At 41.3% G+C, this 138,751-nt stretch overlaps 1 protein-coding gene across 2 annotated transcripts; it reads left to right on the top strand.

Moving 5' to 3' along the window:
* The first annotated feature begins 7,360 nt into the window (after window positions 1–7,360).
* Window positions 7,361–105,145, top strand: nxph1 (neurexophilin 1). Of its 2 annotated transcripts, none has more exons than XM_041967017.1 (2): window positions 7,361–7,430; window positions 103,276–105,145. In XM_041967017.1, exon 2 carries the CDS (start codon window positions 103,369–103,371, stop codon window positions 104,029–104,031), a length of 663 nt encoding a protein of 220 aa, XP_041822951.1. In that variant the 5' UTR covers window positions 7,361–7,430; window positions 103,276–103,368; the 3' UTR covers window positions 104,032–105,145. The 2 variants fall into 2 exon arrangements, with proteins under 2 accessions (XP_041822951.1, XP_041822950.1); XM_041967016.1 differs by lacking the exon at window positions 7,361–7,430 and adding an exon at window positions 40,840–41,198.
* Window positions 105,146–138,751: the final 33,606 nt, after the last annotated feature.

The following is a 138,751-nucleotide window of genomic DNA, read 5'->3' on the forward strand; positions in this document are numbered from 1 at the left end:
TTTTGCTCTTCAGGTATTTGAGATGTTCTGTCTCTACCAAACGACAGTGTCCTTAAATCTATCCTGCTGATGTTTACCTTCTCCCTGATGGTTGGTCTTCCATAAATAACCAGACCTTGTCGCTGGACGGTTGTGTCTCGAGGTCTGAAGTCATCAGAAGAAACTCTGTCCTGATAGGAAAGTAAGAGTCGGCCTGGCGGGATCAGGTGGGGATGTTTGGAGGTGAAGCTTACAGTGCTGCCTGCCGTAAACACAGTCCGGTCACCCAGCGTGAACCAAGTATTTTAACTGGTTTTGAGTTTTCATATCGGTGCCAGATGGCTTTTTAACGTGCTGTGAAGTTTGTTGCTCGTACGTTTACGGAATGTTTCATTTCTATTTCTCAGAATATGAGTTGTAAATAAAGTTTTTTTAACTTAATTTTCATGTACCATAATGTTTCCTTTTTAACTGCACAAATGTTGCAAACGACAAAGAAAGAGGGAAAGAGGAATAAAAGGACTGGAGACATGAATGTGGAAGTGGTTAAAGCAATATTGGAAACCTTGTGAAGAACAACGTTGCTGATGAACTCTTGTCTTTTTCCTACTGTTTGTTTTTATGTATTTGACTAATTGCTGATAATAAACAATGAAACTATTGTTAAATTATTGAGCTTTTTTTTTTTTTTTTTTTTTTTTACTGCACTGCAAAATCTACCAAATCGACTTAAGTTCAAAACATTTACAAACTTAAAATGTGAGTTAAGGGGAATGATCTGAGTTTGTAGAAGTTAATGATCCTGGTGTGGACGTGGTCTCAGGTAAAACCCAGACCTTGCTGCCTGGATAACTGGCTTTATAAACAGGGTGGGCAGGACCTGGAGTCACGTGACACTATCAACATTAATTATAAATCCTTCATCATCATACCTTTAACAGGTAACATGTTTTTTTTAGATCTAGAGCAAAGAAACTGGTGAAAGGTGGATTATTGCTAATATGAGACGATGTTCAGACATTTTATTCTTCTTAAAGTTAAATATTTAAACTAGAACAGAGAAAAAACGAGACTAAAAAGATACGGAGACATTTTACTTTGGATAAATGGGTATTAGATTATCTTTCTTTCTTTCTTTCTTTCTTTCTTTTTTTCTTCTTTTTTTCTTTCTTCTTTCTTTCTTTCTTTCTTTCTTTCTTTCTTTCTTTCTTTCTTTCTTTCTTTCTTTCTTCTTTCTTTCTTAAGACATATTATGAAGCTGCTGAACTAAAAGTGTAAAGTTTCATCTAATGAATTCCTTCTAGTTTTTTGTCTATGAGTAGAAGTGGAAATCATTGTGCACCAATCCTGTCACTATTTTACTCATTTAATTTAAACTCAACCACACATTGTCAGGATGATTTGTCACATCTGTAGAGTGGTTATCTTTTTGTTATCAACTTGATGGGGATTCCTAATATGTTCTTGCATCTATTCATTAAAGTTATCAAACAAACAATTAATCCCAGCTCACACTGGTCCATGAAATCTTCATTATGGTTCCGGTTTGAACAGAAGACAGAAGAACCTGCAGTAGTGACACATTTCACCACTAGATGTCAGTAAATGACTGCGTGGTTTGACCAGAGGTTTGGTTTGGTGGTGCAGTGACATCAGCCAACAGCTCGCATATACATCACAACAATATTCCCATTTTATACAAGGCATTGAGAAGATTGATGGTATTTATTTACAGCAATATTCAGTCTCAAACTGAGTCCTGTAGAAGCTCCACTTCTCTTGAAGATAAGATGAGAGTGCTTGGCTGAAGAGGGTGGGGGTCAGTGCAAATTAACCTCTGTCGTGAAGAATGGCGGCTGAAAGCACAAAAATCTGGGAACACACACAGTCTGGGCTAAGAGGGGTGCAGGCTAAAACTTATTCAACCCTTAATACCATGTTGTATTTTTAGTTAAACCTGCAGGAAAAACTCTGTCCTGATACGGACGGAAACAGCTGCATCCTTCATTCTTCTGCTAATTAAACTGCTGAAGTTACGTAGTTGTCTTTATCATCAGAGTCCGGGATTACGATCAGATGTTGGGAAGTAAAACAGATACTACATGGTCTTCGTTTAATCAGCCCTTCATATAATTATGTCTTTGTCTTCCAATTAAGTTTCTTCGGCCATGAAAACAATGTCCTACAGGCCAAACTAATCAGGCTATCGTGTTAGAAAAACCACTTCCGACGGGCGACGTCCCTGTGACCTCAAACATAAAGATGTGGGAATCTGGTTCAGTCAGCCGCTGAAGATCATTGATAAAAGTTGAATCTTTTAATGGTAATCTACTTCTGATAAAAATATACAATTCAGGCTTAGCCCAGGAAAATGTTGGTCTGACTGAGACGAATGCTCAGAAAACATCCAGGAAGAAAGATCACAGCCAATGCATCAACCAAGGCAAAAAACAACAACTCCACCCGATGGTGATGAAATTCTTTTGAAATTCTTGACCTCAAAAACTAAGTTTTGACATACATGAACTGCACACAACTTACTTAACACTGAAGCTCTTGAACAGATCTTTACACAATGCAGAAGTTCCTTCACCCACATCACCAGATCCTCTCTGGTGTCACCACATGAATTACTTTAAAACAGCTGTCTCTTATATTAATGAATAAAATGGCTGCACCACATCTGGCGGATTTAAATGAAAAAGTAAAATAGCTGAAATAGCACCACGAAGAAAATTATCCTTTGTACAAAAAGTTTTATATTTTAAAGGATGCACACACTGGAAAACTTTTCCTGTTGCCACGAGAGACTGCCCCACTTTCATTTCCTTTTAGAAACAGCTGAATCAGCACTGTGATCATTAAAATGATTTTTCTAACCTCATAATACCAGAAAACAGGTGTCCAAATGTATTCAACAGCATTTTGGGCAAAGTTTTCACCATAAAATAATGTAATAGGTTTCAGATAAAGGTATTAATCAAGTATGATGAATCAGAAATTAATGAGAAATAAGAGCTTTTAAAAGTAGATATGAAAAAGTTGGCACTTTATGATAGACATAACCTTTTAAGCACTTAAAGCAGGTTTAACCTACCCAACACTGCCTCTGTTTTAGTGAAAATGTTTTATTTTAATTATTTTTGCTAATTTTTTTTAAATGATATTACACTGTTGTTAATATTATTTCTGTTATTCTTTATGGGATTAAAATTAGCATTTTGGTAAATATTCATATTATGACAATATATTGCAAGTTGATTAATATACACGGTCCCATCCAAATACATGAGCGACTAAGCTGAATATTCATTATATGAGTCAGGTCTAATTTACATTAAAATAATTACCTGGCAAGTAAATATAATAAAGTGTTATATAATATATAATAAGGGTATAAAGCAGCTCATGAGGAAAACTGACAGGCATGCACGCCCATATTTAAAGTTATCTGCCATTTGGTGCCAACATTTATGTAATTGTTTCTTTTCACTCATACAAACATTATAATTAAGGTCAGGTAGTTCCAGTTTGTTCATACGGACAATGTTTACGTAGCTGAGATCATCGGATATGATACACAGCAGCTATGTGGTTAAATGCCCAAATCGCAGTGATATACTTAATATTCTTTCTTTTTCTTCTTATTGCAAGTTCTTTGCTAGTTTCCAACAGTATGAAATAAAAAGTAAGCATATTTCCTCGTCTAATTTAGACTCTGTTAAAAAGAAAAGTTTCCATTTAGCCTGGTCCAGGAGAAAGTTGACTAAATTTGACTCTTCCGAGCTGAAACCGGCAGTCATTGTAATTGCAAAGAGGACGTTGTTGATGTGCAGCAGCTGCAACATGCGACTGATGCTCTGCTCCGCCATTTGTCTCTGTCAGCTGCACCTCAGCCCACCCATCCTCCACATCAGCTTTAAAAGCACCGCCACCCTCAGCTATTACTGCAGATCAGCAGGCCTTTTGTCTCCATACATGGTGTGAAGTGTGCCCCCAGCCTTTCTGGTCAAGCCCAGTTCAACTGCTATTCCTCTCTCCGGATGGGAAGTGACACTTCAGATGGCAGCTGGTTGGGCAGCAGCCACTGAAAATCTGCTGCCATCACGTCACGGCCGTGCCTGAGGGCCTGCAGCAGCATCTGCCCTCACAATCGGCGATGGAGCCGAGCCAACATAACATATTCATTCCACCGGACGCCAGCGTCAGTCAGCTGGGCAATCATCCTCTTCCTCCGTCTCGTCTTTATCTCCTGCTTCTTTGCAGTCCAATGATAAGCCATTAGAAAGATGCCACCCTGTAATTTCTTCCCCCAGCAATGAATGGGCACCAAAACGTGTATTTGGAAAATTAGCAACTTGACCTCCTGATTATACTCAATCAATGAGAAACGGTTTGGCACTGAAAGAAGGAAGGAAGCAGGTGTTTGATCGAGAAGCAAAACTCTTCTTCTCTCACTGAATTGCTTTGGCAGTTCCTGGTTCTGGTATCAGGCTCTGTTTCTGGTTTCAGGCTCTGGTTCTAGTTTCAGGCTCTGGTTCTGGTTCTGGTTTCAGGTCGTGGTTCTGGTATCAGGTGGTGGTTCTGGTATCAGGCTCTGGTTCTGGTTTTAGGTCGTGGTTCTGGTATCAGGTCCTGGTTCTGGTTTCAGGCTCTGGTTCTGGAATCAGGTTGTGGTTCTGGTATCAGGCTCTGGTTCTGGTATCAGGTCGTGGTTCTTGTATCAGGCTCTGGTTCTGGTATCAGCTTGTGGTTTTTGTATCAGGTCGTGGTTCTTGTATCAGGCTCTGGTTCTGGTATCAGGTTGTGGTTCTGGTATCAGGTCGTGGTTCTTGTATCAGGCCGTGGTTCTGGTATCAGACTCTGGTTCTGGTATCAGGCTCTGGTTCTGGTATGAGGTTGTGGTTCTTGTATCAGGCCGTGGTTCTGGTATCAGGCTCTGGTTCTGGTATCAGGTCGTGCGTCTTGTATCAGGCTCTGGTTCTGGAATCAGGTTGTGGTTCTGGTATCAGGTTGTGGTTCTTGTATCAGCCTCTGGTTCTGGTATCAGGTTGTGGTTCTTGTATCAAGTCGTGGTTCTTGTATCAGGCCGTGGTTCTGGTATCAGGCTCTGGTTCTGGTATCAGGTTCTGGTTCTTGTATCAGGTTGTGGGTCTGGTATCAGGCTCTGGTTCTGGTGTCAGGTCGTGGTTCTGGTATCAGGTGGTGGTTCTGGTATCAGGTGGTGGTTCTGGTATCAGGCTCTGGTTCTGGTTTCAGGTTGTGGTTCTGGTAACAGGTCGTGGTTCTGGTATCAGGCTCTGGTTCTGGTATCAGGTGGTGGTTCTGGTTTCAGGTGGTGGTTCTTGTATCAGGTCGTGGTTCTGGTATCAGGCTCTCTTTCTGGTATCAGCTCGTGGTTCTGGTTTCAGGTTGTGGTTCTGGTATCAGGTTGTGGTTCTTGTATCAGGTCGTGGTTCTGGTATCAGGCTCTGGTTCTGGTATCAGGTCGTGGTTCTTGTATCAGGCAGTGGTTCTGGTATCAGGCTCTGGTTCTGGTATCAGGTCGTGGTTCTGGTATCAGGCTCTCGTTCTGGTATCAGGTCGTGGTTCTGGAATCAGGTTGTGGTTCTGGTATCAGGTTGTGGTTCTGGTATCAGGCTCTGGTTCTGGTATCAGGTCGTGGTTCTGGTATCAGGCTCTCGTTCTGGTATCAGGTCGTGGTTCTGGAATCAGGTTGTGGTTCTGGTATCAGGTTGTGGTTCTGGTATCAGGCTCTGGTTCTAGTATCAGGTTGTGGTTCTGGTATCAGGCTCTCGTTCTGGTTTCAGGTCGTGGTTCTGGTATCAGGTCGTGGTTCTGATATCAGGCTCTGGTTCTGGTATCAGGTTGTGGTTCTGGTATCAGGCTCTGGTTCTGGTATCAGGTGGTGGTTCTGGTATCAGGCTCTGGTTCTGGTATCAGGTTGTGGTTCTGGTATCAGGCTCTCGTTCTGGTATCAGGTCGTGGTTCTTGAATCAGGTTGTGGTTCTGGTATCAGGTTGTGGTTCTGGTATCAGGCTCTGGTTCTGGTATCAGGTTGTGGTTCTGGTATCAGGCTCTGGTTCTGGTTTCAGGTCGTGGTTCTGGTATCAGGCTCTCGTTCTGGTATCAGGTCGTGGTTCTGGTATCAGGCTCTGGTTCTGGTATCAGGTTGTGTTCTGGTATCAGGTCGTGGTTCTGGTATCAGGCTCTCGTTCTGGTATCAGGTCGTGGTTCTGGTTTCAGGTCGTGGTTCTGGTATCAGGTCGTGGTTCTTGTATCAGGCTCTGGTTCTGGTATCAGGTCGTGGTTCTGGTATCAGGTTGTGGTTCTGGTATCAGGCTCTGGTTCTGGTATCAGGTTGTGGTTCCGGTATCAGGTCGTAGTTCTGGTTTTGGTATCATGCTCTGGTTCTGATATCAGGTTGTGGTTCTTATATCAGGTTGTGGTTCTTGTATCAGGCTCTGGTTCTGGTATCAGGTTGTGGTTCTGGTATCTGGCTCTGGTTCTGGAAACAGGTCGTGGTTCCGGTATCAGGTCGTGGTTCCGGTATCAGGTCGTGGTTCTGGTATCAGGTTGTGGTTCTTGTATCAGGTTGTGGTTCTTGCATCAGGCTCTGGTTCTGGTATCAGGTTGTGGTTCTTGTATCAGGTCGTGGTTCTGGTATCAGGCTCTGGTTCTGGTATCAGGTCGTGGTTCTTGTATCAGGTTGTGGTTCTGGTATCAGGCTCTGGTTCTGGTATCAGGTTGTGGTTCTGGTTTCAGGTCATGGTTCTGGTATCAGGTTGTGGTACTTGTATCAGGCTCTGGTTCTGGTATCAGGTTGTGGTTCTGGTATCAGGCTCTGGTTCTGGTATCAGGTCGTGATTCCAGTATCAGGTCGTGGTTCTGGTATCAGGCTCTGGTTCTGGTATCAGGTTGTGGTTCTTGTATCAGGTTGTGGGTCTTGTATCAGGCTCTGGTTCTGGTATCAGGTTGTGGTTTTGGTATCAGGCTCTGGTTCTGGTATCAGGTTGTGGTACTTGTATCAGGCCCTGGTTCTGGTATCAGGTCGTGGTTCTGGTATCAGGTTGTGGTTCTTGTATCAGGCTCTGGTTCCGGTATCAGGTCGTGGTTCTGGTATCAGGCTCTGGTTCTGGTATCAGGTCGTGGTTCTGGAATCAGGTTGTGGTTCCGGTATCAGGTTGTGGGTCTTGTAGCAGGTTGTGGTTCTGGTATCAGGTCGTGGTTCTTGTATCAGGTGGTGGTTCTGGGTTCTGTAGATCCTTGTGGGAAGGTGCGGAGTGTAAAGACGGGGGAAACAGTCTCTCAGGTGCAGGCGTCTCATTCAGGCTGCAGCAGCTGTTTTCTGACTTCTCTTAATGCTGTTTTTGAAGCCGTGCTGCTGGACTGATTTCTCCTCGTGTTTCTGACACTATAACATCTGTTAGCAGAAGTTTCTGTGCCAACGGGTGAGTTATTATTTTTATTCTTTCCCTTCTAACGGGAGCAGCTGATCGAGCTTTCCAAGACCCAATTAATGTTCAGAAAAAGAACAAGTTAAAGAGGAAACGGCAGATGAAGCTTTAAGCGTATCTTTCTTCAGTCACGACGGGGAATGTGAGACTATTAGAAAATAAAATGCTCAGAGAGAGTAGGAATATCAGGATCACTCTTCGTGTTTAACTCGGCTGATGGTACCAGACTAAACGGAGACATCAGATGTCGTAAAGTGAAGGGGAAGTTGTCGCTGTGCTTTTTAGTCCTGGACGTCCACTGTGAAGGAGGAGATCTTGAGTTTTATGTGAGTTTTCTGTACATCATGAACTCATTTGGGGTTCGGTGTCAGATTGAAACTATGAGTTTTATAATGACTAAAACCAACAACTTTAGACATGGGAAACGTGAGAGCATCTGAACCTTAAACTCTGAACTGTATCAGAGTTGTTCAGTAGCTGCAAAAACAAGACACCCACAACATCTCTGGTGAGCTCCAGCAACTACCAAATTTCACCTTTCCAACAGGTATTTGTAGTATCGTTAGTAGGTTGTCTTCTTTTTAAAGTGGATCTTGCATAATCATTTCTATTTATTAGATTCTTAATCTTAGGTACCTGTAGATCAGTACCTGGTCAGGTCACTGGGAAAAGACTCACAACTGAGAGCTTGAGACTACTGGACAAAGTACATCTCTCTATGTTGGTGTTTAGGGAAGGCAACTTCATTAGTACAGCACATTTCATGTACGAGACAATTCAAGTGCATTACATAAAACATAAAAAGACTGGCAACATGTCCAGGTGTACATGCATCTCACCTGCTAATTCCTGGGATAGGCTCCAGATTCCCTGCGACCCTGAACTGGACTAAGTGGTATACATGAATGAATAAAAAGCATTACAGTGGGGTCCAGAAGAAACACTGAAAAGTATATTAGAAGTTAGCTTAAAAGATACATTAAAGACAGAAGAAGATACTAAACTAAAAAACATATAAGATAAAATACAAGAAATAAAAGTGTGAAGAATTAACAGTTCGTTTCATAAAAGGCGGCAAATAGAAAAGTTTTTAACCTTGATTCAAACCTGCAGTTTTCCGGAAGCGGAATGCTGCCTCTCCACGTTTAGTTCTGGCTCTGGGAACTGAAAGTAGACCTGACAATGATGACCTAAGGGATCTGGTTGCTTCATAATGACCCAGAAGATCCTGGGATTCAGGTCTTTGTAAGTTAACAGCAGGAAGCCAGTAAAAAGTTCTGAGGACTGGAGTTCTAGGATCTACTTTCCTGGTCTTAGTGAGGACTGGAGTTGTAGGATCTACTTTCCTGGTCTTAGTGAAGACTGGAGTTGTAGGATCTACTGTCCTGGTCTTAGTGAGGACTGGAGTTCTAGAACCTACTTTCCTGGTCTTAGTGAGGACCGGAGTTCTAGGATCTACAGTACTTTCCTGGTTTTGGTGAGGACCGGAGTTCTAGGATCTACTTTCATGGTCTTAGTGAGGACCGGAGTTCTAGGATCTACTTTCCTGGTTTTAGTGAGGACTGGAGTTCTAGGATCTACTTTCCTGGTATTATTGAGGACTGGAGTTCTAAGATCTACTTTCCTGGTCTTAGTGAGGACTGGAGTTCTAGGATCTACTTTCCTGGTTTTAGTGAGGACCGGAGTTCTAGGATTTACAGTACTTTCCTGGTTTTAGTGAGGATCAGAGTTCTAGGATCTACTTTCCTGGTCTTAGTGAGGACTGGAGTTCTAGGATCTACTTTCCTGGTCTTAGTGAGGACTGGAGTTCCAGGATCTACTTTCCTGGTCTTAGTGAGGACTGGAGTTTTAGGATCTACTTTCCTGGTCTTATTGAGGGCCGGAGTTCCAGGATCTACTTTCTTTGGTCTTAGTGAGGACTGGAGTTCTGGATCCTACGTTCCTGGTCTTAGTGAGGACTGGAGTCATAGGATCTACTTTTCTGGTCTTAGTGAGGACTGGAGTTCTAGAACCTACTTTCCTGGTCTTAGTGAGGACCGGAGTTCTAGGATCTACAGTACTTTCCTGGTTTTGGTGAGGACCGGAGTTCTAGGATCTACTTTCATGGTCTTAGTGAGGACCGGAGTTCTAGGATCTACTTTCCTGGTTTTAGTGAGGACTGGAGTTCTAGGATCTACTTTCCTGGTATTATTGAGGACTGGAGTTCTAGGATCTACTTTCCTGGTCTTAGTGAGGACTGGAGTTCTAGGATCTACTTTCCTGGTTTTAGTGAGGACCGGAGTTCTAGGATTTACAGTACTTTCCTGGTTTTAGTGAGGATCAGAGTTCTAGGATCTACTTTCCTGGTCTTAGTGAGGACTGGAGTTCTAGGATCTACTTTCCTGGTCTTAGTGAGGACTGGAGTTCCAGGATCTACTTTCCTGGTCTTAGTGAGGACTGGAGTTTTAGGATCTACTTTCCTGGTCTTATTGAGGGCCGGAGTTCCAGGATCTACTTTCTTTGGTCTTAGTGAGGACTGGAGTTCTGGATCCTACGTTCCTGGTCTTAGTGAGGACTGGAGTCATAGGATCTACTTTTCTGGTCTTAGTGAGGACTGGAGTTCTAGGATCTCCTTTCTTGGTCTTACTGACGACTGGAGTTCTAGGATCTACTTTCCTGGTCTTAATAAGCACCAGAGTTCTGGGATCTACTTTCTTTGGTCTTAGTGAGGACTGGAGTTCTAGGATCTACTTTCTTGGTCTTAGTGACGACTGGAGTGCTAGGATCTACTTTCCTGGTCTTAATGAGGACCGGAGTTCTGGGATCTACTTTCTTTGGTCTTAGTGAGGACTGGAGTTCTAGTATATACTTTTCTGGTCTTAGTGAGGACTGGAGTTCTAGGATCTACTTTCTTGGTCTTAGTGACGACTGGAGTGCTAGGATCTACTTTCCTGGTCTTAATGAGGACCGGAGTTCTGGGATCTACTTTCTTTGGTCTTAGTGAGGACTGGAGTTCTAGTTCCTGCTTTCTTGGTCTTAGTGAGGACTCGAGCAGGAGTCCATGACTACTCCCAGATTTTTAATCCCGGTGGTTTATTTTTAATATTTTTTGGGTATCATCATTAATTTTCTGAATCGATTCGAATCACAGCAGCCCATCTCGATTTGCTCTAATTTTATTCCAGTTTGATTTGATGTTGATTTATTTACCGCTAATTGTGACAACACTTATTTTCCCTGAATATTAAAGACATTCTCAGATAACAATTTTTTTTAAAACTCTGAGTCCATTAATGAGGCAATTAACATCTGTTATCTGGGAGTAATCAGTTACTTGTAATAATCTGATGTGACACATCTACATGCACTGAAATACCATAACAATCGTGTTTCCAATTTAAACGTTAAACTAATGAAACATTTCATTCAGAACTTTGCATGTAATATGAAAAAGTTAACCACATGGTCAAGAGGTTGATTAACAGGGTTTTCATAGTAAAAAATTATTTATATTAGTTTAAAGGAGTAAACTAGATTCAGGTGATCAAATAGATGATATTTGGGAAGAGTCAGGAAAACTTATAATCTCTCACATTAAAAAAATAAATGTGTTAGAGATTCTTCCTTTGCCTCACAAAAGGAGCATTTCTTATCTGTATTCATCTATTTAGAGATCACAGCATTAACGGGGTAAATATTGTGAAGGATCCTAAAATAAATTTCTTTTGTTTTGTTGGGGATGCAGTATTTACCAGGCAGAAGCCAGGCTTTCTCCCAGATGACATCTTGAATGTGAGATCTCCAGAAATGTGGAGTGATTCTTCTTTTTATCTGAAATGTCTGGCGAATATGTTTGTTGTTAGAGTTTCTATCTGTTATAGCAATACTACTGACAAGTAATGTAGGCTAATGTAGGCTAATGTAGTGCTTTACATGTACATCACATTCATGCATTCACACACTGATGGTGGAAGCTGCCATGCAAGGCGCTCAACCACGACCCATCAGAAGCAAGTAGGGGTTTGGTGTCTTGCACCTCGACATGAGCTCGATGGGCTGGGATCGAACCGGCAACCCTTGGGCTACAGCACGACATCTCTACCCACTGAGCCATGCCGCCCAACTTTTGCAGGCAAGAAACTACTTAGAAAATTTAGAAAGAGTTACTGATGGTTTAGAAGGAGAATAATTGCACTTTAAAATGTAGGAAAGGCCTACAATCATGTTAAACATTTTATTTTGGGATGGAAAACCATAAAGAATTATGGTTTGTAAGATATTTTTTTACCCCAGGTAACTTAAAAAGTAAAAAGTATTTACAACATCTGCAAAATTCAGAAAACCTAGTCCACCTAGATTTTTACTGGCTGAGAGTACATCTTTTTTTTTAGTTTGTAAGGTTTATTTTTTCAAATAAATTCTAGAAATAGTTTCTTTATGACTTTAATAATTTTGTCATTGTCATTTTGTAATTAATAAATAAGGACAGAGAGGGATATACAAAACGGGAAAGTCCATCTGCTTTAGAGAGGAGTGTTCTAAACACACTCAGGTCTCCCTGAAGCCAGGAGTTGAAGATTATTTCAGATTTAATTATCTTACCAAAGAAGTTGAGATTATGTCTGGTTGAAGCATTTTTTGAGATGTGGATACCTAAATACTTAACTGAATCGTTGATTGGGATGTTTCCTAAATGGCTTACATTACATCCAAACAATGGTAAAAGTTCACATTTGGAAATATTTAGTGAAAGGCCAGAAGCAGTTGAAATAATTTAAACACTTTGAGTCTGTCTTTGAGCCTTCAGCTATCTTAATTTTCCTTTCAAAGATAGAAATTCCTTTAAGCTCAGGTTTATTTAAGACGTGTAGAGCTAATAATTCTGTGGCAAGCAAAAATAAAAAGGAGAGACAACCCTGCCTAACCCTATAAATCTTTGAGATGTATTATAAATAATTAATTCCTTTATAAAGCATCTCAATTGTCTTAATAAAAGAGGCACCAAAACCAAATAATTTAAGAGTTTGTAGAAGGAATGGATGTTCACATGCACAAAATCAGAATAATCCAGAAGGTCAAGTATTAATAGAATATGTAAGGGATAAAGCCTGACAAGGTGTCCATTATCATAAATTAATGGACGACGCGGAGGCGGGAACTGTCCGACAATAATGGACACCTCGAAGGGCATCATCCTGCTTACACTGTGGTCACTTACGAAAGAAAAAAATTTAAATAAATTATTAATGCATGCGTTAATGTTGTTTCTACCGTTAAATCCTAAGTTTTTCACAAGAAGCGTTTGAGTGGGCTATTTTGTTGTGACGCGTTGCCAAGGTAACCGGCTCTGACACAGAACCTGCAGTTCAGTCAGCCGCAGTTATGTTACGAGACACACACTTTTCAGAGGGCGGGTGCAGCTCTAACAGCTTGTGTGTGTCCAGAGGATGATGCCACATTTTGTTTCAGTCAAAGTCCACAAATAGTTTCCTACATCGTTTTTATTGCAAGAAATAGTATCCACCATTCACTCTGATCATTAAAGGTGTATCTATCCTAAATCATTTTTGTAATATTATCCACCATTCACTCTGTATCAAGTATGTAAGTAAGGTAATCAAGACAGAAAGACAGGCGACGACATATTTAAAATTAAATGTAACATTGCCGTTGATCGTGACATTTCATAAAGATACTGGCATGTCCATAGTGGTGTTTGAAGAACGGAGATTTAACGTTTGTGGACCCTGACCGTTGCTGGTTTAACGTTTGTGGACCCTGACCGGTGCTGGTTTAACGTTTGTGGACTCTGACCGCTGCTGGTTTAACGTTTGTGGACTCTGACCGTTGCTGGTTTAATGTTTGTGGACTCTGACCGCTGCTGGTTTAACGTTTGTGGACTCTGACCGCTGCTGGTTTAACGTTTGTGGACTCTGACCGCTGCTGGTTTAACGTATGTGGACTCTGACCGCTGCTGGTTTAACGTCTGTGGACTCTGACCGCTGCTTGTTTAACGTTTGTGGACTCTGACCCTTGCTGGTTTAACGTTTGTGGACTCTGACCGTTGCTGGTTTAACGTTTGTGGACTCTGACCGCTGCTGGTTTAACGTCTGTGGACTCTGACCGCTGCTTGTTTAACGTTTGTGGACTCTGACCCTTGCTGGTTTAACGTTTGTGGACTCTGACCGTTGCTGGTTTAACGTTTGTGGACTCTGACCGCTGCTGGTTTAACGTTTGTGGACTCTGACCGCTGCTGGTTTAACGTTTGTGGACTCTGACCATTGCTGGTTTAACGTTTGTGGACTCTGACCGTTGCTGGTTTAACGTTTGTGGACTCTGACCATTGCTGGTTGGGACGTTGCAGGACGACAAGATGTTGCTCCATTCTCGTCTCTCCTGGACTGACGGAGCCCAATAAGCCTTCACCTGCTTTCACAGCGATGCGCCGTCACAGACATGATCTGGCGCGTCTGCAGTTTTTGTTGCCATGGTTACCAATTACCGTTTAGTCAGCGCAATAACTTACAGCAATAAGCCTGTTTGACTGGAACTTCTTTTATAGGTGTCCATTATTAATTTTTAATGGACACCCTCCATCCAATCAGAATCGAGTATTCACCCAGACCATGGTATAATGTTAGTTATATGTTGGTTCTTAAGAAAGTCTGATTGTGTTTCTGAGATAATCAAAGCCTGATTTTAACCTGTTTGCAAAAACTAGAGCTAAAACTTTGTAGTCAATTTTCAAAAGAGATATGAGATGCCAGTTATCAACTAACTACACATCTTTTTCAGGTTTAGGGATAAGAGATGTAATACCCTGTTTTATTGTTGATGTCATTTCTTTTTGGCCTTGACATTGCTTGTACAGACCAAAACGGGGATTTTAATGTAATCCCAGAAATGCAAGCAGAATTCGACTGAAAGTCTATCTAAGCCTGAAGCTTTTCCTTTCTTCACTGACTGCAAAGCTTTCTCTTTTCCACAGAATTACAAGTATGAATCATCAAATATTTCATCAACATGCTTTTTAATATTTATATTAAATTCACGGTCTTTCAATAAATATTTGTTTAATTTCCAACATGCCCTTAATGAGGAGTTAGTTTGTTGTCCACTAAGTTTAATAAATATGTGTTTGTCATCAGTAAGCGGAGCTACTGAGTGAGAGAAATCATGAACAAATTGCAGAGTTGAAAATGACAATAAAAACAAATCAATTCTAGGTTTTAAAGTTGCATTACTGTTAGACCAAGTAAAATCTGTTAAATTTGGATGAAAAAAACTCCCAGTGTCTACCAATAAAGATAAAATTAAGTTATTTGTCAGTCTCTTGGGTTACTCTGGGTGGAAATCTATCAAGGTTCAAATCTAGACATTCATTAAACTCAACAAGTGTTTTGTTACTAGTATGAGAATTACCATATATATTACCTAAAATAAATATACCATTGTCTTGTTTTATAACCATAATCAACCGTTTACCTTCTTCTGATCTACAAACTTCCAGCACTTCTCCTTTAAACGTATGTAATTGAGTAGCCACCCCTGCTGAATGGTTACTCCCATGACTGAAATATACTGAGTTACTTCATTGATTTATCCACAATTTGGCATCTACTTCATTTAAATGCATTTCTTGTAGCAGTATAACGTCAACTTCTTTTTGTTTACAGTAACAAAAGCTTTCCTCTTCACAGTGTCACGAATACCTCCTTTAACCAGGATAAAACTTGGCATACCATTAAATAATAATAATAATAATAATAATAATAACTTTATTTGTATAGCACTTTTCGAAACAAAGTTACAAAGTGCTTCACAGCATTTAAGAACACATACACAAAGGTAAAACAATAAAACATGAATTCAAAAGAGACAATAAAATTAATAAAAACAAATTCACAATAAGAAAGCCATTCTATAAAAGTAAGTTTTTAATTTAGCTTTAAAAGTGCTTACAGTGTTGGCTACCCTGAGCTCCTCAGGCAGAGAGTTCCACAATTTAGGAGCTCTGACTGAGAAGGCCCGGTCTCCTCTAGTGAGGAGACGGGAGGGGGGCACAGTCAGGAGGCTCTGACCTGAGGAGCGCAGGCACCGACCCGGGACATAGGGGGAGAGCATGTCACAAATATAGGTGGGGGCTACACCATGGAGGGCTTTAAAAGTAATTAATAAGATTTTAAAATCAATTCTAAAATTGACCGGTAACCAATGTAGGGAAGCTAAGATAGGGGTGATGTGTTCATGTTTTTTAGTGCCTGTTAAAAGTCTTGCTGCAGAGTTTTGGACCAGCTGGAGACGACTGAGCAACTTCAGACCTAAACCTGCGTATAGTGCATTACAATAGTCCAACCGGGAGGAAATTAGTGCGTGTATCACCTTTTCCAGGTCAGACTGGGAAATAAAATGTTTGATCTTGGCTATGTTACGAATCTGATAAAAACAAGATTGGACAACCTTTGTAATCTGAGGGCTAAAATCAAGTTGTGAATCTAAAATAACCCCCAGGTTACGGGCAGATGGTTTTACCAGATTGGATAAACTATCAAGAGAAGAGAGATTTTGAGTGACTTGAGGTGGACCGAATAGAATTATTTCTGTTTTTGATTCATTGAGTTCTAAAAAATTTTGGGACATCCAGACCTTTATGTCGGAAAGACAGTTAAAAATGGGAGTGAATGATTCAGGGTCGTTCATAGCCAGTGGGACGTATAGTTGTGTGTCGTCTGCATATAGGTGGAAATTTATATTGTGGTTTTGAATGATTTGACCTATGGGAAGCATGTAAATGGAAAATAAAATAGGTCCAAGGATGGAACCTTGTGGAACACCGTATGATAGGGGGGCAGAGGAAGATGAAAACTCTCCAAGTACTACAGAGAATGACCGGGATGAAAGGTAAGAGGAAAACCAAGATAATGCAGAGTCAGTAATGCCAATAAAATTTCTGAGACGCTTTAACAGAGTGGCGTGGTCAACTGTATCGAATGCTGAACTTAAATCAAGTAAAATTAAAATTGAACATAGACCAGTATCAGCGGCTAAGAGCAGGTCATTGGTGACTTTTATAAGGGCAGTTTCGGGACTGTGATGTGAGCGAAAGCCGGATTGAAACTTTTCAAACATGTTGTTATTTTTCATGTGCTCGGTCAGCTGGGTGGCAACAGTCTTTTCTAAAAGTTTGGCTAAAAAAGGCAGATTTGATATAGGTCTGAAATTGTGCAGGTCCAGAGGATTAAGTGAGGGTTTTTTTTAGAATCGGTCGAACTACAGCACTCTTTAGACCAGGGGGGACACAACCAGATGACAATGAACTGTTAATAATAGAGAGGATGTGGGGACCCACGGTGTCGAAGATGTCCCTTAAAAATCTAGTGGGCAGAATGTCTAATTTGCAGGTAGTAGGATTTGCATGCTGAATAAGATCCTTTAAATTGGATAAAGAAATTTGTTTAAAATGTGTCAGTGAGGACCCAGTTTGGTTCGGGATATCAAAGTTGCCAGGGGCAGGTGGAATGTTATTCCTAATGTTGGCAATTTTATTAACAAAATGAATGAGAAACTGCTCACATTTTGTAGCAGAAGCATCGATAGGAGGGGTAGGAGGGCAAGTAACTAAGTTTATTGTTTTAAATAATATTCTAGAGTTGTTGCTGTTTGAGATTAACTCTGAGAAATACAATTTACGTGCTTCTTCCACTGCCAATTGGTAGGCAAGCATATGGTGTCTAAGGTTTTCTAAAGATACCACAAGTTTATCTTTTTTCCATTTGCGTTCTGCTTTTCTGCATTGCTGTTTTAACTGCCTCATATGATGATTAAGCCAGGGTAGGAAATTCCTTTTGATAGGTTTTGTTTTATACGGGGCAATAATATCTAGAATTTCCTGGCATGTATTATTGAAATTGTCCAGGAGTTCAATTACTGATGACACATTTGTTTGCAAATTGCTAATCGGTGCAGCCAGAAACATGGTGCTAAAACTGTTTGTTGAGTTGGGTTTGAAACTGCGAGTACGGCTGCTTGATGTAAGTTTTTGTATGGTAGAATGCAAATTAGTTTTGAATGAGACACCCTTATGGTCAGAAACACAGAAATCCCAGAGGTTTACATTATCAATGTCAACTCCGAGGGAGAGGACAAGGTCAAGAGTATGTCCTCTGTTATGGGTTGGATTTTTTACATGTTGGACTAAGTTAAAAGAATCTATAAGACTAATAAAATCAGTGGTAAAACTTGAAGAACTGGGACAACACACATGTATGTTAAAATCACCAACAATGATCACCCTATCATATTTGGCAATAGTGCACACAAGAAAATCTGAGAATTCTTCAATGAATTCATTGGTGGCTTTAGGTGGCCTATAGATAACTGCACAGAATGCTGGTGATGGGCCACAGAGAAGAAAGACCAGGGATTCAAATGAAGAAAACATATCATTAGGGAGGGCGGAGCATTTGTAATCAGATTTATAGATCACCGCAATTCCACCTCCACAACCAGACAATCTTGGGTGATTAAAGCTAGAGTGCTCAGGTGGACAGGCTTCAGTTAAGGGAATAGTACAGCCAGGTGTAAGCCACGACTCAGTAATAAATAAAAAATCAATATTATTTGACATGATGAACTCTTGGCAGAGAAAGGACTTGTTTGTTAGGGACCTCACATTAAGAAGACAAAAATTAGTTGTGCGTGGGGTAAGAAAAGGAGTAGTAATTTTAACCTGAATTAGGTTTTTTCTAAGGCAAAAAGGAACAAATGATTTTGATTTTGACCCAATGGCACCATGGATTCTCTCCCGTACAACTGTTCCAATGGGAAGTACCTGCAGTGGCCAGCAGGAGGCGACCTCAGCGGCGGTGGAATGTGCAGTCATCGGAGAAGAAGAGGCAGAGGTCACAGTGGGGGTGTTTGATGTAAATGTAAACAGTCATGCACGTGTGCAAGTTTGCACCGCGTGTTGCATATTAGCCGCAAGTATGCGGCAACCCGACCTGTTCGGATGAAGGCCATCTCCACAAAACAGTGAGGCACGGTTCCAAAATAAATTAAAATTGTCAATAAAACTAACATTATGGGAACTGAAGATTGAGTGGAGCCAAGTATTAAGTCCAAGTATTCTGCTAAACCGGCCTGCGCCGCGGGACAACGTGGGAATGGGGCCTGAAATGAAGACACTCAGTCTTACAGAGTCGAGGAAAGTGAGAAGCTCAATGAAGTGTTTTTTAGTGATTTCCGAATGCTCGTGTGCTGTATCATTAGTCCCCACGTGAATTATGAGCCTGTGGACTGTGACAGGAGCTGACTGCAAGATGACCGGGAGTTTACTTAAAATATCGGAGACTGAAGCACCAGGAAAACAGTGTGTAACTGCATTGAAAAATCGGATGTGTTTTATGATTGAATCTCCAACTATCACCGTAGTAGGAGAGAAGAGTGGCCTTGGTGGGGATGAATGTAGGATGTCCTGGCGTTGTGAAGAGATTTCAACTGGATTGTATTTTCTCATGTCGGAGACAGGCTGTGGGACAACAGACTCGAGCCCCGCGCATTGCGTTGCCAGAGGTGGTGTGGAAGAAGGAAAAACACCCCCGGAGCGCCGGAGCACAGCCTCTTTGAGGAGCCTGCGGCGGCGGGAGGCCGAAGTCATAGGCCGGGCTGTGGAACGCTGAGGGATCCGGTGGTGTCGGGTGTGTTCGGACACTGGGTCAGAAGATGGACGAGTCTCGGGCTCCACCAGAACGGGAGCAGCATCAGCCGGACCATCACACAGCAAAGCAGCACAATCTGGGGTACTCCTCCGGAGTGCAGGGAAGTCAAGAGAGGACTCCAGGTCTGGAGGGACCTGTGCCGTTCTGCTAGTACGAAGGGGCGCCGGGGAGTCGATAGCCAGGGCCGCGTATCTGTTCGACAGGCTCAGGGGCGGCGATCGGGACGTATTTTCTGATATCCTCATTGGCCCGCGGACAAATACCTCTTCATCTGATATCAACCCTGGCCTGGGAGTTGAACAGAAAGAGGGCCGTGGGCAGGTGGATGGATCCCACGGAGCAGTGTCCTGAAGAGCAACGCTGAGTGAGGCAAGACGCTTGGATTGTCCACAAGCCACGTCCATAAGTTTGTGGAGGAGTACTTCTTTTTTCTTCAGCTCAGCTTTGAGACGCCGATTGTCCTCCTCAAGGTCAGTAATAATACCAGCAGCTTTTTTAAGAAGTTCTGTATCATTGGTACTGTTATTTGTAGCATTTACTTTGCATGATGTGCTGAGACCAAGTGACACGTCTGAGCTGGGTGACGCCATCTTGCCCTTAGCATGTCTCCAAATGAAATTTATATTTGGCTATAGAGTCAGTGAGCTCAAACATTTTTTTTTTAATTTTTTTTTGAAATATGAGTGTGGGTCAGATGTGATCATATAAAAAGTGCTAATATGAGATGACCATGAATAATGCCATTCTCATTTTACATCAGATCAGGGCAGAGGAGCTTCTGAAGGTGGCTTTTTTGCCCTCCTCTCTAGCTTCCTTGATCAGAGGTTCTGTCTGATTGCTCTGTCTTCTGGAGATAATGGCTCGGTGATGCGCAGGTTATTCTCATGCAGGAACTTGGATTTTCTTGCAGAAAGCCTCACAGCATTGCGAATGCATCGCTCTGAGAAGAAGATGATGACAGCTCTGGGGTCTCATTTATAAAACTGTGCGTAGGATTCTTACTAAAAGTGTACTTACGCCCAAAACCGGAAGTTGGCGTACGCCATAAAATATTCTGAATTATAAAACCGTGCGTACGCACAGGTGCAAGCAATTTCCCCTTTATAAATCACACTCGTCCTTGAAGTTTGCGCAGGTGAATTTGGCTCATGTTCCGCCCACTACACACCCACTTTCCACCATAAATGGTCAATGCAAAGTAGCTCAGCGTGTATTAAAATGAGCCAGCTGATCCATGTTGTGATCCATGAACAATGGCAACCGCAGGGAAGCAAACCAAAAAACGCAACTTCACAGAGGCAGAAATCGATGCATTAGTGAGTGAGGTGGAGAGTCGAAAAATTATTTTGTTTGGTAGCCACAGTAGTGGCGTGACAAATAAGAGTAAGTGTCGTGAGTGGCAACACATAGTTACCTCAGTTAACTCTGTGAGCGGGACAGAGCGGACCATGGCGGAGATTAAAAAGAAGTGGTCAGATTTGAAGGTGGAAGCAAAGAAGCGACTAACAAGCCATCGCCACAGCGTGTCGGCCACAGGAGGTGGGAAGGGTGCACCTGAACTAACATCCTTTGAAAGGAGAATGGCCTTCATAATGGGGGAGACGAGCGTATCTGGCATTATATCAGAGAAGGAGGGAGACACCGATTTCGCCACGGCCACAGATGAGCCAGGTAAAGCAATGGTATATTTTATTAAATGTGTACAATAACAAGCTCAGTGGGCTCGTGTTTTCAGGTCCTCTTGAGTCCGCAAGTGGCGAGGTGGGACCAAGTCAGGAGAGCCCGGGTGAGGCGGCGGTGGACATCACTGATCCAGCTGTCCCCAGCACCAGCGCCCCAAGTGTGCAGCGTGTCTGGAGGACGGGTGCTGACAGATGCGGTTCTGCAAAATCAAAAAGAAACCATCAATGAACTGAAGGAAATCAGAACAACACTGCATAATTTGTGTGACATTATGTTCGACATTTCAAACACATTAAAAGAGCTTGTGAAAAAGTGAACCTTATTGTCTGCTTAATCGCTGCATGACCTCCTCACGGAGCCGTGCCCCGTGTTGGAACTCCCTGTGTCTGGGAGGGGGCTGTGGGTGAGGGTCGGCATTCCGAGGAGGGGGGAGGCCAGGAGGTAGTTGGATGCCGTGCCTCAGTGCCAGGTTGTGCAGCACGCCACACGCCCTCATGATCCTGCACACCTTTTGGGGATGGTACAATAATCTACCCCCTGACGCATCCAGACACCGCCACCGGCATTTTAAAAGGCCGATGGCGCGCTCTACAGTTGAGCTCGCACGGGAGTGAGCGGTATTGAACAGGGTCTCCTCTGCGCTCTGGGGGTTTGGGAAGGGGGTCAGGAGCCAGCGCCGGAGGGGGTAGCCACTGTCCCCTGCATTTCAATGAAACAGTGCATCAGTGGTCTGCATCTGGCTAAGCTGGTTGTCAATATAAAGTTATTGTCTTACCAAGAAGCCAGCCATCACGTACAGCGCCTGCCTGCAGTCTCTTCTCTACACTGCTTTGCGCTAGGATGTAAGAGTCATGTGTAGAGCCAGGCCATCGTGCAACTTCATTTGTCAACATCATGTTGGATTGACATATGACTTGAACACTGATAGTATGCACATGCTTCCTATTGACATACATGAATTCATCGACATATGGGGCCCTTATAGCAATATGAGTGCAGTCAATTGCGCCGATTACATTAGGAAAACCGGACATTGCTGCAAATTGCCTTTTAATGTCGGCCTGTTCTCCTGCAATATAGGGAAATTGGATGTATTGGCTGGTCATATTACCAATACCATCCAGGACGGCAGGCATTATTGCGCTCAGTGCTGGCTGCGATATCCCAGACCTGTGGATAATTCCATACAATTATTTTGTTTTGGGTTCAGGTAAAGCCTACATTAGATGCGGTAACATACCTGTCAGCTAATTCACGCTGGTAGGAGCCGGTTGCCAGGAACCCCAGAGTTGTTACAACCTGCAATTGAACAGGGATGGCATGGTTCCGGCGGGTCGCTCTTTCTAACACTGGACCCAGTTCAGCACAGAGATCCAAGAGCAATGCTCTCGGGAGCCTGAATCGGCTCATTAACCAGTCATCATCATGGGCCAAGACATCCTGGTGATCTCGGAAAACACGTTCTCTCCTGATTCTCCGGTTTGCAATGTCTTCCAACAGTGCCAAAGCATCCATCTCGCAACATTAAGCACCTGTCATCACCAAATTTAAATAGTTACAATCAGCCTGATTGCCTCACACCTTGTCATAATCAGTGTTAACATTGGTGAATATATCACCTTGGTGATCACTGGGGAGGAGAATGCATTGGTGGGCAAATTGATTATATGTTGATAGGAGATTTATTTTTCTTAGCTTTCTATTTATTTGGAAGGTCCTTAGGCTGTGTGGTTATAGCTCACCTGTGCAGCATATAACACTGCTGTTATGAATCCTTCTTATACTTTAAAGTATATCTATTCTCTATCTATTAATATTTGATATTTAGGGAAATTAGATGTGGAAGAGTGTAGCAGGACGCATAGACAGCGGAGACGGGTTATGAACTCTTGCCGGGTTGAAGTCATGCACGCTGACCAGTGAGCCGAAATCACATCTGCGGTCATACAGCCAGAGCGCAAAATTAATTGGAGACATGGTGACAGGACCCCACGCTGCCACAAGAGGACTCTGGATGCAGTGTGTTGTTAATTCCCCACCTCTCCATCTGTGTCGCCAATTCCCCCAGCCTCCAAAACCAGCGTACGCATGGGTCAGAGCTGCCGTGAAAGACCGCACATTTTCACGTCAAGTTTGTTTTTTATAAATCACAACCTTTGCGTGAAAAGAGGCGTACGCCAGTTTCAGGCCCCATTTTGTGCGTACGCAACGGTTATAAATGAGACCCCTGATCTTTCCAGGTTCTTTGGGGGCAACATGGTGTGCGAAAACAACTCCGACTTGTAGTTCCAGATTCATCTCCTCATCTTCATTGTCTGTTGCTAGCGCCCGCTTTATTTTTTTATTCTGTGATTTCTCCGGAGCATCAATCAGAGCCAATGGAAAGGATCCGGAATGGGAATTTGGATTGGAGTCATTCTGCCTAGCTGCATCATCTTCAACATCTGCTGAGTCAATCTGTAACTGGGCTGCAGCACAGTTTTCATGAGCAGGTAGGATAGCTTCCCCTGATTCGAGCATGTTAGCATAAACAGTTTTCCCTCCTTTTTGTTTGGCTTTGCCCGTGTACGTTGCTCTCGGATGACGTCGTCTGTTAGTTCAAGAATATATCACCCGGGTATATGATGTTAGCTTACTGTCTGTATTATGGGCTTATTTTGGTTGTTTCATCTCTTCAGTGAAGTTCGGAAAGAGCTCAGAGAAATACACCTTCTCACAACGACGCCATCTTGGCCTTCGCTTTTCTATGTGGACATCGAGAGCAGCTATGAAATGCCGTCATCTAAATCAGATAAATATTATCATACTGTTTACTTCTTTGATAAAAGTACAAAGTGTAAACCTGTTTTAGAGGAAGTATGACTTTAAATGACAAAATTGGATTATTTTGAAGTATGTACTTGTGTAGTGAGATTACTTCCTGTTGTTGAACATGGTGGCATGTTTACATATAGTTTTGGACTTCGTGTACCTGAGGGGTATTGCACGAAACCAAGATAAGGGATTAAGCCGGGATATGTTGGTTATCCTGGCTGAATTTAGCCCTAAGTCGGTTGCATGAAAGCAGCTCAAACTAATCCCGGCCAAGTTACTGTGGTGATTTATCCGCTGCAGCTAGCCTGCTCCAGACCAGGCTTACTGCTCAGGCTAAGATTAATCCTAGCGAGTCACCTGCATGTCCAACGTCAATTCTGTGAGGAATTAATGTGTTTTACAGCATGTCCATGGTCTTCCTAAGTATGGCGTGTCATTTTAATCATCCAGTATTAAAATATTACATATACAGTCACTGTACATTTAATCCAAATCTGTTCATAATCGCAACAGCCTTTTTATATGGATTCGAGTTGTAGTATTATTATTCTATTCTATTCTACAGTCATTTAGCAGACGCTTTTATCCAAAGCGACTTACATTTGAGAGTAAGAACAACACAAGCATGAATTCAAACAAGATGGGACGTCATAATTAAGTGTTAGTCAGACCGCTTTTGAGTCCAGTTAGACCCAGGTGCTGTCGTCTAGTGCTAGTGCAGTGCATATATATAAATTTTTTTTTTTTAAGTTTTTTTTTTTTTTTTTTTTTTAGTCATTTTATTTAAATACAGGATCACGATTTCATCACACAATATCAACTTGGTCATAAGTGCATGATTTCATCAGGCCAAGTGTTATATTGCTATGCTAATGAAGACTGCTCGTCAAATTGCTGTCAGAGGTTTTATAAATATGTGTTTTATTGCATTAATTGAGATTACAAAACACAGCGGATGAGATTACAAAGGTGTATTCAAAGAAATCCGTGACGAGGGCAATGTAGAATATTCAGGTCCAACTCCCCTTCACCTGTTCCCTCTTCATAATGGCTTGCCCTTTTTTCGGAGGATGTGCTGGACGAGGAAGCCCGAATCCTCAGAAGAGCATTCAGACGTGAACGAGTCTTCAGGGACAGCTCACATCCCCTGGCCTTTGGAGATGACTGTGTCATTGAGAGATACAGATTTTCGGTTACTGGATTTCCAGGTCCAGTTTTCTGAGTGTCCGGCGTTTAATCTCAAGATCCAGCTCCATTTCTTGGAGCTTGCTCTTTTTGAGTCAGCTTTTAACATCTGCCAGCTCTCTCTCTCTCTCCAGGTGCCCTGAATAAAGCGTTCTGACAGTTTGTGAAGTCTGTAAAGGAAATGTCATGTGCAGTAGAATTGCAGTACTTTGTGTACCTTGTATGAAGCGGACAGTTTCTACTTTGGAGTCACTTACCAGCCTGCAAAATGTTCTTATATTTAATTTTTTCTTGCTGCAGGTCCTTTTATGGCCAGACAGGTTTGTCCTTTATGAAGGACAGAAAGATAAAATAGATAAAAACGTTACATAAGGAAAATAGATTAAATGACACATTGTGGATAATTGTTTGCACCTAATCATACTCTACATTTCCTGAGTAACATGCACCTGCTTGTCACTCTTAAAGTATACAACAGTTAGTGGATTTGAAAAGTAATCCTTTAATTGTAGCCTAATTATGACAGTTCCAGTGGAGCACTGTTTATTAATTGTACAGTTTTTGACCACTTACGCATTGAACCGGTCGGCTATTGTCTGCCAGGCTCTCTCGCGTTCTTTACTTATGGCATTGGTTTTGCCTTTTTTCCTTATAATATCCTTAACTTCGTCAGAGAACTCCGTCAGGAGCTGTTGTTCAGCGGCCGTGACGTAGGACGCGCGACTTTTATCCATTTCCCCATCGGTGATTCTGTGAGCGATCGCGAGGTCTGCTTCAGTATGCCGTGCACACGCACTTATCCCAACTATCTTCACCTGGCTTAACCTAGCCGCACCTTCTCATCCTGGCTCAGCAAACGTGCAACCAATTAAGCCAGGATAGGCCGCGCAAGCTAGGTCAAGCTGGGCTTGTTTAATTATCCTGGATTTCTTTATTCTGGTTTCGTGCAATACCCCTCTGGTCTTTTAATTATTGTTGTCTTAACTGTGTTTGGTGGTGATAGAAATGGTTTTACTGAGCTGGTAGCTGAGATTCTGGACTTTCTGTGGATACCACACATGTTTATAGTTACATCTACAGACCTGACGCTACACCCGGAAACCAGATGTTAACCCTTAACTCCCGGTAGCGGAGGCTGCAGGTGCAGAGGTGAAGCTAAACAGTCAAGCTGAGAATGAAAGTTTAGAGAATTTATATCCAGAAATCTGGATAATGAAGCAGTGAAGCTGCATGGATGGAAGTTATTGTGCATATTGTGAATATTTCTCTCTCCTCACCATCTAGAAGCTGTGAGATTCTCATCCTGCTTTCTGTCTGTTCACCTGATGCTGATATTCATCACATATTGTTCCTTCTGTGTTTAGAAGGAAGCAGCTTCACAGATTTAAGTTAATCCTTTAAGGAGTTAAGTAACTCCTTTAGAGACGCAAATGTTACGAGACCTTTTGAAAGAAGACAACCTATCATTTTTTATAAATATCTACTATAGGAAAATTGTTGTCATTTTTGAAAAACGACATTTTTATTTCTATTTTGAGCTTTTAAAATAAAAGAAAAACAGAAAAACAGCAGTCAGAATATTGGAGGTAAAGGACTCTATAGCAGACGCGAGAAGATCAAGGTTCACAGGTGGCAGGGAGGTCAGAACAAGGGGTCCAGGTATACGGATCTCTGGGAGGGGAATAGCTAGTGATTGTTCCAGTGAAGCAAAGCATCCAGTATGGATAGATCGCCAAATGAGTGGCTTACTGTATCTGGGTGGAATTCCTGAATGGAGGGGGAGGTATTTGCCGTGTTTCTGAGCAGGTAGTGGGGCGAGCAGGCAGGTTGGTGAGGGTCGAAGGAAAGAATGACTGGTGGAGGAAGTGCTGAAGGTGAGATGTAGTTGACGGATTCCTGGAGTGGCATGGTAGTAGTAGAGTGGGAAAGAATGCGCGATAAGGTAAATTACTAGAAGGACAAAAGAACATTGGTGGAAGCCTGATTTACAGAAGAAACTGTGAGACAGTCTGGTGAGGTCTGGCTGCTCCTGCAGCCCTAATAAAGGAGTCTTGATGAGGGCAGATGGAAAACAGCTGTGGGTGCAGGAGCAGACCAGACTCCGGCCAAAGCTTCCTTGTCCCATCTCCGCCCCACCGAAGGCTCAGGAGAAAAAAAAAAAAAAAAAAAAGAAAAAGAAAAAACACAAGCAGTGTTATTTCATGATAAAAAAGAAACTAATTTGCTAAAAACTTGCATTTGTTATTATATCTATATTTAAAAACATTTGTTAGCACGTTTTTTAGCCATGTATTAAGAGCCATTGTGGAAGGTCCAGAGAGCTCCAGACGTTGCAGACCCCTGCTTCAGCGTTTGTAAATAAAAATGTACTGCGTACTGCGTAGGCCTTCTTCTAAAGGACATCTTGCACATAACAATGCGATTAATTGCGATTAATCATAACATTTCGTGCGATTAATTGCGATTTAAAAAAACGTAATTGCTGTCCAGCACTAAATACAATTATTTAATTATTTATTTCTGATGGACTATCTGATATTAACTAGTGTTCTTCTTCACCAAGCAGATCATTTTCACAAATGCCTCTAAATTTCTCTCATCATGATGTTTCTGGTAAATCTGGTAAATAATAATAATAATGATGTGTTAAATATTTTATAATTTAGTGCAAATGTGAGTCATTCCTCAATGATAGACCTTTTAATGCACATGTGAGAATATGACATTTTTTTTTATGCTAAAAGAATTCGGAAGGCTGTTAGGATTTCCCACCTCCTGTCCACCGTGCGGCTTGTGGAAGCTTTCTGAGCCATTCAGCGCTGCTGGCTGAGTTATGGCGACACAACCAGACCACTGCAGTGTTGTAGCAATGAGACTGTTGGGATTTATTAAAGCACAGCTTCTCCTGTCTTTTCTTTTCTGCTCACATCCCATCCCTCTCTTCACCAACAAAAAGCAGCACGTCAACCAAGAAACACAGAGACAGGAAACAAAAACATCAGTATCTGCTCACAAACTAGATGTAAAATGAGGAATGAGTGAACTTATACTCAGAAATAATTAAACTCTCTGGTATGAGTGAAAGAAACGTCTTTGGTCAACAACTATCCATCCATCATCCATCCAGACAGCCCTATGGACGGCCCCAGTGGGCCCCAGTGGGCCAGGCCCGCCCATTCACACATCAGGCTTTCCTATCCATTAACTTACCTTTTTATTTTAATTAGTATAATATCATTTTCACTTATTTACCAGCTATTTTACAGTGGTAGTAAATCAGAACCAGTTCTTGTTTGTGCTCTTTGAGTCTTTTAGTGTTGAGAAAACTGATCTATCAAGATTTTTCAAAGTTGTGTTATAATCATCAAATCTCATGATAGCTTAAAAAAAAGTGTTATATTCCATATGTTATCATGATATTTGGTGCAAAGTCATTGGCTAGCTTAATAATAATAATAATAATAATAATAATAACAAACACACATAACTGAAGATAACACCAAAATACACTAATAAATAGACACTAACCGTCGAGTTATAACCAAACACCCTCTTCATTCCTGTACCTTGTAAAAATAATTTCTTTAAAAACTGGTTTGTATTTGGACATTCACTGAGCGACTCTTCCAAACTCTTCCACAATAACAAAAATTGGTTGTTTTTGCTCTAAATCAGATGTTTGCTGTCTGAAATACCTCAATACCTCCGACTTCCATGAGTGTTGAGGCTAATTTAAGAATAATGATCCCTGTATCCAGCCTAATGAATGGTCCGTACTGCTTCTTTTTTTTAAAGCCTGGTAAACACATAATGACTTTTGGGCTGTTTTTGTCCCGATTTTGCCTCTTCCCGACCTTGAACAGCAAACGGCCGATCATTGTGAGATTTCCACGTCCAATCATTTGGTCTGAGGTTACGAGCCGATTTGTCCCAATAATCTGCTCTGAAATGGGTCGTAGCCGACAATCAGGAATATTGAACATGTTCAACATCTCAGAGCCGATCTCTTAGGAATGCCGACGACACGTGCATTCTGACTGCGTGGGTGGTGACGTGGTACGGAATGTAGCCAATCAGAGACCAAGCTGGTTGGGGAACAAGGAAGTAAATAAAGTGCGTGTTCACGCCGCCTCCAGTCTGTTATTTTTTTCATTTCTGGCTTTTTCTGTTAACAATAGTTCCAAGACCTCCATCATTCCCTCGTCGTCGCTCTTCCATGCTGTGTGTTGTGTTTTCCAGTTGTTGCTATGTTTCTTCTTCTAAGTCTTTTGCCGGTTGTTGCTATGTTTCTTCTTCTACGTTTTTTGCCGGTTGTTGCTATGTTTCTTCTTCTACGTTTTTTGCCGGTTGTTGCTATGTTTCTTCTTCTACGTTTTTTGCCGGTTGTTTCTATGGGGTGTGTCCCAAACCGCACACTTCTATACTTCGAACACTACATTTAAGTGCTTAGTGCGCTGACACAGAAATTTCAGTAAAAACTCAGTGCACTGAAAGTACCCGGATGCTGCCCTAAACTCGGCCAAAAATGTAGTGCGATACGATGGACACTACACACACTAAATGGACGCCATCTTGCTGACGTAGCGGAAGGGGAGGGACTTTCAACCTGTTTTTCAGAGCTGGCAGCCACCGACTCAGCGGTACCAATGCAGGTGGAGGCTGTTTTCTACTGTTGTAAGTATGAAGATATTTGATCATAATTCTAATATAAACTGCAGCATGCTTCTTATCTCTTCTATCCCTGATGACAGTTATGGATCTGATCATTTGTTGGAGGCTGCAGTAGAGTTAGCAACGTAAATGTTAGCAGTTTTATAGCCGATTTCGCGGATGTAGATGGACTATAAGTGTTAAAAATGATTAATGCTTTAGGTTCCGTATGTTTATTCATGATTGTTGAACCTCCAGATTAAGCACTGCGGGGTCTCTGGCGTAAACGAAATGGTCCTTGATCTGAAAACTGATTAAGAAACACCGCTGGTTAGAGAACCGGCCCGTTTCAATGGTACCGCTGACGAAGCCGTAGCTGATTGTATATCACTTTAGATAAGCATCTGCAAAGTACCCATAAAGTACATAATAATGTTTGCTTTTATATAACCTGCCATTGTGTGTTCACCGTAGGTCACTGTGGCATCAAACCACCGAGCCAGCAGTGGCTCTGAAGCGTTTACCACCTGCGGGCTAGGACGCTGCTGTGGAGAAGAAGCGGCAAGAGAGAAATGTTTTAATAAAAAGTTTAAATAAAATGTTTTCTGCATCCCTGTTTTAGCGTCTTCATTACTGCATTTCATATTTTAAATGATGGTTTCTAGTAAAATCGGTTTCCTGTTGCAGACGTGAATCAGTGTAAACACCAATGAAAACACATGTATAATGTAAAGTACTTTAATTCAGTTAAGATATCTTTGCTTATTTAAAATCTGTTTATTGGTGTTTTAAATTGCACTTTATACTAACAAGTATGGGGGAGACATGCAAAGACACATGAACGTGTGCTGATGGTTTCTATTGTTATCTACTGAGATAGATTAATACAGTGGAGGCCACGGTTCTTTGTTTCACTAACGAGGCCTTTTAAAAGACATTTAATAGCATAAAAGTATGATGACATGCAAACACGTATGTTAACGTGATTTTGGAAGAAAAAAAAAAGTATATTAACAGAGCGGCGCTGCTAAGCTGGTACGTCACTACCGGTAAGTGCAAAACATTAGTGCTCAATTTGGATCAGGACTTACCCACGATAGTGTCACTACAGAAGGCAGAGCTTAGTGCGCACTACACACTACCTTCCAGTGCACTCATGTAAGTGCGCGGTTTGAGACGAAGGTCGAATCCCAAATGGAACACTTGAGCACTCCTGCACTCACGGGTGCGCTCCCGCGAGGGGCTCGAGGGTTCAGTGGTATTCCAATTGGAATTGTGTGAGTGATCAAGGGATGATGGCGGACATTTTTGAGCCCTTTCTGCCCCCTTTCCATAAGTCAGCATCGATGCCAACTTTCGCTAAGGAATTACCCATAAATCACTGCGATGTCACGTGAAACACGGAGTTTACCGAGAGAAGCCGACGTGTGAAACATGTTCTTCAGTATTGTGGCGCTGGGTCGTTACCCAGCAACCCATGTGCATAAACATTAAACAGGTTAACCCTATATTTCTTCTTTAAGTTTTCCCATTTCTTTGCAGCCTGGCTGGGGGTCACAACCTTCTGCAGACCCATTTCTGCAATGATAACACTATACACATACGCACACAGACACAAATGCTGCTCATCAACACTGGTTTTCTTTTGTTTTCAGCCCATTTACTTTTATATGGATTACAAGAACTCAACACTTACTCAAATCCTTGTAAGGACGCGTTGCGGAAGCCCGTAAATAGCGCTTCATGTTTTATCCTGAGACAAATTAATTTTTTGGTTTGGTCTTCAGACCCTGTTGATAGAGATATTACGTTGTTATTAGCCACATTCTTTCAGACATTCATGACAATAAATCATGGCTGCAGTGTTTTATACTTACAGACAAATCGTCGCTGCAGCAACTTCTCTTCTGTCATTTTTTTTTTTTTTTTTAAAGAATTGTAATCCTCTCGTTTTGGCGTCTCTCTCCTTGCAGTGCAGGTCTCAAAGTGCTGTCCCAATCCTATTTAAAGCATTTCGAGCCCTTGTGGCCTGTCACCCTCGACTCCTCATGCAGGTGATGTCATTTAGTCATCAGGGGCTCAGGGCGAGTGCTCAAGTTTTCGGTTTGGGATTGGGGGACACTCTATGTTTCTTCTTCTACGTTTTTTGCCGGTTGTTGCTATGTTTCTTCTTCTACGTTTTTTGCCGGTTGTTGCTATGTTTCTTCTTCTACGTTTTTTGCCGGTTGTTGCTATGGTTCTTCTTCTACGTTTTTTGCCGGTTGTTGCCATAGATATATATAGAACGCTAGATGCCTTATGGCGGAGTCTTAAACGGCATCACAGGTCGGCCATCTTACCACAGGTTCGCTTCCTGGCAGAATCTGTTGAACCTGAGGTAAACCAAGGTAAGGTCAGTGATATGCTGAAACATTATTATTCTTATCTCGATGAAATTTTGACGGATTTACAAATGGTTGGATTTATTAGAAACAGTATTAACGTGGTTATAATCCTGGATGCTTGGACATGTTGAAATCGCAGATTTTCTCTTCAGAAAACGGTTTAGTCAACGTTGTGTATGGCTAGGCTGCTAGCTAGCACCTAGTAATTTTACGTCGAAGTCAGAGGCAGAATTGGTGTTTCTTTTCAATATAACTAAAGTTGCACATGATTTTCAATTTGGGTTTGGTTTGTTTAAAACATCTTCCATTCTTATTTCTACAGGAAATTTGTTTTTCAAAGAGAACATGCCGGACTTTTGTGCAGCTTATGGCTGCGCTAATCATCGTAGTCTTGACACAAGAAAACGAGGCATTAGCGCAATGTGGATGTTGGGTCTTCGGACACCGAGTTTCAGCTCCTAATTAAATATTTCTAAACAATGTGTTTCAGACTGGTTTTCTATGATTTCATATATGTAAATGTAAATTATACTGTACATTGAGGACATTTGATAATGCTGAAGGTTACCGTTTACTGTTTATACCAATATTAGTGGTATTAACCCTTTCAAGCATGAATTATAAGAAACAGTGCCACATGTTTTTTGCATACAGTATTTTACTTCCAGAGACACATACAGTGATGCTTTTTTATTTCTTGGTCATATTTTACCTTATTTTTTAAATGTATTTTGACAGTTTATTCAAAATTATTAATTAGATAAGCTTTTCATATTTATATTATCTGGCTATTCTATAAAAATATGGCTATCATTTTTATTTTCCTGTTTATCACTAAAGAAAGTTTGGTTATTACAATGTATGAATTTACATATATAAATATTCATTCTAGAGTAAGTGACAGTGTATTGCATGACTCACTGATGTCCCCTGAAGTGGCAAAATTACAAATATCCACCCAAGAATATACTAGAAAACAGCTGTCAAATAGGTGTCCACCGTAGTGGATGCTACGCATGAAAGGGGTAAATTTATATTGTGTATTCTGTGATTATGGTACATTATGAGCATGCATTATATTGAGAGGCGGATGAAGTATTGTCAGAGGTGGGTAAAATGTTCAGTTAAGTTTATCCCCTACATGTATGGTCTCAAGGCCTCAATTATTCAAGTATGCAGTGTCTACAGTATATACATCTGTGTACAGGGTGGGGATTTCAACATAGAGCCTTTCTTATAGCCTATTTGTAATAGGAAATATTAATCTACCTGTTTCATAACATTATTTTTAGGACATAATCATTAATAACAATTGAGTATAATTATTACATCCACCCATGTTTATAACAAACCAAACCGTTTGAAAATCTGTTGAAATTTGATCAAGTTATGGTCCTCTGAAAAGTACTTTTACACTACCAACAGCGTTATGGGTGAGAGAGCTACCTGTGGTAAGATGGCCGCCAGGCACGGACGTTCGACTTTGTTGGCTGGCAACGCGGACGAGGCATCTAGCGTTCTATATATATCTATGGTTGTTGCTATGTTTCTTCTTCTACGTTTTTTGCCGGTTGTTGCTATGTTTCTTCTTCTACGTTTTTTGCCGGTTGTTGCTATGTTTCTTCTTCTACGTTTTTTGCCGGTTGTTGCTATGTTTCTTCTTCTACGTTTTTTGCCGGTTGTTGCTATGGTTCTTCTTCTACGTTTTTTGCCGGTTGTTGCTATGGTTCTTCTTCTTTGTTTTGACGTTTGTCTAGGTTGTAGGTTTTTTTTTTTTTTTTTTTTTTTTTTTTTTTTTTATTAAGCAATTGAAAATACAAACTCTCAATGAGGATAATAGTACAGATGAAAATTACATACAGTATAAAGTGCAAAGATAATACGGGATTCATTCATCAAAAGACCAAATATCAAACAGAAAGCAAAAAACCACCATAATGGTGTAAGGATACATATTAATCAGGCATTTCAATATAAACATAAAGGGAGCAGTGGAATGAATAAATAAAAGGAAACGTTATGCTTTAGAATAGCAGAAGACGGGAAAAGTCCCGGCTTAATTTTATGGCATAGTTGCTTTTTACCTTTTTAAGAGATGAAAAAAAAATCTTAAATTCATTAATGAAGCATGGGAAGGAGGGCTTTGCGTTCCTCCATTTAGCACAATGGATATGATATTTACCCAACAGTAGGATGATGTTAATTGTGTCGGAAACAGACAAGGCAAGATGGTTCATATAAAACATAATATGATGCAATTCAAATGGTGGTAGATCATTCATCTTTAGAGAAGTCCAATTTTTCATGTCACACCAGAAATTTTGTGTTATAGGACATAAGAAAAACAGATGTTCCAGAGTTTCATTTTCATTGCCACAAAAAGAACACTGATCCACCTCAAAACCAAATCTTTTTTTGAGCAGTTCTGCCACAGGATAAATTTTATTTATAACTTTAAAATGTGTTTCTTTGACTTTAGGTGAAATAGGCCATTTAATATATTTTGAGTATGCTTTGTCTAAAGAACTATAAGTAACATAAGTAGATCCCTGCCAGATAGACCTGTCATAATCATGAAACATCCGGGCCTTCAAAGATCTACTAATGAATTTATTATTGCATTTTTTATCAATCAGGTCACATTCTCCTATCAACAGTTTTGGTAGTAATGGCGGGGAGTTATTGTACATCAGAAAGTTTTTAATCAAATGAATCAGGGGCAGTGGAATCAGCTTACAAAGTTTGTTATATTCTCTTTGAGAACAGTTTAAATTATATTTTTCTACAAAGTCTGTGTAGCTTAAAATGACGCCGTTGTCGTTCATTAAATCTGTTACATAAATAATGTTTTTTTTGTACCAGTCACTTTTGAAGATTGATTTTCGATTAAGTGTTATTACTCTATTGTTCCATAAGGTTAAATTATGGGGAGAAAAGTTGTGGTTAAATATCATTTTCCAATAATGCAAAATCTGCTTGTGAAAATTAGATAGTTTGATCGGGATCCTGTTCACCTCGAAATCAGATTTCAAAATAAAATTCAAACCTCCTATTTTTTGAAACAAGGACCTTGGAATGTGGAACCACATGGAGTCTGGCTGAGACAGGCAGGATTTTATCCAGTTAATTCTAAAAGTTCCAACCATAGACTCAAATTCTGGAGCTTTAATACCACCCTTATCGTAATCCTTCACCAGCTGAGATCTTTTAATATAATGTGTTTTATTCCTCCACAAAAATTGGAAAATAACTGTGTTAGCTTTGTTTATGTTTTTAGAGGAAACGTAGAGGGAATGACAGGGATAGGTCAGTTTTGAAATACCTTCCGCTTTAGATAGAATAGTTCTGCCAAATATAGTAAGATCTCTGGTTAACCAATGACCAAGAGATTTTCTCATATCCATAATACGGTTAGAGATATTAGTGTCTTCTCTTCTAATTAAATTTTTAGATATTGTCAACACTAGATATTTAACTTCAGATTCAACTCTAATTGAAGCAATAGAGGAGTCAGAGCTTGTATGAATAGGGAGTAGTTCGCATTTATTCATATTGAGAGATAAACCAGATGCTTCGGAGAAGGTTGAGATAATACTGAGGGTTTTTTCTACCATTGCTTTATTTTTTAAAAGAATGCATGTATCATCAGCAAATTGACTTATTTTAAACTCTTTATTAAAAACTGTTATACCTTGTATGTCATTAGAATTTTTTATTAGTAATGCTAATAGTTGCGTTGCCAATATGAAAAGCTTTGGGGAGATAGGGCATCCCTGTCGAATTCCACGTAGTACTTCAAATCCAGGAGTCAAACCTGGGTTCAGAGAGACCGTGCTACTTATGCCATTGTAAAGCATTTCAATAATGTCACAGAATTTACTTCCGAAGCCCAAGAACTGTAAGGTTTTCAGCAAGAATGGATGCTCAAGTGTGTCGAAGGCCTTGCAAAAATCTAAAAACAATACATAACTGTCCGTTGTAATATACTCTCTATAATCTAACATGTCAAGAATCAGTCTAGTATGGTTATGTATGCTTCTACCTTTCACAAAGGCTGATTGGCACTCATCCACTAGTTTTGGTAAACCTATATCCAATCTATTAGAGTAAATATGTGCCAGCAGCTTGTAGTCATTGCATAATAAGGTAATTGGTCTCCAATTATCCAGCAGCAGTTTTTCCTTATTAGGCTTTGGAATTAAGGCGATAACACCCCTTTTCATGGTAGGGGACAGATGACCAGATGAAATGCATTCCAAAAAGGCTTCGTACAGAAGTACTCTTATATCATTCCAGAAATAGGTATAAAATTCTACTGTTAGCCCATCCATTCCTGGTGACTTTCCTTTTGGCATCTTCCCAATTGCTAAATCTAGTTCTTCAATTCTAAGATTTTCCTCCATATGTTGTCTTACATTCTCATCAATACTTTTGCTATATTCCTTGATTTTATCAAAGAATATTTGACAGTTTTCTGTTGAAAATCTGGATGAATACAATTTTTTGTAGAAACGTCTTATTTCTTCATTGACTTGATCTTGGTTGTCAATGATAATGTTATTAATCAGTAGCTTACTTATTTTTTTTTGGTTTGTCTTTGTTTTTCTAGACTAAAGAAATAGGAAGTATTTTTTTCACCTTCCTCAAGCCAATGAGCTCTTGAACGTATAAATGCTCCTTTTGCTTTTTCTAAATATAAACTGTCTAATTGGTATTGCAGATTATTTAATTTGTCTTGTTCTTCTAGAGATAAATCAGGTTTCTGACATAATTTATTCATATCATTAATGATGTCTTGCTGTTTTTGTTTTTTTGCTATAGAGATGTATTTACTCATCTGGATGGCAACTTCTTTTATTTTGAATTTGAACCACTCCCATTTATTCAAGGGTGACATTTCTAATTGGTTAATTTCGTTTAACAAGTTTTTGGTTTCATTGCAGAAATTCTCATTTTCCAGAAGGCTACTATTGAATTTCCATAAGGAGTTAGGGATAGGCTTAATCCCATCTGGTTGTAAAGTAATTGAAACTGCACAATGGTCAGTTAGAGGTGATGCTGATATTTCACACTTGCTAACCCCCTTGATCAAGTTGGTAGAGATTAACCAAAAGTCTATTCTTGAGCATTGACCATTGTTAGCCGAGTTAAACCAGGTGTATTGTTTGGTAGTGGGCTTTCTCATTCTCCAGCAGTCAGTTAAATTTCCTTTAGTGATAAATTCACTTATAATTTCCTCGTAAAAGTGGCTTTGACCTCTTGGAGGAAGACGATCCATCCAGCGGTCTGGGGCCAAATTAAAATCACCTCCAACTATAACATTGTTAGCAGTATAGGTCACTTTCCATCCCTCCAGCATCTTGCTCAAGGAGGAGTATAGTTGTTTGTTAAGGGCCCTTCTGTTATAACCATATACACAAATCAAAATATATTTAACATCATTATATTCAATCACCATCATTAGCCAGTGACCATTGGTGTCACTCGTGTGGTTAATTACAGTACCAGAAAACCTGTTGAACAGGATCATTACTCCCGCTGAATGTGAGGTCCCATGACTGAAGAAAACGCAGTCTCCCCATTGTTGTTTCCAGAATTTAGTGTCCGTCCCTGTTGAATGAGTCTCTTGCAGAAAAATAATATTGCTCTTTTGCTCCTTACAAAAAAGAAATGTTGCCTTACGTTTTACATTGTTCTTTAATCCCCTAGTATTTAAAGAAAAAAAAGATAACATTTGCTATTTAACAAGCAATCGAAGAGATGATATGCAGGAATGAGTAGCTTATATCCCTATTAGAAATGTAACATAGGCATTCATTGCAACAACCCTTAAAGTATTTGAACATTTATAAAACTGTCAAGCTAAGCCACAGTACCTGTTATGGACCAGTGTAACAATATAAGCTGATCAATTAGGGTCCACACGCCGGTTGTCGATCAGAGCGTAGCCTTCCTTCAAAAACGCTCTCTTCCCCTTCTTCCTGGCCTCCTGTATCAGTGGCCACAGCTTGGAGCGAGCGGCCCGGTCTTCCTTGGAGAAATCTTCTCTGAAGCGAATATGCATCTCACTACACACACGCGCATCCTTCGATTTTTTCCAAACTTCGTCCCGGATGGTTCTCATCCCGAACTGGATGATGATCGCCCTCGGCGTGTTGTTGGAGGTAGCCGCGGTGGTATATTTTCCCAGGCGGTGGACTGTATCCACGGTGTCTCGCAGTCGGTCCACAGATAGAGGTACAACTCTTGTAAGTATCCCGATGACGATTTCTCTTGTGTTTTCACCATCTTTTTCTGGTAAACCAGTCAGTCTCAAGTTCCATCTCCTTTTATAACGAGCCTGATCCTCTGTTGCGCTTTTGAGCGTGCAGTTTTCTCTTTGGAGCTCCTCAACCTTTTTCTTTAGCAGAAGGATTTCTTGTTTGTTTTCTCTTGTGGATGTAGTGTTTGCTTCAATGCGTTTGTCAAATTTTTTTAATAAGTCCGTCTGTTCATCCATTTTTTCAGTCAAAGCCTGAACTGCATGGAGAATGGCGGTACCGATATTTCCATTATCCTGACTTTTGTCCTTCCCCTTAAGTCTTTTGGGGTTTGGGCTTTTTGTTGGTGTGTGATTTGGGTTGATCTTACTTTCTTTGGAAGACTTGTCGTCGACCCCGATGTCTTCGATGTCGCTATCTTCACAGGCCTCGTGGAGAGCGCTTAGGTTGTAGTCATGGTCTGACATGTTAGCGGTTAGCATCCACGCCGTCTGATAAAGTTCCAAGCTTTGCCTTTTTTTTTTAAGTTCTGGGTGGGGGGGAAAGTAGGCACGGGTAGGGAGTAGAGTTAAATCTTAATAAAGGTTAAGGGTTGTTGAGTAGAAATTTACTATTTCGGGACAAAACGATACTTTTTCCACAGAGCCTGCGAAAAGCTGCTTCTCACTCCGCCATCTTAGATCCTCTCGTCTAGGTTGTAGGTGAGTTGCTGGACAGCATCGTCATGTGTGTGTTGTTCTGTGATAATATTTTTGGAGCCACCACACACAATACGATCAAAACTGATTTTTTGATCGTCACGTGTGAGGTCTCGGCCAGATAAAAAATCTCATAAGATTAAAAAAAAATCGTTATGTGTGTATCAGGCTTAAGTGAGTAGTGGACGTATTGTACTTAAATAGTCATTATCCCAGACTTCAGCTTAGTAAATGAGATATGGAAGATTTAAGGTCCCAGTTGTCCTGGACCAGTTTGTTGAGTTGGGTTAGTCTTCCGTCTGTTAGCTGCTCATCACCAGTCTTTAGTTGTAAGTTTGTCCATCAGGTTTTCTAGTCATCTGCAGTTGCGTCTTTTATTTTATTAAACCATCTCAGCTCCTCCATCTGCCTCCAGTGTTTGTCAGTCATGCAGGTGGGTCCTACTTCCTCGCCTCCTGCTGTCTCATTCTGTGACCATGACCATGCTTAACTATGCACATGCAGCCTGGAACTAAAATATATGATTCAAATAAAAGAAATACATGAAGTGACATTAAGACCTGAACAGGCCAGTTTTATGATCCTGCTCCCATTTGACTATCACTTTTATAAACAAAATAACTAAAAACAAATAAAAAAGTCAAATAAATGATAAATGGATTATATTTATACTGAACCTTTCTGGCCTCATCTGACCTTTAACCCTCTATTCGCTCACCAGAATAGAGTAGTTGTGGTACTACAAGACCTTAAACTTGGTTTCTTCTTTATAAAATAACAAAAGGTCAAAAGACAAGTTAATTACTAAAAGATTATTCTTGAAAAGTCTCAGGGATGTAGCCTTATCGTTGATGTGGGGAGGACTCCGTTTGGTTTATGATACAAGGAGAGATTTAATATTTTAGTTAAAGTGCAGCACTGACCCCGTTAATTCAGAAAAATGGAGAAAATAACTCACAAGATCACTCTGAAAAATAACTCTGGTCCTAATGGTGAACTACAACACGAAGAAATGAAAATACAGACAAGAAAAAATTATTTATGCAAATACTAATAGACGACAATGGAAAATATCCTGTCCTCTATCATTTTATTATTTGTGTCATAAGCCGGCGACTCGTATTTCAGAATCTGCCTTCAGAGGAAGTTTCTGATCGAACTGATCTGGCGTCTTGTCTCTAGATTTAGTTTTGACTCATCTTTGAGTTTCTCTGGATCTTTGCCTCTCCAGCACCTGCAGAGATGCTCTGAGCTCTGATTGGTCACACGTTGACTGTCAATCATCTTTGAGATTTCTCTGAGTCGGCCTCCGCGGTGCCTTGAGGGGCATCTTTGCGGAATAATTTGCGTCTAAAACCACGTGACGATTTCCTACGTTAATTTTCAGGGAGAAAAGAAGTTGTTCCATTCTGGACCAGAACGCTGGTTTCAGTCCGCACCTGTGCGCGCACACATTGCGCATTATGCAAAATAAAGTCTTTGTTTTCAGTTTGCAGCTCTGGGTGAGACACACGTTTAGGTGGTGTGTGTGTGTGTGTGTGTGTGTTTAAGCCCAGCTGAAGTCTTCTGCCAGTGATTTCGTTTCCTGGACATTAGGTGTGATCCTAATTAATGTTTCCTTCATCAGCTTTCATTCTTATACAAATAATAAACCAAAGCTCAGATTGTTATAAATGCTGTTGATTATCAGGAAGTCGCTTTCGTTTTTTTTTTTTTTTTTTCCCCCGGGGGTCTTATTGGGGTCGTTAACTGGTGGACAGGTCTGGAGGCTGCTGGAGTTACGGAGCCAACAAAACGACAAGAAAAAAAAACTTTCTTATAGAAAAAAGTTAAAGAGAGAAGGCAAACTTCCCGTCCTGCGTTTTTTCTCCCATTTGGGAATATTTGCTCTTTTCATTGCTGTTTTTTCCCTTGTCTTGTCCCTCCCCCACAGAGAGAGAGAGAGAGAGAGAGAGAGACAGAGTCTCATGGCTTTTCTAGGCGCGCGTTATAAAGCAGAAAGCTCAGCCATTCCTTCAGATCGGAGAGCTCCGGCCGCTGCGCGCGCAGCTGTCAGACAATCAGGACCAGAACCAGCTCCCACCCAGCTGCTCCCGTTAACTGGATTAACTCTCAACTAGCTGCTGTCTGCCGAGCCCACCCTCTCCGTCACGCCACCCTGATCCCCCCCGCCCTCCGTCTCCAACTCTCAGCTCTGTTCTGCGGTCATGGGGCGCGCGCTGCTTCCTTTTTTCCGGGACATCTGACTGCGCTGAGCCGGACTGCAGGTGGATTTATGGTCGGCAGAGCCGCGATCATCAGCCGGGGGTAAACTATTGGAAGTTTGAGCTCCGGGAGGATGCAGGTGACGTCCTGGTGCGCCGTGTTCGTCCTGACGCACGCGCTTTGCCTGGTGAGTTTTACACCTCAACTTTTCCATCCTTCACACAGATGCGACAGGAAACAGAAAACACACATTTATTTCCTCATTTTGAGACTGAAGGACGTCTCCACGGCGCGCGCTGCACACACGTGCACCTTCTCGGACATTCTGCTGCCAGGTTCGGCTCATCATCATGTCAGTGTGTTCAGGAGGAATCCACATTTCATCCAAAACCGATTTCAAACAAACTGAAAAACACAATTAAAAGAAAAATGAACTAATAAGAAAAGCAGTTGAGCCGCAATCAGCTGCGTAAAACTGGAAATCTTCAGGTTTCCATCCGGACAGCGAGAAAAACACAAACACTTCCTATAATAAAAGATAAATAAAAACCCAGAAAATCTTCTTTATCGTGTTCATACATAAAGAAAATAAATAAATAAATAAATAAAATATATAAAACGTGCCACCCAAAACTGAGCAGGGGGTCAGGCTCTGGAAACGTCTCAAGGGGGCGCCATAATAAACCAAATCTGCCTTTCACACTCCACACACCCCTGACACACACAGTCCACACACACCTGACACACAGTCCACACACACCTGACACACACAGTCCACACACACCTGACACACACAGTCCACACACACCTGACACACAGTCCACACACACCTGACACACACACCAGGGATGGTATTTTGATATAACGTTTCTTTGACGTAAAGGAAAGAAAAAGGTGTAAATTTAAATGTTTTTTTCCATCCAGGTTGCTCAGCTGATCGTTTCCAGACTGACACACACAGTCCACACACACCTGACACACACACAGTCCACACACACCTGACACACACGTGAAGCTTTGCTGTGTTTAACACAAAATCTAAATTTGACCTCACACGTTTTTTTCTACTCTAACAGTAGAAAAAGCTCTAAATCAAATGTAAATCTTCTGTTCTGGTGTTGTGAGGGATGTGAAGCATCCGGACTGAAAACAATCTTTAAAAATGATTCCATGTTTCCTAAACGTCTGTTTTTCTGACTGATTCATCATTCAGAGATTAAACATGTTTTCTGACTGGCAGCTCTGTTGTAATCACCACAAAAACTAAAATTCTGTTCTTATTTTCATGAAGAAACAACAACAAACTGCAGTGAAATTTTTCTTTTTATGTTCAGAAATATTGATTCATCTTTTTGATACAGTTTTATAGAATTTAGGTAGAATGGATTTAATGTTTAAAGGCATATTTTATTTTAAAAGAAAAGAAAAAGGTGGAGTGCGTTGAACAGCAGGTGGATGCGCATCTCAGAGACAAGAATTTCAACACAAATTTTCCTTCAAATTTATAAAGAACTGAATATGATTTATGAAATTTTAGGGAATAACGAAAATAAGGCTGACCATCATGTTTATTTATTAAAATGCTGCCAGCATTTCAAATAAAATTTTAACTGTAAATTTGTATTTATAGGTTATATTGTTCAACATGTTTTAACATCGTTCACTGCATGGTCATTTTCCATTTTAATTTAATTTAATTTTATTTAATTTTATTTTATTTTATTTTATTTTATTTTATTTTATTTTATTTTTTTGGATACATTGTTTTGGTGTTTTGCTGTATTTATTAAATAAACTCTGAATCTTCATGTCACTTATTAAATAGCAGCTGATAAATATGTGATATGGTGTTCTTAAACAGTGCACGTTGGTGGCTTCAGTCCTGTCCACTGTCTTGTGTCTGTTGAAATGTATAAGTGAAAACACACACACACACACACACTGGGCAGTGAAGTGAGCTTATTGTGCGGCCGCTGATCCTCGGCTGTGGGGATTACAGCTGAACTTTGACGCTTTCGCTCCGTGTTAAACTCTCTTGTCTCTCTTTAAGCTTCTTGTCTTGAGAGTCGTGTTTTGACCCGATAACAGCTCAGCTCAGGTAGACCACCACGACCCACCGAGCCCAGCGCCACCTCCGTCCACACGCCTCTGATAACTGAAAATGATTCAGATTTTTCTTCGTTATCTTGTGTTTCTAATTGAATTCGTCCCCACTGAAATGAGGATGTGTTCAGCTCATTATTTTACACTTTCCATGAACTTCACGTGACCTCATGTGTAAACTGCATTTCATTCTTACGATGTCACCATTTTTTAATTGCATATTAATAATTTTATTTAATTTAACAGAAGAAACTCAGCCCAGTAAATCTCTTTCTGTCTATTTGCATGAATGATAATTTCTATATTTTAATCTTTATCGTTTAGGTTTTGTAGAATAAAACCATTCCTCTTTATCCTCTTCTTCATCATCTCTTCAGACTGCGTGTGATTTGAGTCAGTGGGCCACATTTTGTCTCTGGTTTCTGGCATTGCTGCCCACCCCCACCCGTCCCAGCCTCCCTCCTCTGGGACGAGAGGTCTCGCTGACAACAGTCACATTAAAGTCTGATTATCAGACAGTGGAAATGGGATCTGCCACGTTAAACATCCTGAACGGTTGAGAATAAAAAAGGGAAAGAAAGTCCCACTGAGATGACTGCAGCACACTTCACCCACTCATCCTCCATCCTCTGAAAACCCCTTCACACACCTCAAAATATATAAATGAAAAAAGATTTATAATTCCATCAAACTGAAGCTTGAACCAAAAGCAGGTCCGTAATAATTCAACGATACAGCGAAGCCGTTTGTGTAAATGCTCCCATGCTGTGTGACTGAAGGCACACACACACACAGCCGACACACACTTGGACGAGTGCTGCTTGTGGCCGCGGAGTGGGAGCTGCGGGGTGCTTTGGATTCCTCTGAGCTCCGTGTTCAACCTTTGGGCTGCTGAGCTTTGAAACAGCGTGGAGGCGTCGCTTTAAACACACGGCTGCTCTGCTGCAGGAGCTCCGAGCTGCAAGTTCACGTCTCAGCTCGGCTCCATCCATCATTCAGCCTCGGCTGACCCCATCTGACCAGTCTGCACCAGCTGTTTAGGAGGGGTTTCTGGGGGGGTCTCACACACATTTAGAACAGAAATGATATAAATGATTTTTTATTTCAAGGATTCTCTCATTGTGTTTGATCTTCAGAGCTGACGTGCAGCCAAACGTAATCTAACCAACAAAACTTTTTATCATCGTAGAATCGAGGTGATTTTTCTTAGTTTAAGCCTGAAAGAAAATTCATGGCTGAAGGTTAAACTAAACTCAGCAGTGGGACATATCTGCACATCTCATATTTAGGTATTACTGTAGAATAAAAACAAACTTTGGGACAGTTACAGCAGAAAAAATACTGGAAATATGTAAAAATTACTCAAAGCTTTGCAAATCTCCAGCTAATAATTTAAACTAATTATAGTTCTTTTGCACATATAATTTTTTTTTATTTAAATGTCAGAATTAAACATGAAAACTGAATAAAAAGAGCCAGACATGCAAACTGACGTGTCATTACAGAGTTTGTCCATCAGAGAGCACTAAAAAGTTGATTTTGACCCTAAGGCGCTCGCTGTCTGAAACCTTTATTAACTCCTTATTTTAATGAAAATAAAATAATAAAAAAAAACCTAATTAATCTAAGAAGGGAAAATCTCAAATACATATTAATGAAATACTGAAATATTCACATCAAACTAACCTGAACCAGTTTGATTAAACACAGTCATAAATTATGATATTTACGATCCAATAAAATGGATTCATTACTTTGTAGAAAATCTGTGAAGGTGTGTGTTATGAGTCTGTGAGTTTAATTAGAAAATGTTTGTTTTTTATTAAATGACAGAAAAGATGAATGAATTATGAACATAATTCTACATATTTCTAGTCTAGTCTCAGGAATTCATTATTGGCTTCACATTAGAAAATAAAATAAGGCCTGCAGACCAGATGGAGAGAAGTCTGGTGGGTTCTTCAGACCACATGTGTCCTCCAGTTCATCCGTTCAGAGCGGATTCTACAGTCTCCAGGCAAAATTTCACAGGGGCCCCCCAACCTGCATTCACCCCCCTTTTTACTATATCATATATTAACATGTTAATTATATCATCTTTAAAGTTTTGTTAGAGCATTAAAGGCCAATTTATGCCTGACGCAGACAAACGGACAGTTTCGTCGTGTCCTGCATCAGTTACATGCGTAATATGGTCCGTTTCCAGGGAGCAGCTGTCCGTCGCTTCATGCAGAAGACGGAGCGATGCCACCGGAAATCGTGGGGGCAGTGCTGAGCAGAATAGCTGACAGGTGATCAGCAAAAGAAACAAACCAGAGAAGAAAAAGAAGACCAGCAAGGGAACAAAAAAGCAGAAGAAGAATGAAGACGAGCACAACAACTGTAGAAATTGTGCAAGCTTTTAAAGAAAGACCATATGCGAGTGTTTAGGGCATGTTGGGCGGTTGGAATCAACTTTGTAGCGACGCATTACTGCCGCTAAACAGTGTCTGAAACTAACGTCAGCTCGCAGGAGTGAACGCTGAACTCAGCACTGCCCCCTAGTGGAGGAACTGACCTAACAACCATGGCAATGCAAAAGATGTTTACGTACGTAAGGGAGCAGAAATGGATCTTAATGCAGAAGATTAAACTATGTGCTGAAAGCTGCATCATCACACTTAAAGATTACATTTGTAGCATAAAACTAATAAATGAGTAAATACAATGTTAAGAAGCAGAAAGTCTACTGGACTTGTGTGGGAAATGAAATATACCACTTGCACACAGATCATAATAACCTCCACCCATGCTCCTTAGTAAGGATATTATGATTCTACATCATCTTGGTACGATAATTGTCAGAGAAATTATCATAATTATTCTGCATTAATTAATTTCCAACACTATGAATGTGTAAAATCACATGAAGACTCCTTATAGGTGTTTAAGTTTGAATTATTTCTATCTTTTGATGCCAAAATAACAAAATAATATAACAAACCCACCAAACCAACCAAAAATCCCTCTGCTGTGTAAAGAATAAATCCTGCATATTAACCCTGGATTTCTCTCAGAAAAAGATGGAAAAGGATAAGGACCTCTACCTGGACTTGGGAAGGTTTTTTTCTGGAAAATTCATTATAAAATGGTTTTTGAGCATTTCTTTTCAACCTGACAGAGAATTTAGAAACACGGGAAAAACATGGTCCAGCTTTCCTTTAGCAGGCGTCGTCCTGATGCCGAGCTCAGAAAAAATAAAGGATGATATTTAGCCTTTTTCCTTCCATCCACATTTAACGTTCAGAATTGAACTTGTTAAGTTGCTGTAAATCCAACCAGAGTCGTACATAACTACAAAACTGCAAACCTATAACATTTAATGTCAGTTAGTTACTGAACATTTACTTTGTGCTACAAATCTGCTGGTTATCCTGCAGGAGGTGAAGCTCATTGGATGGATTTCCTTTTTTATGTGATGCTTTACAGGCTGGTGGGACGTCCTCCACAATCACACCTACCTCATTTTTTCTGAAACCAAAGAACTCCAATCAGGATGATTTAATTCGTTCCTTTGGAGGGAATAACTTTTCCATGAAAACACGGAAGGAAAACAAAGCGAGACAACACTATTAGTTGCTGTCTTGGTCTCTTTGTTGCTTTGCTGTTTTCATCTTTCTTCTGTCACAGCCAGACAGAAAACTTCATTTTGGTAAAACCGGCTCTCTCCTTTTTGTTTACATCGGGCACACTGCTGGAGCTGGAGGAGGGGCCTCCTCACGGAGCTGGTCCACCACTGTCATTGCTAACACTCCACATTGTCACCGCTCTGTAGGACTCAGAGGCTTGGTCGGCCCTCAGGGGCCCCTTCTGGCTCAGGGCCCCAGGCATTCGCCTGCCTGCTGGCAAACGGTGGCTCTGCATCCGAGAAAAGCAGCGTTTAAATAAAATCCAGGAAGTCAGAAGTGAGGTGACGGAGTTAATGTTTGACCTGCAGTCGATGTGTGTGTGTGTGTGTGTGTGTGTATGCACGCATGTGTGTGCCTCTTTGTGTGTCTGCGTCTGTGTGTGTGATAGTCTGTGTGCATCTGCGTGTGTGTGTGTGCGTCTGTGTGTGTGATAGTCTGTGTGCATCTGCGTGTGTGTGTGCCTTCGTATTTGTGGGTCTGTGAGTGACGGTGTGTGTGTGTGTCTTTGCGGGTCTGTGAGTGACGGTGTGTGTGTGTCTTTGCGTGTCTGTGTGTGACGGTGTGTGTGTGTGTCTTTGCGGGTCTGTGAGTGATGGTGTGTGTGTGTGTGTGTCTTTGCGGGTCTGTGAGTGACGGTGTGTGTGTGTGTGTCTTTGTGGGTCTGTGAGTGACGGTGTGTGTGTGTGTGTCTTTGTGTGTCTGTGAGTGACAGTGTGTGTGTGTGTGTCTTTGTGTGTCTGTGAGTGACGGTGTGTGTGTCTTTGTGTGTCTGTGAGTGACGGTGTGTGTGTGTCTTTGCGTGTCTGTGAGTGACGGTGTGTGTGTGTCTTTGTGTGTCTGTGAGTGACGGTGTGTGCGTATTAATAATGTGAATGTTGAGGTGTCTGATTGGTTCTCTCTGATCTGAGCTCAGCCTCCCAACTCTTACTTGGTCAAGAGTGTCAAACATACGGCTCAAGGGCTAAAACCGGCCTGCCACTTGGTCCAATCTGGTCTGCAGGTAAATGTGCACACATGATGAAATGTACACGTATGTACATTTAAAATTGCTTCTAGAGCATTTTAACAACATCATGTGAAATACTGAATTTTTCACTTCCAGATATCTCTTTTGTAGATATATTGTGATTTGGAAATGGAAATGTGAAAAATAAATAAATAATAAAATAAAAATATATAACAATATATAATATATATAGTCGTGTTAAATAATTTTATAAGAAAAATAATTATTGTAAATAATAAAATAAATAAAGTTTTGAGCATTTATGACAAAACAGCAAAAGCAAAAATAATTAAATAAATTAAATAATACGAAGATTGAAAAGAACAGAAAGAAGAAAAATCTAAAATGAACTACACTCCTTTTACATAATTTATTCAGAACACATATACAAAACAAAAAACAAACAAAACTAATTTATTAAATGTATGTATATTTATAGATTAATATACATGTTATATAAAATATATACAATAAACATAAAATAACATTGAAATTTATAAAAGAGAATTATGTGTCTGAGGCAACATATTTGCTGCACTTGTGTTTTTCAAGAAAGAAAAGTTTACTTCATTTAATGTAAACATAATTATTTCCTCTACTAAAGGGGGAAATGTGGAGTTTTTATGAATTATATCATCACGCTGGTGTGTTACTGGTCCAAAACACTGGAGACAAAATTGTTCTGAATGTGGAACCTGAACTAAAATGAATTTCACTTCCCTGTTCATGATGATGATGATGATGGTGATGGTGATGATGATGATGTTGGTGATGATGATGATGATGATGATGATGTTGGTGATGATGATGATGATGTTGCTGATGATGGTGATGATGACGATGATGATGATGATGATGGTGATGTTGATGATGTTGGTGATGTTGGCGATGATGATGATGTTGGTGATGATGGTGATGATGATGATGATGATGATGGTGATGTTGGTGATGATGGTGATGATGGTGATGACGATGATGATGGTGGTGATGGTAATGATGGTGATGGTGATGGTGATGATGTTGGTGATGATGGTGATGATGATGGTGATGATGATAATGATGTTGGTGATGATGGTGATGATGTTGGTGATGATGTTGGTGATGATGGTGATTATGATGATGATGATGATGTTGATGATGTTTGTGATGTTGGCGATGATAATGATGTTGGTGATGATGGTGATGATGATGATGATGATGATGATGTTGTGATGATGATGATGATGATGATGATGTTGCTGATGATGGTGATGATGATGATGATGGTGATGTTGATGATGTTGGTGATGTTGGCGATGATGATGATGTTGGTGATGATGGTGATGATGATGATGATGATGATGGTGATGTTGGTGATGATGGTGATGATGGTGATGACGATGATGACGATGATGATGTGATGATGGGGATGATGGTGGTGATGATGGTGATGATGGTGATGGCGATGATGATGGTGGTGATGGTGATGATGGTGATGGTGATGGTGATGATGTTGGTGATGATGGTGATGATGATGGTGATGATGATAATGATGTTGGTGATGATGGTGATGATGGTGATGATGTTGGTGATGATGGTGATGATGATGATGTTGGTGATGATGGTGATTATGATGATGATGATGATGTTGATGATGTTTGTGATGTTGGTGATGATGTTGGCGATGATAATGATGTTGGTGATGATGGTGATGATGATGATGGTGGTGATGTTGGTGATGGCGATGATGATGGTGGTGATGGCGATGATGATGGTGGTGATGATTATGGTGATGGTGATGATGATGATGGTGATGTTGGTGATGATGGTGATGGTGATGATGATGGTGATGGCGATGATGGCGATGATGATGGTGGTGATGGTGGTGATGATGGTGATGATGGTGATGATGATGATGTTGGTGATGGCGATGATGATGGTGGTGATGGTGATGGTGATGATGGCGACGTTGGTGATGAGGGTGATGATGGTGATGATGGTGATGATGGTGATGGCGATGATGGTGATGATGATGGCGATGATGGTGATGATGATGATGTTGATGTTTGTGATGTTGGTGATGATGTTGGCGATGATAATGATGTTGGTGATGATGGTGATGATGATGATGATGGTGGTGATGTTGGTGATGATGGTGATGATGGTGATGGCGATGATGGCGATGATGATGGTGGTGATGGTGATGATGATGATGATGGTGATGGTGATGATGATGATGGTGATGTTGGTGATGATGGTGATGATGATGATGGTGATGATGGTGATGATGTTGATGGCGATGATGGTGATGGCGATGATGGCGATGATGATGGTGGTGATGGTGATGATGATGATGATGGTGATGGTGATGATGATGATGGTGATGTTGGTGATGATGGTGATGATGATGATGGTGATGATGGTGATGATGGTGATGGCGATGATGGTGATGGCGATGATGGTAATGGCGATCATGGCGATGATGATGGTGGTGATGGTGATGATGATGGTGATGGTGATGATGATGGTGATGACGATGGTGATGATGGTGATGGTGGTGATGATGATGATGATGATGGTGATGGTGATGATGATGGTGATGATGGTGATGGCTATAATTATGGTGATGATGGTGGTGATAATGGTGGTGATGGTGATAGGGCTGCAATGATTAGTCGACATTGTCGACAATAGTCGACAATAAAAATAGTCGACAACAAATTTAGCCATCGACTATTGTCGGCAAAACAAAAAAACAAACAAAAAAAAAACAAAACAAAAACTACAGAGTGAGACATCGTCTTCTAATCCCATCTCTGCTGAGAGTTGCACAATGCACATGCTCAAAGAGGGGAAAAAAATATAGAGTGAGACATCGTCTTCTTTTTTTATCTCTGCTGAGAGTGGCACATGCGCAGTGAAGTCCGCCAGGGGAAAAATATGGTGGCAGACCAGGGAGGAAAACCGCGGCGGAGATCGTTAAAAGTCAGGGATAACTTCACCTTTAACTTACAAAATAAATTAAATACATGTGAGGTTTGTAAAGCGGACCTTGTGTACCACGGAAGTACGTCTGCAATGCTCGAACATTTAAAGAGGAGGCACGTCGGACTTACTTAACAACCTCATGCAAGATTTCAAAGCTGAAAGTGAAATAAGATCCATTTATAATAATCATGAGATACATAATCCGATTGGTCGACTAGTTGTTTTAATAGTCGGTGACTAATCGACCATCAGAATATTTATTAGTTGCAGCCCCAGATGGTGATGACGATGATGGCAATGATGATGGTGATGATGGTGATGATGGTGATGATGGTGGTGATGATGGTGATGGTGATGATGATGTTGGTGATGATCGTGATGGTGATGGTGATAATGATGTTGGTGATGATGGTGATGGTGATGATGGTGATGATGGTGATGATGATGATGATGTTGGTGATTATCGTGATGGTGATGGTGATGATGATGTTGGTGATGATGGTGATGATGGTGATGATGATGGTGATGATGATGGTGGTGATGATGATAATGATGGTGATGGTGATGATGGTGATGATGATGATGATGGTGATGATGGTGATGATGATGTTGGTGATTATCGTGATGGTGATGGTGATGATGATGGTGATGATAATGATGATGGTGATGATGGTGATGATGGTGGGGATGATGGCGATGATGATGGTGATGATGATGATGGTGATGGTGATGGTGATGATGATGGTGATCATGATGATGATGATGTTGTTGGTGATGACCGTGATGGTGATGATGTTGGTGATGATGGTGATGGTGATGATGGTTATGATGGTGATGATGATGTTGGTGATGACCGTGATGGTGATGATGTTGGTGATGATGATAATGATGATGGTGATGGCTGTAGTCAGTGATGATAGAAGCTATTGCTTTTTTTAAAATCTTCTTCCTGCTCTTGGTTTTTTCTTTGCGTGGAAGCTGTAAAAACGTCCCTCAGGGGGATGTGAGGGACATGATTTGGATCTTTGACGATGTTAGATTTGAGAGGACAGGATGACCACCCTGCCGGACTGTCCATCCACAGGGGACATCAGTATGTGTGTGTTTGTGTTAACAGTGGGACTCTGTGATTAATGACTACAGCCTCTCTTCTTGGCTTCATTTGCTGCTGCATATTTTCAGCTGCTTTCTCAGTTCAGAGGTGAACTGAAGCCTATTGTTGGAGGGCGTTGTTGCAGCAGAAAATCCAGGCCTGCTCCTGACCCGGGTCGGATCCTGGGGGCTGTTTCACGGAGCAATCCTTTTACAGCAATGTGTGACGCCTTGATAGCAGCACTTTGAAGCAGGTCATGAAGAGAAGTAAGCGAACAGATAACCTCGTCCAGCCTGCTTTACATGTGAGCGGCGCTCGGTGACCTCCACAGCTGCAGTCTTCATTCACCCCACACACACACCTCTTTCTACATATTTATGACTTGATTTTCGCTCTTTTTCATTTAAAATCAACCTAAATGACAAAAAGGAACTTAAAAATGATGCTGCAGTGTTTTTGTCTAAAGCTGATCTTTTATATTAGTTCTTAATAGAAGAGTTTTCGTCGACTTCATGGACTGGATTGTTTTGGTTTTACACCCCTCTGCTTCAAACTCAACTTTCTAATCAGTAAATATATGTTTACTGATGTCATTTCCAGCAGACTGGGATTAAATTAATAATAATAATATTATTTTTATTATTATTACATTCAATTATTAAAATGTGGAGATACAGTTGACGGGCGATACAATGTGAGACTGAAGGCCCATTTATGCTAGACGCAGAAGACGGATACGCAGACGTTGCCTCAGTCTCCTCCGTCATTTACGCACATGATTCGTGCGTTTTCGGGGGCCTTATGGATTTGTCGCTTGAAGCAGCAAAAAGAGCAAAACCACCTGAAACCGCGGGGGCAGTGCTGAGCAGAATATCTGACATGTGACAGGCGAAAGGAACATTTTCATAGTGACGCGTTACCACCACCAACCATGTCCGAGACGTCAGAATGTGCAAGTGAACACTGAACTGCACTGCCCCCTAGTGGATGAATTATCTTCATAACCATAGCAACATAAAAGATGCTTGGAAGTACGACGGAAGGTGCCGTATCACAACGCTTGAAACAGACGTACCTATTACATACATGAGGGAGCATAAATAGGAGTTAAAGGTACAAACTGTATTTTTAGGATGTAGTTTTACTGTAATTATATAATTTGTTTTTTTCCTGTTGATATTTTTTGTAATATTACAGTTTGTTACACATTTTTTACAGTACTGTTTTAGCAGTTTTATAAGACAAAAATATTCATGATAAATAGTTTAGAATTTGTCAACCCAGGCTCAAGTCCCCAGACTGCCAACAAACTTATGAGACATGCTTATGTCTTCCATTAGGGACAAAAAAAAAATCTACTTTTCCCTGTTTTTTTCCACTGTATTTATTTATTTATTGGTTGCCCAGCTGCCAGATGGAAAATAGGTTGTTAGAATATTAAAAGATCATGTCAGTACAGTTAACATTATCCCAAATTAGTGAGAAAAAAATTATTAAAATTTACAGTATCATGAACACCATGGAACTACATTTACACCTCCACCTTTTGTTCTGTGGCATTACAGATATATATTTTATTAAAAATGTAAGTTCCTTTTGCGCATTTTTGATTTACACCATTTTTTAGTTTTGAGAAAAGTTTCTAATTTTAATCAATTAATTAAAATGATATTTTCTATTAAATACTGATAATATCTTGAGGAACTTTTCCATGCAGAACAAAGTGTTTCGGTGTTGACTGAGACTGAATTTAACCAACAACCTCGGCAGAGAGACGTTGGAGTAGTGTGGTAGTGATAATACAATTCTGAGGGAGGAGTGGATTAGGATGGTGATGGATTGCCTTGCTTTCTAACCCGATGATGGGCTTGGCTGACCAGTGAAATAAAGCAGGCCGACATGCTGCAACAGGGGGAGCAGAAGGTAGCAGAAACAGTGGAAATGGCAGAGTAGGTGTGTGTGTGGGGGGTGATGTTTCCTTTCGCTGCCTCAGCAGTGATGGAGCTGCCATCAGAGCCCGACAGTCACAGCACCTGCTGATGAGAATTACCAGCCATGTCCGTTATCTTCTACTCAAGATCTTTCCATCCTGTTGGACTACAGTGAGTGGTCATGTGTCAAGTAATGAAGAAGTGCAAATGCCCCAGATCAGAGTTTTGATGCCTATACAGAATGATTATATTGGACTTTTTGCCTCCGCCAAGGCGAATGTCATGTATTGGGCAGCGTTGGTCTGTCTGTTAGCAACATAACTCAAAAAGTTATGGATGGGTTTTGATTAGATTTTCAGGAAAGCTCAGAAAGCAATAATGGAACATGATTTTTAAAGGTGATCCAGATCACCACCTGAATCCAGGATTTTTTTTAAAGGATTCTTTACTATGGGGGGAAAGGGGTAATTTTTCAATTAGAGCTTCTTACTAAAATCACACAATCACAATCATTGGCAAAAAAAAAAGAAGAAAGAAAGACAATGCCTGCGCTCTGAGTGATTCTAGTTCTTACTCAACCTTTATAGTAGCTACACCCCCAACTTTTTGCGTAACTCCACCCACTACCAAATTTGAAAAATACCTGAAACTGCAAGGGTTGGGGTGGGAGGTGTGGGGTGGGGTGGTCAGGGGGCGGAGAGTGGGTGGTACGCAGGCAGAAATGATTGCATCTTGCCAGTGAGCTGAGCTGCTGTCTGTAAAATAGTACCATTTGGAAGCAGCATTAACAGTTGGGTTAGCAAAGGGAAGCAGATGGAACATAACCCTGTTTATTTCATAAACATAGCAGGTCTTTATAATGAAAAATATGATCTGAGTAATGGGGGGGCCTGGGCCCCTGTAGAAACCTATGTCTGGCAACACCCCTGCCCTTACAGTCTCTGCAGGCATAACTTATCATGAGAGTCTTTTTCAGGCTCAACAGATATAGGAAAACGTCAGCTGTCAACAATGCTGGAGTGGCTGATATTTATTACTGCACATTAAAACAAAACAGGAAACCTTGGTTTAAGATTGCAGGAAACTCCTGACGTTTAAACATCAACACACAAATTTAAACCAGCAGCAGGCAGACATAAACCACTTCCCCAAAAACCAGTGATAGTCAGTGCTACACATTTTCTCCCTCTGATAGTACCTGATGGTACATGTCTGCAATGCCAACAGACCAAGAGTAACATCTGTCTCCGCCCTTGCTGCACCTGTCCTCTCATCACAACCTCATCACCTCTGCTTCTGTGTTACGACAATCTCAGACGTTAAGGAAAGTTTGTGCTCTTTACACACACATCAAACTGTGCATTGTTTGTGGAGCTGAAATATCTCCACTCATCACGGCCGATCACTCAGTAGTAAACGAACCGCGTCTTGTTTTGCATATGACAGGTGCAAGAATAAACAGTTCCTACCTAACCTGAAAGACAATGCGTGACATTTGGCAGCCCTGAAATTACTTAACGGTCAACTTGAAATCGTGTTGAAAATTAAATTTGCATTTTGTAAAGCATCTCTGCTAATTTATGTGAAATTTATCAAATCAGTTTTCTTATTGTGGCATAATGGAGGTTGGTAGTGATCCATTTCATTTCCTGTAAATAATTTCAACTTAAAAACCGACCACGCCACCTGGGGAATTTCACCCCAGGAAATCTAAACTACTAGGCACATAGATTCGAATCAAGCACATGAACAGACATGATTCAGACATTAACATTTTATTAAAATGTATGCAGAGTTAAAGACAAAATGGACATTACTCCAACCTAAAGCCAAAGGCGCAAAACAAAGGGGCTGAGTTTGAACAACCACCATCCTGCAAACATTAGTAGAGGGTTAATCCACGCAGTAAAAGAAACAAAACCAATACAAAACACCCTCTAAAACCCATAAAATTAAAACCGGACGTGGTCTGTTCCTGACAAAGTTTCTCACACCCATAATGTTCAGGGGACTCGGAGTGAGAGTCCATATACTATGAGGACATTGATTTATCCTCGCCGACCCAGAATACCTGGCGGTGAAGTCCAGGCCATCAATAAAACCATAAAACAACCAGTCGGGACAAAACAGCAGCATGTCTGCCACCGCGATGCACACTCCTCCGCTGGCCTGGCGAAACACAAATGCACATGTTCAATTCACTCATCGGCTCATTACTAGCTTCCAGGGGATAGCAGCCTTATCCACACATGCATGCTTCCACAGGGGGAGAACCGGACCTGACACGGGATCCGGCCCGACAGCCTCCAGGATCCCACCCTGTCTCCAGCTCCAGCCACCGAGCTGCTCGGCGGCTGCTCCATAAAGGCAACCTGTACATATGGGGCACTGCCGCACACTGCGCTGTAACAGGATTGAGCCACACACATGTCTGCAAACAGAAAACCAGAAAAAGAGACCTGATAGTGGGGATACGGAGCAATCCTCACGGGTACACTCAGCTAGCACACTCGCCCACCCCCTCCATGACGGCTCAGAGGTCCATCCGGGCCACCCAGAAAGGAAATGTGCCCAACTAGCAAGCTGCTGTTTAATATATCCCCCTTGCTCCGCCCCCCCACAGTCAGCACTGATCAGCAACACCTGAGGTGCAGTTAAGGAGAGAGGAGATAAAGAAACCTCCTGCCACATTATACAACCTCATGAACCTTAGAGCAAAATCAAACTGATACAGGTTCGTAAAAGTTCGACAAACTAAAACCATTTTATGTAGCAGACAAACTTGTGTTTTGGCAACCTTGGGCTTTTGGAAACCTTCTGGTACACACTCCAGACCACTTGATGGCAGTAATGCGTGAGTTCGTTTTTGCCAACTGCCAAAAAGTATAAATAAGAAGAAGAACTGCAGCCCAGCATTAAAGGAAGAAAAAAAAGAGACAGATATGGAGAAACAGGTAACTGGGATGAAAGAGGGCAGATATGTTGCTCTTGGTTTGATCGTAAAAGTGTTTCCAATGACATTTTCATGCTGTAGCTACTTTGAAATTTACTAGCAGCCTTGCTAGCCCGGTAGCTCGAGCTTAGTCAGCGCTAAGTAACACTGACAGACTGTCTGAGCATCTTTATACTTTATTTTCAGCTCCACAGGGAAAATCTCCACTCATCAACTCTGAGTTGATGTGTAGACATAAACTGACGCCCTCATTTATCAAGTAACCTATGACGGAAAACTGTGCGCACGACCATTTCCACGCAAGGTTTGGCATTTATTAATTTAGAAGAGGATACGATCAAATCTCACAACAGGTCTGAGATCCTGTAGGCGAGTTTTAGTTAGTGTGGATTAGAGTTGCAGCTCAGCAGACGCTGGAAATAATTATTAAACAAACCTCAAACTGTCATCTAAGCAAAAGCAGCCACATACTTTCAGTACTCAGAATTAACCCATTTGCAACAGAAATCAGTGTTTGCAAACAAACTCATACCTATATTCACTCCCAGAGCATCTCATCTCCCCGCTGGCCGTTCCTGCTACAGAGCATGAGTGCAGGTTCAACAGTGCACGCACACGTGCACTGTGGAGGCTGCTTTGGGTTGCTGAAGGGCAGGTGGATGTGTCTCAGACCAGCGGGGGGACGCTGCTGTACTCTCCGGAGAAAGTCTGTGACATGATTCTGTCCTGTGCAGTCCTTCACACCATGCTCTGGCTAATGGAGCCTTCTGATGCCCCGGTTCAGCCGGAGGAGCGGATGCCCGGGGAACCGAGCTCGGTACAGCCTTTATTCTGGGGGATATACAGAAGAGACAGGAGTCGATCTGACTTTCAGTTACCAGGCACGGGCTATTATCCAAATTAAAAACAAATAAAACATTAATCATGAACATATATAGGCTACTTATTGAAAATGTTATTCATACTTTGGATCAACAGCTGCGAGGCTATCAACGGCCTCCATGATCCTCTTCCATGTAGTGTTGTTGTGTGCACCTTTGACTCCGGTTTTTAGGCTGCCAAACAGCACCTCTCTTTTCTTTTCCAGGCTTTTGATCTCGACCTCTGGAAAGTTTTTTTTTTTTGGGGGGGGAGGGGTCTCCTCTCTGTGGTTTGACCTCACTGACCTCTGGACCACAAATAATTAAGTGTGTAACATGTAAATGATGGATTTCTGCCGCCACATTTATCAAGGCCTGATCGTTCTTATGCTGGGAATGGTCAGATATGAACATTTTATAATTGACACGTTAGGTGAGATGTGCACTCATTTCCACAATCGATAGATAAATGAGGGCCAAAGTGAGGTCCTCATAGAGTCACATCACACCACTACAATATTAGTTAGATATTAGTGGGTCACGTGGGCAGTGGTTTAGGCTTCACTGATCTTTATTTGACTGTAGCTGGACAGAAAAAAGGGGGACAGGGAGAGCAGGGAATGACATGCAGCAAAGGGGTCCCAGACCGGGACTCAAATCTGGGCCAGCTAGCACTGCAGCACTGAAGCCTCTGTACATGGGAGAGCCGGGGGTTGAACTAAAGCAGTTCCACTGTTGTTTGTCAAAGATTTTTTTTAAACGTGTAATTTTGCCTAAATAAAAGTAAAAAAGTCATATCAGGCAAACCAGTATGCTTCACTGTGTTAAACAATGGTGGCGGATGAGAAGGGTTTTATGTATATATTAGGGATGTGCACGACTAGTCGACTAATCGATTAGTCAAAAAGGCGCTAAGTCAACGTTTTGTTTGGAGGAGTTATGTGTCCACGTGAAGCAAGACTTTTTCTTTCAAAATACATAATTTTGCTCTCAGGAATGTGAATGGGGACAGCTTGCAGCTTGATCTTGACACAGCCCAGCAGAACTTTCTTCTGGTGGGGCTCTGAGAAATTGTGTGAGTGGACGGACATTTGAGGTGGGCGTGGTTAACGTAAAAAAGAATGAAGTGGAAAGTTGTGGCTTCTGCATTTATGTTGATGTGAGGATGAACAGATCATTTTATTTGAAAAGCCGATAGAGGTCGTGAGAAAATACGTAAATGTATACAACGCATGTAGGATTTAAAGACATGGACACCAGTGCGTGCACAACCCTGCCCTGCCACGGATGAAGTTTCCTATTAAATATGAAATAACCTGTCAGCTGTTCATTGCACATAAAACACAGACAACCCCCCCTGCAGTTATTCCCACCCTGTCACAGACGAAGCTTCTTGTGAAGTATGAAATGACTGGACCAATACAAACTTTTTCTTATTCTTGTGGCCTTGAGAACAGAACAAAGTTCTTGTTTTTTCACGAAGTATGTAACAAGCTTAAGAATGGTGAGCTGGAGAGGAGAGAGAGATGCACAGTGTAGGAGTTAGAGCGGTAGGGAGGGGATGGTGAAACTGAGGCTTCATGAAACCTCGAGTCAACTTTGACACAACTGCCTGAAATCGCTTCACTGTGTTGAAACATTTGACACACCAAAGAGCGCCATCTGCTGGCTGAGGGTGTCTGATGCATCAGAGGGAAAACGTTGACAAGGTTTCCTTACTGCACATCCCTGTCTCATCTTTAACTAAGTGTCCAATAAAAGATACCTTTCTACCATGTTTTAATATCTTCTTCTGTCGTTCATATAATGAGAAAGGGGGGCTGTTAGGTATCATTTGTTGAGGTAAAAAGATTATGGTGTAAAAAGTAGTTTCTCAGTAATGTTGGGCTTCAGTCTGCTCCTCTTCTGGCACACTACCTCTCCAGCTTTGGCGAGGTCTCACCTGAAAGAAACAAAACAGTTAAATTGCAATTAACTACCTTTAAAATCATTAAAAATCTATGCTGATGGTGATCAGAAACCAGCTCAGCTGTTGAAGGTTGTGATGCTCCTCTGCAGCTGCAGACCGAAATGTTTCCTCTGATGCTTCCAGATTAAGTTTATGATTAAATGTAAAGTCTGCTTTTTTGCAAGACTATTTAAAAAACAACAATATAAAGAAAGGGAAATAAAGCCCACCTGTGATGTTGACGGCACCACCCACTCCGTTCTCACACTCTTACTCGCCGAGCTCGTTGAGAAGTTACCCTGTCAACAGCGTTTCACCCAAAACTTTGTTTCTCAAAAACTAATATTCTAATGTGAGGCTTTTCTTCAATGCAAAAGTATAAATGGCTGCTAGCATAAACCTTCTGTTTATAATGCGGTTAAATCCATTTTAAAGCATTGACTGATTAACAACTTCAGTCCCTTCAAAATTCCTGGGAGCAGCTTGACATGCATAGACGTCGTAATGAGGCCTCAGTTGGTGTGGTCATGTGACTTTTGTCATGCTGAATCAATGTATCGGAACAATGCTCACGACTCTTCCCTGTCACATGCTCAACACATGCTCGGGCAGACGCTGTAAGAAACTTCCTGCTTAGCAGCAGGGCAGCAACGATTAGTCGGCGCTGTCAACAATAAAAATAGTCGACAATGAATTTACCCGTCGACTATTGTCAGAAAAAAAAACAAAAAAACAACAACAACAACAACAACAACAAAAAAACTACAGAGTGAGACATCATCTTCTTCCCTATCTCTGTTGAGAGTTGCACATGTGCAATAAAGTCCGCCAGGGGAAAAATGTGACGGCCGACCAGGGAGCAAAACGGCGACAGAGGACGTCAAAAATCTCAAATAACTTAACGTTAAACTTACAAAATAAATTAAATACATGTGAGATTTGTGTACCATGGAAGTACGTCTGCAATGCTCGAACATTTAAAGAGAAGGCACGTCTGACTTACATAACAAGCTTATGCAAGATTTCAAAGCGGAAAAATGAAATAAGAGCCATTTATAATAATTCATTTATAATAATCATGAGATACATAATCCGATTGGTCGACTAGTCGTTTTAATAGTCAGTGACCAATCGGCCATCAGAATAGTCATTAGTTGCAGCCGTACTTAGCAGTGAATGTTTTGCTACCAGCGTTAACAATAAACACCACACAGCTCATAGTTCCAGCAGAGTCCATGTCTGCTTCACCACTGCTGGGTAAAGTGAAGGGAGCTAAGCCTGAGCTAGCTGCCGCTTTACCATGGAGTAATCACCTCTCCCCACCTCAGAGTTTTTCGCCGCTAGTGGAGGCAACAGACAGAACAGCGCAGTTACTGATTTTCCAATTGCCAATGGAGATAAAGTGTTTTTTTGTTGTTGTTGTTGTTTTTGTTTTTTTTTATTAGTGATGACGTTCATCATGATGTTTTTGAAAGGCCTGACTAGCCAACTTCCAATCACCTAAAATGCCCCCGAATATATATATATATATATATATATAATATATATATATATATACACATATAAACTGACTGTTAATGCTACTAATTAACATAGATAAAACTGTAGAAAAGTAAAGCTTGGGCAGTTGCTGCTGCTTTTTTAAATAGTTGGTCATTTGTTAAATTAACCCAATGCAGCTGAGAGACTGGTCTTTGAGAAGTAACATGCATATGCCTGATAGGTCGAACGGAGTCAGAATCCTGTCCCAACATCTTGTTTTATAAGTACTATTGGGGTAATTCACAGATCACACCAACCGGTTCAGTTATTCCCAGATTAATGGACAGTAGTGCCTGTCTGATAGAGGATTCACGTGTGTGCTCTTTAGTTGACGAGATGTATTAACCCCTTGGTACCAGATGTCTTGTGGGTGGGATAGGACAAATTAATATGTACTTTACTCAGTCTCCCTTTCAAGTACTTACACGTTATACACCATTGGATAGTCTAGGGAATTTTTGGATGGGAAATGCTTTGTTTAGTTAATTCAGTACTGTTTCCGGTTTTACTTTGGTGTTCAAACCTGAAACAGTTTTCACCAGAATCTACCCAGTATGAGCAGCAGAAGCGGCAGCAAGCTATCCAAAATGTTGTGCTGCGAAACATTCTTTATCACTTTATCTCTTTGGTACGCTGGATGGTCAGTTTGCTTTCACACTGTAAGAGAATGGAACCAGGGTTCATTTGTAAGTGAATCAAGAACGCCAGTTTTCAAGCAGACCACTTTTTTGGTCTACACAGAGTCCGAATGTGTGTTTTCACTTCTCCAAATTAATAGTGCTATCCGTGGGCCAAACACCAGCGAAAATGTGCCCTTGAACTCCTCATTTAATACAGCAACTTACTCCCAACCTGGAGTAGGCAATTCTGCTTTTTTACAATTTAAGACCATGATCTCAGATTTGGACATGCCAGTTCTTATCACCTGCTGCCTCAAAACATAGCTGGAAACCACCCCAGAAACCTGTTTGGGGTTTCTGTTTGAACATCATAAAACCAAAGATGTAATCCTAAAAAGAAATCCTCCTGCCCTTCTGTTCATAAAACTTACAATCTGAGACAAGGATCATCTCTTGTATGCGAGTCCATTACACACTAGAAATGCGTCTGACTTCTTGAATGTAATGTGAACCAAGCTCTCATGCCAGTGTTACAGGATAGAATGGGTCCTAGCAAAAGGCGAGATACCCCATTCTCCTGAAGCACCTCCCAGAACACATACTGACAGGCTGTAAGCTTTTTTCAATCCTCAAAACAGGAAAAAGAATAGTTAGGCAAATTCCTAAGCACCCTCCAGTATCATGAGTAAAGTACTGGTCTAATATTCTGCATTGAGGATGAGAACCCCACTGCTCCCTCCTAGTTCTGAGGTTTCAAATATCTCTTGGGCTCTTATGATCCTGGAGAAGGTAAGGACTATGATCCTTCTGGAGTTGGGACACAATAGCTGGTCCCAACTGGCGGTGCCATCCAGAGGCACTGTCTGTGTTCATGCAATGTACAGAGGTCAAGGCACCCAGTAACAACCAGAAAACACAACACCCAGCATGGAAGAGGATGTGCATGATGAAGTAATGATGGTGGTCTTGGGACTATTGTTAACAGAAAAATCCAGAGCTGAAAAAAACAACAGACTGGAGACCACCTGTGAACACGGATTTTATTTACTTCCTTGCTCCCCAGTCAGCTTGCTCTCTGATTGGCTACATTCGGTTCCACGTCACCATCCACAGAGTCACGACTCAGGAGTCATCGGCTTTCCACACACACAAAGTCTTTTGGTCATAAATATTGAACATCGTTGCTGTCGGGCAAAAACCTCCAATGTCCAAAATTGGTGATTTTCTTTTTCCTTCATAAATCAGTACTATTGGTCATCCTTTATGTCTGTCTGTAGTTTTACAAATATTTAACCAAACATAAATGATGTATAACACAAAACCAAGTTTGATGACATTATGTCCATTATTACAAAAGCCATACAGTTTTGTTTATTTTTTGAAAAATAACAGTTTTGGACATAGGAGGTGTGCACCCGACAGCTTTAATACTTATAATTTTTGGCCACGACCGTTTCGGAGCCGATTATTGGGACGAATTTGTTCTTAACGCACCTCAGACCACAGGATCATTTTATAGGAAAACCTTATAAGACTTAAGATTATCGGACGTTTGTCATCAATGGACAGGAAGGGGCAAAATTGGGACAAAAACAGCCTGATAATCTTTATGTGTGTACGTTTAGTTGTGGTCAGAAGCACTCTAACCCAACCCAAATGTAAATAGTGTTAGCAAAACGATGCTTCCCTCATCTGACGGAGAGCATCTGGTGGTTTGCTTCTCCTATGCCAAAAATATTATCAACACCACCTCTGTAGCTTGAAAAACCAGGGTGACATGGTTGTTATGGTCTTTCTTTTTGCCCAGTTCAAACTGGTTTAATTGGAGAGTTGTGCTGCCAAGTTAAATCACTCACAGCCGTGCTATTTGCAATACATCCATCTGGATGTTGTATATTTTTTGTTTTATCAATATTATTGTTGAATCTGTCCATCAGACTAAAAATACATGTATAAGCTCAACTCTTTTAAATTCCAGTCAACATCCAGACATAATTTTTTCAGGACAGCCTGAGCTGTCAGATTGTGAGGCCAAAATGATGTAAAATGAATGTATCAATAGATATAGCAGCATAAAGACCGACCAAAACAAGAAAACAGAATTTATTACTAACAGAACTTTGTAGAAATAACACACAGGTCACAGTGACCAAGTATTTTCTCATCTGCCCATCATTCAGAGCAGGAAACAAACTGGCTTATAACAGGACTCGCAAAGAAAAAGGGCAAAAATCAGGTACAAACAGCACTTCAATGACAACACTGCACAAAACAATTCTAAAACATTTTACATCATGAGCTGTATCACAAACCAATGCTCCTATTTTCCTACCGGATTTTTTCAAGGGTCCCCAAATGCAGCACTGCCGTAGCCTCCTCCCTGAACCAATGGTACAGCGCCATTACAACATGTAATTCAGTGGCAGAAGCCGCCTGCAGGTGAGTGTTTGGAAAGAGTGAGCGAGAATTAAAATGGAGGAAAGTCTGCGGAAGGAGGTTTAAATGCAAAGCAACAAAAACCTAAGTGGTAGTGGCGAGTCACCCCTCACCCGAAAGTCACCCGAACAATAGAGAAAAGTCATCCTTCAGAACAGGAAGGGTACTTCTCAGTTCTCGCTTTTCTTTTCTTCTTACCACCTTCCTCTGTCTTTTGGTCTGGTTATCTCTCTCTGTGATCTTCTGCATTCATGTCTTAAAAAAGAAAGTTGCTCCTCTTATCAAGCTAACCCTAAACATAGTTATTACATACACTCTTTATTGTTTCAATATTTCTTCTCCTATTATAATTCTAGAAGACAAAATTAATCCCATGAAAGGCTTTGGTTAAATATAAACATGCTTGCATACTGTCAGTCTTCTTTATAAAACCAGATTGAAGTAAGAGAGCTGCTGGGATAAAAGAAGTGATGGAAAGCAGCTGACAAGGAGATGTTGTTTTTCATATTTCATCTGATATTCACTTTAATTCACCTTTCCTGCAAAGAGACTAGAGCACAAAACTACAGTAACTCCTGAGGTTTTCCCCATAGTAGCTGAAATAGCTACATGATGAAGCTCAGAGGAAGTGGCACAAAATGTGTATTTATTAATTAAACGTAATAATTCAAAATGATAAAATGCACTTAACGTAGGAGCAGTAAGGAAGTAGAGTTCTGCCTGCCTTCCACAGAGAAAACGTGTTTAAGAAAGATGACTCCAGGTTACATCACTGATGATGTGTTTAGGTTGCACTCATGAGATGTGTGTTAAACTCAGTTTTTACTGTATGAAAATGCCCAGTGGACAGTGTCTCTACTCCCGAAACCATCTGCTGTCCTGTGAATGTGAGGGAAGGGTTACTTGATGTTCATGTTATAGACGTTCATGAACTCTTATTTCTTTTACCTTGTTTAGACCATTGTTATTGTAATTGTCTACATACATATGACCCCCAGAGGGGACACTCTAAACTCCCTCTGACATGTTTTTTGTTAACTTTCAACAATTTTTCATTCTTTCACAAAAACAGGCATCATCTGTCATACGCTAATTGCATGGCTATGAGCATGCACGGCCTCTGAAAGCTCAGTTTCTTTAGGTGCATCTGTCCCACTCAGCATCAGGTCAACACGCACACCTGACATCATGTCCATGTTAACAGAGGACGTATGTTGTTGTAATGTAGTGCTTTGCAGATGAAGAGGTTTGCTGCAGTCAGAAACGCATCAAGCATGTTGCTTTGAATTATGGGGGTGCTAAGGGGAGCTCGGCTACCCTGAAAGACACAGGAGCTCCCATAAAGACATTCAGCTTCACTTTCAGGTTACATTTAATTTTTCAGAAAGGTTCCTGATGTGTCTTGAAAAGAATAGCATTCATTTGTCAGCTTTGTGTCTTATATATTTATTTAACTTAATTAATTAAATCCTCCAAATGTGATCGGTTTTGTTTCTTTCAGCACCGTGGACGGCGGCGTTGTTTGTTTGCGGCGTGCTGGGAGCGTCCATGCAAAACACACGTTGTGTGCTTTCTTTTGTGGTTGTTAAAAGAACTTTCTGCCCTGTTTCTGATCAACCAAGCTGCATACAGTTGCAGCAGAGGGTTTCTTTTGTAGTAACCATATTTTGTCCGTGCTACGTGCACTTATATGTGCGTGCACATGATGTGCAAAGTCACAGTGCACACCCAACAAAAGCTCTGGTGTAATTCCAGCCTTGCACGCAATTAATTAAGTCCTAATTCTAAATGATGCTGAGCAGTTAAATAATTCAAAGTCTTTAAAATGAAAGTAAACTGAAGTTTATTTAATACCACCAATACCACCAATCAGCTGCACTTTATATTCTAGGCATAAACATAAAACAAAACACAAGCAGCCAAAACAGACACAGAAAACAAATGTGTTTGTCAAAATACCCGGGTACGAGTGGACAGGACTTCAGTTTAAACAACCTGAAACGGTAAGAACTGAAATATACAAACATGCTAAATTGCATAAATGAATCTGCAGGTTGATCACATTAGTCGTCTTAACCCTGAGTAACGTTATTCTGAATGTTACTGAGGTTAGAAACGTCTGCCTGTCTTTGTGCCTCTGCTTTAATGTCTCATCCTCCGTCTGCTGGCACATTTATCAGATGAGTTACTGCTGACTTCCTCCTAACAGGTACTGAGGCGTCATAGCTCTCATTCAGGCTGTCGCCTCTAATGGATCTGCTTGCTTCTGTGAACATCGGGCTTGAAGCTCAGGGAGCGCGCAACCGATCTGTCAGATCTCACAAACCGTTATGTAAAACATGAAATGCTCAGGACTCAGAGAGCAGCTCCTTCATGATGATCTGCTGGAGATATAAGTGGTGGAAAGTTGTGATAAACTGACTCTGATTGTGTGTTTTAGGAGATAATAATAAGGACGGGTTCCAGGAGAGAATGCATGAAGCAGGATTTTTTTAGGGCGTCTGCTGGAGCTGCCTTACTGAACAGAGGGATGGATGTAGCAGGAAAGATTTCCTGTATCTGTCCATTCGACAGCAGAGCGTCTCAGTCTGGTGGAGAAGAAACTCCGCTGTCTGACTAGTGTGTGGTGGAGAGGATGGTGTGGCTGATGGTCTGACTTGGCTTTGAGCTCTGACTGAATGTCTGAGGGTCTGACTTAGAGTCTGACTGACTCAGGGTTTACGGGTCTAACTGAAGGTGTGACTGAAGATTTGAGGGTTTGACTGAGGGTTTGATTGAGGGTCTGCTTTGTTGTCTATTATATTTATTAGCTGTTGTTGAACTGTCACATTTAAAGGCTCCAGATTAGTCCCCAGAACAGAAGCAGAACTTCTAAATTAGTTAGTTAATTTTCTTTAGGCCTTTGGTTCTGTTTCTGCTGCCGAGGCAAATGATGCAAAGCAGATTGAACTGTCCACCACAGACTGATTGAAGATATGAAACATCTTGAATCAAAGGACATCACCTCTGTGTGACATTTCCAGCCCTATCTGTTGTTCAGATGGAAAGGCAGCACTGATACTATGACACATACTCTTAGTGGTTGTGTCACCATGGCAACTTCTAAAAATCAACAAAGGTCCATTTCCTAATCAGGTGAAAAAATCCAAAAGACATGGGTGTGTAGACAATGAGGGAATCTCTGTGTGACTCTGAAAGTTTGTTTTGACTATAACTGATAGTCATTCTTGTGGGAGATGTTCATCAGACTAGTTCCTGTTACGACCCAACTTTTTAGGGGTAAGTGGAAGGGTGTAACAAAGAAAATAAACACGTTGAGGACAGGTGGTAAAATTAAACCGAGCACATTTTATTGGCACTGGTGTGGAACAGAGGGTAAAGCCTGTAACAAAAGAAAACACAAAATGAATGAGTGTTGGGGATAGCGGACCTGCTGAAAGAAATATACCAGACCCTATACCAAAAACCACCAAGTGAAAACCAAATGACTGTACAGAGACTCGGTGAAGCTAAAACCAAACAAAAGAGCAGCAGATCCATAAACTAATGTGACCGTCGTCACAAACAAAAACACCCTAAACTAGCCCAACACCAAACTAAACATAACCACTATGGCAGAAACACAAACTAAAGTGTAGCAGAGCCTGAACTGAGTGCGTGAACTAAGGTGAATCCAAACTAAAAACAGAACCATCCAAAGTCCCCACATGGGACACACCACAGCCAGGAATCCTCCTGCTGCGCCCAAATAATGGTCTCCCCCACAGAAGATTCACTTACACGAAGCACAGCGAGCACTCAGTAGGCCTTGCTACCACCAAAATCTGCCATAACTCAGAACGAGGCCACCTGTGCTAAGCAGCCACGTTCCTACCACGAACACACAAAGACTAAGTGAGGGGAAGCGGCCTGTGCCAATCCAGCCTCCCCTTCCGACTGGCTTCGGCTGCAGCCTTTTTAGCCTCAGCCTCTCACAAGCTGCAGCCTGATTGGTCCAAAGAGAAGCCAATCAGAGGGGCAGGGACGGAGGTGTGCCGGCTCCAGCCACTCCAGACAGAGCCTCCAGAACTGGCAATCAGGGGCAAAAATGAGCCACAGCTGCAGCAATAAGCGGTGGCCGTAACAGTTCCTCTAAAGTTTGTTCGTGTAGACTTTGAAACTGATCTCAAGTTATTCTTTTTATATAAAACCGACAAAGAAGTGTAAAAGATTTCCCACTGTTGTCTCTCATACGGTGTGTGTATGTGTGTGTGTAGTAACAAACACTTTATTAAAATTCATTAAATCACTAAACAACCTAAACTTCCAGAGTCAAAAAAAGACAAGAAAAAGCTCGGACGTTTGACTTTTGACAGCTGTTTCTTTGGCGCTTCGGCTGCAGCAGCTGTTTTACTTTCAGTGTCTCTGGAACACGATGGTGATTGGTCATCTGCTGTCGGCTCCACCTGGTTAACAGGAACCTGCACAGAGATGGAGAACGGAGGTTGACTGCGTTGTAGTGCTGCTTAGAGAGATTTCTGTTGTTGAGGTTAGTTAAAGATACCCTGGACTGGGGGGTTAGTGGCCTTTCTGTGTGGAGTTGACATGTTCTCCCCGTGTATGCGTGGGTTCTCTCAGGTACTCTGGCTTCCTCCCACAGTTCAAAGACATGCATGTTAGGTTACAACATTTTCTGCTTTTTTTTTTTTTACGTGTTTTTAAATGTTAATTCATACCAACTGACATGAATCAGGGAGTCAATATTACCATCTACAGCCGCGAAAGGGCGCTCTAAGCTTGTGATAATAACAGTATTTGCTGCTCCTGTACCACTGAAAAATGAACAAAAACATTAACTCACACAACTGAGAAAGACTGAACACAAACTAAATGTCCCCAAGAAGAAATTCCTGTTCTGCAGATTACAAACTGCAGGTAGTAAAATACACAGCTGGAAACGGTAACCAAGCAACAGTTGGTGGAGTTGTTCAGAAATGACCCTGAAGATGAAGAGTTCAATGGCTTCAGTGATGTGGAATGAGATCGGGAGCTTGGAGAACTTGCTTACCAATAGCTTGCTTGTTGGAGTCGCTGGCTTGTTATGTTAACTTAGCCTGGTCAGCATCCCAGGTATGTTCTTTGTGCTGTTATGAAACTGAATGTGTTCAGGGTTTCCGCTACATAAATGATCTTGGCAATAAAAAGCCGCCATGCCTTCAGATTTTTATTTTTTTCAGATGTTACAAATGTAAACTACATTGTATGAATGCGTCCATTTGAACATAAAGTCTATATTTGCACACATTTGCAGACCGTAATAAGAGTGTGAATCTGTACTCAGGAAGTGTGATACTGCTCTGCTCAACTTCCTGTCTGGTTCTACTGCGGCTCGCTCGAGAGCGACGGCGAAGACGTGACAGTGGAATCAGCCTTCTTACATACTCCACAAGAACTTTCTTCTTGTTCTTGAGGCAGCAAGAAAAAGAAAAATGTTTGTTTCGACCACGACGGCGTGGGAATTACTGTGGGACGGTGTCTTTATATGCAGTGAACAATTGACCCTGTTATGTCATATTTAACGTGAAACGGTGGCAGGGCGAGGTTGTGCACACGGTGGTGTCGTGTCGTTAAATGCCAAATGTGATATATACATTTCCGTACTTTCTCAGCACCTCAATCAGCTGCTCATTACCTGTAATAAAGAGACACAGTTTGAAAAACTTGCTTGCTTATTTGTCAGGGACAGAGCATAAATAAAAAAAAGGAACACTGCTAAATATTCCAGATTTAGCCAAAGGGCTAGTTTTCATCTGTCGTCTCTGGCCAGGTCTTACATGACTTAATAATCATGGCAACGTGAAAGAAGCATGGAAGTATGAAGGGCGGCAACATATGACAATGTTTGAGACGGAGGTCTCTACATATGTAAGGCAGCATAAATGGACCTTTGGACAATATTGACGTACATATAAGAGCATTAATGAGATGGCAGCAGCTGACAGAGGGTCAGAGGGAAATAAATAAAGTATTGTTGGAACTGTCCTTATTTTTCTCCAGAAATTTCAGGTTGTTCATCATGTTTTCTTAAAATTTAGTTAATCAAATGTAAACATCTTGATAATCTCCTCATACTTATTTGAACTAAATCAAAGTGAAATATGTACAGTTGATCGGATTGTGCTGAATGTGGCTCCTGTACTTTGACACCCCTGTTTTAGAGTAAGTTAACGTAAAACTTTAGGTCGCAAAAAGATCATTTTTTTCAGCTGTTATTGAGTCATTGATAATGGTGATAAAAACAGTAACTAAGTGAAAAAACTTGTTGTTGAGTCCATGTCTGGTGAGCTTGCGGGAAGAGAGAGGACAAGATGCTGAGGCAGGTGGAGACCGGTGAGCTTTAGTGCTCGGGTTAGCTAGTTAATTTAAATTTAATCAAATTATGATTTTTACATTTATCATGTAAATATAAATTTTTATCTGACCTTGATATAATATTGTACACACTACAACAAAAAACAAAATGTTTGTTTATACAGAGAAAAAGCAGATCAGAATCATTTTAAGATATTTTAAAATTATAGAGAGATTAATCATTATAAAAAAAATAACATTCCTTTAATATCTCACACTATGCATTTACAATGATCAATCTGATGTCATGTAGATTTTCTTTTAAAATGATAGCTACCATTAAGATAAAATAATAACAGAAACTGTTAAGATAAGGCTGTATTTTGGATGCAAAACAAAAAAACCTTGATGACAACCCCTCAATAGAATATTGTCTATGTGATAAACAGATTTTTTTATTAGCTCTTAATAACATAATAAATGTAAGTAAACCTCTAACATATGTGCAGAAACCATTCCTGTTCCAGGGGCCTCTGTGGGCCATTTTTATGTTCCTAACAATGTTAATATCCAACCTACGCCCTTACACACACCATACTTTGATAACTTTGATAAAACACTGTTGGATAGCCACTCAGTTGGTTTAAAGTTAAAAAGGTGACTGCGGAGCGGATTTGGAGTTAAAGGGCCAATTAATCCTCAGGTAACAGCTTCCAGCCCTCTGCTGGTCTGCCTTGATGAGGCAAATAGAGGAAGACAGACGTAGCATGAAATCCAAAGCACGCTGATCACTTAGCTGCCTCCTCCCTTCGGTCTCAGAAGTAACACAGGCCTTTGATTTTCCCATTAGCAGATGGAATAGCGGAGCTACTGCCTCAAGCTAACTGGCTTATGATGTTCAGAAATGAGTGTTGGAGATAGCTTTGGTCCAACCCTGCATGCCCTCTCACCGGGGATGGTACTCTACGCACAAATCTCAGACGAACTGCTTTTCATTTACAGCTGAGCCTCATCAAAGCCGTGTTACAGAAGATGTGGGGATACTTTCAATTCAGCTTCATTTTATTTGTAATAATGTTTGCTTTGCACATTTCTAAATATTCTGATTTAATAACAACAGTAATGAACAACATGGTGTAATGACTGAAGCATCAGTTGATGAGGCTTTGCAAGCCTTACAGGCCCATCGAAAGCAGGACACACTGCAGTTCTTCATAAAACAGGATTTCTGTTTATTGTCAGTCTGATTACGGACCAGCCAGCTCACTGGGTGAAAAGCCTGCATTCATTTAGAGCTTTACTATTCACACACACACACACACACACACACACACACACACACACACACACACACACACACACCCTTCTTAAGCTGTTTTCACACAGCAGAGGTGTTCAGGAAAGGCTTTGCTCTCGTCTTTTTTCTCCCCACAAGCACTCTTACAACTGGAAATGTGAAGGTGAAGCTGTGGATATGTGTGTGGGTGTGTGTGTGTGTGTGTGTGTGTGTGTGTAGAAGAAGCTAAATGTGATGCGGAAATTAGAGTTGTCTTTACAACATGTTACAAACAGTGGGTGAGGCGCTGCATCGGAGGCATCTAGATGTGGATTAAGCTGGGAAATGACCGATGTGCCTCAGATCTCAGACTGGTGGATGACCCCTGGATGAACACTCTTTACTCTGAATGAGTGAATCATTAGCTGTGTTTACACGGAGCACTTTTTAACAAACGTCCAATCAGAATAAAAAAAGCATAATGTAAACACTTCATATCCCATCTGCCTCCATCGGAATTCATTTTTCATTCTGATCTAGAGGGATGTGAAACCATCCCTCTTTCATGGTCTGATCAACAGGAAAAAAATAACCATGTCACTTATTCTGATGTTTCTGATTGAACCAGGTGGGGGTTGATGACGTGGTGAGTTTCAGGAAAGACTTGGAAAACGGCGACAGCAGAAAAAGTTCAGGATTATTGAGCGTCTTGATGGTCAGAAGGCTCAAAATAATACGTTGTTAACACAGATATTTGATCAAATTTGATAAAACCTTCTTTTGAATCATTCCACATTGCACATATCAAAACCATTCCAATCATATTAAACTTTCCCAAACAACGGATGGGATCCCTTTACCCGGCGTCCATGTAAACATGTCCGCTGGAATCTCAGGTTTCAGTCAGATAGAAGAAATGTTTGTCTATGTAAACGTAGCTGATGACTGTGTTCAGAAAAGGATGAGGTGTTTTGCATCCTGGATGTGAAATTCGTACATGTCATCCACCATGAGTACACCCGTATCACCTGAAAACGCTGCATGTGACATCATCAGCTCACTTGTTGCCAAGCAACAAACACAACAACCCCAATGCGTTCATGGTGAACTCTGGACCTCTCTCCAATACGTCAACTTATTATTTTTATCTTTGTTTAATGTTAATGTTTACATTTTAACTTTTTTTTTTACAGCAATAATATAATAAATATTTTTCCAGTCAGATTACATGTATACACTATTAATAACATGGATTAACATAATTGGGACAATGTGGTTTGTATTTTACCCAAAGGCCCTTGACATGAGGGGGTTGGGTATCGAACTGCAAACTTTCTGATTAGAGAACAACTGCTTTATCTCCAGAGCCTGAAACTGCAAAGCTGCCAACGTAACTAAAAACAATGAACTGAAAGATGCTAATAACTTTACACAGATTAGCTGTCCTGTTTAAACTGGTGCCAGAAACATGTAAACCTATTTAGCTCCTAGGTCTAGATTCTACTGGTTTATATGAGCTGGTATTCTTCATGTTGTACCAGTGATGTGCCACTGTCACACTGTCATTCACCGTCTGCTTTTATCTTCTCATTACATCCGTCCAGCACTTCACTGTCAGACTGATGTTAAATAAGAACTGCTACTCCAGTGAGTTTCCATCAGCACATGGCAGCGTCCTGCCCACTACCTACTAATGTCACCTCATCTCCTGGTAGCAAAATAGAAAGAATTTTTAAAATGCAATTAAAAGCAACCATTGCAGAGAGTTGGAGCGACCCCTTTCCCACCCAACTGAGTTATTCATGCCTTTAGCTTTTCTATGATTATTGATTAAAGCTTGTCATAGGTTTGAGAAGAGGTCCTCAGGGGTTGGTGGGGGGAAAAAAAATGCTATTTTATTGGATTATGGGTTTAATTTGATTTCCAGCAAGAACTCTGCATAATAATGGGTCTCATTCTGCCCCCACCCCTCACCCTGTCCAAAGACAAGACAGTCCCCAACCCATTTAGCAGAAAAATATGCTTCTATTTTATATTTCTGCAAACTAAAAACAACTACAGGGGCTATATTTTTTTTTATGTATTATTGTCACATTCCTTTTTATAGCACATAAAAAACAAGGTTGACCAAAAAGATGTACAAGTTCATGAAAAAAAAAACATTGCTCAATGAAATAAATAAAAGCAGCTCCTAAATACATTAAAACACCACAACATATATAAATAAATAACCCATTGGTTTGTAATTCAGTCTAATCCTGCAGAATGAACCTTTTTCTTTTACTGCAAAGCGCAAACTCAGCTGTGAAATCAGAAACTACACCTAGAAGAGTTCATGTTAGTTTTCCAACAGGGTTCAGGGTCATGGAGTTTCTACAGGTTTAGAGGCTGATGGACTGGTCTGAACAACTGCAAAGCCCACAAACTACTAGCAAAATCATCTACAGGACTCAGAGACCAGAGGCTCTCCCAGTAAGTCTAAACAAACTCAAACTGAATGAAAGTCAAGTTGATGAAGATTCTTTGGAGGAAAGAGAAGAAGCTGCACACAAGCAGAGAACATTATCTGGAAGAGATTTTAGTTCTGTTTGTAGCTTTGCTTGGTGTCACTCTGGGAATCGCCTGGGCGTGGCCAACTATGGAAGCTCCAATAACACGTCTGTCAATGACAGACCGGTTGAGCCATGCTCATAGGTTCTGCCTCCCTCTACGCTACAGCCAGCTGACCACTCCCAACTCATTCTCGCTTTCTTCAATGTGGAACTACAGCAAAGCTCCCTCACTGTGGTCAGGCTAGCTCAGCTGACTGTTTAACAGTTCTCAGGCATCCCGTCAAGGAGCACATTGCCGAATGCAGTTCCCAGTGCTGCCTTTCCAGCTGAATCATGCTGAGTAAGTCCTTTGTAATAAGTCAGTTATCACAGTCGACAGCAACCGCGTAAGGGCGAGCTGTCACTTTCTGGGCGTCTGTGTAATTCATGGTTTATGGCCGATTTATGCTCAATGCAGTAATGCACCACTATAACTCAGTTTACAGCTGTCCAAAAACACCAAAAGAAGAAGAAAACCCAGGAGAATAAGCAGTTTCTTTCAGCTTCTTCTTCGTTTGTGTCTTCTTCTTCAGGTGCTTTTTATTTGGCGGTTTTGCATCCACTTCTTCTGTTCCCCTTCTTCTTCTCTGGTTTGTTCCTTTCACTGGTTGTGTGTTAGCTCAAAACTGCCCCCGCAATTTTCCGTTGGTATCGCTTCATCTTCTGCGAGCATAAATGGGCATTAACACGTCAGGGTGAGCTTGATTTAGTCCCACATTAACTTGGTAATAAAAACAGTCTGCATCAGTTAATGTGTCACGATGAGCTGACTCAGACACATAGCTGCAGGCTCAGAATTAACCCAGCAGCTAGCATTAGCATTGAATAGGCTAACGTGTTACAATGAGCCTGTTTTCTCCTGAAATTCCTGTTATGGCTATCACCCCTGCCAAAAAATCGGAACTGAAAGCTAAAAGAGTTGCATCCTGCCCGTGACCTGCATCATGTGGCACCTTCATCTAGGGCAGGGACCCTCATACCATGTGCATAGCGTGCATGGGCGCCAAACACGGTCAAACTTCACTGGCTAACCTGCAGGAATGCTCGCACTGTTCTTCCATGCCTTTTTCAGGCATGGAGGAACAGGCATGGAGGAGGCTGAGAGTAGCAGTAGCGAACAGTTAAGACCCTCCTTTTCTGGAGCCACAGCTGTGGCTTCAGGCGACATCCATTAGCTGCAAGCAATCACGAGCTGGGCAGGCATGATAGAGGGGAAGTCCGGTCATGCTCCCACTTTTCAAGGGGATCCTTAACGATGAAGAGCTCAACCCGGTTACTGAGGACACAGAGAGTAACTTCCTCGAGATAAATGATATGGAGGAGGACAAGGATGATTCCACCTTTCCAGCCCAGCCTTCACGGCCATGCAGCAGGGCTGAAATGTTCTCTCCAGCAGACAATAGTTTATACAATGTTAGCAAATGAGGATCTGCAAAACTTGGCATCCCGTGGTTGGCAGCTCAGGATGCGGAAGGAGTAAAATTCAATCTGTATGACAGCAAGAGCTTCCCACCAGCCCTGCCTCCAGCAAAACAACTGTCATCAGCTGTTCCTGCTTGCATGAATGTAATGAGCCATTTCTGGTCAAGCCCATACAAGAGCAAGCTTTCCAACAGGGGATGCTCCAAGCTAGAAGTACAGGGGGTGAAGGTTGGGGTTGGCCAAGCCCCTACCTGTGGAGCCTTCAGTGGCTTATCACCTTCCCCCTAACCGTAATGTCACTCTCAGCCTCAAATGTCTCTCCCTGGGAAGATTTATCGCCTCACGACGTCTATTTATCAGGGCACGTACAAATATGCTGCACACTCAGTGTGCTCCCTTGACGTGGTCACACTGTTGGCTGCATATCAAGCAGAGATTCTTGAGGAGATCGGTCATCAGCTGGACCCAGGGTCACCTAACCCAGCTTTGTGGGATGAAATATGGGTGGTGAACAATCTCATCCTCCCTTGTTCCAGAGAAGCAGTCCAGGATGCAGATGGATGCAGAGCAGTGTCCTCCCTGGAAGAGATGGCTCTCTACCTTCACTCTCAAATCTGACCCAAAACAGCTGGTTTACTGCTAAACTTACGATGAAAACTGAGGTTATTCCAGACGTTTGTATGAGAGGACATGCTTTCTCTCTTCACCTCTGTAGTTCATCCAAATGACGGCAGAGGGGCAATGATTTAATCGATTAATTTCAATTTGACATTTATGATTATTTATTTTCATGAAAATCTGGATTATTTTACCTCTTTATTATATGCACCACAAATGCTCTTCTTGGGAATCCATAGCAGTCGGCTAAAGCAAAAGTAAACACAGCAGCTAACAAAGAGGATTTCAGTCGTAAACAGTTTCAGTGTTATTAGTTGAAGCTTTTTTAACCTGGTTGAAGTTTTTATTATGATTTTTTTATGTGCACAGAATTCCATTCTGCAAATGCATCTGATGTTTTGGACTGAATGACAAAAAAGAATTCTGATTCTGAGCTGGTTCGGTCTTTGTAACCTCAGAACAAGTGGCAACACCTTGCAGAATTAGTTTAAAAGCTGTTTATAACAAACACGGAACAACTGATTTACTTCATCACCTCAGTAGACATTCAGCCATGTGGGAGTATTGACTGCAGTCAACAGAACTGACACATACGAAATTCTGTCAGTTGTCTGAATGTATTGTTTATTTCAGGATACTCCAGGCTGCTCTCACGAATGGTCCATACAATTTTTTTCAAAATAGAATGCACATATATTCATACATATTCCCTCAAAATTCTGAGCCAATCAGTGTCCAATTCACTGGAGGCACACTGTTGTGTTGTCTGTGGGTCTTTTCAACAACAAAAAAGGCAAAAATGGAGAAAAAAATGTTTTTATATCTTTATTATGATTTCACAGATTTAACTATGATACACTATGAAGGATTTACTGTTTAATAACATCAGTTTTTTGCGTATATACACACACACACACACACACACACACATATTGTTCAAGTTCTCCCACTTAAAAAGATGAGAGAGGCCTGTAATTGTCATCATAGGTATACGTCAACTATGAGAAAAAAATGAGAAAAAAAATCCAGAAAATCACATTGTCTGATTTTTAATGAAATAATCGGTAAATTCCTTGGTAAAATAAGTGTTTGGTAACCTACAAACAAGCAAGATTTCTGGCTCTCACAGACCTGTAACTTCTTCTTTAAGAGGCTCCTCTGTCCTCCACTCATTACCTGTATTATTGGCACCTGTTTGAACTCGTTATCAGTATAAAAGACACCTCTCCACAACCTCAAACAGTCAGACTCCAAACTCCAGTATGGCCAAGACCAAAGAGCTGTCAAAGGACACCAGAAACAACATGGTAGACCTGCACCAGGCTGGGAAGACTTAATCTGCAGTAGGTAAGCAGCTTGGTGTGAAGAAATCAATTTGGTGGGAGCAATTATTAGAAAATGGAAGACATACAAGACCACTGACAATCTCCCTCCATCTGGGGCTCCATGCAAGATCTCACCCTGCGGGGTCAAAATGATCACGAGAACGATGAGCAAAAATCGTTGTGTTTGTAGGAGAAAGAATGCTGAGTTGCATCCAAAGAACAGCATACTTACTATAAAGCATGGGGGTGGAAACATCATGCTTTGGGGCTGTTTTTCTGCAAAGAGACCAGGACGACTGATCCGTATAAAGGAAAGAATGAATGGGGCCATGTATAGTGAGATTTTGAGTGAAAACCGACCTTCCATCAGCAAGCACATTGAAGATGAAACGTGGCTGGGTCTTTCAGTACGACAATGATCCCAAACACACCACCCGGGCAACGAAGGAGTGGCTTCGTAAGAAGCATTTCAAGGTCCTGGAGTGTCCAAGCCAGTCTCCAGATCTCAACCCCATAGAAAATCTTTGGAGGGTGTTGAAAGTCTGTGTTGCCCAGCAACAGCCCCAAAACATCACTGCTCTAGAGGAGATCTGCATGGAGGAACGGGCCAAAATACCAGTGACAGTGTGTGAAAACCTGGAGAAGAACTACAGAAAACACCTGACTTCTGTCACTGCCAGCAAAGGGTATATAACAAAGCAGTAAGATGAACTTTTGTTATTGATCAAATACTTATTTTCAACCATAATCTGCTAATAAATTTAATTAAAAATCAGACAATGTAATTTTCTGGATTTGATTTCTCATTTTTTCTCTCATAGTTGGCAATTACAGGCTTCTCTCATCTTTTTCAGTGGGAGAACTTGCTCGATTGGTGGCTGACTAGATACTTTTTTGCCCCACTGTGTGTATATATATATATACATATATATATATATATATATATATATATATATATATATAGAGAGAGAGAGAGAGAGAGAGAGAGAGAGAGAGAGAGAGAGATTTAATTTTAATGCATTATCAGACCACAAACATTACGTTTCATGTCTTTAATAAATTTAGTACGTTTTTAAGGAAGAAAAGGAAATAAATAGAATAAAATTGGAAATCAGATGTTATTTGTGCTAATTTGCATTTTAGGCCACGTTTTTTAGGCCAAATCACTCAGCCATACTGCTAACCATCAGTATATCCAAGTTACAACTGCCATTTCTCCAGGAAACACACAGTGGGAAGCAGGGTTTTCCTACGGAGCCATGGAAATGGCTGGTCATCTAAAAGGCTTGAAGATCTCTACTTCTTGATCCCTAAAGGAAGAGAGGCACCTTCATCCTGCATAATGGAGTAGGACCAAGGGAAGGAAATGGAGTCAGGCCTAAGAAGAGGAGAGGTGTAACAAGACAAAGATCTACACTGATACAAAGATAAAATCATATAATAATACTGATTCAGTATTCAAACACCGATCAGACATCACAATACATAAATCTTTTGTAAGATGTAAGATGAGATTTCTTTTTGGAGAAGCGCTGTGATAAAGTCAGACTGTACAGTACTACCTAACTAAGTTGTAAAAGTATTTGGTGTGAAACTTTAAATAGGAGTAAGGTTTCCAACAGGTGGGATCAACCTCATTTTTAGTTCAGGGGCCATATTCAGCACAATTTGATCTCCAGTGATCCAGTAAACTAACTGTATAATGTTCTATTAATAATGAAAACTCACAAATAATCCCTTTATTTTAATACAGAGATGTACATTATCAAGATGTTTACAGTAAATGAACCATTCTTTAGAAAAAAATCATTAACCTGACACTTCTGGAAAAAAAAAAAAAAATTAATGTCAAATCTAGTTTGACTCAAATTTTCATTTACACACGATTTACAACTTACTGGTCACAATGGATGTAAAACAGCACGAACATTTAATCACAGGTATGTGGAAATGAGACACACTTTGTTAAAAATTCAACCTTTATTTGAATGCCACTGAGATCAAGATCTCTTTTGTAAGGGTAACCTGGTCAAGAGGACAGCAGCACATCTCATGAAAAAATACAATACAAAGTACATTATAACAATAAATTAAACCAATAATTTTAATTGTGTTTAGAGTAACTACTCAAGAGCTAGAAACTATTTCATATGAAAATACATTTCCACATGTCTGTAGTAATCCAGACCACCTGGACTGACTGTCAGTTGTATTAAAAATATCCCCCTGCCTTGTAAATATATTTTATTTAAACAGAAAAATACAGCCTCCAATAAACAAATTAGGATGACTTCAGAAATTTTGTATTTAAAAATCTGCTGTTATTGTCTTCTTTGTAAAATTCATCCCCTGGGCCAGATTGGACGCTCTGGCTGGTTTTCACACACCTGGTCTATACCTACACCTGGTCTATCTAAAACCTGCAGGACACTGGCCCTTGAGAACCGAAGTTTGACCTCACTGTTTCAGTTGTTTTGATCCTGATGAAACTGTTAAATCAGCTGGCACATGGCCTGAATCTCATCTAATTGAAATAGTATCTTGTCAGAATTTGATATTATCAAACATTTCTTTTTTATCCGCTGAACTGTTATTTGAATTGTGCTCAAACCTGTCATTTAAAGCCCCATTTTCAGGTTCTGCTGTATTCTCTGCAGATATGTGGTTGTGGCTGACTTCCCTGCAGCCTCAGGGCTACTCACTTCAGCCCTTTAAGGGCCGCAATCAACACACCAGAATCAAATTAAGTGGATCTAACAGCTTCTTACAATGACTCATTAATTTGAGTCAGGTGTGTTGGAGCAGGGATACACGGACAACCTGCTGGATTGCAGCTGTTGTAGGACTGAATTGAGTAGTGCTGGTCTGCATGGTTGCAGGGCTCGAACATCTCATGGGTGCAGAGGTTTTGCTCTAAACATTTTTTGAAAGAGACCATTTAATAACTTCATGTTAATCTACCAATGGTATGAGAGGAACTTAGCTTTGCTCTCAACCAGACACATTACCAACCAGTCACCAGTTGAGCAGGGTTTGGAAGATGATTGGTTGAGAGATCACATACCATAAAGCAGAGAGGTTGGTCAATAGCTATAAACAAAGGCTACGGTGGGATGGAGGGTAAGTTAGTGAAGCCTGGAGAAGTCGTCCTAATCAATAAGCACGCACACCCTCTAAAACATTTTAGGAACTAAACCAGGAAAGTCGGGGGGTTCACACAGATATTTTTGCTTCCTTGAGGCAAAATATTTGTGACACATGTTCTCTGTGTGCTGGTGGGAGTGTGTTTACCTGTGTGTACGTATCAGGGCCGAGGATAAGTCTAAACGAGCAACCATGTAGAGTCAGAAAGGATTTAGAATGAGATAAAAAACATCAGGCTGTTTAGTTTTTAAACACGGGAGCTAAGAGCGATGTAGAAATGTTCCAACGTCAGCCTGACATTACAAAGCAGTTCCACTGCTTTTTTTAAGGTTCTCAACCACATTAGACCAGGTCCTGCTGAAAAACTGCAAAAAGGATGTTTACACAGCATGTATATTCTTTAACTTTACAGCCGCTGTTTTATGAACCTTTTATTCTGTTTGTGAAATGTGGGTCATTTTATGGGCTATTTTTGTTATCTAGACCACATTAGACCAGGTCCTGCTGAAAAACTGCAAAAAGGATGTTTACACAGCATGTATATTCTTTAACTTTACAGCCGCTGTTTTATGAACCTTTTATTCTGTTTGTGAAATGTGGGTCATTTTATGGGCTATTTTTGTTATCTAGACCACATTAGACCAGGTCCTGCTGAAAAACTGCAAGACATGTGATATTCAAATCTGGACTGATTTATTCTACAGAACTTGTAGGTGTGTTAACACAGTTTCTGAACCTATTTGTTATTTATGGGGCTCATTTTATTTACTTTGTAATGTGTGTGTTAAATGCATATACAGAAGATAATTTGCGATGAAACAGAGTGACCTGTTACATAAAAAAGGAAATACATTTCTTATATGTTTAGGTTTAAAGTAGTGAATCCTGAGGGGGAAAATCCAGCTCAAGATCAGTTTTTGCTTTAACACCTGCGGCTGCATTTCCCGGTGAAGCTCTGAACATGTTTGTATCTGTTGTGTTGCCTTCACGAGCTTGAGTTCCTTCAGTTGCGATCAGCCGCCGAGCCTCATTTATCTGGTGACTGACTTTGTTGCTCTGCATCATGGTGAAGTGGATCAGTGAGTCAGTGTGTGACACATTCCTGTCATGGTGTTGGGATCATCAGAGTAATCTGAGTAATCTCACTGCACTTTACACAAGAAGATTTAGGCTCAACAAGCAGTCAGAGAGAAATTAATGAATATATCAGGATCTGAAGCAAAGGCAAAGCTGTATTGGAGGATTTGTCTGTGACAGCACTCTTTCCTGATTAGATCCTTTCAGCTGCCCGAGACCCATCACACCAGAGATGTTCACAAGTCCTTTTTCTCAAGTACACGTCAGGTTACAAGTCGCTTTTAGTTCTAATGAGTAATCTGCCTTATGATGCCTGCTGTCTGGTCTGCATTATAACATCCAGTCTGCATTTATCCGTCATCTACCAGCATTTAGTGACATCACTGACTTACCAGGTTCTGGAGAAGCATCTTAATGACACATTAATTATTGCAGCAGGTAAACATGTAAAATCGGCACTAGGCTTAAAATAACTCCGTCTTTTACCTTTTTAAAATAATTAGAAAAAGATCACAATTTAAATGAATTCAGATCCAATACTTGCAGGTCCAATAAATGTTCCTTAATTTCCTAAATCAGTGATGGCTGTACTTTTCTAATGACCAGTTAAACCCATCGTTGTTTACAGTGTTGGTCCCAGTTTGACGTTATCACAGAAAAGTCACAGTTTATGGAAACTGTTCAGTAAATGTCTCGTTCTTTGTCTGAACACATCCAGTGGAGTTAATATTATTTTAGTGCAATGACAGTAACAAGCTAACGTTTACACCTCTGTGGCGCTAACATCGATGCTAACATTAGCTTCATATTATAGTAACTAACCTTTGCAGGTGTGTTTTAATGGATGATGGTGAATGTGTTGGATTCAGCTTCCTGGATTTTTATCCCACAGACGTTTCAGTTTGCTGCTCTTATATTGGTCTATTTTATAAAGTTTTTAATACCAAAAATTTACAACAGTGCAGCAACTACAGATATTTTCATCGGTGCTGTCAATATTTTGATTGATTACGCGTGCGGACGTCTGGGTAACAGACAGCAGACAGGAGATCAGACAGAGAAAAGCTCATGAAAAAAAAACATTAAAAATATAAGACTGCTCAAGAGTCTAAAATCACAAGTCCAAGTCGAGTCTCAAGTCACTGGAAATGCAACTTAAGTCCCAGACTTGAGTCCCCATCTCTGCATCAGCCAATCAAAACAGTAATTACATGAAATGAAACCGTCTATGTAGATGAGTTAATAAGTTTTTATTTGATACAGCTCATGTGCATGGGAACCTTGTTTCATTTGAACCTGCAGAAACTCTTCACACAGACACACACTTTACCTTCAGATGCATATTTCTATACCGAATAATTTAATGTGCTTTTTAAAAATAATAATCCGTTGCATGTTTCACTGAGAGGAAGAGTAGACAGAAGGTGCGATGCGGTTGCTTAAAAGCATTTGAGGAGATGGTGGGAAAGACGACGGCAGGCTGTGCTCGGGGAATTATTGCTCCACTTACTTTACAAACTGAAAATCTCATTAAGTGTGACACTGAAGATTAGTTGAGAGGGACCAAAGTGGAAACAGAATGAACTCACAAAGGGGATGTGAGGAGGCTTTAGCTTTGTTTGCCATCATTAATTCAGCATTGAAACAGCTCGGAGTGAAGCTCTAAGTCACTGATCAGAAAAGCTGTGGATATGACAGGCGAACAGGTGCCCTGTTTCCTCTCCAAACACTTTTCCATTTCAGCTCCAATCTTAAGGTCTTAATTGAGGTGAGTTGTGTGTTTGGGCCATCTGTGTGCTGACAAACTAAATCCAGCTTTGATTTATGGTACCTCGGGACATATTAGCTTCTGAATTTCAATCGCTAAACTCCCAGATCTGCTTGTAAACTCGCAGACAACCATTTTCAAAATAATAATATGAAATTTTAACATCAAATGTGAAAATCAAAATATTAAAAAAATACGGATTCGTGCCGTTCAGACTGTCATTAAAAAATCCGATATGAATGACATGTGGGCAAATAAATTTGGAAATGAGCTGCAGTGTGAACAGAGCCTTACACTTGATGTGATAAAAAGAAAAGTGTGTTTGTAGCCGGATAATCAGTTTAGTCAAATTCTTTATCATCAGTATTGACTGTTGTACTTAACAGTTGTCACATCTGCTGGTGACGGCAGATATAATCACCATGGAGATGGTTGGTAAGATAATGCTGGATGAATTCTGCATCATGATCTAGAACATGGTAGAGAACATGCAGAACAACATATACAGTAGAGGTACATTACATGCTGCATTTACTGACCCTTGGACATCTGACATTTACCCAAGTGAAGGTCAGTAAACACTAAATATGTGTAAGCATTTGATTGTTACAGATTATCAAAGTAATTTTGTATCTGGTTACATATTTCTGACCTTTTATAGACGCAGCACAGTCAGAAGAGTGGCAGCAGTATCCTGCTGGTGACTTTTGCCACCAGCAGAGCGGCTGTACCTCGAGCTGACGCTGTGAAGCAGGACTTGTGGTTTAGCAAAGTAACTTCAGGCTGTCATTAAGGCCATTAACTCCCCACCGAGACCGGTTGCCATAGTAACTGATGTGGGAAACTGAACCTGCTTCATAGCAAGTTATGTTTGAGATATAAATATAAGTAAGAACCGATACACTGTAAAAAATAAAAAAAAATAATAAAATAAAGAAAGAAAAGAAGAGAGATGCGGACTCCTGGTGTGGTACGGCTGTAAATCCTTTCACTTTCCTGATTTATCTAAAACAGGATGATTTAAGGTCTAAAGGTTTGTGCTTCTCACATAACAATTCTTGATTTACATGAAACACAAAATTACAGGCGTACAAAGTATTTATTTGCTCTCTAATGCAAATTTAAGTGTTTCTTTAAAGGTTTGTCAGAACTTTAACTTTGTGAGACATTCTGAGTTGTCAAAATATAAAGATAAATAAATGAATAAATTTAGATCAACTTTATGGACATGTTTGCAGTGTAGCTCTGGACCTTATTGTGTGCAGGTTATATTATCACTTCCACAATTCCCCATTATTAAAGTATACAGACTAACTTATTGTCTCTTTTAATTAGATGGATTTATATTTGAACGCATTAAGACAAGATATACAGAATGTGTTCATGGGGCTGATGTGTTAATCATCTTCATGTAGGCAAAGTTGTCATGATGAAACTTTGCTTTGCTCTCCAATAGTTAGATATAACCACCATTTATCTCCTCACAGTGCTGTACCCTGTCACATGTTTAGTTTCACTGACACAATCATAGCTGTACTGGTTCATTTTAATGGGGGGTTTGGGTTGGTTTTATTTCCCAGTCCAGATTTATTTACCTTACTTCTGTAACAGAATCTGGATGTAAGTAGTCAGAAAAAGACACAAGCATAAAACAGAATACGATTGCAAGTTAGCTTGTTAACTATAATCAGGCATGTTTAGATCTGTTGCTTATAGAAGTTCATTAACATGATCTGCCCATATCAAATAAATTAAATTAATTAATTAATAATTAACATAAATATGCAAAGAGAGCAAGACAGTCTTCTCTGACCACCAACTGTTGGCTTTAATTTTCTGTGGTATGAATAGCTGTTAGTGGCTTTTTCTCTGACAGCACTTCCTGTCACACAGAAAGGCTCGGTTCACACAGCAGGCTGAAGGGACCCAAATCTGACTTTTATGCAACCTGTATGTGATCTTTTCATCACAGTCTGAACAACACAGTTTTTCAAATGCGACCCTGGCCACTTGGATATGTGGTCCTAAATCCGATACGTATCTGATCTTTTGCCATGCGACTTCAGTCTGTACGGCCAGGTTGCCTTAATCCACCTACACGCCATACACATCATTGTTTATAAACTCCTTATCTGTAAAGGCGTTCACTCTCCACCACTCCTACGTCTCCTCCTATGTCACTCCTATGCGTCTTCTATGCATGCGGGACACTTTTGGAGCATTTAATTGGAAATGTGAACGGACTCTCAAATAAATCAGATTTCACATAAGATCCGAATTGATCATTATGCCCTGCAGTGTGAACCGAGCCTAGGACTGAATATGACTGAAGGCTTTGGTTACTTCTGAATGGGCTGCAGAAAATATATCAGCACACACACACATACATATATATATATATATATATATATATATGTATGTATACATATCCCGGAGTGAGTTGATGTGCCGCAGAGGTCGAACCGTAACCACGGCACAGCTGGAACCCGATATGGGCGGATCCATAACCGCGGCGCACACCAACTCATTGGACATTGGCCCACTGGCCGTTAGGTAGCTCAGAAACTAGGCTACCATGTTAATAACCACCACTCAACAAGAACAAAAACTGTAGGCAAAAATGAACTCAGCCTCCAGCCTAGCATCATTATGGGGTATTTTCTAAATCACCCCCGAACTGTTTTGGGGACAATTTCCTCCGACTCTTCTTGCTGCGACACAGGTGCTCTGTGTTGTGGTTTTTATTGACTTTTTTTTTTATTGCATCACACGTCTATCAATCGAGATATATTATTATCAAATTATCGTCCAGCTCTAGTCTGACGGAACAACTGTAGCTTAATTCTGCAGCAAAGAACAGGATGGATTAATAGATCAATCAGGAACAATGAAAAGCACATGCAAGCAGTAAATTTGGAGAAAAATGTTTCTTAAAACACTGAATGGGTAGCTTTATTGCTACAAGCAGAAATGTTAAATGTTAAACAGTTTTATTATCAATGTTTTTTGATTGTTGCCAGTTATTTATGTATGTTCTGTAAAATGAATATTCTTCTCTGTCCAGTCACTTTTTTCAGTTTGACTGAACAGTTAACTGTCTGTAGGCTCAGGATTCAATCCTCCTTCATCCTGCTTTTCCTTTACTGCAGCTCTAATACCATCAAATGCCCATTTGTTTCCCCTTTTCTCCATTTGGATTCATTCTATTGGAAAAGCCTTGTGTAAAGGATTCTGGCCTACATCATATTATGCTCAAACCTTCATTCTTCACTCTGCTCTGCAGCTCTATGAACACCAGTGCAAACAACATGGAGAAGACGAGCTTATATCCTCTCAGATCTTTAATCTTTTGTGTTATTTGACAGTGTGAAAGCCAGAGAGGTTGTGCAGACCTTGTGGTCTATTGGCCCGTTGTATATTTCTTTGGTCTTCATTGTCATAAACTACCACATTGTGTATGGTATGAATTAATAGAATTTGCCCTGTTGGGCAGTTTCCATCTCCTGTCACTGAGAAGAAAATTACCATATAGTTGGTAAAACAGCGTGGGTCACAAGGCAACCGCTGTGATTTGATTTATCGCTTCATTCTCCAGCTGTTGGCAATAACTAAGGTACATCAATAACACCTGTTTGACCAGCCAAAAGTGACAAGCTAATTACAGGGATGAATTAATAAACTTTCCAGATTCTTTTTTTTTTTACCAAAAGAAAAAAAGAATAAAAATACAATCCAGAGCACCACAGACGAGAGAAGAAACAGCATTTGTGATTTTCTTTTTTTCATTAAGTGCATTTCTGAGTGTTTTTTGGTTTCGTCATAATCAAGTTGCTCACAGAAAGAAATGTTTTATTCAGAACCTTTTTCTTTTTCAGATGCTGTAACTTAACTGGAAATTTACTGCTTGACTCGGCTCTGTGATTGGCTGTTTATCTCCACCATGAACATTAAACTGGCTGCTTTATGAATAGAGTATTGCTTGTAGTGATCATTTTATTTCTGATCTGATACCAAATAAAATGCAAGCCAGTATCGGCGATACCAATCGGATACCGATGCTTTGTACCAAAACTTTGTGTTTGGAAAAATTACTGTCAAAGCACTGAGGGGAAAGTAAATAATAGGTATATTCTTTAATAGATTACTTTGTGACTCAAACTGAAATTACTATTAAAATACATAAATAAATATATTAATGCCACAATAATTGCCTGTTTGTCAAAACCTACATTTTTAAATATTGAGTTAACCATCAGTCTCAACAAATGAGAGCAACAAGACAAAACAGGATGCAGCAGAACGAGGGGGACTCCTGTTGTTGAAGAACCTGAACCCAGCAAACACATGAAAATCACTTTCCCAAAATTCAACTTCAGTGATACACAGCTCCACATTTTCTCCCTCTGAATAGTGGTTAGAACCTGACAGAACCTGATAGTACCTGACAGAACCTGAAAGTGAATGACAGCATCTGATAGTACTTGATAGTAACTGACAGAACCCTATACTACCTTACAGAACCTGATAGTACCTGATAGAACCTGAGTGTACCTGGTAGAACCTGATAGTAACTGACAGAACCCAACAGTACCTGATAGAACCATATAATACCTGATGGAAACTGATTCTACCTGACAGAACTCAATAGTACCTAATAGAATCCAATAGTCCCTGACAGGTCCTGTTAGTACCTGACAGAACCTGATAGTACCTGATAGTACCTGACAGAACCTGATAGTACCTGTAGTACCTGATAGTACCTGACAGAACCATTAGTACCTGACAGAACCTGATAGTACCTGACAGAACCTGAAAGTGAATGACAGCATCTGATAGTACTTGATAGTAACTGACAGAACCCTATACTACCTTACAGAACCTGATAGTACCTGATAGAACCTGAGTGTACCTGGTAGAACCTGATAGTAACTGACAGAACCCAACAGTACCTGATAGAACCATATAATACCTGATAGAAACTGATTCTACCTGACAGAACTCAATAGTACCTAATAGAATCCAATAGTCCCTGACAGGTCCTGTTAGTACCTGACAGAACCTGATAGTACCTGATAGTACCTGACAGAACCTGATAGTACCTGTAGTACCTGATAGTACCTGACAGAACCATTAGTACCTGACAGAACCTGATAGTACCTGACAGAACCTGAAAGTGAATGACAGCATCTGATAGTACTTGATAGTAACTGACAGAACCCTATACTACCTTACAGAACCTGATAGTACCTGATAGAACCTGAGTGTACCTGGTAGAACCTGATAGTAACTGACAGAACCCAACAGTACCTGATAGAACCATATAATACCTGATAGAAACTGATTCTACCTGACAGAACTCAATAGTACCTAATAGAATCCAATAGTCCCTGACAGGTCCTGTTAGTACCTGACAGAACCTGATAGTAACTGACAGAACCTGTAGTACCTGACAGAACCTGTAGTACCTGATAGTACCTGACAGAACCATTAGTACCTGACAGAACCTGATAGTACCTGACAGAACCATTAGTACCTGACAGAACCTGTAGTACCTGACAGAACCTGATAGTAACTGACAGAACCATTAGTACCTGACAGAACCATTAGTACCTGACAGAACCTGTAGTAACTGACAGAACCATTAGTACCTGACAGAACCTGTAGTACCTGACAAAACCTGTAGTACCTGACAGAACCTGATAGTAACTGACAGAACCTGTAGTACCTGACAGAACCTGTAGTACCTGATAGTACCTGACAGAACCATTAGTACCTGACAGAACCTGATAGTACCTGACAGAACCATTAGTACCTGACAGAACCTGTAGTACCTGACAGAACCTGATAGTAACTGACAGAACCATTAGTACCTGACAGAACCATTAGTACCTGACAGAACCTGTAGTAACTGACAGAACCATTAGTACCTGACAGAACCTGTAGTACCTGACAGAACCTGTAGTACCTGATAGTACCTGACAGAACCATTAGTACCTGACAGAACCTGATAGTAACTGACAGAACCATTAGTACCTGACAGAAGCTGTAGTACCTGACAGAACCTGATAGTAACTGACAGAATCTGATAGTACCTGACAGAACCTGTAGTACCTGACAGAACCTGTAGTACCTGACAGAACCTGTAGTAACTGACAGAACCTGATAGTAACTGACAGAACCTGTAGTACCTGACAGAACCTGTAGTACCTGACAGAACCTGATAGTAACTGACAGAACCTGTAGTACCTGACAGAACCTGTAGTACATGACAGAACCTGATAGTAACTGACAGAACCATTAGTACCTGACAGAACCATTAGTACCTGACAGAACCTGTAGTACCTGACAAAACCTGTACTACCTGACAGAACCTGATAGTAACTGACAGAACCTGATAGTACCTGACAGAACCATTAGTACCTGACAGAACCTGTAGTACCTGATAGTACCTGACAGAACCTGATAGTAACTGACAGAACCATTAGTACCTGACAGAACCTGTAGTACATGACAGAACCTAATAGTAACTGACAGAACCATTAGTACCTGACAGAACCTGTAGTACCTGACAAAACCTGTAGTACCTGACAGAACCTGATAGTAACTGACAGAACCTGATAGTACCTGACAGAACCATTAGTACCTGACAGAACCTGTAGTACCTGATAGTACCTGACAGAACCTGATAGTAACTGACAGAACCATTAGTACCTGACAGAACCTGTAGTACATGACAGAACCTGATAGTAACTGACAGAACCTGTAGTAACTGACAGAACCTGATAGTACCTGACAGAACCTGTAGTACCTGACAGAACCTGTAGTACCTGATAGTACCTGACAGAACCTAGTACCTGACAGAACCTGTAGTACCTGACAGAACCTGTAGTACCTGATAGTACCTGACAGAACCTGTAGTACCTGACAGAACCTGTAGTACCTGACAGAACCTGATAGAACTTGCCTGTGCAATCAAAGGACACCAAGAGTGACGTGTCTCTCATTACCTCTCCTCCGCTTCCTCATCATAATTTAAATATTTACCGTGTTATGGTCGACTCTCAGATGTTTAAGGACACTTTTGGTGTTGCTATGGAAACCTCTATGTCTTGTCACACGCATGCATCACTATTGATGTGTAGCTCCACCCATGATGCTACAAACTGAGTAAGAGGCTACACTGCTATGCTGTGCCCCTTCACATATGAGTTTAGCAGGTGGAGGAAAAAGTAATTCCTGCCACCTGGTTATAATTTAGAGAAGATCCTGGTATTATAGTTACGTTCCACTGTATTCCAGTTTCTCATAGATTGTATTTTTACCCCAAATCACTAAATATCGATATTCTACCATAGTCTATATTTTAGTATCAATCCACACTTCACTATTTGCTTGTTCAGCAACCAGTGCAAAAATAAACCTTCTTCGTCTTGATAAATGATGAAATTAGTCAGTTTTCACCCACAAGCCCAAAACTATGGGAACCAAGTATGTGCTCTCCCCCTCTGGACTACAGCTGTGTTTTGTTTTTGTCTGGACTGAACACAGACGAGGCTTTGCTGCTTGTCTTGTCCAGCACCCTTACTTACCTCAGGGCAACTAATTAAAAGTTTGGCTAGTGGTCAGGAATCTACGAGGCCTCTGTTGACTGCCATGCTGGCCATGTTAACCTGATGTGCCATTACAACAGGTGAGCCAGGACAGCTGGCAGCTCTTGTACTCTGGTACATGGTCAGTAATTCAACAGCCATGTGGCAGAAAGCCAAGGTAAAATCACAAGTTAGTTCCCAGGAAAAAAGCCTTTAAAAACATTACAAACTGATTCTGGATGAAATCTCCTCACTTTTAATAGCAGCAAACTTAATTCTGTGCAGAACTTTTCAGGACATTTTTAGAAAGTCTGGAATCTGGTACTGAAAGAATTGATTCCCGATACAAAGATAATTTCCATGTTTCATGGATGTTCCCCGAGTCCACTGAGAAGGAGGCCCTATGGTGGACCCAGCACACCAGGGGTGTCAAACTTTTCTTAGCTCAGAGGCCACAGGAAGAAGAATTTGATCTCAAGTGGGCCGAACCAGTCAAATAAATGTAAAAAATGTGAAGTAAAAATAGCATAATAACCTGAAAAGAAAAAAACAAAACAAAAAGCAAACAAAAAAAACTTTACCCTTTGTTTTAGTACAAAGAAGTACAAGTACATTATCAAGATGTTTACATCAGAGAAAATAAATGCTTTTTTTGCTTCATTTACACATTTGTACATTTTATTTATTTACATAATTTATTCCATATTTTTATTATATATATATATATATAGCCTTTATATATATATATATATATATATATATATATATATAAGGGTATTTTTCTGTCTTTAATCTAGAGTGTAATTGTTTGCTTTGAGAGCAAGATTTCTGGTTTTCACGCTCAAATATCATCCTGCTCTCTCTCAAAACTCTGCTCTCAGACTTGGTCTCTTTCCCTCACACTCAGACACTTTCTCTGCTCTCAAAACTTCTTCTCTTGGAAGTTTTTTCCTCTCTCTTGGGTTGCTGAAAGAGCTGTCCGTCAAACCTCCTCCAGCCAATAGAATACGAGATAATTTGAGCAAATCGTCCTCACCTTCTTCAGGGTGCACTTGTTTTACTTCACACAGTGACTCCACACTCTTAGCCCAGATTTTGTTTGAACATAAACTTTTTAGTAGTGACTAATTATCATTTTATGTTTTGTATAAACAGCGTCTCATTAATGAAACAAGTTGTTTCTAATAGTTTTCTACATTGTGCAGTGTAATAATAATGAGAACTCAACTTTTCTGTCAGTGGGGGCGGGGCTATTTTCAAAACGCAACATCTGGACCGCAAAGACTCATGGGAGATGCAGATTCAGCTGAAATTTAACCTTTTTTTTATTGCTGTCCTATAAATTTGAGTTTTGTGCTTTAATTCCTGAGTTATCTTAACAATTAGACAATGTTATAAAGTTCCGCCCTCTTTGAAATTTAAATTTGGCACCATGAATGAAAAGGAAGGTACAGGAAAAAAACCACCAGCGATTAGTTTTGTATATGGTGTAATGAGTAAAAAAAACAAAACAAATAAATAAATTGCAGAATTAAAACATTGCTTTTTAATCAGTACTGCAGATTGTGGTTCTGGATCTGAAAGTTGATGTGAATCATTATCTGTGGTTTTTTGGTATATGTATGTCAAAGGTTATTGATAGAACTAAACAGTATGTGAAAATCTAAAATAAGCGAATTAGTTCAAACTAGAAATTTCCGTGGAAACCCGTTACCTTAAACCATTCTAGTTTTTACAAACGCTGAAACATGTGAAGTTGTATCAACATGGCCAACCATTAGAATTTAAAACCCATTAGTTCACTTATCTAAATTTCTTCTAAAGCCTCTAGTAGGTAGGTAGGTAGGTAGGTAGGTAGGTAGGTAGGTAGGTAGGTAGATAGATAGATAGGTAGGTAGGTAGGTAGGTAGATAGATAGATAGGTAGGTAGGTAGGTAGGTAGGTAGGTAGGTAGGTAGGTAGGTATGTTGAACTAATTTTCTTAGATTTACTCACACGGTTTAGTTCCTTCATTGACCTTTGACATACATTTAATAAAAATTTGTAAATTTCAATGTTTATAGATCTTTTTTACTCATTACACCACATACAAATTTACTCGTTGGTGGTGGGTTTCTTTTCCTGTACCGTCCTTTTCATTCATGGTGCCAAGTTTAAAATTCAAACAGGGCAGAACTTTATAACGTTGTCTAATTGTTAATTGTTTTGTGCTTTAGAATTAAAGCACAAAATTCAAATTTATAGCACAGCAATAAAAAAACAGGTTAAATTTCAGCTGAATCTGCATTTCCTGTATATGCAATGAATTGTATAAATCTTTTTTGATTTTTTATTTACATATTTTATTTATTCTATTCATTTTACATATTTACTCATTATTATGTGCATTACTACTTCCAGATCACAATCTATCTACAAAATCACAAAACATTATTTCACATTAAGATCAGAGACACTTTTCCAGGTCTAGAAGTTACTTTAAATGTACAAGCGTGCACATTTTCACACGTGTGTAGTAATCCTGACCACCTGGACTGACTCACCTCATCATACAAACTGAAGTAAAGACAGAACAAGTTATCCTCCTGCTTGGAAATATTTTAGATTTAAACATAAAATCGGGGACAAATTAGGAATAAAATATTACAGTGATGGTCTTCGAATCGATCATATTTACCAAATTCATCCTGCAGGCCAGGTTGGACCCTCTGGAGGGCCAGTTTTGGCCCCTGGGCTGTATGTTTGAGATCCCTGCAGTACAAGCTGTGGTTCTTTACCCTTCCAAATGTTGGAAGATGGAAGGTGGAAAGGTAGAATCACACTGAAAGATTTAGGCTGTTTTAAGTTGATACTTCTTGTCTCTCTGTGTTGGTCCTACGGTGACCTGGTGACATGTCCAGGTGTACCTGCCTCTCACCTGCTAATTCCTGGGATAGGCTCCAGCTTCTCCGCAACCCTGAATTAGACTGAGCGGCGAATGAATGAATGAGTGAATAACAAAAAGACTGGAATAAAATGACATCCTACATGAATTAACAATACATTAATCAAAATAAATTAGATAGATAGATAGATAGATAGATAGATAGATAGATAGATAGATAGATAGATGGATAGATGGATAGATAGATAGATGGATAGATGGATAGATAGATTACATTTAAATAAGGGTATGCTAAATCACATGTAAGAAAAACAGAGTGCAAAACAAAATAGAATTCATAAAGTAGATTAAAATGGTAAGTGGATCGAAGCAGCAGGTAGAGCCTGGTGTCTAAGCAGCTCTTCCCGTCTGCCAGAGCTGACTTACTGAACAGAGTGCTGGATGTGGCAGGAAAGATTTCCTGGATCTGTCCGTACGACGTCTCAGGTAGAGAAGGAGCTCCGCTGCCTGACCAGCGTGTGGTGGAGAGGATGGTCTGGTTATCCACGATGGAAACCAGTTTGTCCAGCGACGTCCTCTCCAACACAGTTTCAGCCTTATCCAGTTTGTACCCAGTGATGGAGCCAACCTTTCTAAGTTAGCTCAGTCCGCTGGTGTTGCTGCTCCGATGCTGCTTCCCCACCACACAGCAGCAAAGAAAAGCACACTGGAGACAGCAGGCGGGTAAAAGATCGCCAACACGTTGCTGCAGATATTGAAGGATCTGAGCGTCTCAGGAAGTAGAGCCTGCTCATCCCCTTCCTGTAAACAGCATGTTGGATCTCCAGTCCAGTCTGGGGTCCATGGTCACTCCCAGGTACTTCTAGGTCTCAGCAGTCTCCACCTCCTGCCCCATGATCCTCAGTGGAGGTAGAAGAGTCCTCTTCCTCCATACATACATACACAAGTAAATCTACATAAAAACAGTCTACATACATGAATAATAGTAGATAAAAGGAGAATGTGTCGTTAGTCATTAGTGCCATTAGGGGAGTAATTTCCATTTTAATTCTGGACAATTTTCTGCCTATATTGTGAAAAAGTTTGCTCTTAGTGGAGTTAATTATTGGATAAATTATTTGACTGACATCTTGAACAGAGACTGGAAGTCTAGTGACCCAACATGTGTCCCTTTCCTTCATCTTATAGCCTACATTTATCTGTTAACACTAACATTAGATTTTCAACCAAGCAAAATCTTTGAATTAGTAAATTAGTAAAGTAAATAGAATTTCTCCTGGATTTCATGAAGTCCTTCCACATCATCTTCCACAGCCAGTCAAGATCTGGTAAAATTAGATGTCTTTCTGCAGCAAAGCTAGCCTTTATCATACTGTTTACATCATTCTCTCCACACACAAAGAAAGAGTTAGCTTGATGTGTTTTAACTGTTAATAAATATCAATGAAAGCACTGTTAAAAAGGGATCTGCTATAAGTATAATTATAAACCAACTCAAACATATTCCTTGCCTTCCACCTTACTCAAGATCTTTAGACCATCTAATTTTAGTGAACAAGTACCCAATTAGCTTCTAATTACTTCCTATTTGTTTTTTCTTCGTGTTTAATTCTCCATGTGGGTGACCGATTTGAAAATTCTTTACTTGTCACAGTTTGTTCATGCAGTAAATGTATTTTATATATTTTAAGTTTTTAGTCTTTATTTGGAACAATCACATGCAGTAATATGACTACTGGCTATTGTGAATGATGCCAGTCACCCTCTGCACACTGTCATCAGTGCACAGAGAAGCCTGACCAGTAACAGGCTGCTCCTCCCCAAGAGTAGGACCAACCGGCTCAGAGACTCCTTTGTCCCCCGAGCCATCAAACTGTACAACTCTGCATTAGGCAGGAGGGGGAGAAGGAGGAGGGAGAGGGAGGTGTGCAGTCCGCCTGATACAACACATGCACAATAACCCATACAAACAGTTACAATAACTTATACGTGCAATAGTGAACTGGGAATCTGTACCACCTCTACTGTGTGCAGTGCTTGTTTATATTGTTTTATTTAACTTATCTTATTGTTATTATTGTTATATTTATTGCATTCTATTTGCCTCTGTTTTGCTTTGTACTTGTTTATATTGTGTCTTGTGCTTGTCCTGCTTTACTGTTGGTGTTGTATTGCTGCTGGTACCCAAATTTCCCTGAGGACTCTCCAAAGGGATTAATAATGTATTTCTATTCTGTTCTATTCTATTACAACCTCTGACCATATCCTGATTATGGTATTTAATATAAATTGCCTAAAGGGAATTCCATTCACATTCCTGTTTACATGTTACAAAGCACAATCTGATTAAAGCTGCACACCCACACCCACCTAGAATCCATCCACAGTCTTCATTACATCCTTCAGAGCACAGTGTGTTACCAGGGTTTCTTCTTCATCCCAGAAGACTCGAAGGCACACTTAACACACTTGACATAAAAGCTAACTGAAGCATTTTATTACTTTATTAAAAGTTGTCACAATATCTGTCACTCGAATAAAGATGGGTTTTACTGTATGTTTAAAGCGTAACTCCACCCCCTACTTTTTGCGTAACTCCACCCACTGCCATATTTTGAAAAATGCCTGACACTGCAGGTGTTGGGGTGGGAGGTGTGGGGTGATCGGGGGCGGAGAGTGTTGTGTTGTGGGACTGTTAGCTGCCTGTCAGCAGCTCCAGCAGCTCTGGAAAGCTGTGGAGACTCGCGGCAGGTTGTGGCAGCTGCAGGAAGAGCTGCTGCTACGATTTGAGCTGCTGTCTGTCACCAGATGAGGATCAACAGGTAAAGAATAGAGTCCGGTTTTACTTTTACACCCTCAGAAGCACAAATCCGTCCCATCGCAGGAAGATTTCATCAGAAACTCTGAAAGAACAGAAGTCTGAAACTAGCAGATCTACACCAGATAAGTTCACATCCCTTCATGTGCGATGGTGGGCGGGGCTTTCTATGCATGCAAGGCGAGGACCCGCCTACCTGCTCCTGGAGGGAGGGGCTATGGGGTTTTTAAAATTTGTCATGATGCAGAAAAGCGCCAAGTACGGCTCTACATAACAAAAAACAAAACCTGGTTTAACCCTGTAGGGGGCGTGATGGCGTTATGAACCACTTTTTACCCACAAGATCCCTTTTTTTAAACAAATGAAAAAAATACTTATTTTATCAAAAGTATAGGTACTACTACTAGTATATATATATATATATATATATACATATACATAGTAGTAGAAATAATAGTGCACATACTGTGTTATACATTCAGTTGGCCTTTACAACTAAAGATGTGATATGAGTGATGAGCCTTCTGCTCCAGTAATTTATGCTTAGCAGTGAATCTGTTGGCAACAGTTAAAAATGCATATTCACACATGTAAAGCAGGGAAGCAGATTTCATCCAACATGTTTGCATTCATATTTTATGAAAGATTCATTAACTTGCACTGTCCCCTCCAAATAAAATAAATTGAAATTGAAGTTGCGCAGGAGGGGTCAAACTCAGGAGAGTTTTCTATTTTAACGAGAACCAGTGAACTTTCCTTTAGGTATAATATAAAATGTTGGCCAATAAAGACTCAGTGGTGTGTTTGTAAAGGAGGATTTGTTAAAAAGTGGTAGAGGACGCCAAGCTTTTGTAACAAGCACTCACATGCTGACCTGTAAACGACATCTGCACAGTCAAACATTTAAACCAGGGTAAAGATGTTTTTGTCCTGATTTTTCCCCTTCCAGACCAAGGACGGCAAACGGCCGATTATCTTACAGCTTATAAGATTTTCCTTTAAAATGATCATTTGGTCGGAGGTGTGTTAGGAGCAAATTCGTCTTAATGGTCGGTTTGGAAATGGGTCGTGACCAACAATCAGAAGTATTGAACACTTTCAATATTTATGAACAAAAGTGTGTGAGGAAAGCCGACGACTCCTGAGTCGTGACTCTGTGGACGTGGACGTGGAACGGAATGTAGCCAATCAGAGAGCGAGCTGACTGGGAAGCAAGGAAGGATATAAAGTCCGTGTTCACGCCGTCTCCAGTTTGTTCGGTTCTGAATTTTTCTGTTAATAATAGTTGGAAAACCTCCATCATTACTTCATCATGTATGTCCTCTGCCATGCTGGGTGTCGTGTTTTCTGGTTGTTGCTTCTTCTTCGTTTTTGTTAGATCACGCTGGTCACACGGGATTTCTGACTCAGAGGACTAGATTTTAGATCGGTTGTGGGACAGCACCGTTGTGTGTGTGTTATTCTGTGCTGAGATTATCGGAGCCACCACACAGTACGATCAGAACTGTTAAATGCCGGATTTTTTATATTCATGTGTGGAGTTTCTAACATAAAAAATCTCATCAGATTTAGAAAATCCTGATGTGTGTAGCAGCCGTTAGGCTTAGCAAGGAAAGAGGAGCATGTCTTATAGAAGAAGCTGGTGTTTTATTTAACCTTGGTCTTTAATTTGTGCGTGTGGTTTGAAAAGGACAGTTTAGCCAGATTCCTGGATATTTATACCCTGGAACCTGGTCCCGAGGGGGTTGAGGGCACGCAGCCCTTCTTACCAAACCACATGACTTTGGTCTTGGAGGTGATTAAATGAACATGTAATTCGGAGAGGTTCAACCTCTCCACTAACCTATATTCTTACAGTGTTTATCATTTTGTTTACATCAGGGACCCCCAGTCCTGGGTCTTGAAGGTCCTGCAGGTTTTAGATGTGTCCCTGCTGTAACACACCTGACTCAAATCCCTGGCTCATTAAGAGGCTTGTGCAGAAGTTCACAACAAGTTGTTGGAGAACCATTTCATTTGAATCAGGTGTGTTGCAGCAGGGAAACATCTAAGTCCTACAGGACACTGGCCTGGGTTGGGGGATCAGGAACTCTATCTGGTCTGAGTTCTCTGACACGCCCTCTAGTGGATCCCTGCAGTAATAAACAAGCATGCGAACAGTTGCACTGATGACGGATCCGTTGCCTACACAAACACGAGGGTAAAAAACGAGAATATCCATAACCTTAATTTAATCTTGTTTCTCTTACTGAAAGACTCGTTTAACATTAAAGCTCAGCTTTGGACAAGACAAAAAGCAAATCTATGAAACTTCTAGTTTTCTAAACAGTTGGATGTAAAATCTTTTGTGGGCGAGCCACCCAGGCTGCCTACTTAATGGGCTTTTGTGATGTCATGTCATTTCCCCAACCAGGTTTAGATTTTTTTTTCCAATTACTTTTCATTAATATTAGAACTCAGCAGGATTTATTCATTAACATGAGTGTGATTTGAAGTGGATGTGAAAGTGGTCGACCGAGAGCAGAAATCTAATTTGAATATTGAAGAGGGCAATAAACATTAAGAGGAACATTATTGCTGTTATTGGATTTTTTCCTGTCTCTTATGTTGCTGTTTACACTCCCAGAATTTCTCCCTCCAAAACCTTCAATCATCCTCACAAACCTATGATGAGTATCTTATTTTTAATTCATGCCTTTTCTGTTCTTTTCATTTTTGTGTTTGTTTAATACGATGATGCAACATTAATGTCACACCAAACATGAAAAGTAGACCAGCAGCATCCCTGCAGATTAGAAAAGTCCGAGTAAAGGTGTGGAAGCTGGTGGACTCGACTGAAGCTGCAGCCCTCTGTAGTGACAGATGTGCGGTGAGGCAATTCAATCTGAAGGACCAGCTGATTGATTCTGAAACCTTATTTTTTAAGTATTGATCTTGGAGCCAACCTGCAGAATGCAAAAACCTCTGCAAGATAGATTTACTGTCACATGTTACAGTTGAAATCAGGGAATCGATTTCATGTACCTCCACCACAACCCGTATCAGTGTAATTCCACTCGTTGGTGCTAAACAGTGAAAAGCCTTGAGTTAATCAATCATCAATTCTTTAGTTAATAGTCTGGTCTTACCCGAGCAACCACTGCCTTTATCTGAGGGAGCAAGCGGATCGTCCTTTTTGACAGAGCAGGGAAATGGACTCAATTTGTTCCACTTTGATTACTGTATTCCCTCTATTTCATCTGAGCCTTGTTTAAGACAGTCGATTAAAGCAGAAGAATTTCTGCAAAACGTATTAATGTTTTATTTATCAGCCTGTGAAGGATGGAACGATATGAAAATGAAAGTTCAATCCTAATTTTTTTAAACTATTGAATTTGTTCTGATGTCTATCTACTGTTAAATAATGATCATCGTCAGTGTGAGTTAGGCTGCGTCAGATCGGAGAAGGTTGAAGAATTTCTCTGCAAGTTTCCTTCACAACTTTGGGACCCAAACCAAAATAAATATGCATGATAGCTGAACTCATTCATGAATAAATCTTAAATATATTCTCCAAATGAGAAAGATGTTTGGAAATGTTCATTTGTTTCCTTTCAAAGAAAGAAAAGAAAGAAAATCATGCAAATAAGATAAAACTTCAAATTTTAGCTCTAAAGTCTGGTTTTGTGTGGCAAATATAATATAATATAATAAAATATAATATAATATAAAATAAAAAAAAAACAGAATTATTAAAACCAACAAAGAAAATAAATCAATATTGTGTCGTACCTCCTCTGGCTTTTTTATGTTGGCTTGAATTCTTTGAGGCTTAAACTTCACACACACGTTTGAAGGAACATAAAAAGATCATGGAAAGGATTTCTGTGTGATTATTTTATTTTATTTTAACATTACAGAATTTTGTATTTACAACTTGTAACAACAAGTTATAATTTGGACTTTTATAAAGCCAAAAACTTAATAACTTCTCAGTTATGTACTAAAATCTATTTCTGAGAAGAAAACTGTACAAAAAATGCTAAAAATATATAATCTTGTGAGAAATTATATCATTTTTACCGGCAGTTTATTTATACAGGATTATTTTTTTTCATGCTAGACCAACACACAATAACCCATACAAACAGTTGCTATAACTTATACATATATACCAGTATATACTGGGAATCTGTACCACCTCTACTGTGTGCAATGCTTGTTTATATTGTTTTATTTAACTTATCTTATTGTTATTTATTGCATTCTATTTGTGCTTTTCTTGCACCTTGTTGCCTCTATTTTGCTTTGTACCTGTATATATTGTGTCTTGTGCTTGTCCTGCTTTACTGACTCTCCAAAGGGATTAATAAAGTATTTCTATTCTATTCTATTCTATTCTATTCTATTCTATTCTATTCTATTCTATAATTGGCTGGCCAATAGCATAATAACTTATTACCTTAATGGCTCCAAACTTTTAATTAATTATTTTGAAATTATTACAATTTTGGCTTCATCACATTTAAAATGGACAAAATTATTACATTGTTGATTGTTGCACAACTTAATATAAATGGGTCAAACCAACATAATTAGTCTAATTAATGATGATGAGACTTGTTTTCTGCCCCTTTGAACCAGTTTAATTTATCCAACATGGTCCAATTAAAATGTTTTGGTCCAGCTCAGTTCAGGAGGTTTTTTGTCAAATTACTGTTCTATGTTTAGTCCCAATTCATTTATAGAGTTGATCTAATTAATTTTACAATAATACAATCATATTCTTTAAATTAGTTAACAATTTACAATTTTACAGATTTACAACCGTTTCTGCTGTTTCCTCTCACAGCTCTCCATAAGTCAAGCTCTGCATTTACTTTTAAAATCAGAAATTAAAAAATTGGCTCTGAAATGCAAATTACAAGCTTTTTTACAAGGTTTAATTGTTTTATTTTCTTTCTGACAGACTCATTATAGTTCATGGAATTTATCTGAACTTCATGTATAATTAGTTTCAAACAAATACAACATATCACACAACCTATGGAGCAAACTACGAATTACACTGGTGTTTTAGACCTACAACACAGTGATGGCAAAGATGAACAAAATGGATGAAATAAAACGTTGACATTCTAACATTGTGGAAAATAGCAGTAAATTAATGGAAAAAAAATGGAGCCACAGGACCCCATAAGTCAGGGGTGCCCAAGTCCGGACCTCGAGATATACTATCCTGCAGCTTTTAGATGCATCCCTAATCCAACACACCTGGATTAAATGGCCTCGAGGACAAGACTTGGGCGCCCCTGCCATAGGTTATTAATTTAAGACACTAGAGCTGTTTTGTTGTCCATAAAAAGCCCAGTTGTAATACAGCTTCCCACCACTTGGTGGTGGTAATGCATCGGTCAGTTGTTTAACCAACTGCTATAAAAAGAAGAAGACATTCAGCCAGCCGCTAGCCTGTAGCAATAGTTGTGCAGAAGTATGTAAAAAAAAAAAGACAATGAAAGTGATCTCAAACCCCCCAAATGTTTTGTGCAAGTGCAATCCGATTCATTAAGTAGGGTTTTATAAACGGAGGTAATGACACAGAGCTGAGATCCCAGGGTGGAGTGTTAGCTAACGCTTTCCAGGACTGAACTTCAAACCAAACATCCAACATAAAAAAGAAGCAAACAAAAAACAAACAAAAATCAGAAAGAGGTACAGATGCAGAAAAGGTCTGTTGTGTCTGGCAAATCTTAATTTTTTTTAGAAAAGTTTATTTAAATCAATGAATTATTTATTTTGACATTTTATATTTAAATAAACTACATTTTATTTACAGTTTATAATTAGTGTATTTATTTTATCCCATCATTTTTATTGCTCTTGATAAAATTTTCTTTTTTTTCAGTTTTTTAAGTCACTCCTTTTTTTCTGTAGTAAAATCTAATAATTACTAATAATTAGTAGTTTTTATGATAATGAGCCTGACTGATTTCATTCCATGAAGCCTCTTGGTCGTCTAGATGTCTGTGCAGGTTCACATGATAAATAAGTGTCATAGTGATTATCTTATTGTGTCATTTCACAAGGTTCCAGCTGCTAAACTGGATGTAGATTTGGTTTAGTTATAGAATACATATTAAACCAACAGTGTTAACATTTAAATGGGACATTATATAAGAAGACAAAATGTTAAGAACCCCTGGTATTTAGGACCTCTCATGTGTAGGAGGCTGCAGGACTTTACGTGGCCTTAATTATTGACTGACAATCATGAAACTGATCACCATTTGACAGATGTGTTTACTCTCTTCACCAGGTTACAAGTGTCCAAGCCTCAAGATCAGACATTGTAAAGTCAGGAAGCCCAAAGTCCACGCTAAAGCATATATGGACAGAAAATGGCAAAGAAATGTCCATCAGTAGGCTCCTATCACAGACTCTGCACGGCAAAGAGAACAGCACAGCCTTGGGCCTTCGCTATGACACTCCTGAGCCCTACTCAGAGCAGGACCTGTGGGAATGGCTGAGAAACACCACAGACCTGCAGGATTCCAGGCCTCGAGCTAAACGGCGGCCCATGGTTAAGACGGGAAAGTTTAAGAAGATGTTTGGCTGGGGGGATTTCCACTCCAACATAAAGACAGTCAAACTCAATCTGCTGATCACTGGAAAAATCGTGGACCACGGCAATGGCACCTTCAGTGTCTACTTCCGCCACAACTCCACGGGTCAGGGCAATGTATCCGTTAGCTTGGTCCCTCCAACCAAGATAGTGGAGTTTGATATGGCAGCACAGCAGTCGGTCATTGACGCCAAGGACTCAAAGTCCTTCAACTGCCGCATCGAGTACGAGAAGGTGGAGAAGGGTGCAAAAAACACACTCTGCAACTTCGATCCCTCCAAGACCTGCTACCAGGAGCAGACCCAGAGTCACGTCTCCTGGCTCTGCTCCAAACCTTTCAAAGTTATCTGCATCTTCATTTCCTTCTACAGCACCGACTACAAACTAGTGCAGAAAGTGTGTCCAGACTACAACTACCACAGTGACACACCCTACTTCCCCTCTGGCTGATGCTCCTGCACTGCACATGCACCACAGAGGATAAGTGGAGCACATATTGGTGGTTCTACCCAACCCTGAGAGATGCATATGTTAGCCATGCTTTCCCTCAACATGTACACACACCAGTCTGCCATCCTGACATTTTTCTTTTCTTTTCTTTAATCAGTGTTCTAGTTTCGGTAGAGAGTAGTTAACTTCTGTTACCAAACACGGCACATAGTCAAATGTTAACCTGGAAAAACGACGTGATAACTAAGATGTATTTTCTTTAGAATTTGTTTATTTGTCCCTAACAATCCATGTTTAGTTTGCTTGGGCTTTTTTTGTTATTGTATTTGTCACTGTTTAATTTTACTTAGTTTTATTTACTAATCCTAGACCAGTAACCAGCCCCGTACTGCTCCTTTAATATTTCAGTTTTAATCCAGCATATTTCTACATAACGTTTGGGCTGATTGTCTCTGCTGCGCTGCTCACGCTCTGCAGTTTATAACTAGGAAACAGATTAAAACCCTTATTAAAAAAGAAAGAAAATAATGTTTTTACAAGAATCTGGTGATGAGTTTGGTGCTTTTGTGAGGTGGTCTTACCTGCAGAGGGGTGAGCTGGGACTGAGCAGGCTTATTCCTCTCAGTATCGTCAGAAAACGTGACCTGTAACACCCTCAACCCTGAGTTTTCATGTTGTCTCTTAGTGACAGCAGGTGTTAAGATGGTTGGATGATGACTGAATGTCTGAACAATTAGTGGGTTTTTTGCTTTTGGGGGGGTGGAGGGGGGCTTTGCTCATTTTCACTTAATATATCAAATGTAATGTATTTAATTCTATATCTAAAAGTTTAATTTGTATGAATGGTTTGTAATGTACATAGTTTATCCCAATAATGCTGCTTCTGTACAATTCTCCATGAGATGTGTGTCCCCCCCTTCCCCTCCTCCACACCTACTCTCGTTCTTCTAACAAACAAATTGTTGTTGCTGACCTTAGATGTGCATTTTATGAAAACAGCAATCCTGTACAGAAGTTACAAAACTGAGTAAATATATCTAAATTATTCTCAAACCTTTCTTTCTTGGGGGGACGGAGGGCTGGAAACAAGAATTAAAGAAATCAGTTAATTTTATCACTTGATTGTGGGTGTTTGTGCTTTCTTCCTGTGAGTGTTGCTGTAATCACTAGTCAGTAATTATTTGTAGAAAGCTTGTTTCACATCATAGATCCTGACAGCTGTCTGAAGGGAAGCTGGTGACAAAGTGATGTGTCAGTGTTTAAAAATACACTGATTTTTAACAGAGTAGTTTAAAGAGGAAAGAAAACTGAGAATTAGCAGCATAATGAAAATGGAAATAATTGTATGTTGTTGTTATTTTGTTTGCTTCTTTGTTTTTACTTGCTAAACTTAAACTTAGTCTGGGCTCAACTAATAACTCCCCTGGCAGACAAGATGATATATCCTGAATAAATTTTTAAAATTCAAAACAATAAAAAAGGACCTTGTTTTTGTCATTGGTGTGAACAACAATGGAACTGTAATTATGTAAAAGTTGCAGGTAAGGCACAGATGTTGCTGCAGATATCTGTGGATCTAAGGTCTAGTTAAACCTTGGCATTTTGTTTTGAGCCTGAAAATGTGACGCTCATTGAGCTATTCAGATTTGGAGGATAAAGTTAGCTCACTCTGCAAGCTTATCCAGCCTCCTTCCTCAGTACTCCACCTAACCTCAACTTCAAATGATGCAGCATTCACTGTACCCTGGAAGTGGGAAACTGAATCTCTTTGGCCCTTCCTGTTTTGTTTAATAAAATCTTATTAGTTTTGCTGTATATACTCACCCTCCACGTTATCAGCTCCACTGATGGTCTACTGGTATTTTCACACACAACCATCTCCAAGGTTTCCAGAGAATGGTCTGAAGAAGAGAAAATATCCAGAGCAGCAGTTGTCTGGACCAGGATGTCTGGTTGATGTCAGAGGTCAGAGGAGAATGGACAGACTGGTTGGAGATGATAGAAAGACAACAGGAAGTCCAATAAGCTCTGGTTCCAGCCAAGGTCTGCAGAACATCATCTCTGAACACACAACACGTCCAGCCTGGAAGCAGATGGACTACAGCAGCAGAAGACACACCGGGTTCCTCCTGCCAGCTAAGAACAGGAAACTGAGGCTACAATTCACACACACTCACCAACACTGGACAATAGAAGATGGAGAAACGTTGCTGGTCTGATGAGTCTCCATTTCAGCTCCACATTCAGATGCTCGGCTCAGAATCTGCTGGAAACATCATGAAAACATGGATCCATCCTGCCTTGGATCAACGCTTCAGGCTGCTGCTGGTGTAATGGTGGGGGGAGATTTTCTTGGCCCACTTTGGGCCCCTTAGTACCAACGTGGCCTGGTTTAACCAGCACAGCCTACCTGAGTATTGTTGCTGACCATGTCCATCCCTTTATGACCACAGTGGAGCATCTTCTGATGCTACTTCCAGCAGGATAATGCACCATGTCACAAAGCTCAGATCATCTCCACCTGCTTTCTAGAACATGACGATGAGTTCACTGGACTCCAACGGCCTCCACAGCCACCAGATCTCAGTCCAGTAGAGCAGCTTTGGGATGTGGTGGAACGGGAGATTCTCATCATGGATGCAGCTGACAAACCTGCAGCAGCTGTGTGATGCTGTCATGTTAATATGGAGAAAACCTCTGAGGAAGGTTTCCACCACCTTGTTGAATCTATCACAAGGAAAAGCCACACTTTGCTTTAGTCTAGCGGTACAAGGGGTCCAACCCGGTACTAGAAGGTGGACCTGATGAGGAGGATGTAGAGTGGAGTTAACATGAGAAATAAATTAGCTAGTAACCTAAAAATGCCGTTGCCAAAATGCCTACCTCCCAGAGAGCAAGAATGTCACTATGACTACATGAAGGGAAGGAGCTGCAGCATTCTGCTTCTGACCAGCCTAGTTTACAACTGTTGACTGGACTACAGACATCAGCCCTCACACATCTTTCTTTAGAAAAAGATCAATGTTGTCTCTTTTTGTCCTCAATCTCAACCTCAACAGAAGCTCAGAGTTTCTGTGAGAATTAGATGCTGAATACTTTGATTAACACATATCTAGATGTTTGTATGAGGAACTCAGACATTAACTCAATGTTCTTCAATACATTTTGGTTGATAACATTATTTAAAAAAAAAAAAACATTTGGAAGTTAGAAATTCTGATCAGTACAGCAGTGTCTATGTTGTTTGCTCACATACATTTAGTCTCTATAAAAGAAAACGTGTTGCTGAACACAATTCGTAACATACAGGAGGAAGTAAACGCATCACCATTTACAAGGTCTGATGTTCAGCACTGTCATCTGTTACACCATTTATTTACTCAAGAAGCAATTTATCTGAATCCAGCTTAAAGTAGCTGGACTGGTTTTAGTGCCCAGTGGACTGTCTCTAAATCTCTCAATGAAGCCAGTGAAAGCCGCGACCCATTTAAACCTACAAACCTCTTTACACAACTTTAGATGTTCTGGAAAGTAAAACAAGAAAATAGAGAAGAAGCTCTCTAGATTTCTGCCCTGCGGCTTGTGAAACTAGCTTGCACAGTTCTGAAGATGATGTGGCGACCAAGTCCCAATGTCTAAACATCTCGAGTCCTACAATGTACTGTACATTTAGAGTTGAACCCTTGTGGGCCCTTTAGCAAGGCCCTAAAGCCCCCTCCCAACTGCTCCCCGGGCAGCCCACTGCTCCAGAGGGGTTCACAGAAAGAGCTGAATTTCCCAATTAAGATTAATAAAGTAAAAATGAATTAACTGATTAATTAAAGCATTTTCTCTATACAAAAAACTAAATAATTTATCTTGAAAATCCCCCATTATCACAGTTTAACAATGATTTTCATTTAAAAAAAACTGAATCACCTTAAAAATATGGCAGCTACAGGTCCAAATTCAGAGGTCCGTCTGCATCTTAAGGATAAAGGAACTCTTGAGGACAGTAATGAACAGATGGTGTGAGGAAGGTTTGAAGGAAACTAGTTGGGCTCAGCTTCCCACATTGATTCTCCTTCTGGGGGTTTCTCAGCCATTCACATGTTGGACACACGTAAGCAAGACAGTTTTGTTCAAACAGATAAAAAACTCACAGGTGACAATGATTTTAACCACCAACAGATTGGTCCGGTGAGTCAGTGACACCATGTGACCTAAACAACAACGTGTCAATGTTAACGCTGGAAAATCGAAACTTCATTCAAACTGGTTGGAAGTGAAGGAGCCTTTCGGATGAGAGGCGGAACATCACCAAGAACCAAGAAATACAAGTCTGGTTTCCTTTATTTAAACTCTTGGGATTACGATGACCTGGATGACTGAGAATCTGCACCAGCTAGCTTCAGAAAATTCTTTATCTTCATGAGCGAGATCCAAACATGAAATGAGGGTTTCACTGGAACGACATGAACCACTGAATAATTGCTTAATCTGTGTAATGACAAATTATGCAGCTTCCCTCTCTCACATGAATGTGTGTGTGATGTACAAACAGCATGTGTGTAAACAGGAAATTCCACATTTCCTCCAGAGTAATAAGTACACATAAGCTCTCGGCCTGATTATAATTACTTCTTGGAGCATCCTCTGATCTAACACCGTGTGTGATCAAGCAGATCCTCATAATCGAGTGGGCCAGAAAGTTGGACACAGGAAGGAGACCAGTATTCCTGTCCCTGGGAGATGAGGAGACTGGAATGTGAGACTGATGGCGTCTGTTCTGGGACACAGTGGCACCTGCCATCAAATCCTCCATCTCAGCAGGCAGTTTTAAATAAATTAGACTCTCTGGGGGAGGAAATCCACTGCTATTCATTGGCTCACAGCTTATCAGTAATTAAAATGAATGCTAGGTCTGTGTATTCATTGCAGGTCTGTGGGGTGCTTTTATGGATGTCCTTATTAAAGATCTGCCTCTAAAAGTTTACCCTGAATGCTTGATTTTAACGAGCCAACAGGGAATGTGAGTACAATCAGAAGTATACAGTTCTTGTTAAACCGAAGTGTAATGAACACGCAGCTTTGGCTGATAACAGCGCCACTGAGAGGATGTTTTCATTTGATTTGTTGACTGATGAACTATCCTCAACACAGACACTGATTATAGCAGATTTATGGTTAGGAGTAAAGAACTGAAGCTTTTAGAAGAAAAGTGGAGAGTTCCCAGTTCGTCAGACTGTATTAGTAAACACTAAAACAGAGGTGAAACAAAGACATAATGAGAAGTGGAGTAAGTTTCAGAGGGTTAGGGTCAGGTCAGAAGTAGTGACCCAAAAGTGGAATGCTCACCTTATATACATGTAGTTAGGTCTTATGTGGCCTCTGTACCTGACTTACACATCACACACAAGCCAGGCTCCCATGGCAATCAATGTCAGAGCCGAGACACTGGGGAGCCATGGTAGGACATGACATTGATAAGCAGAGATAATGAGTGCATGATGTCAAAATAACTGGGCAAATATTAAAAATACAAACTCCATTACAAAACTGAGTTTTCCCGCTTATGTTACCCAAGGCACTCTTTAAAAAACAGTCTGCCCACATGAAAACGAGCAAAGATGATTGAAACACTGTGCAAACCATCATCGTGGTAATGCTCTGACTATGAAGCCACGCTGGCCAATTAGAAAAAACAACAGATAATCTGTGTTGTTATCAATAATAATCCTTCTAGAAAAAAAAAATAAATAAACTAATACACAAACTAAATAAACATTCCTGAAATGTCCGTGAGCTTCCAGAGATTTGTAGTTTCTGAACTGTTCATATGTGTAAACACTGATACCATAAACGAGGTAGCTTGTATCCAGCGATGAGGTTGGAGGTAGTAATGTACTATCAAAACTCCATTCCTTAGCTGTTGGGTCAACAATGTTGTTGATTGTTGATCAAACCCATTCCAACCATTGACCAGATTCTTTAACCAAGCTACCACCATTTCTTCTACCTTTTCTCCTTCATGCGCACCTAACTCACTGTTCAAATGTTCTGTTTTATAAGCCAATTTCCAATGGAAAGCTTGCCATAGTAATAAGCAACGAATAGGATGCAACGCATGAGCAACGTCTTGCACAACAATTCTGACTAGCCATAATTACGTTTGAGATATTTCTAATTTTCATTCCACCCAGTGAAAAATGAATTACAGATATCTGTAATTGTCATTTTGGATGTGTGACGAGTCGTGTGTCAGTTAAAGTGACGTCATTTCGGATATCTGCAATTCTTTTGCGACTAGTCAAAAATGAATTACAGAAATCTCTAATTGTATTTTTGACTAGAAAAAAATTAAATTGTAGATATCTTTAATTAAAATTCTTACTAGTTACAAGATAATTATAACTAGTCAAAATGAAATTATTGATATCTATAATGTTATTTCATCAAGTTTATTAAATGTTAAAACAGCTTGCCATACAAGCGACCAGCCACCCCAGGTGCTCCGTCCATGGTGATCGACACAAGTTTGCACACAGGGAACTGGGTTTTCTCAATAAAGTTCATGAAAGACTGGAACACGTCCTCTCATCGCACGTGTTCTTTTATGGGCAGTATTGTTAACAGTTCCTCTTTTGCATTGTTGTCGGTAAAAGCCATCTGAATAAAAGTGCATAACTGGGCTGTGTCACTCATATCTGTTAACTCATCTAATTGCAGCTGCTGGCTTAAATCCTCAGCCATGGCTTCAGAGCACCGTGTTACAGCATTCCTCGATGACTGGAGAGTTTTGATTGAAGATAATATTTAGGCCCGAGCACCGAAGGCGGTGCGAAGGCCTATTGTAATTGCTCCGTTTCTTCCTTATTCTTCTTCTTCTTGTCAAAAGTAAATTGCATTTTAGGGGACCTGACCATGCGCGAAAACGCGCCTAATTTGGCGTACCCCCCCAAGGGAATGCGTAAATTTACATATTTTGGGGTGCTCGGGAGTGTTTGGGCAAAATTGAATGAGAGCGCCACCTATTTATGATGCCCCGCCACTGCACGTCATCAATCCTCATGAAAATCGCTACACATATTCTAAATGGTTGGGTGAACAAAAAATGCTCTAGGAGCAACAGCCTAAAACCAACAGGAAGTCGGCCATTTTGGGTCAAAGTCGCCATTTTGGCGTTTTACTGACATTTTCAAAATCTATCTCCTCCTAGAGATTTCATCGTACCGCTACGAAAATAGCTCAGGATGTCCAGAAGGCATGTCTCTTTAAAAGTTATTGAAAGTTTTCTAATAGGAGAAAGGGCATGGAGGGGGTGGGGCCTCAAAGTTTGACGTCTCGCCATGAAGAACGAAAGTGATATAACTTCCACCTTAAACAATTTATCTGAACCAAAATGGCCATGTATGATGCCAGTCTGATCCTGAACACATCTACATGTCAATATTTTGGTTATGAATTGGCCACACCCCCTGGCGACAGGACGTCATGCTTATTACTCGGAGACCCACTTATCTAACGTTTTGGACACAACCAGGTCCAAACTGGGTAAGACACCTGAAAACAAGTTGGTGATGATATCCAGTGAAAACTGTTGGTCTACGCTGCAGGGCGAGACCGTGGCACCATGGCGATCTTTGATAAGACGCCATGACATCATAAATCACTATAAATCCCTCAATTCTGATCCAATCCCCATCAGACTTGCAGAGATTAATCAGGGTCTGGCCCTGAACAGATCCATATGACCAATTCCAGACTAGCCCTAAGCCCCGCCCACTTCCAACAGGAAGTGCTTTTTTTCAGACGCCGGGGTCCATCTTCTCAGGAATGAAACTTACACACTTGAAAGTGCTTCACAACAGGTCAAACCCTTTCATGATACTACAATAAAAATCTCAAGTTCCTTCGTCAAACGTAACCATGGCGAATAGTGGTCCGACGCCATCAAACAGGAAGTACTTGTGACTGACCCATTGTAACGTTGATCTCCACCAAACTTGGCAGGAAGGAACGCGGTCAGGCCTAGAAGTCAGCCACATTGACATATGCTGGAAAAATTGCAATATGGCTCTATAGCGCCCCCTACAAATATTTAATTGATCATATCTGCCCACTACATTGAGCGATATGGCTGAAATGCAGTATATTGATAGAACTTGGAAGGATGTACAAAAAAGCCTCTTGGACCTATATGATAACTTCAACAGGAAGTCGGCCATTTTGGAAAAAGTGTCATTTTTGGGGTCATTTTTGCATGTTTCTTTGTCTTGCATTTGAACGAACTCCTCCTACAGATTTTATCGTATTTACCTCAAACTCAGTCTGAACACTCCAGAGGCATGTGTGGTCAAAAGTTATTGAAAATTTTCTAATAGGAGGTGGCGTTCAGCAGCGGCGCCTCATCAAGTTTTGATGTTTCGCCATCAAGCACGGAATCCATTATTTCTGAAATACAACACTCATTCTGTACCAAACTGCACATGTTTCGCTTCAGTTCCATGCCGACCACATCTACAAGTCCTGATGTTGTCATCTGGACATTGCTCAACGCTCCATGGCGAGACCATGGTGCCATGACAAGGTTGGATAAGGCTCCGTGACATCATTAATCTGTATAAATCCCTCAATTTTCATCCAATCAATATGACACTTACAGTAATTAATCAGAGTCTGCTCCTGAAAAGTTACATGTAACTACTTCTGGTCTTGGCCTAAGCCACGCCCCCTGGAAACAGGAAGTGCCTTTCTCCGACACCGGGGTACCGCTCATCAGGGATTAAACTCACACACTCTACAGTGCTTCAGATCAGGTCAAACCCTTTCATGACACCACAGAAAAAAAACCTCAAGTTCCTCCTTCAAGCAAAACCATGGCGAATGGCGTCCACCGCCATGAAACAGGAAGTACTTGTAACGGACCCAATGTAATCCTGATCTCCACCAAACTTGGCAGGGAGGACAGTGGTCAGGCCTGGAACTGATTCAAATAGACATATGCTGGTTACTTGGCTCTATAGCGCCCCCTATGGTTATATCATTCGCCATGAAACAGGAAGTGTCTCTAGCTCTGCTGTCAGTTGACCAGATGAACTGATATTTTCCTGTTGTCATTAGAGTTCCAACCTGAACATGGTTCTACATGAAAACGACTATAGCGCCACCTAGTGGCCACGTGGAATTTTCCTCTTGATGAAATCATGCTCCGGTTTGTGGGAATTCAACACAGTTTGTATGAAACAAGGTCATGAATGCTTCAAATGTCATCACTGGACAGGCTGAGGTGCAAGCTGGTCCTCTCATGACGAAAATCACCTCTCGATGGAGATAAGCTCTGGAAGAATGGGCATAAGGCTTTGGGCGAGTGCAGTCGTGCTGCAGGAGGGAGGTTGCTGGCCGATGGGGCGGTGCAATAGGCCGAAGCGGCGCCAGAGGTGCGAGGGCCTCCAACGCTGCTTGCAGCTTTAATTCCAGTTTGTTTTTGTTGTCTTGGAACAACGAATTAGCTGCTTCAACAAATGCCTCTCTGATCATCTCTGTGTCCTGGAAGAACTTCTTGTGCTTAATAATTAAGTGGCTCAACCGAAATGATGCTTCAGTGGCTGCCTTGATTTTTGTGGTCAGATGTGAGAAAAATCACTGCTGTCCAGACAACTGGGATTTTAGTTCTTTCACCTTTCTCTTTCTCAGCTCGCTTTTCGGAGGAAAGTCATTGTCATAGTTTTTGTGGACAGTCTGAAAATGCCGCTCTACATTTCCCTTTCTTGGAATAGCAATGGCACACTAACAGATGAGGCAAACACACTTCAAATATGATATTGTAAAAATAAATCCTCCTCCCATTCCGTATGGAAGTGATAAGTCTAAGGTTTCTTATTTGGACCGGCTACAGCACTTATTTTACACCCTTTCTTAAATTTTGTATCAATAAACTTGAGGCTAGCTATCACACAGCACCTTGCTAACGTGATTAAGCTGCCGTTAATGCTGTTAAATGCACATGGGTGGCAATCCGAAGGTGATCAGACGTCAGATTGGCTACCCTGTATGTCAGTCCAAAGACAAACGTCATGGTGCGGATGGATGATAGCCTCTCATTCACCATGTCATGAAGATTCTGGCTGATCAGAGCTCAGAGCATTTTTCTGGAGGCATGGTATTGTTTGAACCACTGGACTCCTACCAGCTGGATTATTAGCATCCCTTGCTTTAGTTAGGGTAATCAAGGGTACAGAATACATACCGGTGCTTAATGTGGGTTCCAGTGCAGTGTGGCTTCATCCCCACACCACCATAGGTACCCTGAATGAGGTAAATGTTGTCAGTCTCCCACCTGCGGTGACAGAGGTGCCATCTGGGGTAGCCACCTCGGCATCCCAAACACTATCGCCCACAAGAGCTGAACAGGTGAGTGGGGTAGATCTGTCTTGGCTGCCTGCCGAGGAACAGGGTCGGGTTAAAGCTCTCCTCACCAAGTACACTGTCTTTTCTGCCCAGGATGGTGACTGATGATGATGGCTGTACAAACCTTATCTCACATGACATCCCCCTGGTGGATGACATTCCAGTGAAGCAACGCTACAGGCGTATTCCACCTTGTGACTATGACCTGGTTAAAGAGCATATCAATCAGCTCTTACAAACGCAAGTAATCAGGGAGAGCAGTAGTCCCTACGCTTCACCTATTGTGCTAGTGAAGAAAAAGGATGGCACTTTGCGGATGTGTGTTGTTTACCGGCAGCTTAATAGCAAGACTAGGAAAGATGCCTTTCTTTTGCCCTGTATTAAGGAGTCTTTGGATGCACTCACAGGGGCACGTTGGTTTTCAACTATAGATTTTGCCAGCATGTACAATCAGGTCCCTGTTACAATAGTGATTGGCCAAAGATGGCTTTTTGTACTCCCTTCGGCCTGTTTGAATGGAACAGAATACCGTTTGGGCTCTGCAATGCACCGAGTACTTTCCAGAGGTTGATGCAATGTATTTTTGGTGACTAGCAATGTCAAACTCTCCTCCTTTATTTAGATTTCATTGTGGTTTTTTCTTCCACCATAGAGCAACACCTGGGGTGGTTGGACGTGTGCTTAGGTGGCTCCATTGAGAAGTCTTTAAAGCCAAACTCTTCAAGTGCTTCTTTTTTCAGCCAGAGGTACATTACTTGGGCCATGTGATCTCTGCCAAGGGCGTTTCCACTGACCCAAAAAAGATCAAGACTGTGGCTAACTGGTAGCCTCCCACTAATGTGTCTGAGCTGCATTCCTTTTTGGGGTTTGCTAGCTATTACAGGCTTTTTGTGGAGGGCTTTGTAAAGCTGTCTGCCCCGCTTCACCGCCTGGTAGCTGAGCTGGGTGGTAAGAAGTCCAAAGGGGGTTAGGGATGAGTTTGACCGATGCATGGTCTGAGGAATGTCAGCAAAGCTTTGATACACTGAAGACCAAGCTGACCAGTGCTTGCCTATGCTGACTGCTCATTACCTTTCATTCTGGAAGTAGATACCAGATTTGGTGGCCTGGGTGCAGTCCTCTCTCAGGACCAAGAAGGAAGGGTAAGGCCGATAGCCTACTCAAGCTGAGGTTTAAGGCCCACCAAGCAGAACATGCAGAATTACAGTTGTGTGAAGTTGGAGTTCTTGGCACTTAAGTGGGCCATGAGTGAAAAATTCAAAGAATACTTGTTGGGTCATAAGTGTATTGTCTACACTGACAATAACCCCCTGAGTCATCTGTCCTCCATCAAGCTGGTTGCTACAGAACAACGCTGGGCTTCACAACTTGCTTCTTTTGATTTTGAGGTCAAATATAGGTCAGGAAGGAGTAATAAAAATGCCGACGCTTTATCACGTCAGCATCCATCTGGCCCACAGGTCTTGGAAGCATGGGTTCTTGATACCTCTTTGCCCACATCCCTGCAGCAAGCTTTGCATTCAGAGAAAACTGATGCAACACAAGCTGCTGTCACTGTCTTACCTCAGCATACCCTGGCAGATATTTCAGCCCTTCAGCAGGCTGATCCTGTTATTCAGGAGGTGTGTTGCTTCAGGAAACAAAAACGACGTCCCAGTTCTGAGGAGCGGAAGCAGCTTTCACGGTCTGCTTTGGTGCTCTATCGTCAGTGGGATCGTCTGGTTGAGGAGAATGGAGTTCTCTACCCGCAGATCCTTCGTCCAGATGGTGCTGAAACTATGTTTCAGATGTTACTGCCAGCTGTCCTGATAAAACAGGTTTTGACAAGTGCTTACCAGAAACACGGGCACCAAGGTACCGAGCAAACATTGGGCCTTTTGCGGGCACGGTGCTACTGGCCAAGTATGTCTTCTAATGTGACACAGCGGTGTTAGTCTTGTGAGCAGTGTCAGTGTAGGATCTAGGAGCATCTGGCTTGTCAGTAACTGGCCTTTGATGGGGCCAGGGAGCGGCTACATGTAGCAGCCAACCATAGGAGAATTTTGATAGAAGGGCAGCTGGTGTTGGTTCGTGACTTTAGTGCCAGAGGACATCATAAGATGCATGATTTGTGGGGTCCTCAGAGCAAACTGGGTCTGTATACACCATTGCACCAGTGGGTGACCTAGCTAACTCCAGGCAGGTCCATCTGTCATTGTTAAAGGCTGCTATTGGCATAGAGCCCCCTTCTCAAGTTATTGAAAACTCTCCCAGGAAAGATGACACTGACTTAGAATCAGAATCAGAGTTGTCAGGTGGGGAGGACCTGTTTGTGAGACAGGATGTTCAACATGAAGTCTTCACTTCCCTACCTGTTCAACTGGTTGCAGTGACACAACCAGTTCCCTCCTCACAGCCTCAATGCACCATCTCTCCTCCTGGTGCTCTGGTTTCCACTATGCCAAATACGGCTCTAGCCCCTGAATCTGTGGGCTATTCGGATTCCGTAAATGGCCCCAGAAGTGATCACATTGGTACCACTATGAGGACCATGCGTAGAATTACTCGACACACTGCTGGTCAACATCGTAATATCCACCACCTTCCAAGGTCAATGGAAAGGTCAACACAGCAGGCTGCTACTCCCTCTGACCTGATATCTAGCTCAGTAGTAGCTTTCTTTAGGCCCTGGCTGTTACAATCTGTCCTGCCACTACTCCAGCACTCCCCTGTCCTGCCACTCCTCCATTCACTCCACACCTGTTCCTCATCCTCATCAGTAATCTAGTCAACCTGCCACACCTGTCTTCCTTTGTTCCCCAGTCCTTTATATACTCCACCAGTTCAGTCACTCCTTGTCGGACCTTAAACCACACACCTCAAGGACTCACTCCCGTTCCATCTCCAGATTCCTCACGTCCCTGTTGGTAATTGTATGTGTATCTGCAATATTCCATTCAGTAAATAAATCTGTTAAATGTCCCCTTGTCTTCCTGGAGTCCAAGTGTAACAGAAGGTCCGACCCAAAAACTGACGAAATGTGCTGGAGGAAATGCATTCAGGAGGAATTGCTGCCAGACCTGGAGGTTTACCTTTCCCCGAAGGACTTCAGTGCGGTCCACACCGCATGGGACACCTATGTGGACGCACTGGCTGAGCTCCCCGGTCAGCCCCGGCTCTACAGTGTCCGACGCCACAGCAACGGTCAGTCCCGGCTCTACACCGTCCTACACCACAGCCCCGGTCTGCACCAGCCCTGCAGCCTCCCGTGCCTGCTCCCCGGTCTTCACCGGCTCTCCCACGTCATACACCGATGCCACGGATTGTTCCTGCTCGGTCTCTGACGTCTGCGCCACGGGCTGCTCCAATTCTACCTCCGACGCCAGCGCAACGGTCCTGCCCGGCGCTTACCAGTCCGAGGTCAGCTCAAGTCTCCGAGGGGGTCTCAGAGCGAGACGCTCCTCTCCAGCCCCTGGTTCTGTCCAGCCTGTCAGTTCCTGTCTCCGAGGAGGTAGATGGTTTCTGCGCTCCTCTCCCACCAGTGGGTCCAGTCTCCGAGGGGGTCTCCAAGTGGGACGCTCCTCTCCAGCATCTGGGTCCTTCCTGTTTCCCGCTCCTGTCTGTGCGACCTCCGGGTCGCCCGCCAGAGACCCAGCTCCTGTCTGTGCGACCTCCGGGTCGCCCGCCAGAGACTCAGCTCCAGTCTGTGCGACCTCCCGGTTGCCCATCAGAGACTCAGCTTCAGTCTGTGCGACCTCCCGGTCGCCCGCCTGAATTCGAATTATTAACATGTCTCTGTCTTCCAGAGCTCCTGTCTGCATCCCTCTCTGCACTCCAGCTTCAGTCGGCACACCTCTCAGAGCTCCAGTCAGTGCGCCTGCCAGAGATCCAGCTCCAGTCAGTGCGCCTGCCAGAGACCCAGCTCCAGTCAGCGCGCCTGCCAGAGATCCAGCTCCAGTCGGCGCATCACTCAGGCCGTCCGCCTGAGCTCCAGCTCCAGTCGGCGCATCCCTCAGGCCGTCCGCCTGAGCTCCAGCTCCAGCCGGCGCATCCCTCAGGCCGTCCGCCTGAGCTCCAGCTCCAGCCGGCGCATCCCTCAGGCCGTCCGCCTGAGCTCCAGCTCCAGCCGGCGCATCCCTCAGGCCGTCCGGCTGAGCTCCAGCTCCAGCCGGCGCATCCCTCAGGCCGTCCGGCTGAGCTCCAGCTCCAGCCGGCGCATCCCTCAGGCCGTCCGCCTGAGCTCCAGCTCCAGCCGGCGCATCCCTCAGGCCGTCCGCCTGAGCTCCAGCCTGCACAGCCCTCAGGCCGTCCGCCAGAGATCCAGTCTGCCCGTCCGCCGCCAGAGATCCAGTCTGCCCGTCCGCCGCCAGAGATCCAGTCTGCCCGTCCGCGGCCAGAGATCCAGTCTGCCCGACCGCCGCCAGAGATCCAGTCTGCCCGTCCGCCGGTGCTCTGGTCCATGCCTGCTCGGCGTCCGGTGATCCAGCCAACCTGTTCTCCAGAGCTTCGGTCCGAGCATGCCCGTCCGCCAGGGGTTAGCCACAGATCTGCTCGTCCTCCGGGTCGTCCTCCTTCCATGACCCGGCCCTGGTCTGCTCGTCCTCCGGGTCGTCCTCCTTCCATGACCCGGCCCTGGTCTGCTCGTCCTCCGGGTCGGCCTCCTTCCATGACCCGGCCCTGGTCTGCTCGTCCTCCGGGTCGTCCTCCTTCCATGACCCGGCCCTGGTCAGTCCGGCCTCCCAGGTCCCTGACCTGTCCTGCTCATCCAAGGATCTGGTCCAGGTTTTCCCGTCCTCCAAGGATCCGGTCCAGGTTTTCCCGTCCTCCTGGACGCCCACCGAAGTTTTGGGTGTTTTGTCTCCCCCTTGTGGTCGTCCGCCAGGACTCCAGCTCTTGTCCTCACAGCCCTCCTGTCGTCCTCCCGGGCCGTCTGGAATCCGGCCTTCTGGAGGGGGGGTACTGTTACAATCTGTCCTGCCACTACTCCAGCACTCCCCTGTCCTGCCACTCCTCCATTCACTCCACACCTGTTCCTCATCCTCATCAGTAATCTAGTCAACCTGCCACACCTGTCTTCCTTTGTTCCCCAGTCCTTTATATACTCCACCAGTTCAGTCACTCCTTGTCGGACCTTAAACCACACACCTCAAGGACTCACTCCCGTTCCATCTCCAGATTCCTCACGTCCCTGTTGGTAATTGTATGTGTATCTGCAATATTCCATTCAGTAAATAAATCTGTTAAACGTCCCCTTGTCTTCCTGGAGTCCAAGTGTAACACTTGCATTAGTTTGCTTTGGGCGATCCAACGTTGGGTCGATGATGCAAAAGGGCGGGGTAGATTGGAGTGGAATGGCAGCTTGCCTGATTAGGTCCAGGTGAGATGATTGCACGTGTTCAGCCAATGGCAGTTCAGTGTCTCCCACATATAAAGGGCTGATCTTCAAGCAGTAAGCAGCTTGAATTTGGTCTATGCTTGAAAATTGAAGCTGATCTCGCAAGGATCTCTTCCTGTCAGATATCCAGGAAAGTGGCTTGACTGGTATGTTGTCCTGGCACTCTGATCTCTTCTTAAATGTTGTGCGGCTATATTTTAATGATTTGCCATGATAAGTAACTGCAGTCAGTGGATTGCGACCAGAAGCTCCCTCGCAGGTGGGACCCTGCTCTGATTGGTAAGTGCTGAGTGTTACTGTTAGTTTGTGTCTGCTTTTTTCAAACACAGAGGACCTAGACAGACACCTGTTTCTGCAGTGAAAACACGCTGCACTTCCCAGAACACTGACTGTTGCTGTATCTGCCACTTTTGTCAACTTTGCCCTGGTGGTTGTCTCGCAGGCTGCCCACCTGTCTAATATTGCCCTGGTGATCGCCTGGCAGCCGAATCATCTGTAACTTGACTTCTGTACTCTGGACTAGGGTTCTAAAAGGCTGTACCCTTTTGGGTTTTCTTTTATTACTATTTTTATTTTAACTACATTCTTTAGCATTGTAATTTTATTGATTTTGTTTTTATTTGAACAACTTTGTTAATTAATGTTGTTGGTCTTGCTAATGAACCAAAATGAGATTTTGATGAGTTTACTCATGTCACTCTTATTCTTTCAATTAGATTTGCTTTCATATGTTGCTCCATATATTGTTTAATTCATTATTTTACAATTAAAAAGTACAAAACATATGAAATAATTTAAACTTTATTAGCTTCTTTAAATATAAAAGCTTATTGCTTTGTTTACCTTTAAACCTTTTTCAAAACATCCGTTTTTCTTCATCCTGTGACGCAGATCTTGTTTGATGTGGTGAGAATATGACTTCCATGCATGATGTACGCAGCAGATCAGTTTTATTTTTTGAGTCTCAAATCATGAGTGTGTGTCAAGCCCGAAGTCACTATAAGTGCAACCTCAGTGCATCTTGAGACTGAGACCCCATCTTTGCTATACTATATGAACGTTAAGGCAAGAAAAATATAGCATATCTATCCGCTATGACTACTTAATTATACATGCAAATACGCAATGTTTTGTCGACCATAAAACACAGCCCAATTACGGTTAAATAACCTTTACATTTGCAATTTCTCTAGTTTGACCATTTTTTTCTTTCTTTTTTTGTCAACATGTTTAGTTTATAAACTTCAACATTAAGATATGGTATTGGTCCTGCATGTCCATGCTCTAACTCCTCCCCCTCTAGATTCAGCTGTTAGATGAAGAGCAGTAAAAGGTGTATTTCTGGTCTGCAGCCTGGAATTCTTCTTCATTATAAAGGTCTTTCCCATGAGGAGTTATATCTATGAAATCGGGGCATCAGAACAGTGCCCACATTAAGCCATCTTTGCTAGTCCCATCCTGACCCAATCTGTACTTTTTTCTCAACAGAATTTCTGCTTTAATCAAAAGTGGAATGGAAAAAGACGCTGTGTGCCTCTGGGATATTTTTCCATTAACTATTTTGACACATGACTGACTGTAGGGGATTATTGGTTTTTGAAGAACTATTAACAGCTGTACATTTGCATTTTAATGCAGTTCTCCTCACCTTACTAATGCAATTTTCTTTTCAGTTTTGTTGCCACCTTATTCCTGGAGCAACTAACAACTAACAGCTAAAAGCCCTCCAGGTTTTAATCATTTTAATTGGCATGAAATATTAGTTTTTATTATTCACCTCTAAAGCATCAGTTTGACACTTGTCATTACAACTTATCTTCAAACAGTGGCTTGTTGCTCCTCGAACGGTTTTGGAAAATGTCAGGAGACAATTGTGTGTGAAAAGGTTCAAGTTAGATTGCACAAGATGTTTTCATTTTTAAGATGCTCGTTCTCCCTGATTCTACTCATTTTCTCTAAAAATATTCAGAATCTGGCTGCACGAGAGCTTTGAAATTCTGAACTGCTCTTCTAAACCCTGAATAACCAATATAATTATAAAAATGTTGGCACTATCCAGTTCCATTCAGCATCCCTGACATGACTGGTGGGTGATAAAAGGATCCCCATACTGAGAAAATTTCCCCTACAGAAGAACTCAGAGTACATTCAGAATTTCTTACAGAGAAAATATTTGCAGTACATCTTTGTTTGTTGCTGAATCTCTTATAAATCCCACAAAGAGGGCTTTTCTCTTTAGGTTTTATGCTGTCAGCAGTCTGCTTATTCTAGGAGGTTGTGACGTTAAAAATTCTAGAAATACTGGGATTCCTAAAGAAGATAAATTTTGGCAAACATAAATGATCTTAGCAAAGAGCATGACTGTAACCCTGACGCAGTGTTTCTGGTTACCAGGTTTCAGTGTTTGTTTTAAACAAAGTCATATGAGAGCAAGAAAATTTTTTTTTTGGTCTATTTAATGTGAAGGCCATGATAAGCTTCGTCCACGGGGCAGGGATTACTGCGGGGGGGACAATCGACCCGATGAGTTCATACTTGACAAGAAACGAGGGCGGAGTTGTGCACGCAGCGGTGTCCATGTCTTTATTTAGCATAAACTCAATCCGGCCAAGCAGTGAAACTGCTTGGCATGCGGCTGTCGACACGGCCTCGACAGCCACTACACTATGCTGCAGAAACACAACAGGTGTAACTATCAAGGGCCGTCAAAGCCCTGGCCAAGAAAGAAAAGGATGACACTTAGGATTACAGGCGACGTTGCCACTAGGCCATACCAGCCACACCAACTGCACCAACACACACACACACAAACCTGCCCAGTTATAAGGGCGCTCTACTCCGCCCAGTAATCAGGGACAAATAAGCCACACCTTGGGGATGCTATGTCGAAATGAGGAGATTAAATAATTAATTTACTTATTTATCTTTATATTTAAAGCGTCAAATAAAGACTTAATAATAATAATAATAGTATAGAAATAATAATTTTCTGTCCTTACTTTTTGGATCAGGCTTTTAATTTAGTAAATTTTGATGTACTTTTTCAAACTTGTAACCTCTGTCCTCTATAACTCCTAATTTCCATTACACTTAAATCACTGAGTGTAAAATCACACAGACTTTTGGATTTCCCAATGGACTCGGGAGCCTTCAAGCTTTGAAGCCCTCTCAGTAGGTGTTTGTTATTATTTTTAAAAGTTCAATAAAACTATTAAAAACAATTTAATTAATAGTGATTGTGCCTGAAAGAACAGTGCCTCAAGGTCTCAGAAAATATCTGATGAAAGATGTAGCTAGCGTTTTAATCTTTGACAGCTAATTACCTGCTAGAGTACACACCCTTCTTTGCCATTTACCTCCAGGCCCTTGTCTTTGTGACCCCTTTCTTTCCTCTTCTCTTCCTTTAGATACCTGTCAGTGCAAAACTGCTAGATAAAGTGCTTTTAAATAACAACACATTCCTACCCTTATGAAAACAATGGGAAGCAATGTGGGGTTCAGTGTCTTACCCAAGGACACTTCAGTATATAGTCTGGGGAAGGCAGGTATTAATTTACTGACCCTCCAGTTGTTAGACAGCTGCTTGGACCACCTGAACTACAGCTCAGCCCAAAATATCAGGCTTAAGTATTTGGTGAGAGGGACAGCATGCATTAGCTATAGAAATATTCAATATAGAATATAGTTTTTCATACTTGGAATTAAATATTATTATTTGAGTTCTTAATCTGTTCAGCGCATGAAAGGATAATAATTGCTGCTTCTGCTGGTTCCATCTACTCTGGAATAACAGCAGAAGGATGGCAGCATCAGGTACTGTAGAGGAGAGAGACTGCACAATTCAAGGCACATTGATATTAAGTGGTGCACATAAAAGATTCACAGGAGTTACACAAGTAAGGGAAGTTACTACCAGTGAAAAGTTCCTCCTGAAACATCTGCTATACCCAGCCTAATAGGAAGATGAATATATGGTAGCCAAAACAGAGATGCCAAACCTTAAAAACATGATGTTTTCTGCAAAGTAGTATTTTGCATCAGCTTGAAGCTTGTGTGAGGATTTTTTTGGAAAAGCCCAATTAAAAAGAATTTCTGTAGCCTAAAGGTAAAGTAACAGATGCGTCAGCTAGATTTTCTACATTGCTGAGACAAGAAATCGTAATTTTGGTGATAATGGGCAGGTGAAAGAAGATGGTCGAAGAAACTTGTTTTATACGTCAGCCTAAAGGCTCACATATAAAATAAAACCTACTCAAAGGTCACCTAGTATGTAATTAGTTCTGTAAGTAGTAATACTAAATAGTGCTGTATTCACATCCCCTAGCAGACCTTCAGAAGGCTTTTATCAGGTTATGTATTATCTGTCTTCTCAAGTTGGCTGCTTTTCTATTCAGATGGACTTTCTAATGGGACGTGGTACCCATTCTCGGATGTTGGGGTGATGATGAATCCTCCTTGGATCCAAATGGTATCAGAACCATTGGCATTGACATTTTGTAAATATCTTCTGTAGAGTGACACTTAGATGTTGTTTCATGCTTGTGGTTTTTACCTTTTGTCTATTTTCTGCTGTTCAGATCAGTGACAGCAACTCTAATAAAAAGTGTTTCTGGAGGTATTTATCTACCTCCTGTGAATGTACTCATCCTCTGTGGATAACAAGGTTTCAGGCCGCCTGCAGGCGACAGTGACAGGGAGGAGGTTTTTTTTCCCAGGATCCTGCAGTGTGTTAATAACTAAACCAACAGCTCTTCACTTTGACTGTGCCAAATGCCATGTCCAATATCTGTAAGTGTTCTGTAGGTGATGTTTGCAGGAACAAGATGCAGTATGACATCTGAAACAGGGACAAGAAGACATTCAAGATTCTTTTGAATCTTTTTAAATTGGGCATTCCATCATCAAATCCATAAGTGAACAATATCATAATCTAACTCACAGTAAGGTCAAGGAGTCTATCAGAAAAAACTCTAAATCGTACAGCAAAAGTTACTCCTGTGATATTCTTATTAACCCTATAAGTACCGAAGTTGCAAAATCCACTTTTCGCAAGACTCGAAAAGGCAAGCTAGCGCCTGTGTTCGGCCGTGCTTCTGCCCCTCCCTACTCTCTCGTACCTTTGGGATTTTTCATGTGCTATTCTTTTTTGTTTCAACCCTATTGACTAATAGCAGTCTCAGCAATCGTACAGTATGATCAACACACATTCTGTATTAAGGCAGGCATGGAGGATGTTTGTGTTACCTGGGACAGGTACACTGAGTTTTTTTCCTCCAAAACTGTAGTGCTCCACGTCATTGCCAGAGTACCTGTTGCTAGTCAGACACCGTGGAATCCCTGAGGTGGGAATCCAGGTCTGGTGTCCAGACCAAGCTGTGGAAGTGGCGATCCCAAAGCTTTTCATCCTGGCTTAGTGGGTCCAGAGCTCCATGGAGTTGCTGTCTGCGAGTCAAGCAATGCAAGTGGCAGGGGCCTGTGGATCATCACATGTGTGGAGTATCTCGGACCGGATCTTTCCAACCTGGAATGCTCATATTCCTGTGTACCGCCACCATGTCCTGTGACAGGTTACCTGCCAGGTGGATCCTCTCATCCAGTTGCCACAGCAGGTGCCAAGCCAGTGTGCATTACACATGCACTCCACCAGGATTGCCTTACTTTATGCACACTCTGTTGTGAATAAGGCTTTTACCTTGGGTGACCTTTTTACTACAACTATTTTCATCTCAAAGAGCCCTGCCCCCGACTGCTCGGTGTTCGCGACACCCCCGCTCGCACGCCATGGAGGCAGACTTGCGCTGATCTTCAGGCACTCTGCTGCGGTCTGATGGACACAACCTCATACAAATCTTTTAAGTTACAGATGTGTAAGGTTGGGAAAACACACATTGTGTCTTTGTTTACCGACCTCCTGGTCCTGCATGCACATTTCTTGATGATTGGCTTAGTCCCCAGCTACTTCAACCATGCTGTGGTAAAGCCCATCCTCAAAAAACCCAATTTTGACCCCTCAGAGTCTAAAAACTACAGGCGCATATTAAAACTACCATTTGTTATCAACATTTTGGAAAAGGCAGTTTCACGCCAGATGACATCCTAGAGCGGATGATTTTTATAATCATTTTTAATCAGGTTTTTGGAAAATGCACTCCATTGAAACTGCTTTAGTGAAAGTTTCCAGTGATGATAATGGCAGCAAACACAGGCCATGACATAGTTTTGGTTTTACTGGATTTAATGTCTGCTTTCGATACTGTTTGACAGCATCCCTCACCGCTGGTGTCCATCAACGAGTTTGGGCATTTATGCACAACAGGCACCAGTGACCTTACAGCCACAGCTCCAGCTGGCCGCCTCAACAATAGAGGCACAGAACACAGCCCACTCGGACTTAATGTCCCCAGCCTCAGCCGGGACATGGTTGAAGCTCTACTGGAAATGGGAATTGAAACTCTTTATGACAGGGGACTCCACCAGATGTTCCCAGCAGACCCTCACAACACACTTGGGTCTGTCAGGCATGACTGGGATCCTCCTCCACCATCTAAGCCAACTCACCACCAGGTGTTGATCAGTTGACAGCTCCACCCCTCTCTTCACCCGAGTGTCCAAGACATGCTACCGCAAGTCCAATAATATGTCTACAAAGTCAATCATCAAACCACGGCCTAGAGTGTCCTGGTGCCAAGTGCACATGTTGACACTCCTATGCTTGAACATGGTGTTTGTTATGGATAGTCCATGATGAGCATTGAAGTCCAACAACAAAACACCACCCGGATTCAGATCAGGGGAGCTGTTCCTCCCAATCACACCCCTCCAGGTCTCACTTTCATTGCACATGTGAGCATTCAAATTCCCCAGCTGAAGGAGTGCTCTCCAACACCCCATCCTAGGACTTTAAAAGGATGGGTACTCGGAATTGTTGCTCGGTGCATAAGCACAAACAACAGGACGCGTCTGCCCACCTGAAGGCTGAGGTGTGTTACTCGGAACTAAGAACAAAGCAGGATCAGCCTGGATAAGGTGGGAGCAGGGCATGGAGTAGAATGTCACTTGGTCGGACCTCTGGTAAGCAGAGCCACACTGCACCACCTTCCTCATTCGTGCAGTGTATGATGTCCTACCAAACCCATTGAACCTTTTCACCTGGGGAAAGTTGGGGCCCCAAACCCGCCTACTGTGCTAAGCAAGAGGAACCCTGGAGCACATACTGAGATCCTGCCCCAAGGCACTTGGCAAAGGCATCTCATCACACTCAACTTTATCCACTATCTCCCCAGCACACCACAACCCTCCTCCAGCTGTCACTTCCCCCATCCACAACTCTACAAGCTCTCACCTTCCCCTCAGCACTGCTACCACCTCTCCTCCTCTGCTACTAGGTATATAACTCCCCACAACTACCGAACACTGGATGGACCCCCACCCAACATTCCCCCAAACCCAAGACTGCCACACCTGGCCAGGTGAGGAGACAGCCGGAAAGACTCAACCTGCACAAGGTTCCCGGACCTGATGGGCTTAACTCCAGAATTCTGAAGTGTTGTGCTGCCCAGCTGTCCATCGTCCTGCATCAAATCTTCAGTCTGAGTCTGATGCAGGAGATGGTGGCAGTACTCTGGAAAACATCATGCATGGTACTGGTTCCAAAAAAAGTCTCCCCATCTCACCCCTCAGACTTCAGACTGGTTGCTCTGACGTCACATGTCATAAAGGACTGGAGAGACTGGTCTTGGCCCACCTGAGACCACAGATGGAATCCATGCAGGACCCTCTTCAGTTTGCATATCTGCTGCAGTGTGCTTACTCACATCTGTATTGTAGTGCAGGCAGTGTGATTTTTCAAGTGCCTTCAGTACCATCCAACCATCTTAATCCAATAAAGTTCATAGTGTCTATAATTTTCTATAACATAAGATCCAAACATCTTTATGTCATGGACACCGTACTCAAGTGTCAGCTCTTTTTGTTGTTTTCTTCTCCCCCTATGTGTGTTTGTGGGCATGATTGTTTCTTCAGACAGATTCCTATGGCGCAGCTGCCTTTCATCAAATCATCACAGCTGCCACCCATCTAATCATCATGGCTACCAGTCATCTACTGATCCTCCAGAGTATTTAGACCACATCCCTCTTTCACTCGACACCAGTGTTGTACCAACCACACTTGGTATCTGGTCTCTTGTATTTTGAGAGATTCTGTCTTGCTATTGTTTCCTGGTGTTAATCCGTTTTGTCTTCCAGAGAATCCTGTGTAAGCCTTCCAGATCCAGAGCCACGCCTGCACTACTCTGCCCCTTCAGACCGAGGATCAGCTGTCTGCCCGCTCGCTTTTATACTAAACAATTTTTGTTATCAAAAAAACCTTTTTCCCTCAGTTCTAGAACTCTGTCTGCATTTGGGCCGCACATCCACTGCTTTGTTACACTTTACTGAGTCAGAAGCTGCTGCATGGGGTTGTTACCATGTCCACCGTCTAATTTGAATTTGGTTTATCCAAGATCAGTTCTTAAATTCTTATCCAGCATAATTTTAACTTCCAGTAAAACACATAGAGGATAGAGATGTGACGTTCATGAACAGCTCAATTCTTTTAAACGGCTCTTTAAATTAATGATTGGAAGTGAGTCGCAACTGTGAACCATTCATTCTTGAGCCATTCTTTTTATATACAAACTATCAATTTGCCTTCACATGGCACATGCCATCATAGAAGTCTGATGTCCAATATGCTCCATTCATGTCATGCAGCTATAGGCAGAAAGAATTGTTTGGAAACAAATACTCTAAGCTCTATTCAAAATGTTTAGTAAAATTTGTGGTGATGTCACTCAGGTTTATTTTTTTTTATTTATATATTTCCTCAAATCTCAAATCACCCCTATGATGATGAGAAAGCAAGGACCAAGGTTTCCCTTGCCCGGACGTGGGCTTCCCTCTGGAGCCAGGCCAGGAGGTGGGACACAGAGGCGAGCGCCTGGTTAAGGGGCCTTTGCCCATGGGGCCCGGTCGGGCTCAGCCCGAATGGCGACATGGGCCTCTCCTCCTGTGGGCTCACCACCTGCAGGAGGGGCCATAGGGGTTGGGTGCAGTGTAAGCTGGGCGGCTGCCAGAGACGGGGACCCTGACAGTCTGATTCTCGGCTGCAAAAGCTAGCTCTAGGGACGTGGAATGTCACCTCTCTGGGGGTAAAAGAGCCTGAGCTGGTGCGCGAGGTTGAGCGGTTGGACTCACCTCGACGCACGGCATGGGCTCTAGACCCACTGTCCTTGAGAGAGGCTGGACCCTCTTCCATTCTGGAGTTGCTCCCGGTGAGAGGCGCCGAGCAGGTGTGGGCATGCTCATTGCCCCCCGACTTGGCGCCTGTACGTTGGGGTTTACCCCAATGGATGAAAGGTTAGCCTCCCTCCGCCTTCGGGTGGGGGGACGGGTCCTGACTGTTGTTTGTGCTTATGCAACAAATAGCAGTTCAGAGTACCCACCCTTTTTGGAGTCCTTGGAGGGGGTGTTGGAGAGCACTCCCTCTGGGGACTCCCTCATTCTGCTGGGGGACTTCACTGCTCACGTGGGCAATGACAGCGAGACCTGGAGGGGCGTGATTGAGTGGAAAGTCCCCCCTGACCTAAATCGGAGTGGTGTTTTGTAGTTGGACTTCTGTGCTCATCATGGATTGTCCATAATGAACACCTTGTTCAGACATAGTGTCCACATGTGCACTTGGCACCAGGACACTCTAGGCCGCAGTTCGACGATTGACTTTGTAGTCGTGCTGTCGGACTTGCGGCCGCATGTTCTGGACACTCGGATGAAGAGGGGGGCGGAGCTGTCAACTGATCACCACCTGGTGGTGAGTTGGCTCAGATGGTGGGGGAGGATGCCGGTCATGCCTGGCAGACCCAAGTGTGTTGTGAGGGTCTGCTGGGAACGTCTGGCAGAGTCCCCTGTCAGAAAGAGTTTCAATTCCCATCTCCGGTTGAGCAAAAACTAAGGCAAAAACTCAGGCATGGGAGAAGTTTGGAGAGGCCATGGAGAATGAGGAGATTCTGGTCCACCATACGGTGGCTCAGGAGGGGAAAGCAGTGCTCCGTCAACACTGTGTACAGTGGGGATGGGGGGCTGCTGACCTCGACGCTGGACATTGTGAGGCGGTGGAGGGAATACTTCGAAGACCTTCTAAATCCTACACCAAGTATTAAGGCAGTTCTGGAGGAAAAAGGGGATTTAACGCAGTACTAGCAAGGTGGACTTGCCACTTAAGTGGCAAAGGGAAGACGGAAGATGGGGGGGAAAGAGAAATACATACCATAGCACTAAGGAGAAAGGTGACAGAACAGATAATGAGTGTTATAAACTACTAGAATATGAAATGTGTCTCTGTAGGAAGGAGTTTATTAATATTCAGTGAGCCAAGCGTAACTGATACAATACAGCTCATCACAAATGCCAGCAGTTTGTCAGAGTATACCATACCGAAGCAACCCTCATCCATTGATTCTCACATTGCTTCTCCCCAAATTTCTTTCGGGATCTATTAAGCATTTATCTATCTATTTCTAATCCCCATGCAAAACACACACACACAAACACAATCTGCATATGTAAAAATCTAAAATATTTTCTCTTAAATATACCATTTTTGCCCTAATTATTAATAAAAAACAAGAAAATAACGTTTGAAATGTGGAAAGGTCATATGTGTGACTGAGACATTGAGATTTGGAGGTGAAAGTAGTTCTTCTGAACTTGATAGATTTGTTCTCCCAGACTGCCTTTCTGACTAAAAGGAGAATTGAGGCAGGAACTGGACTGTGTCCAATCTTTATTGATTCTTGGCCTACCTTACCCCATGTCTTGCTGTTAGGGTAAATTCACTCAGAGGGAAAGTCTAGAAACAAATGGAGTCCTTCATTGGTTGTGACAGCTGTGCAGGATTTGATGGACAAGAACTAATTTTTCTATCATACGCAAATAAAAACAAAAGAATGAGAGTGAATAAGAGCCTTATTAGATGCAGGTGTCCATCTCACCACATCAGGCAGTTTTTCTTTCAGATAGATTTGATTTATTTAAATTTGTGTTGTTGAAAGTTTTTTCTTCTGCGGATGTTTTTCTTTTCAGAACCATGAACAAAACACTCAGCAATGGTGATTAAATGGCATTTCAGTTCAAATATAATGGAGAAAACACACAGAGGGAGAAACTGGGGATTTTGGTAAGACAAAGCTATTAATGTAGTGTTTTCATTATAAGACAGAATTTTATTCAAAGTTTAAAGTTTAATGTTTCAGTTATAAGAGTTTGAAATTTGTTGACAAAGGTTTGTGGAGATGGAGGAGAAAAGTAGATGAGGTTTGTTTTATTTTAAAAAAATCATTTTGAACAAAAAACGTAATTACTTAGCTCATAAAAGAAAATGAAGGGTTTTGTTATAAATTTGTTTCAGGCTACTCTGTTCCAGTGATGAATAACAGCATAAATTCATTAGTCAGGAAGCCGTTTCACTTCCTGTAGCCCGATCCTAAAACCCGACTGACTCCAGTTCACATGGGAGTAAGGGATGGGAGGGCTCCTCTTTTTGGTTTTCTTTTTTCAATTTTATAATGTTTAAAGAATTTGCCACCTACAAAATTATGTGATGTAGTTAAACAAAGTGTGCAAGTCTTCTTACCTGGTAGTTAATATTCCTAAACCGAGCTTCTGCTAGCCATTTTGGGCCCTCGAAGCATGGAGACAGTGCTGACCTCCCCTGACCTCCGCTGACCTTTCAATGATTGCGAGCCCCATAGTTAAGAGACCTTTAAAAAATTGCTAGATCCAGGCAGTGATCCGATTTCTCCCTAAAATATAATCACATGTTCCCTATTCCATTTCTGAGATTTCTCGAAAATCTAATAAAAAGCTATCTATAACTGGACTGAGGGGAAGGAGGCAGACGGGTGCAGGAATAAGGTTTTAATAATGAGAACTGACACAGATGAAACAGCAAAAACACAACAATGATCTGGAAACTGTAAACAAGGGCTATAAATAGAGAGAGGACAACTAACAAGAAATAGGTGAAGTGAGTTAGCTAATTAAACTCTACAAAATAAAAGCAAGAAACAAGACAGAAGCCAGGCAACATCAAAAACTAACATGAACCCATGCCAAAACCTCACAGATCACCACATTAACTTCTGATTTATGTTGCTGACAGACAAACCAACACAGAAGAATAAAAGCATAAAACTATGACTCATTTCCACCAGCACAATAAAAATAAGAAATTAAAATAAATAAATAGATAAAGGCAAGGCAAGGCAAGGCAGTTTATTTGTATAGCACATTTCATGTACAGGACAATTCAAAGTGCTTTACATAAAACAAAGATATTACAGATATTTAGAATAGTAAAAGGCATCAACACATAATCAACACATAATCACAATAAAATTATAAATTACATTAAAATGATTAAAAGCAAGATAAGTTAAAAAGTTAACGTGCAGATTTCATGCATAGACGCATGAGAAAAGAAATGTTTTAACCTGGATTTAAAAATGTCTACATTTGGTGAAAGTTTAATCTCCACTGGCAGTTTGTTCCATTTGTTTGCAGCATAACAGCTAAATGCTGCTTCTCCATGTTTAGTCTGGACTCTGGTCTGGACTCTGGTTTGGACTAGTTGACCAGAGTCTTTGGATCTAAGAGCTCTGCTAGGTTTATATTCTCTGAACATATCACAGATGTATTCTGGGCCTAAACCATTCTGGGATTTGTAAACAAGCAGAAGGCTTTTAAAATCTAAAGACCTGTCTAGTTTTGTCTGTCAGACTTCATTTTGGGGCATAGCAAAAAAATGGGTTCATGATTATTCATAATCATAATCACAGCATTTCTGTAAAGCAAAAAAAAAAAGTAAAAAATGTTAACAAACAGCTTCGACTCATTCTCTACTCTTTCCACACGATAAACACGAAGACCATTAACTTCCAGCCAGTTAGATTTTAACAATATAAACAATAACAAACAATCCAACAACAACCCATATAAACAGTTCAATACTAATATTTTGATTGTTTATTAATGATTATCATTAACAAAGTCAACTTTGACAAAGGTGCTCAGACGTTACACAGATCTTTCTCTTTGTTTTATTATGGTATGTGTAATTTTATGTTTATTTTATTTATCTGTTTATCATTAATGCACACGTATCTTTGTTAATTTATTAAGATTTTATCTTCTCATCTCATTTTATCATACTGGTGCTACTGGTCTTGGGCTACATCTCTGCTGAGAGTTAAGACAACTTTAAACTAAGCATCATTCTTCTTCAAATATTTCCTCTAAATCTGCCCGATATTTAAATGACACATTTTTCTGAAAAAATTAACCCCAAACATCACAGAATGCACAATTATATTTTGGAATAGCTATTGGATAAAATAAAATAAATGGGGGACACCACAAAGCTATTATGTTATATCAATTTAAACCAATTCATTGTGATCCAATCAGTAATCATATCCAATAGTCTGGTTAAGGAAACCAACAGATCTGTTCAGATATATGTGAGGTGGTCACTTTTTCATTTCCCACCGCTGCTCAGTGGTGCAGGCTCATCATTGATCTGATCATTAGCTGGCTGCAGAATGGAAAAGCCTCCTACAACAAGATTGAGGCCAGAGCTAGGGGGGTGACTGTTAACACTGAAAACAAAGAAAGTCATAATAACACTGTGTGTACGTCATACAAACTACAAACTCTGCATTTAATCCTCAACCGTCCGGGGCACATGGCCACCCTTCCTGAGCCTGGTGTTACTGGAGCTTTTTCTTCTTGCTAGATGGAAGCTTTCCTTCTCTACTGCCTGCTGTTTGAGGATGTTAATGATAAGAGCTTGGATCAAATGGGATCACAGTGAAATGGAGTGGATAGTATTTTTTGGGTTATAAGTGGTGGAAATCTGTTAAAAATGTGTTTGAAATGGTATCTGACAGATTGTAACACAGTTTACTTATGCATGTAACAGACCCCACTTTGCCTCAGTAAGAACTGCTGAGATTGAGAGAAATATGAAAAAATAGCTGAAATCTTGACCAAATTAAAACATGTATTGGGTATTTTGATGGTGCTGTGTAATAACTCTGGTCACAGCAGATTGAGGAAAGACTATAAATAATATCCTCCAAAGTCATCTCTGTCACTCTGTGAGACCTTGTTCTTAACCCTGTCATCTGCAATTAATTTCAACGGTAAAGTGTTAGCCTGATGCTGAGCTTAACTCTATAACAGCCTGTCAGCTGCTCAGCTTTATCCATTACTCTGCCTCCTGCTGTGGTTCACAAAAGGGGTTGAAGGTGGTGTTGAGTGGACAGAGTATACACAGGTGTTTTTTTTATTATTATTTTGGCAAACAAACAAACAAACAAAAAAAAAAAAAAACACAATAAGCATTGAAGAAAAGAATGTGATTTTCATCCAGAGGCCTGTACTATGAGGCTAGATTATCCCTTACCAAGGTAACTTCAGGGTTAACTCTGGGGTTTCTGTCCTACAACTCTGGTTCACTTCTTACTGGCGTAAATCACTATGGTGTATTGTATAGCATCATCACATTCATATTAATAATATCAAGATTAAGATTAAGATTATACTAATAAAACATCTGGCAACATCCATTCAATGGGAAAAATGATATCTTGTATCATTAAGTCAATCAGTCTCAAGATGCTGATTCATTGAGTTCTCTTTTGAATTGACCTAAATCATCACAGAAAGAAAAAGCACAGATGACAACCTAAAATTAGGGCTGTCAAACGATTAAAATTTAAAATCAAATACAGCTTACAAATGAATTCATCATGATTAATCACCATTCGTAACTATGCTTAAAATCTGCTTGTTTTTACTGTATTGGATGAACAGAATGAGCCAAAGCTCACTTTGGTTTTTCTTCACATTTTTACATTAGATGATCACTTTAGTTGTAATAATCAGTTCAGTATTACTTTGAATCAAGACTTTCTAAAATATATCCCCTTTGTGCCACCTTTTCCTGGTCAGTGCCCCTGCCTGGCCCCCCATAAAAAACTTTTCTAGACCCATCCACAAGTATAAATCCTTTCTACCACCTGTCAGCTACTTTGTTGGTGAAGGTTCTGCTCTGGTTTGTATGTTAGTATCAGAGCAGTATCTCATAATTTCTCTCACCACATTCATGGCCCCTAAATGATCAGACCTGCGTCTCCAACATCTGCACAGCAACAGTGATTTAGAGAAGACGTCCCCTTGCTTCCTTTGCAGAGTCCGTGTCACTGCAGACGCCACACCTATCTGCCTGTCGATCTCCCACTCCATCCTTCCCTCACTCGTGAACAACATACGTGAACTCCTCCACTTGGGGCAGGACCTTATTGCAGACCCGGAGAGAGCACTCCACCCTTTTCTGGCTGAGGACCATGGTCTCGGATTTGGAGGTGCTGATTCTCATACCAGCCGCTTCACACTCAACTGCAAATCGCTCCAGTGAGAGCTGAAGATCACGGCCAGATGAAGCCAACAGAACCACATCATCCGCAAAGAGCAGAGACCCAATCCTGAGGCTACCAAATCGGATCCCCTCAACACCTCGGCTATGCCTAGAAATTCTGTCCATAAAAGTAATGAACAGAATCAGTGACAAAGGGCAGCCTTGGCGGAGTCCAACCCTTCACCGGAAACGATCCTGATTTACTGCCGGCAATGTGGACCAAGCTCTGACACCAGTCGTACAGAGACCGGACAGCTCGTACAAGCGGGTCCGGCACTCCATACTCCCAGAGTACCCCCCACAGGAGTCCCCAGGGGACACGGTCGAACACCTTCTCCAAGTCCACAAAGCACATGAAGATTGGTTGAGCAAACTCCCATGCCCCCTCAAAGACCCTGAAGAGAGTGTAGAGCTGGTCTACTGTTCCACGACCGGGACGAAAACCACATTGCTTCTCCTCAATCCGAGGTTTGACTATCCGATGGACCCGCCTACCAGGGAGGCTGAGGAGTGTGATCCCCTGTAGTTGGAGCACACTCTTCGGTCCCCCTTTTTGAAGAGGGGGACCACCACCCCAGTCTGCCAGTCCAGGACAGCCCTACAGCATCCAGAGGTCTTTAGGAACTCTGGGCGGACCTCATCCACCCCTGGGGCCCTGCCACTGAAGAGCTTTTTAACCACCTCGGTGACCTCAGCCCCAGAGATGGGAGAGCCAGCACCAGGGTCCCCAGACTCTGCTTCCTCATCGAAAGCCGTGTTTGTGTGATTAAGATGGTCTTTGAATGATTCCCTCCACCGCCTTACAAAGTCCCGAGTTGAGGTCAGCAGCCCCCATCCCCACTGTACAAAGTGTTGATGGCTTTCCCCTCCTGAGCCACCAAATAGTGGACCAGAACCTCCTCAAAGCCATCCGGAAGTTATTCTCCATGGCCTCTCCAAACTCCTCCCATGCCCGAGTTTTTGCCTTAGCGATGGTCGAAGCTGCGCTCTGCTTAGCCCGCCGATGCCCATCAGCTGCCTCCGGAGTCCCACAGGCCAACAAGGCCTGAAAAGTAATGCAGAAAAGTTGGGGGTGTTGAACCTTCTCACCAGGAAAAGCGTGAGTGTTAACACATTCTCATCCCCCACTGGTGTGATATCTTTAAATCCATCCATTGAGTGAAGCAGCTCGCCAGCTTAGAATCTCGAGGATGTAAGGATGTGGAAGGTGGACAGCTATAAATACTTGGGTCTGGTTCTTGACAACAAATTATGTTTTGAGTCTCACACTGACGTCACTTCAAAAAAGGTTCAAAACAGGTACATTTTTTTTAAGAAAGATGAGATCTTTTAATGTTTGCGTTGAAATATTGTCCCATTTTTATAAAAGTGTAACGGGATCTTAAGCCCCGATTTCCACTGGGTGCATGTGTTCCACGTTACGGCCTCCACTGCTATTCGCAGACACAGGAGCAAGTTAAAAGCTTTTGATATTTTTTCAAAATAAAAGCCCATGTGCAGATATGTACAGCTGAACCATGAAAACATTACGTGTTTGACCGAGCAGGGGGTATTGGTGGTCCCCCCCGCGTTGGGAAAATAAGGTGTTGTTTGTCCCAAGTTATTATAGTTAACGAAAACTAATGAAAAAACAAAAGCTAGAATTTAAAAAGCATTCTCGTTAACTGAAATAAAAATAAAAACGAGAGTTTACAAAAAAACCAAAACTAACTGAAACTGTATCATGGGTTTACAAAACGAACCAAAATAAACCAAAATGAAAGCAAAAATGTCCTTTGTTTTTTTTTGTGTGTGTAAATGTATTTCATACATAAGCCCTCGGGGTTGATATGAAATGTATTTACTTCGCTCTGCCAGATTTACACCAGGTGTCTGCGTCGTACGGCACCCGAAGGTCCGTGACGTCATGTGTCAACAGCGTGTCCGCCCACACCGGTAGCATGATGCTACGGAGAAAGTTAGGAGAAAGCGGCAGAGTCCTATTTGGGATTTCTTTTGTGATGACCATGTCAAAGATAAAAGTGCCTTGTAGAAGAAGCAGGTGGTTCAATATGTGGAAGGAAAAACATGAAATCTTGAAAAGCTGAATTTGAGAGGCTTAAATTAGTTTTTGTTAACAATGTTGGACAGCAGGTTATGTGTGTTTAACATAGAAGGAAAGGCAGTTTATTTGTACAGAACATTTCATGTACAGGACAATTCAAAGTGCTTTACATAAAACAAAAGCATTAAACATATTAACAAATAGTAAAAGTCAGCAGCACATAGAATCACAATAAAATAATACATTACATTAAAATTATTAAAAGCAAGATAAGTTAAAAAGTTAACGTGCAGATTTCATGCATAGACATGAGAAAGAAATGTTTTAACCTGGATTTAAAAATGTCTACATTTGGTGAAAGTTTAATCTCCACTGGCAGTTTGTTCCACTTGTTTGCAGCATAACAGCTAAATGCTGCTTCTCCATGTTGAGTCTGGACCCTGGTCTGGACTCTGGTCTGGACTCTGGTCTGGACTCTGGGCTGGACTCTGGTCTGGACTAGCTGACCAGAGTCTTTGGATCTAAGAGCTCTGCTATGTAGGTTTATATTCTCTGAACATATCACAAACGTATTCTGGGCCTAAACCATTCTGGGATGTAAACCATCAGAAGGGTTTAAATCTATTCTGTGACTGACTGGAAACCAGTATAAACTAGAAACCAGTATAAACTGGAAACCAGTGTAAAGGTTTTAAAACTGGTGTGATGTGTTCAGATCTCTTAGTCCTGGTTAAAACTCCAGCAGCAGCGTTTTGGATGAGCTGCAGATGTTTAATGCTCTTTTTAGGAAGTCCTGTTAAAAGACCATTACAGTAATCCAGTCTACTGGAGATGAATTCATGGATGAGTTTCTCTTGGTCTTTCTGGGAGACTAAACTTTTACCCCTGAAAAGAAAAGAAAAGCACATCAGCATCCAGCTGACATACATCAGTATCTTAACCAGCTGCTGGCTCTGTGTTCTACCAGACACATTCACTTTCAGTGTGTAAAATATCCACAGCTTTATCATGTCCAGTATAACATGTGAGGTTCTGTTCTGTTAATCAGCTGCAGTGATTTGCACTGAAGCTGCTGCACCTTTAGTGCAATTCTTTATGTAGTTAATTATGTTGTTTCATATGAATGAATTAAAGCTCTGGTCTAGAATTGTTGGGTTGTTGAGGCTGTTCGGGATTAGTTAGCCCATAAAGGCCCGACCCATGGAAAAATGGCGGCCGCTGGTGGGATATCTAGCATTTATTACTACCATGTGACATATTATAAATATTATAATGTGGTTTTCCGCTTCTGCGTATCTATTAGGGGACAGAAGACAATTATCAGATTGTGTTCAACAGGATTTTAAGAAAAGTTTATGCCATAAATTGAAGCAAAATGTCTCAGAAACAGTTTGTGA

Source organism: Melanotaenia boesemani, chromosome 17 (assembly GCF_017639745.1).
Source record: "Melanotaenia boesemani isolate fMelBoe1 chromosome 17, fMelBoe1.pri, whole genome shotgun sequence".
In the NCBI taxonomy this organism is placed as follows: domain Eukaryota; kingdom Metazoa; phylum Chordata; class Actinopteri; order Atheriniformes; family Melanotaeniidae; genus Melanotaenia; species Melanotaenia boesemani.

Coding starts and splice junctions, on each gene's coding strand:
- nxph1 (XM_041967016.1), top strand. CDS start 41,145: ATGCAGGTGACGTCCTGGTGCGCCGTGTTCGTCCTGACGCACGCGCTT. Junction 41,199..103,275: donor TGACGCACGCGCTTTGCCTG/GTGAGTTTTACA, acceptor TCTCTTCACCAG/GTTACAAGTGTCCAAGCCTC.